Here is a 124,472-nt window from a genome sequence, read left to right as displayed (position 1 = left end):
CGCGCTGCCTATAGAATATAGAACACTGCAGCACAAACAGGCCCTGCAGCCCACAAGCTGCGCCAATCATTAACTAACCAACCAAATCTATAATCTTCAGCCCCATTAAATCCCATGTACTCATCCAGAAGTCTCTTAAAAGACCACCACCACATTCCAGTCATCACCACCCTCTGAGTGAAAAACTTACCCCTGACATCTCCAAGTGTGGTGGAAGCAGCTTTCATCGAGGCATTCGAGAGGGCATGAGAACAGAAACAATGTGCAGGGGTATGGGGAAAAGACAAGAGCATGAACAAAGTCACAATGCTTGCTGGTAAAGACATGACAGACTGTAGGGATTCTGGGGTTCAATGGTTCACTCACACCTCAAAGAGCTAACTATTGTTACAAACCTTGCCAGCGCTCAGAAAGTGGTAATCAGCGTTCTCCAGCTTCACGTTTCTGACAGCAATTTCAGTTATTGAAGTCCCAGGTTCACGAGTTGCAAGCACTGACCAATACAATGGTGGGATTGGTCACACTTCTTCCTCTCTTTCACCTTTACAAGAACTCCAAAATCATTTGGCACTAAAAACCATCACCTTCCTCTGAACCAGGAAACGAGACCATCGCTTCAAAAATCATAGCAAGGGAAAGAACGTGGAGTTTTGCTTAAGAGTTAAATCATTTGCATTAATGATTACCCTCGTCGTTGAAAGAAAGGTATGGAAAGAATAAGTCTTTGATGAAAAGATAAAGAGCATTTTATTCAACATTCTTTTTAATAAATGTACTCAAAGTACTTTTGTTTTCAAATAAGTACAGAGAGTCACTTGCAATAGCTCACTGCAAACAAAAAAATGTTTCTTTCTTGGTAACTCCCACACCCAAAAGTTGAATTCTAGGTATACAAACTGAAAGTACTGACCCCATTCAGAACCCTACACCCACTATCCCCATGTTTCTACACTAAATCTAGCTTTATTGATTTGTTACCTCACAGCATTTTAGAAGCATGTTATTAGCTTTCGGATGTCCCATGTTTGTAAAGTGTGTCACGTAAATGCAATATTCTTTCTCTCTCTCTATCAATGAAGGAGCAGCACTCGGAAAGCTCGTGATTCCAAATAAACCTGTTGGACTTCAACCTGGTGTTGTGAGATTTCTTACAGTGCCAGCTTTGAATTTGATAGACATTAAATAAGAACGTAAGAAATAGGAGAAAGAGTCGGTCATCTAGCCCTTCGAGCCTGCCCTGCCATTCAATAAGAGCATGGCTGATCTGAAGTGGATCAGTTCACTTATCCGCCTGCTCCCCAATAACCCTTAATTCCCTTATCAATCAGAAATCTATCTACCCGTGACTTAAATATATTCAACGAGGTAGCCTCCACCACTTCAACGGGTAGAGAATTCCAGAGATTCACCACCCTTTCAGAGAAGAAGTTCCTCCTCAACTCTGTTCTAAACTGAGTCCCCCTCTCGTCCTGCTGTCCTTTACTAAGCAGGAAGAATCTCTCTACCTCTACCCTATCTCCCCACTTCATTATCTTATATGTCTTTATAAGATCCCCCTCAGCCTTCTAAACTCCGAGTACAGACCCAATCTGCTCGATCTCTCCTCATCAGCTAACTGTTTTCAGAGAATCCCAGAATAGAATCACAAAATATTACAAGGCAGAAGAGGCCCTTCGGCCCATCGAGTCTGCACCAAAGCATTAAATTCCCTGGCCTGCCCATCTAACCCCACTTGCCAGCACTTGCACCATCGCCCTAAATGTTATGGTGTGCCAAGTACTCATCCAGGTACTATTTAAAGGATATGAGGCAACCCGCCTCCAGCAACCTCCCAAACAGCGCATTCCAGACCGTCACCACCCTGTGGGTAAAAAAGGTTTTTCTTCAAATAACCCCTAAACCTCCCACCCCTCACTCTTAACTTCATTTCAAAAGTTTTGGCTTGCAAGCAAGCCTCAGATCAAAACTGTGAATGCACTGGGGCTGAATGCACTGCTGTGGAGAACGGACCCCCTTTCCCTCCTCCCCCAACTCCACAGTGGAATTTACAACTCCTTTCCGTCAAAGAACTTGAAATGGGGAAATGGTGAGATCATGCCCCCAACCCTCAGGGCCCTCCCTCTGCAGAATGGCAGTGGCAGAGGAGCAAATGGCTACTCGACCACCTTCAGCGCCCAGGTGCCTGGGGCACTGCACTGTTGGCATGAAGGTGAGCCTCAGTGTGAGGGTTCGACGGAGTAAAGGAGCTGGGTGGTCAGGTTGGCTCACTTTTCGGGCTATGTGGTCTGTGTGTGCATGGGTGTAGGGGGTGGGATCTCCCCCTCGGCTGAGAGGTTGATGGTGCTCCCCACACCCTGGGGCTCCAGATTACGAGGCCCATACCGATGACTACCAGCACCAATGCATTTCCAGTTGGGAGAGGCGGGTGAATGTTGGGGGCTGGTGAATGGACCATCGAACCATCTTCTTGTGTAATTATTGGGTTGCCACCCGCTATGTGCAACAACACAACCAGGCCCGCTGGAGTAGGCCCAGAGTGTCACCTGGCACCATGCCCATTTTTTGCAGTGGGCCATCACAATTCTTGCTGCCAGGCCCAGAGTTCCACAGCACCCGCCCCCTCCCCTAAAAATGTGACTAATTCTGCACACCACCCTGAAGGAAAGACTTGAGGAAATGGGATTTTCCAGCCCCGCTTGTTCCAAGACTAGAAAACCTCGCCTGAGGTCAACAGGCCTTTGCAATGTTCCTGTCCCACGTTTAGAAAGGATGCAGAGTGTGAACGGTTCTAGGGATGAGGGAGGTCACTCACCTGGGATGCACTGGGCTTGTTTTCCCTCAGAGTCAGGAATGGTCTCGAGAATGTTAACCGAGAAAAATTATTCTCATTGCCAGAAGGGTCGGGAACTGGAGATTACCAACGTAAGGTGATTCATAGAATCAACAGTGCGGAAGGCGGCCATTCAGCCCATCAAGTCTGCACCAACAACAACCCCACCCCAAGCCCTATTCATGTCACCCCATATCTTTACCCTGCTAATCCCTCAGACACTCAGGGTCAATTTAGCCTGCCCAATCCATCCATCCCACACATCTTTCAGACTGTGGGAGGAAACCGGAGCACCCGGAGGAAACCCACGCACGCACTGGGAGAATGTACCAACTCCACACAGACAGTGACCCAAGGCCGGAATTGAACCCAGGTCCCTGGTGCTGTGAGGCAGCAGTGCTAATCATTGCGCCACCGTGCGAACAAAAAACCAAAAGGTGGCAACCAAAGCAAAGGAAGAACATTTTACACAGTTAATAATTACAACCTGGATGTCACTGCCTGAAAGCATTGACAGGCAGATTCAGCACAGCGTTCAAACAGAACATGGATAAGCTCCTGCAAGGAATGAATTTGGGTGGCTACAGGAAAAGGAAGTAGCTAAATGCCAAATTGCTTTATTCTACATTCTTTTTACTAAATGTACTCAAGTATTTTTGCTTTCAAATAAGTACACATACGTCACTTACAATAACGCACCGCAAACAAAAAACACCTTTTGTTTCTTTCCTGGCAACTCCCACACTCTAAAGTTGAATTCTAAGTATATCAACTGGAAGGTGTGACCCCATTGAGAACTCCTGACCCCATTGTGAACTCGACACCCACTATCTCCATGTCTCTACACTAAATCTAGCTTTATTTATTTGTTATCTTACAACGTCGGCACTTCAGAAGCAGGTTTTTAGCTTTCGGATGTCCCAAGCTTGTGAAATGTGTCACGTAAATGCAATATGTGTTTTTTTCTCTCTGCACCAATGAAGGAGCAGCACTCTGAAAGCTCGTGACTCCAAATAAACCTCTTGGATTTTAACCTGGTGTTGTGAGACCTCTTACTGTGCCCACTTTGAAACTGACAGAGATTAAATGCTTCCAATGGAGTAGGAAACACAGAGTGGAATCACAGAATACTGCAGTGCAGAAGAGGCCCTTCAGCCCATCGAGTCTGCACCAATGCATGAAATGCCCTGACGTGCCCACCTGACCTCACTTGCCAGCGCTTGGCCCATAGTCTTGAATGTTACGGCGTGCCAAGTGCTCATCCAGATAGCCTTTACAAGGATGTGAGCTAGCCTGCCTCCACCACCTTCCCAGGCAGCGCATTCCAGACTGTCACCACCCTCTGGGTCAAAAGAAGATTTTCCTCAAATTCCCCCTAAACCTTCCACCCCTCACTTTTAACTCGGTTTCAAAAGTTTTAGCTTGCAAGGAAGTTTCAGAGGCTTCAGATCAAAGCTGTGTGAATACACTGGGGCTGAGTGCACTGCTGTGGAGAACCCCCCATTCCCCCGCGGTGAAATTCGCAACTCCCCTCCATCGAAGAACCTCAAATGGGGAAGGGTCAACCTGGGGGAGAGTGGTGAGGTCAATGCCATGCCCCCAACCCTCAGGACCCTTCCTCTGCAGAATGTTACAGGCAGAGGGGCAAATGGCTACTTGACCACCTTCAGGACCCAAGGCACCAGGGCAGGGCGTCAGTACTTGGGTGCCAGGGGCACTGCACTGTTGGCATGAAGGTGTGCCTTTGGGTGGTCAGGCCAGGTCACCCTTAGAGCTGCGTGGTTTGTGTGTGTGTGTGCGTGGAGGTCGGGGGGGAGAGGGAGGGGTGCCCCTCTTTTGCTGAGAGGTTGGTGGTTCTTCCTACACCCAGGGGGTCTAGAATGCCAGGCTCACACTGGTAACTACCTGCACTGAAGCTTGCTTGATGCATTTCGCATTGGGAGAGCCGGGTGAAATGGTGGGGGAGGTGGTGAATGGAGCATCAAACCATCTTCTTGTATAATTGTTGGGCTGCCGCCCCACGATGAGCGACAACACAACCAGGGCCAGCGGCGTGGGTCAGGAGCATCGTGACAGGTTTGTCACCTGGCACCATGTCCATTTTTTGCCCGCGACCCATTCTCTGGGCCATTGCAATTCTCGCAGCCAGCTCGTGGCCCAGAGTTCCATCCTCCCACTCCTCCCCCCCCCACTGTGTCTAATCCTGAGCATCACCCTTGAGGAAAGACATCATGGAAGGCTTCCAAGACATAATATTCCTACAGATATAGCTCTCCTGTATAGCAGGATGAGTGCTGAGGTACAAGCCTGCACTAATGACTGTGCTACCATTAGAACCACATGTTCTCCTTTATCAAGAATGGCAGCATCTCCATGCCAGTCTGCCCAATACCGTGAAGGCAGCTTGGTCAATGTGTCCTGGCAGCACCCAAGATGTGATATTTGGCATTAGGGTTTCTCACGCCAGAGCTCCTCAAAGACTCTCTCAAGTGCCTCATTGGAACTTTAATAGCCTTCTGCTTACAGGGTTTTGTGGGATACTTGGGATGCTGAGGATTCTTGTTGACACCATTTTTCTGAAGCAGCAGTGTTGGTGTTGGGGAACAGGACGTCAGTAGTCATAGCACTGCACTGTGGGCTGCTGCGGAATACCACTGGGGAGAAAGGTACACCTTGTTCCTTGTCACCTTTCATTGGTGACTTACAGGTTGGACTTTCTGATGGGTAAGGTAGTGGAGCATGCAGCAAGGAATATTGCAAGCTCCCTTAGTGTTATACTGCAGAATACCTTCACCTAATCAAGCATTACTTAGATGTGGCTATCAACTGTACTATAAAGGTTTCTGATGAAGGTATGGCATTGCTCAGGTATCACATCTGCTCAGGTTATTCAGTAATCATGGCCCAAATGTGTAGCAGAATATACAATGTGGCGGCACGGTGGTTCGCACTGCTGCCTCGCTGTGCCAGAGACTGGAGTTCGATTTCCTGGTGGTTTGGGTCACTGTCTGTGCGGAGTCTACACATTCTCCCCCTGTCTGTGCGGGTTTCCTCCGGGTGCTTCAGTTTCCTCCCACAGTCCAAAAGACTTGCTGATTGGCCAGGCTCAATTCTCCCTCAGTCTATCAGAACAGGTACCGGCGTGTGGGAAACGAGGGGATTTTAACAGTAACTTCATTGCAGTGTTAATGTAAGCCTACGTGTGACACTAATAATTCAAGATAGCTCTTGGCCCCAAGCAGCCACTGTCTGATCTATGAGAAGGGTCATGGAAGACTAGTGCATTTCTCCAGCATGGATAAAATAGGGAAAATCTTCCTTGATCAACACTGACTTTTTAATTACAGACACTGGAAATGAATGTGAAGTAATTTATGTGGATTTTGAAAGAGCTTCTGTTAATGTGACAAAAAGGAGCCAATGTGGCTTTGTGAAAGAGAAATCATGTTTAACTAACTTTAATGAGTGTTTTTTTGATGAGATTCTGGGGAAGCTGTAGATGTGGTGTACTTGGTTTTCCAAAAGGTGTTTGATGAGGTGCCACATCAGAGGTTATTACACAAGAGAATCTGGGGTAGGGGGTAACATATTAGCATCAAATCATAGAAACCCTACAGTGCAGAAAGAGGCCATTCAGCCCACCGAGTCTGCACCGACCACAATCCCACCCAGGCCCTAAGCCCCTCCATCCCTACATATTTTACCCACTAATCCCTCTAACCTACGCATCTCAGGACACTATGGGGCAATTTTAGCATGGCCAATCAACCTAACCCACACATCTCTGGACTGTGAGGGGAAACCGGAGCAACCGGAGGAAACCCACGCAGACATGAGGAGAATGTGCAAACTCCACACAGACAGTGGCCCGAGCCAGGGATTGAACCCAGACCCCTGGAGCTGTGAGGCAGCAGTGCTAACCACTGTGCTACTGTGCCGCCCGTGAGGATGGGTTAGCTAACGGGAAGCGAAGAGCAGCAATAAATTAGTCACTTCCTGATTGGTAGATTGTAGCTAGAAATGCTACAAACACACACAAAAACAAAACAGATTGGAAAATCTCAGCAGGTCAGACAGTTTCTGTGGAGAGAGATAACAGAGTAAACTGGGGCGATAGTCCCCAAAATGTTCAAAGTGCTGAATTTGTGGGAAAACTGGAGTAAATCACGATTGTTTTATCAGTGGGAGTTCAGACTCGAATCTCGCACACTCTGTGCACTGCAGTGGTGACAATTGTGAATATCATTAAAACCCCGGTGGAAACAGCTCTGGAATTCTGCTCATGCGCAGCGGCCCCGCACTGTCAGCCTCCGGTTTTCTGGCCAGCCCCGACATCCCCCCTGTCGGAGCACCCTAATTTCCAACACCCCCCTCCGCCAGCCCAATCGCTGGCCTCCCTCCAAGCCCAACCGGATGCCAATGCAGACTGGCAGTCGGAACACCCACCCCCATCTATCATCCCTGTACTGTCCCCTAAGCCCCACTTCCTCGGCACGGCCTCAGTGCCAAGGTGCCCCCTCTGCAGGGGCAATTTGTCTGTTGGGCAGTGCCAGAGGTACAGGCTAACACTGCTAGGATGTCCATGCCCAGGGGGCACCACCACCCTTCTACCTGAGGGGCCTCCAATTGCCCCCTTTCGCTCCAGCAGGGTCTCCTGCTAGTTACCTGAAAGTGGGGAGCTACTCTCAACCCTGCTGGAGTGAAATTGTACTGGAGGAACGGGAGATGCTATCGGGCCCGGAGAATTCAATCCCAGGCCCAATAATCCAATTTAAATCACGTTAAAAATAGATTAAAAAGGCTTACCTGGGGTATTCCCGCTGGTCTCCTGCACGGTCCTGACTGTGCTGGATATCCGGCAGTAGGAGAGACGCGTGCATCGGGAATGCATGCGTGAATCCCGCGAATTGGCGCACGCACCTATCTCCTGACCTGAACCCGGCAAAAAATTAGTGGGTTGGAATGGGAGAATCAGCCACAACATTTCGAATCTGGGACTTCCATCAGAGCGTGCCACAAAGGTTACTGCTGGGGCCTCAGTTATTTACAATCCCTATCAATGATTTGAATGAAGGGGTAAGTGCATGGCATAGGATCTTAGAAATCCCATAGTGCAGAAAGAGGCCATTCGGCCCATCGAGTCTGCACCGACCACAATCCCACCCAGGACCTACCCCCATTATCCCTACATATCTTACCCACTAATCCCTCTAACTTACGCATCTCAGGACACGAATTGGCAATTTTTAGCATGACCAATCAACCTAACCTGCACATCTTTGGACTGTGGGAGGAAGAAGAAACGCACACAGATACGAAGAAAATGTGCAAATTCTGCACAAACAGTGACCCGAGCTGGGAATCGAACCCAGGTCCCTGGAGCTGTGAAGCAGCAATGCTAACCACGTGCTACCGTGCCACCCCTTTAGATATGGTAGCTAAACTTTCCAATGACACAATAGGTAAAAAAGTAAGTTGTCAACAAGAGTCTGCAAAGGGTTACAGAAAGATCAAATGAGTGGCAAAAATGTGAACTCCCCTTCTTGGAAAAAAGCAATATACCATTAAAATGGAAAGATTGCAGAACTCTTGAGATACAGAGGGATCTGGCTGTCCTGGTTCTGAATCACAGGAAGGTGATATGCAGGCACAGCAAGTGATTTGGAGGTAAACAGAATATTGGTGCTTATTGCAAGAGGAGTGGAATAGAAAAGTAGGGAAGTTTTAATGCAGCTGACATTGGTGAGATCACATCTGGCATGCTATATATAGTTTTTGTCTCAGTTGAAAAAATATATAGAAATCATAGAAACCCGACAATGCAGAAAGAGGCCATTTGGCCCATCGAGTCTGCACTGACCGCAATCCCACCTCGGCTTTCCCCCCTATCCCTACATATTTTACCCATTATAGTTGTCAGAAACACTTCAGAGAAGGTTCACAATTCATTCCCGAGATGAAATGCTTACCCTATGAACGTTGAACAGGGAAGGTCTATGTCCACTGGAGGTAAAAATGAAAGATAATTTTATTGTAACACAAAGGTGCTGAGGTAACTTGATACCAACACGACATTCGCATTTGTGCGGGAGACCAGAACAAGGAGGCAGTTCAAGAATAGGAGGTCTGCCTTTTAAGATAAAGATGCAGTTTTTTTCCCCCCCCGAGAGCGTTGTTATGAGTAGAATTCTCTCCCCTCGAGAGCAGTGGGTCATTGACCTTATTTCAGGTACAGTTAGACAGATAGGAGGTGGGGGTTATGGGGACAGGCAGAAAAATGGAATTGAGAGCACAACCAGATCAGCCATGAATAGCAGAGCAAGGGAAAAGAGCCAAATTGGTTCCTTAGGAACAGGGGTAGGTTAAGGTCACAATAGACTAATGAATAATGTCAGGAATAAGACGACAGAGCCAAGTTGCTTTCTGTCTTGAAGTCAGGTAGCAATTCAAACAGTGGGACTACAAGGCCATGATTGAGGAAGTGCTGTTCCACAAGGATCTGTGCTGTTTACAATTCACATTAATAATCTGAACTCTGGAATCAAGAGCAAAATTTCAAGTTTGTGGATGACACTAAATTGAGGAAGGGGGAGGCAGAAAAAGAGGTTGGGAATCCTGAGGAAGTCTGCAACAGATTACAGGAAGATTATTAATAAAGAGCTAAATAGGTAGTGGTTAGCACAATTGCCTCACAGCACCAGGGACCTGAGTTTGATTCCAACCAGAGGTGACTATGGAGTTTACGCATTCTCCCCATGTCTGCGAGGGTTTCCTCCAGGTGCTCTGGTGTCATCCCATAATCCAAAGATGCGCAGATTCTAGCAAAAACTAGAACCAGAGGGCACATCCTCAGGCTAAAAGGATGATGCTTTAAAACAGAAATGAGGAGGAATTCCTTCAGCCAGAGAGAGTGGTGAATCTGTGGAGCTCTTTGCTGCAGAAGGTTGAGGAGGCCAGGTTCATTGAGTGTATTTAAGACAGAGATAGATAGGTTCTTGATTAATCAGGGGATCAGAAGTTATGGGGAAAAGGCAGGAAAATGGGGATGAGGAAAATAACAACCATGACCGAATGACAGAGCAGACTCGATGGACCGAATCTGCTTCTACGTCTTATGGTCTTATAGTCGATTGGCCATGCTGAATTACCCGAGTGTCCAAAGATGTGTGGGTTACATGGATTGGCCATGGTAAATGGGGTTACAGGAATAGCATGGGGTGAGTGTGATGCTCCTTCGGAGAGTCGGTACAGACTTGATGGGCCAGATGGCCTCTTTCTAAAGATCTAAGTGATGTTGGTCACAAATAAATGAGGTAGTTCATTTTTGTGCGACGAAGAATAGGGAGATCACTTAGACTAGAATTTCTCAAGTTAATAAGTGGAACAGGGAACACATGAATCCAAGTATGAAATGACAACTAAAGACAAAAGCACAGATTAAAAAACGCAAAAACAAACAAGCATTCGGCTTTTTTTTCCCCCCCAGAGGGACAGAATGGTAAGATGCACTAAAGCTGTAACAAACCTTGGTCAGATGTGCGGGTTTGGTTAATTGGCCATGCTAAATTGCCCCTCAGTGTCAGGGGAGCTAACGAGGTAAATAAGTGGGGTTACAGGGATGGGGCCTGGGTGGGATTGTGATCAATGCAAACTCGATGGGCTAAATGGCCCCTCTCTGCACTGTCAGGATTCTATGATTCTAGATCACAATTATCAAATACGGCATTCAGTTCTGGGCATCAGATTACAAAAAGGATATAGAGGATGTACAGAAAGTTCACTGGGATGATATCAAAAATGGGCGCATATCTGTATCAGGAAAGGACAAAAATGCTGGGTCACCTTTCACTGTAACAGAAGAGGTAACCAACAGGAAATATTCGCGAAAGTGGAAAGAGAAAATGTTTCCTTTTGTGGTAAGAAGAATAATTTGAGAAGTATAACTTGAATTGGGAATGGCTAACTAATTAATTTTTGCCCAAAGTGGTACGTGGAGCCTATTACCACAGGGAGGTGAGCAGAATAGATGCATTTAACCGGAGCCTCGATAGGTATGAGAGAATTCCAGGTGTATGCAGTAAATGCTTCAAAGATGTGCTTAAAGTTGGAATCATTTCCTCTAGTTTATCAATTGGCAAGTTTTTCACTTAACCTATTCAACTTGGCTTTCATAAGCGCTTAAGAAATAGCAGGAGTAGGCCATCTAGCCCACCCCACCATTCAATAAGGTCATGGCTGATCTGAAGTGGATCAGTTCCACTTTCCCGCTTTCTCCCCATAACCCTTAATTCCCCTGTCTATCAGAAACCTATCTACCCGTGACTTAAATATATTCAGCGAGGCAGCCTCCACCACTTCAACGGGCAGAGAATTCCAGAGATTCACCACCCTTTGAGTGAAGAAGTCCCTCCTCAACTCTGATCCTCAACAGAATGGTTGATACTGACTAAACCGTCACACTTTCAGCTCGGGCAGAACAAAAGCAACAAACACAGCTCTTTACCTTTTAAAGTTAACTCTCTTATTTAGCCAATATTGCACTCCAATTCTACATGGATGGAGAGTCAGTATGCAGGAAAGTCTTACTGCATGGAAAAAAAAATGAATGGTCCAAGGCTGAGCATTCAAAGCTCAAGCAGGGTGGAATGAAGTAACGTGATGTCCGTCGAACAATCCTTCTCTGAACAAGTTCAGCAAATTTAAGGTTCATTTTTCTTAAAAGGCAAGGAAAGCAAAAGATGTGTGTTCATGCTAATTGAGATGAGAAATGAAAGCTCTGGAGAATGAAATATATTGTGGTTCTTTTTGTACATGCTACCAATGTTCAGTATTCCACAACCAAATATAACTATCATGCAGGAGAAGCTGAAATTTACAATTCTTTTACTCTTCAGTAATCTGCCTCGACATCAGCGCATCCTAAGCTGCACTGGTGTTACACGTCCCGTAGTAAACTCAGTAACATGGGTGACAAGTCCTATTCTAATGCACTTTATCACCTGACTAACTTCCAAGAACATGAATTCAAAGGGAAGTCACAGCCAGCACTTAAGACTTTATTTCCTAACCTGGGCAAGCGCACGAGTGCTTTAATTCCGTTAAACACTCCTTTCAAACAGTGGCCCACAGTAAACCGACAGCATTTACAACTGGTGCTGAAACAAACACCTGGCAAATCTGAAATGAAAGCGTGTCAACTTTTGCTCCACGAGATTCATTTGTGACAAACCGGTTTCATTGTTAGGTTTGGAAAAATTGAACCGATGAAGCTTTCGAAGATAATTGGTGCAAAGAACAAAGAACAGTGCACAGGAAACAGGCCCTCTGGCCCTCCAACCCTGTGCCGCTCATTCGTCCAACTCGACCATTCGTTAGTATCCCTCCATTCCCAGTCTGCTCGTGTGGCTATCCAGCTAAGTCTTAAACGATCCCAGCGTGTCCGCCTCCACCACCCTACTTGGCAGTGCATTCCAGGCCCCCACCACCCTCTGTGTAAAACAAATCCCTCTGCCCTTTATATATCAGATCCAAATTTTGAAAACAAGTACGCACAGGAAAACAAGGATTAAATTCGTGACGAAGGTTCACCCAAACTCAAAACACTGGCTCTATTCTCTCTCCACAGGCGCTGTCAGACCAGCTGAGACTGTCCAACGTTTTCTGCTATTGTTACTGAAGCGTCTGCTCTGCATCCTGAAACAATTTAAAAAGCCATGTCCGCACTGTTACAGACAGCACGATACTACTTTTGAATTGCATTCTTGAAGTAATGCCCAACATTTTCAGTTTCCAAAATATTTGTACGACTGAAGAAAATAATGATGTAATTCTAATAATTTCCCTTTATTGAAGAAAACACTTTTTCATCAAGGGACTGTAGATTTAAAAATAACACATAACAGTTTTTCTTCATTGTCTGACTTTTGTAAAATGCAATTGGAATGTTTTTATTGACGAGTACAAAGGACAAGCTGGTGGAAAGAAACTCATTTCGCCCTCCTTGTAATTTTTGAAAAATGTAAAATGAAAATAAATTGCATAAAGGTTTTAGCAAAGTTTAATTCACAGTCCTGCGAGAGCTGGTATTTCTTAATTTACTTTTACTAACCAAATCAATTCTATCGTGTAACTTTGTCAAACATAAATCCAAAAACAAAACCTCATTGATAGAAAAGGTCAATTAGCCAGAGTTGATAGCATTGCCACAGTCATACTTTGTTAAAACTATCCTGTTAAGGAAATCCCACGGGTTTCTGAAGTTGTGACCGTAAACAGTACACAAGAGTCGGTATCGGGAATTCTACAGCTGTTACCCCTGATCTTAAGCACGAACCATTAAAAAGATTTGCAAGCAGTAGAAACGTAAAGCTTTGTTGGATTAGTTTGAACTCTCCACTCTTGTACTTCATTTTGAATCATGGCTTTTGCAGGTGCTACAAATCACATTTACTGCCGTTTGGCACGGGTACAAGTAAAGGATTATACACTGCTAGCAGATCCCTGTCCCAAGCTGCATTTCGCTGTGGATTTTTTTGGAACCAGGCTCCTGATGGACTAACTTTTAATTTTAGAAGGGTGTGGATAGAAGTGCAGCTTCTTTCACAATATAAGGATTCCAAATAAATTTATGTGGTGTCAATGAACCCTAAGGGTACTTCAAGATGTGGCTTTGAACCAGGCTAGAGTTAAGTGTCATACGGTGTGAAGTTCAGCTGATACAGTTGCCCAAGTTTAGTCGTCCCCAACCTGCGTGCACTGAGAACCTAACATTACCTACCACTCTTGTCTCAATACTCACCAGAAACAACCTCAAAGCGGTGCAAAATGGTGCTCTAAGAGGAGAATCTGGTGAGAACTACTGACCTCAACCAAAATTCCTCTCAAAGCTTGCAGCTTCAGAAGATAATTGTTTCATTGGGAGTTATTTTTCCTTAACAATTACGCACCTGAGAAAAATTGACTGAATTTCTCATAACACAAATTGCACTTCAAAACAAATTCACTATTTATCTTCAACTCCATTACATCCTTTACTGCAACGTAATTTGCAGATTCAGACAAATGCCCAGAATCACAACGTCAATTAGATTTCAGATTGAAAATGTTAGTTCCACAAAACTCAGAGGTCTCTCTTCAAGTGGAAAAAATTCTGGTGAAAATTCACAGGGTTTTTAATCCCGCTCTCGCCTGTTGTAACTTTGACAGAAGAGCCAAATAAGCCTCGAGACAGAGCCTAAGTGCTGCTTATGTTGTTTCCACATCTCTTCTGCTGAAGTTGCATGAGATAAGTAGGAGAACTCCCACTGAAGTCAACCCCTTACGTAGCTAGGTACCCAGTTACACAGACCACAAATCCCATTCGGCAGACGTGAATTTATTCCGTTGTTAGAGAGTAGAGATCAAATTGCTGAATCACTGGACAGATACTGTACTTGGGAAAGCTTAAAGTTGCTTTCTTCCGTGCTAGCTCAAAAGATAACTTTTATTTTAAAAAAAATATGCTCTCACTTATTTTAATATTTATAAATAAACTGTATTAGAAGAAAAGTTGTAACACTACTGGAAAACAAGTGTGTATCTACAACTACAAAATTCTAATCATTTGTCTGCCAAAATGAAATTTTAAATGGCAGAAATCATAAACATGGGAAAATTCTAAGGCGGCCGTAAAGAATGTTTTCAGATTTACAGTTTTACATTAACTATTTTGGTTCAGTCAATAATTCAGATTTCACCAGCCTCCCTTTCTTCAGGACTTGTTGTATTTAATTCTGACTTTCCATTTGTACTCTCATGTTTTCTTTCTGAAGAACTCTTCTCCTTTCGATCCTTATCTCTTGATTTTTCCCTAGGAGATCGATCCCTTGAAGACCTTGAAAAACAACACTTTTATTTAATACAAACCTCCAGCAAATCAGCTTCCACAACGACCCGCAAGGCAAAATCTCCAACACGTATGGTATATACCTGCACAGGAAGACGCCAGATTGAAATCTGATGCGTATTAGCAACAGACTTAGTGCTTCTGGGCTAAGAGATTAAAAAGTTACCCAGGGTTTCTATTTTGATCATTATTGAGGAACCATTGCTGAAAGTGCATGTGTACGTTCATTAATTTATGATTCAACTTTGACGCCTTCCTCACTCACCTTCGGATGTCTGCTAAGATTCATCAACTAAGTTTACGCATCAGGACAGGAAGGTTAGAAGAGATAGAATATATTGGAACGGTTTAGGCAAAGGCACCGACATTAAAATTAGAAATAAAAATATAAAAAGTATAAATTGGGGAAGATAGGTTTGACAGAGGGAATGTTCAAGATTTTTTTAAAGTAAAAACTGTGTTTTTATTTGTTTTTAACTCCATGCAGAATATAATAAAGCTACTCTCCACATTGATATAATTATCTATTATACATTAAAAACAGCAAGTGGTCCTGGGTTTAAGGTACTGCATAAGGTACTGCAGTAGTTAAGTGTGTCTGCACTGTTAATTCAACATTAAAAATTGAAAGCAATCTCAAGAAATTGTACGCCTTCAATGCATTTCAAAAAGCCCCTCCCCGCTACTGAAACAAAATATGGGGAAAAAGTCCATTGAGAGACATTGCAGAGCATCAAATAACTGACTTGCTCTCTCAGCCTAAGTGCTATTTCTTGTTTGAACTTCTTAGGACCGTGACAATGTAAATATTGATTCTTTGTGCAGTGCAATTAGTGACGAGGCCCTACAGAATAATGAATACCTGAGTCTGATTACAGAGCGTTAGTTTAAGTGTTAAAACTACATGAGGAGCAGTGATTATAGCTTGAAATCGCTCTCACGTTTCTTCCTTATTCCTCTCACGTCTCCCGTCCTTCCCCTTTTGTTCCCCTCCAATCGCACTTTCTACCTCTGTATACATCACCTGTTTTCTGTATCCTCCCCTTCTGCTCCTGCACCCTTTCCGATCTCTCCTCCATTCTTTTCTCCCGAGACCACCTCTTTCGTCAACTTTCCCTCACCTCCGCCATTCCCACTTCTTTCATTCCCTTTGCCATCTCTTTTTTTACCCTCCTGTTTTTCTAATCTTCCCCTTCCTTGTGTGGCTCTTTTATCTGTTTCTTTGCCATTTTACCCTATTTGCCTCCACGCCCACTCATTTCCCCATATTAACTCCATTATCCCCCAATCCTGGCCTGAAACAAGAACTGGCTTCTTCGTGTGTGGAAAGTTAAATCTTAAAATTGGCACATGGGCTCGATTGTGTCCTGAGTATCTTCTAAGGATGACAGTGCAACACACGGAAAGAATTGTAAGTCTATGCCTTATAACAGAAGATACTGTTCAATGGAATGTAAACATCAAAGCACATTGTGGACCATAGGCAGCTTGCATCGAAGAGTTTGATAAATGAAGCAGAGATACATGAGTTAGGTCAACACTTTATAAAAACATTTGCTCGCTGCAAGTATGACTCGGCTTGTCCCTTTCTTAAAAACTACCAGATGTCAAGTTATAATGATGCGTTCAAGCATTTTTGCACAAGCGTCAACAAGTCTGCCATTTTGAAAGGGTTAATTTTGTGCGGAAATAATGTTTAGAGACTCATGGAAAATACAGCTAATCACAAAACATTTCTCAATCACAACCACCTTTTCAATTAAAAATGACTTGTGCTTGGGGTGTTAAAATTTTCCCCATATTTCTGCAGTTACATGTCTCGTAGATAACGTTAAAAAAGACACTCAAATATGTATGACAATACATCAAAACCATCACTGTAATCTTTTCCCCCTTTGGGGGAAAGGAAGTTGATTTTGAAAGACTGCTTTACAATTCTAGGAGAATGGATAGTAGTGGAATAGCTGAAGCACTGCAAGAGTTACAAATCTCCAACTGGATAATACAACGCATCATACATTATTAAAGATGATCAAACTGATCGGTCTGCCTAAGACTTGGATCAGATGAACAATTTTGTCAACATTTTACAGATACAGCCAGTTCAGGATCACTGGATACAGACTCCTCCTAATGTCCATTTCAGCAATAGAAATCAATTTGAATGAACCTGTACCTGTCCGTACAGATCGTACTCAGTCTTAAAAAAAACATGATAACCACTGCAGCCTCAACATTGGAATTACTAAATTACTATCATACTGATTTATAATGATATTCCAGAAATTTAGTTTAATTCAAAAATTTCACCAGTCTTACTTATGCTTTGAACTCCGTTCCCTGCTTTTGTCTCTTGAACTTCGACAATGTCCTCTGCTGCGGCTATGTGAACGGGACCTGTGCCTTCGGCGCCTATCTCGATCTCTGGATCTGGATCTTGATTTACGCCGCTCGTGACTGGGGGAACCTGAGCGTTTTCGCCTGTGATCGCGTGATCTTGATCTGCAAACATTTTTTTTCAGTATTAGTTTACCAAGTAAGGTAGTAGTACATCGTTCTAGGTAGTCGTAGCATGGGGAGATACACCCAGTTGAAGGAATATTAACTTTAAGATAAGTGATAAATTATTGTATGCTGGTGCTCAGAAGGATTTGGGTGTACTTGTACAAAAAACAACAGAGAATTATCATGCAGATACAGCAAGTAATTAGGAAGGCTAATTGTGCAGTGGTTTTCGCTGCAAGGAGTACAAGAGTAAGGAGATCTTGCTGCTATTGTACAGGGTTTAGATGAGACCGCCCTTGGAGAATTGTGCACAATTTCAGAAGAAAAAAATATTTGCCTTGGAAGGGCAACAAAGATTCATTAATTAGATTGCTTCCTGGGACGAGGAGGTTGTCTGACGAAAGGTTGTATAGAATTGGGCTGGACTTGCTTGGGTTCACGAGCTTGAGAAATGATTCATTTCACCGTACAAGATTCTGAAAGAACATGGAGTGTCTGGAGGGTCGAGAATTGGGGGTCACTTCAGCAGGGATACGGAGAAATGTCTTCACCTTGCTCAGTATTTTTTTGAATGGTTTACCCCAAACTGTAGTCGTGGAGAGTATTCATAGCAAAGAATGAACTTGAAAGAAATCAAGGGACATTGGGTTCAGGTGGGAAAGTCAAGGTGAGGTTAAGAGCCAGTCAAGACGTTACTGAATAGCAGAGCCGGCTCGAAGGGCTGCATGGCCTCCTCTGCTCCAATTTCTTCGGGTAAAATAATTGAAGTGGAAGAACATTGAACTTGAAACCAGCAGGTTGTACGTATGAGTCTCATCTCAGTTGCTATCACCTTTAATGATTGCTTCCACACAACAAATATCAGTGACACCAGCTTTCCTGTTTGAAAAGCACAGTGGTTAGCACTGCTGCTTCACAACTCCAGGGACCTGGGTTCGATTGCCGGCTCGGGTCACGGTCTGTGTGGAATTTGCACATTCTCTTTCCTCCAAATGCTCTGGTTTCCTCCCACAGTCCAAAGATGTGCGGGTTAGGTTGATTGGCTATGCTAAAATTGCCCCTTAGTGTCCTGGGATGCGTAGGTTAGAGGGGTTAGTGACTAAACGTGTAGGGATATGGGGGTAGGGCCTGGGTGGGCTCGTGGTCAGTGCAGACTCGATGGGCCAAAGGGCCTCTTTCTGCACTGTAGGGTTCTATGGAAAGACCAGCTTTAATCATGGAGTCACAGTGATACAGTGGAGGAAAACACTTCAGCCCATTGAGTCTGTATCAACAATAACTATCACTATAGCCGCACTAATCACATTTTACAGCACTTGTCCCATATCCTTGAATGTTATAATGTTTCAACCGCTCACCCAAATACTTCTTCAAGATTGTAAGGTTTCCAGTCTTCCTCATGTCCCCAGGTCTTCCTGATTCTCACCACCCTCGGTGAACTTTTTTTCTGAAATCCCTTCTGAATCTCCTGCCGCTCATCCTAAAAATATCTCCCCTCATGACTGACCCCTCAAGCAGAGGGAACAGCTGCTCCCGACTCACCCTGTCAATGCCCCTCATAACGTTATATAATCAATCATTCCCCACCCCCCCACCGTTTTCTCTGCTTTAAAGAAAACAATCCAATCTTATGGAGTCTTGCCTTGTAGTTCACATGCTCCATCCCAGGCAGCATCCTGGTGAGTCTCCTCTGTACCCCTTCCAGTGCAATCACATCCTTCCTATAGTGAGGTGACCAGTATTCCAGCTGTGGCCAAATCAACGTTCTGTACACCTCCAACATTACCTCCTTGCTCTTATATTCTGCGCCACGACTAATGAAAGCAAGTGTCCCATCTGGCTTCTTCATCACCCTATTCACCAGCTCTGCTGCCTTCAGGGATCGCTAAATAATTACCTAACGATCCATGTATTTCTCTAAGCTTCCTATTGCCCGTTTTCCTACTTCCAATTTTCCAGTGTTGCCCGATGTGTAGATTCTGCAAAACACGCTCAGAAGAACACGTGATTGCTGAGAACAAAATACCTAGCTGAACCTCCATGTTTTGAGACAGATTGAAGTTAGAAGAAACATAGAAAAACTCCGGCACAAACAGCCCCTTCGGCCCACAAGTTGTGCCGATCATATCCCTACCTACTCGGCTTACCTATAACCCTCAGTCCTATTAAGTCCCACGTACTCATCCAGAAGTCTCTTAAAAAATCCTATCGAATTTGACTCCACCACCACCGACGGCAGCCGATTCCATTCACCTACCACCCTCTGAGTGAAAAATTTACCCCTGACATCTCCTCTGTCCCTACTCCCCAGCACTTGAAACCTGTGTCCTCTCGTAGCAACCATTTCAGCTCTGGGAAAAAGCCTCTGAGAATCCACCCGATCTATACCTCTCAACATCCTATACACCTCTATCAGGTCACCTCTCATCCTTCGTCTCTCCAAGGAGAAAAGACCGAGCTTCTTCAGCCTATTGTGAACCTATTCCTGTATATTCACAACAAGTTGTGAAGCAATGACCTTAAACATAGCTAAAAGATAATTCAATGACCAAATGCAATTCCATTACGAAATACACAATTTACAACTCAGACATGATACATTTTAGTTCAGATGAAAATGGTGAAAAAGCATTTTGGGTCACGGTTTTGCGCACAGACATTACTGCATACATTATACTTTATTACTAGCTAATCCCGTTTTAAAAATGAACTCTCAAGATAGTGCAAGGTTCATATCAAAAAATACACTTTCCAATGAAGAAACCCAGAGAGAAACTTGTATCCATTTTCTATCAGTGTTTATCTTTAAATGCAAAATTCAAGTGTAAAACTTAAGAGTCCAGGCTAACTTCACAAAACACTTTGGAGTTTCTGGCCAGGGTTATAGTATTTGCTCTTCTTCAAATGAGTGCTATGAGATCCTTCTCATCTACCCCATAGGGCAGATAGCTCAACGTTTCATCCGAATATTGGCACCTTTGGCAACGCACCATTTATTTAGTGCTGCACAGGAGTGTCGGTCTCGATTGCTGTGTTCACGTCCTGGCAGGATTTAAACACTTACCTTCTGATTCAGAGGCAAGTGTGCTAACAACTGAGCTACAGTTGACACTTTAAATGAATGTCTGGAGCCTTACGTGCAGAAGGACAAAAGTAAAGCTTCAGAAGTCATAAATTCTTCAAAAAAATGCTAACCCACTCAACACTCTCCCATCCCCCGCAAAAGATCACAAACTGAACGAAGAAACCCGATTCCTTAATGCTGTTTCATCATGTAATAAACGTACCTCTTGCGATCCCTGCTACGAGACCTGGACCTGCAAAACAGTATTGAAGAGTTTAATTACAGAACTATGCCAGATTAAAAATTTGCATTTCATCTTAGAAACTATATTTCAGGTTATGATTAATAGTCAAGACGTACAAATAGCCCTGGATCAAGGGAACAGCACTTAAAAATGCTTCTCATGTTCAGTTTCTATCACAACAGCCTTGATCAAAAAGGATTTCCACGTCAAAATTTAACGCTGCATATTCAAATTAACTTACTTCCGTTTCATCCTTTCTTCTTTTTCCCTTTCTTCTCTCCTCTTTAAGCGCTCTTGATTTCTTTTCTCTTGTTTTTCTGCAACGATTTTCTATAATTGCAAATGGAGGAGGAAATGAGAATGCAAAAGCATTTCCTAAAAATGCATAACTATTTATAACGAACACACCATACTGAAATTTCCTCAAAGCATCACAATAAATGATTTCTGCCGACATGAATTACTTTTGACTGAAATAGATAATTGGTTGGTTGTATTAAGAAAAAGTAACTTTATAAATGCACGTGCCAAAAAATAGAATTCTACATTTTAACTCTTTCTAGCACAAATAATCTCAAAATTACCTTCAGGTGATCTAATTTCTCCCGGATTTGAATGAACCCCAAGTGCAGCTTTCCCCCAAAGTGATCCGCAAGCCGACGATCATTGTCATGAAGACCCAGGTACGCAGAACAGATTTCACAGACACGCAATTTCTGTTGCTGGAAGCTAGAAGCAGGCATTGAATTCCTATATTCATCCTACACAAAAACATGAAAAGAAGAAACATTTTAGGAAGCCTCTCTGAATCTTAAACCTGAGAAAGTTCTGAGAAACACCCGTGCTACTTCACATCAGATACTTTCATCTGTGATGGACAAAATGCCATTTAGTATGCGATTCATGGAAAGCCCCAAACACTGGAAGGGGCAAAACCAAAAACAACTTGTATTCCCAGCAAGAAATCACATTTATCCAATTTCTGAAACATTCTTATTACAATAGATTGTCTTATAAAATAAACGCCAGTGTCATTTGTTGCGCCAAATTATTATCTGGACTTTCTTCTAATAAAACAATTAATAATAATTAATTAATTTTAAAATTTTTACTAATTAACACAGTATCAGAGTTGTGTGGCAGGCATTATATACGTGCAAGTTCTTTCTTGTAGAGAGAAGTAAATAATACTGGCTATCCGTAAAATTGCGTTGCAAGCATGTTAATAGTGGGCACAAAATTGCAAATACATTTTTTTTATTTACAGGACGCGGGTGGTGCTGGCTCGATTAGCATTTACTGCCCATCTGTAGCTGCCGTCTTGAAACGCTGCAGTCCACGTCGTCTAGGTACACCCACAGTGCTGTTCAGGGAGTGAGTTCCAGGATTTTGACCCAGTGACACTGAAGGAACAGTGACATATTTCCAAGTCAGGATAGTGAAAAGCTTATAAGGGGTGGTAGTGTTCCCAGATATCTGCTGCTCTAGTCCTCCTAGGTGGTAGTGTTCGTGGGTTTGGAAGGTGCTGCTTAGCAAACTTTCGAATAAGTGAATGGATGAAACAATGGTAAACGGATTCCAATACAGGCAAATGAAAAGCCATCCACTTTGAAGGTTAAAGAAAAGATGAAACAGATTCTTTATCAGCACTTTATAAAGTTTCCCTTTGTAGTATTCCATCAGGGAATTTTCACAGAATGTGAATAATGAGTGCAATCAATAACCACATTAATTATAAATGTTCAATCGATTTTCTTCAAATGAGTCCTTAGAGGGCATGGATATTAAGGTTTATGGAAGGTTGCTTCCGTCCTTAATCGTGACTGGGGAAAAGGAGAGATAGCAAAGGAAGCTCACTGGGACGGGTCTTGTTGGAGCTATTGCTTGTGAACTCTTTGAGCTCAGTCACTTTAGGGCTTGATACACCGTTCAGTAATATTTAATTTCCCATTCAAATTTGTGTAGAAGCACATCAACACGGTGACCTTTCTTTAGTTCTGGAGCCTGTGCCTGCCGAGCGACATGACCAACTGAGACACACTGATGACACTTTGCGAGTAGTTCTGAGGTCCCCAGCACTGAACTTTCTCAGGGAGGGTAATGTTTTGAAACAGTATAAGGGTTCAAAGCTCCACACTCGAAGTATGGCCTGACTAGAGTTCGGTGCAGTATTTCCTTCACTGTCTGTAGAGTGACAGAAATTCCATTTCACAATAGCAAGCACCCTGGATGCCTTGGACACTGCTTGTTGACTTTGTACACTGTACTTTAAATTACTTAAATTAAATTTCTTTAATAAGTTCAAAAGAGGGATCGTGCATTGTGTAGTTGGGTACTAATGGACATTGAATACTGCTGATTCGCTTAACAGTATATTATCTAACTTGAATTTTCTTCACTATATATTTGCCCATTTGATCAGATTATTCACATCTCCCTGAAGGCTCTTAGCCATTACTGAAACAGCAGATGATTAAGAGTTATCTTCGATGAGTCTAATGTGACTTGGTATTCCATTCTGGTTGTCATTCATGAAAGAATGAAGTGTGGGCCCGCAACAGCACTTGGGGGCAAGCCTCATAAGAAAAGGACTGTTTTAAGCACACAATCAGTAAATGGTCACACGAGAAACGAGAGGGCCACATCCTGAATGCGACACAGTCCGAGTTAGTATATCTGGAGAGAGGAGATGCCAGCATCTCCACATCATCACAACATAGTGACATTTAAGGATGACAGAACAACTGCTGAATTAAGGTTGCAACATGTGCATGCATCATGTTTGCGTGTGGGGTGTGTGCGCGCGCTGTCTGGCCATGACCCCAATATAAAGAAGCCATTCAATCGGGAGAAGCACAAAAGACTATCGCAGTAATAGGGCACAGTATAGCGAGAGGGGTTGATACTGTTTTCTGCAGCCAAGAACCAGGGTCCAAATGGCCCAACCTACCTGCTGCCAGGGCTCACAACATCTGCTCTGTGCTGGACAGGAATTTGCCATGGGGAAGGGTCCTCTTATGTTACATGTGGTACCAATGACATAGGAAGAACAAGCAAAGAGTTTCTACATAGAGAGCTTGAGGAGCTAGGCACTAAGTTAAACATCAGAAACTGCAAGATTATAATGAAAGCAAATTACTGTGGGTGCTGGAAACTGAAACAAAAATAGAAAATGCTGGAAAATCTCAACAGGTCTGACAGCACTAATTACACCTGGGATACTGTGAACAGTTTTGGTCCACTTATTTAAGGAAAGATATCCTGGCATTGGAAGCAGTCCAGAAAAGGTTCACTAGGTGATCCAGAATATGGAGGGATATTCTTTGGAGGAGAGGTTGAGCAGGTTGGGTCTGTATTCACTGGGATTTAGACGGATGAGAAGTGACCTTATTCAGACATACAGCATTCTCAGGGGGGCTTGACAGAGTAGATGTTTGCCCTTCTGGGATAATCTCGGGCCAGAGGGCATAATCGCAGAGGAAGGGGGTCACCCACTTAAGGCAGAGAGGAAGAAGAATTTCTTCTCTCAAAGGGTCGTGGATCTATGGCATTCTTTACACAGAGGACTTGGTTGTTAAGTCTGTTCAAGGCTAAGAGAGACAAATTTTAAATTCGTAAGGGAATCAAGGGTTAGGGGGAGAAGACAGGAAAGTGGAGTTGAGGATTACCACGTCAGCTCTTTGAATGGCAGAGCAAATGCTATGGGCTGAATGGACGACCTCTGCTCCTCCATCTTAAGGTCTTGTGACCTTAAAATGGAGTTCTAGTTTGAGAAGTCCCCAATCATTGTGTCTCTGTTGCCTTTGTAAGAAATATTTCAATCTATTACATTTCCTTGGGCTCCATAATGATCTAGTTTGCCCAGTAGCTTTGCATGTGATAAATAAAAGCCGTATGGTGGTACAATTGAGGTCAGATTGCGGATCGTAAGAATGAGCTGTGATTGTGTTCATCAAGCTTTCAAATTCTACAGAAGTCATGCTGGTCTTCAATAAAGGTATTCTGCTTTTCAACATGTGTCGAGCTGAACAGCAATGAGGTGTTCCAGTAATTTACAGTTAACACTAAGAAGCAAAATAGGTCAATAGTTTGCTGGATAAGTCGGGGCTCTTGTAAATTGCTTATGAACTATTCGTAAGGGTGAACTGAGGGTTACAGAAAATCCATACGAAATAGGAACACAGGAACAGGAGTAGGCCATTTGGCCTATCAAATCTGTTCCATAATTCAAAGAGCACAGCTGATCATCTACCTCTCTCACTTTTCCCCACTCTCCACATATTCCTTGATGTAACTTGCATTCAGAAGCGTATCAATCTATATCATTGCAGCAAGATATCTATCGATTTCCATCTTGAACTTGCTCAGTAACTGAGCTTCCACAGCCCATTTGGGTAGAGAATTCCACAAGTTCACCAGCCTCCGAGGAAATAAATTTCTCCTCATCTTGGTACTAAATGACCTGCCCCTTTTCCTGAGACTCTGTCTCCTGGTTCAGATTCACCAGCCAAGGGAAATATCCTTTCTGCATCTTCCCTGTCACGTCTTCTAAGAGTTCGGGTAGGTTTTAATCAGGTCAACTTGGATTTTTTGAAACTTCAGAGAATACAGGCTCAGTTTCCTCAACGTCCTGTCGAAAGACAAAACCGCTATCCCAATAATTAGTCTGGTGAACCTACTGCACTCCCTCTATGACAAAGGTATCTTTCCTTATTGAAAACCAAAGTGTTCAAAATACTCCAGCTGAGGTTCCACCAAGGCTTTATACAATTGCAGCAAGACATCTTTCCTCCTGTACTCAAATCCCCTTGTGATGAAAACCGAAAATACTGTCTATCTGCCTTCCTGAGGGCAGCACAGTGGGACCCGATTCAATTCCTGGTTTGGGTCACAGTGTGGAGCTTGTACATGCCCTGTGTCTGTGTGGGTTACCTCCGGGTGTACCAGTTTCCTCCCACAGTCCAAAGATGTGCGGGTTAGGTGAACTGACCATGCTAAATTCTCCCACAGTGCACCCAAACAGGTGGCAGAGTATGGTAACTAGGGGATTTTCACAGTAACTTCACTGCAATGTAAATGTAAGCCTACCTGTGACAAGGTAAATAAATAATATTAATTGTTGGTTGCAGCTACACGCTAACTTTTAATGACTCATGAACAAGGACACTCAGGCATCTTTGGTCATCAAGACATACCAACCTCTTGTCATTTAAGAAATACTCTGCCTTTCTGTTTTTCTTCTTACCAAGGTGGATAACTTGACTCTTATTTATGTCATATTCCATTTGTTATGCTCCAGCCTATTCATTTAGCTTGGTCCCACATTCGTCACTGCTGATCTTGTCTTTTTCACACAGCTAAAGAAACATAGAAGTTCGGAGCAGGAGAAGCCCATGCAGCCCTTCGAGCCTGCTACGCCATTCAATAAGATCACGGCTGATCCTCTATCTCAATGCCATATTCCGGCTTTCTCCCCATATCATTTGATGCCGTTGAAATTAAAAACGTACCTATATATTTGAGTACGCAGTTCAGTCCTGAATGAAAAATTTTTCCTCATCTCAGTCCCAAACGGTCTACATCTTTTACAATCTGCCTTTATGTTTATCACCAACTTGCGCTCATTCTCTTTTCCCTGACATTATCAGTTTCTTGCCCTTTGCTGGATTCTAAATTTCTCCCAACTCTCAGGCTTACCACTTTTTCCGCCAACCTTATAAGCCACTTCTTTTGATCCAATGCAATCTTTAATTTGTTTTATTAGCCACGATTGATATCGCTTTCCTGTTGGGTTTTTTTGTGTCTTAGAAGAATATATGTGTAGATTATGTCTTTCTTTAAATACTAACCACTGTTTGTCCACCATCAAATCCTTTAATGCAACACAAGATAAATGATCATAACATAAAATAACGCAAAGATAATAAAAACAACTCTCATTTTTTTCTCCTTTATTCTTTCACGGGATGTAGACTTCATGGTAAAGTCAGCATTGGTTGCCCATTCCGCAGCCACTCTTGAACTGAGTGGGTGGCTTCACCATTTCAGAGGGTAGTTAAAAAAATATGTTGCTGTGGGTCTGGAGTCACATGTAGGCCAGACCGGGTAAAAATGGCAGACCTCCTTCGCTAAAGGACATGAGTAAACTGGATGGATTTTTACAACATCTGATATTAATTTGGCAATGGATACCATTACTGGGATTAGCTTTCTCTTCCTTATTTATTAATTCAATTTTAAATTCCATCAGCTGCCATGGTGGGATTTGAACCCAGAACTCCTCAGAACATTAGCCCAGGCCTCTAGATTACTACTCACATGACAATGCTACTGTACTGTCGTAAAGACAGTATCTTCATCTTTGTAAAATGTTCCAAGATTCACAGGAATAATATTAACAAAGCCACATAAGGCAATATTAGGCCAGACAGTCAGAAGCTTGAGCAAAGAAATAGGTGTTCGGTTCCATTTTGATTATGGAAAGAGACGCAAAGGAAGTTTTTTAAAAGTTTATTAGTCACAAGGTTTTCATTAACAAATCTCCTATTTGCCACTCCTCGGCGCCTGTTCAGATACACAGAGAGAATTTAGCACGGCCAATGCGCCTAACTAGTACGTCCTTCGAACTGTGGGAGGAAACCGGAGCGCTCGGAGGAAACCCACGCAGACACGGAGAGAACGCGCAGCCTGAAAACAGACAGTGACCCAAGCCGGGAATCGAACTAGGGTTCCTGCACAGTGACGCGGCGGTGCAAACCACTGTGCCACCGTGGAGAAATTGGGGAGGAAATTCCAGAGCTTGGGGCATATGCAATCGACGGTACTGCACAAATGTTTTTTAAAAATTTATTGCCTCATAAGGTGAGAGTGTTGCTGGCTAGGCCAGCATTTACTGCCCACCCTAACTGCCTTTGAGAAGGTGGTGACAGCAGTATGGTTAATGTTAAACATGTAAATATATAGTCACCAACAGCAGTGATGCAAGATCACATGACATCAGAACATGGAGAGAGATAATTCCACATGTAACTTCTAAATGAAATCAGTATTGTATGTGGTTAATACAATGTTCAACAGAAAAAACTGTGTTTACCAACACGTTTGCAGATCCTGAACAACCCCTTCTACGACCCACAGATGATGTCGGCAGAAAACACGACAAAAGAAGCAACTGGTAAAGAGCCCGGCGACTGCAAGAAGCAGGGAGAGAAATGACTGCAGGGCAAGGACAGTGCAGGAAAATCTTCAACAGAAACCCAGAACAGGCTATTGTAAAAGAGAAGCTATGCAGAAAATCCTACCTTTATCAGAGTGCTTCAACCACGTGGAAGGCCCAGATAAAGCCCAGGAGTGGCAGACTGGCATTACAGGTGGACTGGGTATCGAACAGCTTCAGGACTAGCAAGGGACAGGTCAATACCTTACTCTACGCCACAGGCAGTAGTGCAGATGATGTGAAGCTCAGACAGGGCATAAACGAAACACAGTAACTTATGAAGATATCAAAGTCATTGAAACTTATTTTTGTCTTTAAAAGTACACCATTGTAGAGTGAGCAAATTTTAAAAGGTGCACCCAAAGACCAGATGAGAGTGTAATTTTCTCATTGATAATTTAGATTAATTGGCTGAGAATTGAAAATACGGAATCCTGAAAGACACATTAATTTGGGATCGCTTTGTTGTAGGACATTAGAAGAAACTTTATCCATTTTTTTCAGTCAAGGGAAGATATGACTATATGAAAGCCTGCAGATTATTGAGAAATTACTAACATTGCTGCAGTTTTACACTCATGGTTAAAAATGTCATCAGGACCAGAAGCTTTAGGTGGACACATGCTATGGAAGAGTTTCTCAACAACTTTGGAATACGTCAGGCGTATTCTTCTAAGGGTCCCCTTGCACTACAGATTCACACTCAGCCACTCAAATTCCTTCCTTGAAGATGTTCTGGAGTTGAGCTGAAAGCTGCAGCTTTTTCCTCGTCATCCAATAGTAACTTATCCCCTGTGTGCAGAATTAGTGTTCTAGTATCCTCTCGTTATGAGTTAACATGTCTTAGGCTCCTCTCTCCTGGCCAGTTTTATTTTTGTTACTCATTCAGCATTTGCTGCCCATCTCCAATTACCCTGAGGTGGTGATGAACTATCTACTTGAATCACTGTGTAGATGCACCCTTAGTGCTATTGGACAGGGACGTCTGGGATTTTGACTCCGTGGCAGTGAAGGAATGGTCATACACTTTTAGTCAGGATAGAATGTGGCTTTGAAGACAACTTGCAGGTGGTGGTGCTCCTTACGACTGTTGCTTTCCAGATGGTAGAGATCACAGATTTGGAAGGTGTCATCCAAGAAGCCTTGGTGAGGCCCTGCGGTGCATCTTGTAAGCGATACACACAGCTCCTTCTGTGCATCTGTGGCAGAGGGAACGGGTATTTAAGGTATTTAAAATGGACTGCTTTGTACTGGATGGTGTCGAGTTTCTTGAGCATTGTTGGAGTTGCACTCATCCAGGCAATAGAAAAATATTCCTGACTTGTGCCTTGTTGACGGTGGACATGCTTTGGGGAGCCTGAAGCTCCTGACCTGGTAGCCACAGCATTTATACGTCGAGTTAAGTTTCTGGTCAATGGTAATCCTACCAGGACGTGAATACTGGGGGATTCAGCACTGATAGTGCCATTGAATTTTAAGAAGCATTGGGTGGATTCTTTCTTGTTGGAGATGGTGACTGCCCTATACTTGAGGCATAAATGTCACTTGCCATTTGTCAGCCCGAGCCTGAATCTTGTCCAGGGCTTGCTGCATTTGGACACAGACTGTTTCAGTACTTGAGCAATCATAAATGATGCTGAACATTGTGCAACCCATCAGTGAACATCCCCATTTCTGACTTGATGGAAGGAAGGTCATTGATGAAGCAGCTGAAGATGGGTGGACCTAACTCACTACCCGGAGGAACCCTTGCAGTGATGCCCTGGATGGCAGTGACTGACCTCTAATAATCACAACCGTCTTCCTTTGTACTTGGTACGAGTCCGACCAGCGGAGAGTTTTCTCCGATTGCCATTGACTCCAGTTTAGTTCGGGCTCCTTGATGTCACATTATGTCAAATGCTGTCTCATGTCGAGGACGGTCACTCTCACCTCACCTCTGGAGTTCAGCTCTTTCGTTCATGTTTGAATCAAGGCTGTAATGAGTTCAGGAACTTGATGATGGGCTTGGCAGAACCCAAACGGAGTGTCATTGAGAAGGTTCTTGCGAAGCAAGTACTTGATAGCCCTGTTGCTAACACCTTCCGTTCCTTTACCGATGATCATGAATAGACTGACGGGCTATAACTGACCAGGTTGGATTTGGTCATATCTGGGCAATTATCCAAATTGGCAGGCAGATGCCAGGGTTGTAGCTGTGCTGGAACAGCTTGGCTAGGGAAATGGCAAATTCTGGAGCTGGTACAATTGTCGGAATGTTGCCCGGGCCCAAAGCTGTTGCAGTATTCAATGATTTCAGCCACTCCTAAACATCATGTGGAGTGATTCAAATTGGTTGAAAACTGGCATCTGTGACACTGGGGACTTTGGAGGAGAGCAGAGATAGATTATCCATTCAGCATTTCTAACTGAAGATTGTTGCAAATATTTCGGCCTTATCTTTTGCACTGACGTAGTGGGCTCCCTCATCACTGAGGATGGAGGTATTTGTGGAGTTTTTTAATCATCTACCAACATTCAATGACGAGATGAGACAGGACTACACAGCTTAGATCAGATCCGTTGGTTGTGGAATCACTTCGCTCTGTCCATCACTTGCTGCTTACGCCGTTTCACACAAGTTGTCCTATGTTGGAGCTTCATCAGGTTGACCTCATTTTTTGGCATGCCTGATGCTGCTTCCTAGCATCTTCGCCTGCACTATCCCGTTTAGCATGGTATTCGTACCACACAAGACGAAGTTCCATTTCATTATTACATGTGGTGCACTGAATGTCCCTGTTCACCTCAGTTTAGGGCTGTTTAAACACTTAATCCAGATTTCCTCTTTCTTCAGAGAATCGTCATACACTAATTATGTTTAGTGCGGATATACAGTGTCTCCTTCTTGCAGATATTCTTTTTGAGAGAGCCTGCATACCCGGGAGTACGCTTCTTTCGAGAGTAAGGTTTATTTACAAGATGACTTACACACTCCGCAAATACCTCCCAATTCTGGTCCACTGAGTTGGTCACAGGAGAGTTATTAAGAAACTTTTGTCATCTGTGCTGCATGGTTCTTAAAAGCATCAATATTGATACCATTCCACTCCGGCACTTTTCTGGGTTGTCTACAGTGCAATAGTGCCTTAAACACAATACTCACCCAGGACAGCTGAGTGGTCACTTATCCTAGAATGCAGCCTGACAGATATCGTCAAAGCAGGATGTGTAACGAAAAGATCCAATATATTCTCAGTTCCAATGGTGTGCCTCCTAGTAGTAAAGGTAACCACTGGTGTTAACAAGATGTCATTTACTATATTTCTTAACTTTTCCTGAAGTGAGTTCTTTGCACATTGGGGGCTGTCTTGATTCCATGCAAGACGAGAGATATGGAAATCCCCACTTACTCAGGCGAGTGACAATGTTGCATTATAAAGTGTTGTTAGGCTAGCATCTAGGTCATTTAGTGAATCCTTGGATTTGCTGGGATTTGGATAGTAAACTCCAACAAAAACACCTTTTCCGCTACAGAACAGGGAAAAGCAAAGAATGGTGGAGGTTCAAAGAAATTTGGAAGTCTAGTACATGAGATTAAAACATCTTGAACATGTACAGAAAATAATAAAAAAAAATTAATGACTGATGAGCACTAGAATAAAAGGTGTGAAGAAGTTATGCTTCAGCTATACAAACACTACTTAAATCACACCCGAAATACATTGAATACTCTTGTCACCACATCTCAGGAAGGATATAAGGGAGAGGAGGGCAGGTTTACCAAAATGATAGAGTCAAGGGAAATTATAATGAGAGATTACGCAGGTCAGAATTTCTTTATTCCTTCATGGAGGTGTGGGTGTTGGCAGCAAGGCCAGCATTTGCTGCCCATCCCAAATTGCTTTTGATCTGAATGGTTTACTAGCCCAGCGGGCAGTTAAGAGTCACATGCGGATCAGATCAGGTTAGAACAGCACATTTCCTTTCCTAAAGGACATCAATGAACCGGTTGGATGTTTTCTGACAACCGATAGTTTATTAGTCACTATTATTGAGGCTATTATTCCAGATTCATTCATCGGATTAAAATTCCAACAGCTACATGGTAGGATTTGAACTCATGCCCCAGAGTATTAGAGTGGGTCTCTGCATTCCTCGTCCAGACTCCTTATAATTTAGATGGTTTGGGAATGATTTGATTGAAGTTTAAGGTACTAATGGGAACAGAAAAAGTGAATTGAGAGAAAGTATTTCTGATGGTTTCGGAATCTCGTCTTGGGGGCAAAGTGTACAAGTTGAGGTGGTGAAAATAGGGTATACTTGTGCGCACAAACAACGATACAAGTTTGGAACTCTCTCCTGTAAATGACAGTCAATAAATTTTAAACCTGACATTGACAGACAAATAGTGAGGGATTTCGCCAAAGGCAGATAGTTGAAGTTCGGCTATGGTTTCATTGAGGGGCTGAACGTCCTAATCCTGTTCTTATATTCCTATGGATACAGTTATATTCTGATGTTCATTTTTTAAAATTACAAATTAAGCAATTTAAAGTTAATTAGTTGTTCATATTTCAAATCATAATGCATAAGGCAAAGCATTAGGCAACCTTAAAATAATCAAGTCAAATCAATAGGTCAAAAAAAATCAACCACCAGATGTTCCCTCAAACTAATCTTTATGTGAATTCTTCTCTCTAAAATTATGTCTTTCATAACTTGCACTGAATTTCAAGGATTAAGATTTTGGAGTAGCAAACTCCACATTTATTTTATAATTAATCACTGCTCAGGTTTACTGGCATTCTAATGGTGAATTACCAGTATTGATTTCTAGAAGTTTCTTTGCAAAGCCAAGCCAAAGGCAAGCAAAGAAATACAATACCAAGTACGTTTAGATGAGATTTTAGACACCTCAGAGTGGACATTAAAAATTCTGTAATACTATTCCAGAAACAAAGTAGGGGGTTTTAGAAGTTTGTTGGCATTCAGTGTCCACTCTTCCAACAATCAATTCCATATAAAAATCAACTATTTAGTCATTCACCTCATTCATGTTGCCGGATGTTGCCACTGTAATGCGGATGTCCTGCTTGCCCATCGTGCACTAATTCATCATTATCTAGAATATATAGCACAGGAAGAGGCCATCTAGCCTATCCAGATGTTTATGCTCCACTTGAGCAACCCATCCACCCTTTCTTCTCATCTCCAGCAACCATTCTTATGAACTCCCTCCTGGAATTCTTGGTGACTATCGTGTATTGACAGACTCTGGTTATGTTTTTTGCCACAAGAGGAAACATTCTGCCTGTGTCCGCTGTCAGAATCTTTCTTAATTTTCAAGACCTTTGTTACACCTTTGCCTGTTGTTAAACAAAGAGAGACCCAGCCTGTCGATGCCTTCCTGATACAGCTACCGTTCCGCTATCATCCGTGAAACTCTTTGCTGAACACTCTTCAGTATCTCTTGCATCCTTTTCATAAATTTGACGACAGGAACTGTACACAATACTCTGGTACGGTGGTCCTCACGGTACAGTCAAAGTCCGATGCAAGTTTAGCAGAAGAACTTACTTTTCAATCCCATCCCTTTAGAAATAAAACCTCGTGCCTGTGTTTTTTTTTAAAATTGCTTTACTAACCTGTGGTGCAGCTTTTAGTGATTGACGTATTTGAATTCTTGTATCCCTGCTTGCCTTGCTCCTTCCACACAATGTGACTCCACACTTTTCCTACCAAAACCTGTCACCTCACATGTAAATCTTGTAAAACTTAATTTGCCAACTATTCTGCAAGTTTATTAATGTCATGTCGCAATTTACTGCTGTGCTCACTATTGACTGTCCTCCCCTCCCCAAATCATGGTCATCTGCAAATTTAGAAATTGGATGTGCAAAAAAAATTCTAAGAGCCAGACAGAGAAAAAAAATCAATCACAGGAGTATAAACATGGGATGGTCCGCATTTTTTGTTTGCCTGAATCCATTCCATCAGCAAATATAAATGCGAGAGGTCAGATGACTAACATCAGTTCTAACTCTTTGCTATCCACGTCCTAATTTTTTTAAAAATTGCAATACAGCACATACCTCTGCTTCCCTTTTCTTTGTGCGCACTCGTTCTACTTCCTGCATGACCTTTTGAGATTCTTCTACGTTTCCTTCAGCTCCAAGTTGTTCAGCTTTAGCCAAAAGCTTTCCTATTTCTTCATTCAGTTCATGCACCTTTTCAGCCTGTAAAACAAAAATGCAAAATTTTCAACTTCAGGCTATTCCATCAAGAATAAAGAATGTTGACCTTTTATAAGTGTTCAATACCACATATTTTGTGTAACCTTTTATGAAGTTGTTACAAATGTTTGGCTGAATACTTTGAGAATGTTTAAGAGCATTCTTCACGAAAGCATGCTCTTAAAAAAGTTTGTAGATTAAATCTACGTATGATTCACTCACGAAAATTAAACATGGATTTATTTGGCTGCAACTTTAGCTTTCAGAGCCACGACAAAGCAAGGCACATTGATTTTAAGTAAATTAATTCTGCAGATTCAGTTGGTTTCAATTCACACCCAAACGATTGCTAACTTTTTAAGTTTTGTATAGATCGCTAATACAAATTATAACTAAAAAAAGTTATAAATAAATTTGTTTGTCATGAAACGCTTTTCAAACTATTAATACTAAACATAACAGTCGACCATATGGCCCCTCAAGCCACTCAACAAATCCATACGTGATCAACTACACTTTCCTGTCCTACTTTGATGCTTCCCAATTCCCTTAGTATCCAAAAATCTAGATCTCATTCTTAAATATGCTCAACAAGTGAGAATCCTCAGCCCTGAGAGGTTGACAATTCCAAAGCGTCACACCCCTACCTTCTCCAGTGAACACATTTCTCTTCGTCTCAGTGCTAAGTGGCCTTTATCCTGAAACTATGACCCCAGTTCTAGTCTTTCTAAGCAAGGGAAACCATCCACCCTATCAAATCCTTTAGATTCTTACGTTTCAATTAGATCATCTTTCATTCTTTTATATTCCCGCCGCTCATTCTATTTAATCTCTCCCCTTAAGACAACCTATCACATCAGAAATCTAGGTGAACCTTCACTGAATTACTTTTCATTAACACAATTAAGGATTACTAATTCCTCAAAATAATTATGCAAGAATTATTTCAAACAGAAAATTGCAAGAAACAAAATGCAAATCCAAAAGCCAACAACATTGTAACAAAACCAAATGAATATCCTTAATAATGATAGAAATTTTCATATGCACACGAACTATGGAGATCTAACAAAGTTTGATAAGAAAAAGAACAGGTTATATGTCATGTGGGGGCTCCTACTTATAACTGCTCTACTTGAAATTCAGTCACAGCAGGAAACTCCCAAGAGGGCAGTGGAAAAGCTTTAGATATGTCCTCAAATTCCAAGAGGTCAAACATCCCTGCTGACTTGTGGAAGTCCTTGCCTTGTGGCCAACCAAAACCAACCAAGGCTCACTCAAGAAGACAGTGAACGCATGGAGCAATTTCACCAGGAATGCAGAGAGATAAAGTTGAAGTGTCCAAACAACTCATCTATCCAAACCTCAAAGTACCACCTGACCCATACATGGTAGAGTCTGCAGATCATGAACGGGACTTATTAGCCATTCTAGAATTCATCAAAGGGGAGTGGAAACAGGCCACCGTCAATCCCTGAGAGATTACCTTCTGGGGAAATGATAAGCAGTAGGCTACATAGGTGCTTTACTCAGAGACTTGGAGCACAATTTTAAGGGCCTGTTTCCTGTGCTGTGTTGTTCTTTGTATTAATAATTTTCATAGTCTCGCAGATTTCTTGGTAGTAAACGGGTAAAACCATCAGCACTGCTTTCATTCTTCATCTGAAAATGACAGCAAGTTCTAGAGTCTGCACATGTGTAATGACATGTGGAAATCTAGGGGTTGCTGCCAGTAATTTTACATTTCTCCACAGGTTATACTGTTTAAGTCTCTGCAGGCCGCCATCAGTTAAAAAAAAATCATTGAACTGAAAATAACTTTCCCTTTTATGCTGTAATATCTGTGTTAATCCACCACCAAAACATTATGCCTCACTGACAAGGTCTAACTGATCATTTAAAAAAGCGTACAAAGTCATAACTACTGAAGCATTTCTCCGATTTTGGAACTTCATATTTGTTAAATGTTTCCATTCTATTAAAAATGCTGAGTCTTTCTAATATAATTTTCTTTCAAAATGTAGGGTCTTTCACCTTCTAATGTATATGCACTTGTCATTAATTTTGCTCTCTGCAAAATTTCGTAACAAATGAAGGATAATCATTACATTTTTCTTGCTGATTTGCTTTGTGAGAGTTCCTCAAGGCGGGTGGCTGCCTACCCTGTTTGCTGACATCTCTGTTGCTGAACACCTGGAGATTCTCTTGGCATGGTACCAGATTCAATCTCACGCTGAAATCCACGTACAATGATGGCTAGATCACGAGTACAGTGCTGACTGCAAAATCCAGCTCAGCATGTTCACTTTCTGATAAATCGTGGCTGATCTTCAGAGAATTCCATCCAGTGGCTGGAGCTACATACAGCCTACTTGATGGCTATAGTGAGAAGTACTCATAGTGACACTCTGAGGGTGGCACGATGGCACAATGGTTACCACTGCTGCCTCACAGTGCCAGGGACCCGGGCTCCATTCCAGCCTCGAGCGACTGTGGAGTTTGCACATTCCCACGTCTGCGTGGGTTTCCTCCCACAATCCAAAGATGTGCATGTTAGGTGGATTGGCCATGCTATATTGTCCCAAGATGTATACGTTAGTGGGATTAACGGGGCAAATACGTGGGGTTATGGGGAGAGGGCACGACGGTCTTTCGAAGAGTCAGCGTCTCGATGGGCCAAATAGCCTCATAAAGCACTGTCGGGATTCTATAATTCAAATAGATTTCAAAGCTGAACTAGATATTTTAAGAAACACTTGAATGGCACGAGAGAGAGAGGCATCAAAAAGCAGGCTGGATACTTTTTCTGAGGTGCAAGAGCCACAGGAAGTCTTACGGGCAGAGCAACTTTTTATCTGAGACAGCCAGAATTGGAGCCCGATTAAATTTTTCCCTTGTCTGTTTCAGATGGGAGGAGGGAGGCGATTGATCGTTCGTATCGATTCAGCCACACATGGCATTCTGACTTACTAATCAAACTACCGTTCAGGCGAACAGAACGTGAAAATGCTTATTCAAGCTGAGCTAAGTTCGAACGTACCTTAGCAGCTACTTCAGCACTGATTTCTTCTTGTGTTTCTGCCAAGCGCTTCTTTGCAATGTCGGTTCTTCTATCGCAATCAACAATAAAACTTTCCAGGTGCTCCATGGCCTAAAAATTACAAAAATCTCATTTATGCCAATGCAAAAATCAGTAATAAAAGCATTTCATTGTCAAGATTTAGCGCACAACCTGATTGCAAGGAAAGCGTATTGTTACGAATGCAAAGAGCAACAAGGAATTTTGACGGCTTCTCAAATTTGGTTCAGGCAACACAAAATGCACTTGGAACCAACATTTTAGATGCTGGGAAATAAAATGGACTCTACGGGCTTATATTTTGGTGTGTTGTGTTTGAATTTTGAGAGTCCAGGCGTTTGAAAGGGTCTTTTCTCAGGCCTGCTGCCTCATTGGATAAATCATAAACCAGAATATCAAGATTGGTTAATATCAGCAAACTGCACTGCATGCAAATTAATGGGAACGTGGGTTTTTAATTCACGCCCGGCCTCTAAAGCACCAAAACGTGCATCCAAATAACCTAAAGCAAAATACCTGGAGGCTTCTGCTTCAAGTATCAACATAGCAAAATCTTCGCAGTCAAATAAATCATTGTAATATAAAATATTCAAAATCCCAACTGTATGCTTCATACAGTAGGTTTGTACAGTAGGTTACATGGTAGAAAAGTCAAGTGCTATGGCACTGGGCTATCAATGATGTAGAGATGCCGGTGTTGGACTGGGGTAAACACAGTAAGAAGTCTCACAACACCAGGTTTAAATCCAACCAGTTTATCTCATAGTAATCCCACAAGCTTTCGGAAACGGTGTTCCTTCGTCAGGTGTGCGGAAGGTTCTGCAGTGACGAAGGAATACCGTTTCCAAAAGCTTGTGGGATTACTATCAAATAAACCGGTCGGACTTAAACCTGGTGTTGAGAGACTTCTTACCGGACTATCAACCCAGAGGTCATGACATCAAATTATACCGTGGTAAGTTGTGAAACTGAATTTAATAAATCCGATAACTTGGGGGCTGGAATCGTGAAAAGCTGCCCGATTGCTGTAACGTCTCAACTGGTTGCCTAATATCCATCAGGGAAGGTTTCCACCTGACTTGCTCAGCTTATCCACGGCTCAGTGCCATAACAAGTGATTGATTCTAACTGTCTTCTGGCCCTTAGGTCTTTCTAGTGACAACCAGGGACAGAAAGATAATGTGACTTGTAAATGCTGCTCAAATCCCAAGAGCAAGTGTGAAAAATTATGCATGCAGGATGTCTGTGAATATAAAGCAAAATCTCTTTTGCGCATACAAATGCAGAATAAGCCATCAGGCAGATTAAGAACCCATGAAAAGGTCTACAACTTGAAATATTAACTCTTTAGTGGCTGTCAGACCTGCTGAGAGTTTGCAGCATTCTCTGTTTTATTTTCAGATTTCAGGTATCTACATTATTTAGCTTTTGCTCAGGGAAAACAGGTGATATTATGCCTCACAAACTAGCTGCATTAATATATTACATTCCGCCCTCCAAATTGATGTGCAACGGTGTTTTAAAATTCTGTTAAAAACAGCAAGTGTATCTGCGATTGCCCCTCACTACATTTTGCACGTTTCAAATTTCCAGCTATCTCACCGCCCTGCATTGCTGACTCTCTGAAAGATAATAGCCACAGCGTACGGACATGAAAAATACAATGAAGATATCATTTTGCTTAATAAAGTGCTGGAAAAACTCAGCAGCTGTGGAGATCGGAAGGAGCTTAATGCTGAGTTCAATATCACTGTTCTTTGAAACTGGAGAGGTAGAAACGCGATGAGTTTCATGCTGTTGAAACCGATGAAAGCCAGGTGGAACAAAATCAAAAGTTAGGGGAGGGTTAGATTCCAGGTGGTTGGAGAGATTAAATACCAAAGATATCATGGAGCAAAAGGCAACAGGAATGGCAACGGCTCTAGTAAAGAAACAAAGAATAGGTTGAGTCGATGCAGATAGTGGAATAAAGATCAGTTCAGTCTGAAAGTAACAACAACACTGGCACTCGGCAAAAAAAATAAAACTGGGGACAGAGTTCACAGTTTGAAGTTGTTGAACTCAATGGAAGGTAAGACTGTAAAATGCATGATCAAAAGACATGTTGTTCCTCCAGCATGTGTCATACTTCAATATAACACTGTGGCATACTAAGGGAAGAAATGCAGAGAGCAAGATGATGCGTTGAAATACTACGGCAAAGCAGTCATTGAGCATGGAGGCCAGACATTTTGTAGTATATTGGAGAGAAAGAAAAAGGAACAATTGCTGTTTTCAGTGCAAGAGGTATCTTAATTCCATTTCCTCAATTTTATACACAATGTTTAGAATTTTCTGTGTACAAAACTTTGCACCTCTTTTTAAGGACACGACCTACCCACAGATTTAGACATAATATTCAGCTCATGATGTTTAGGTCTAAGCTGACATTTCAATGCAGAGGCAACAATGACAGAGGCGCTTATTTTTCAAATGAGACATCCGACAGTGAACAACATATATTTTCCTTTGTTCTTTCACGGGACGTGGGTGCCACTGACAAGGCCGGTATTTGTTGCCCATCCCCTGAACGAAGTGATTCAGTGAACAGTCAATTACATTGTTGCGGGTTTGCAGTCAAATGAAGGCAGACCAGGTAAAGGACATGAAAAAACAGCAATCAACGTGGTCACTGTTACTCAGACAAGCTTTATCTATGGAGTTTAAATTCCACTAGCTACCATGCTGGGATTTGAACCCTCGTCTCCAAAGAACTGTCCTGGGCTTCCGGAATTATTAGCCCAACGGCAACACCACTATGCCACCCTATTGCTACAAAGGAAAGCAGATGCCTTCTAGTGTAGTGGCGGATATTTATCCTTACATGTATGCACACACAGGGCCCTGTCCTTTGCAAACAGAAAAAAAACTTCCATGCATTGCACCCTTTTCAATTCAAGAAAGTCTCGGGCAACGGCTATTCCCTGGTCCGTACAACATGGCATTACCTTAATAAGTGCTGATCTGCCTGGTTAAAATTTAGACAAAAAAACATGGCAGCTAAGATTGTGGCACAGAAACACCTCTACTGTTTAAAATCCACTTGCCAATCAAGCAGCACCCTCTTGCTGTATAAATTCCCTTTGAGATTTGATATTCTAGCAAATCCGTCCTCAAGTGCAAGACAAGTCGCTTCAACAGTCTGTCTTTTTTCAGCCATCGTCAAAAATCCAATTAGCCCCAATCCTCAGGCCTTCCCTCATAGCTCCCCAGTTTTCTTTCGTAAAGCATTCAACCAACTCAATTTTGAAACATATTATTGATTGTGTTTTAACCATCCCATCAGGCGGTACGCTCCAATTCCTGGCCACTCGTTGTACAGCAATTTCTCTCTCACGTTTCCTCCGATTATTGTGCTAATCTTTGTAAATCGGTATCCACTGGGTTACCGACCCTTCAGTCAAACCCTTTCATCCACTCCGTCAAACCTCGTAACAGTTTTAATCATTTCGATTCAATCCTCTTAGGGCTCCGCATTCTCCACTCTATCCACACAACTGTGATCAATGCAGGAGGCCAATTGGCCCATCTCGTCTGCACCAGCTCTCCAAATGAACACGATTACTTACTGCCATTGCTATTTCTCTACCTTTTCCCCATACACCTGCTTTATAAACTGCTGTCTCCACTTGTCCTGCCACCTTCAATGACCTTCAATCGAGGCACAGATTACAAAAGCAGGGAAGTCGTGCTGGAGTTGTAAAGAACTTTGGTGAGGCCACAGCTAGAGTACTGTGTGCAATTCTGGTCGCCACATTGTCAGAAGGATGTGATTGGAGCGGAGGGGTGCAGAGGAGATTCACCAGGATGCTGCTTGGGATGGAACATTTTAAGTTATGAAGAGAGGTTGGATAGGTTTGAGCTGTTTTCATTGGAGCAGAGAAGGCCGAGGGGTGACCTGATTGACATGTCGAAGATTATCAGGGGTGTGGATGGAGTGGATTAGGAGCAGCTGTTCCCCTGAGTTAAAGGGTCAGTCACGAAAGGGACATAGATTCAAGGTGAGGAGCAGGAGACTTTAGCGGGGTCTGTGTGGAAAAACATTTTTACCTGGAGGGTGGTGACAATCTGGAACGTGCTGCCTGGGAGGGTGTGAGAGGCGGGTTGCCTCACATCTTTTAAAAAGTACCTGGATGAGCATCTGGCACATCATAACATTCAGGGCTATGATAAACTGGCAGTTTCACAGTCAAGATAAACAATATTAGCTTTCATTTCAGATTCACTTAATTAACTGAATTCAAGTTCACTAACAGTTGTGATGAGATGTGAAGACATCTGGCTATTAAAATAGCTCCTCTGTATCAATCATGCACTGTTACAATAAAACTGCAGATTTAAAAATAGTGTAACAAAATGTTTAACTCGGCAGCTCTGTTTCAGATATATTTAATAAAGAAAGATGCACATTTGTTTCACCCATTATAGGTGTACTATCTACAAGATGCATCGCAGGAACTCACCAAGGTTCCTTAGGCAGCAGCTTCCAGGCCCTGACGACTACTATCTAGAAGGACAAGAGCAGCAAATAACCTGGGAATACATTATCCCCTCAAAGCCACTCAGTCGTAGAGCAATACAGCACAGAAACAGGCTCTTCGGCCCAACCAGTCCATGCCGACCGTGGTGTCCTTCCCAGCTGGCCTGCATTTGATCCAAATCCTCTAATCGTTTCCCACCCATGCGCTTATCCAAATGCTTTTTAAATGCTGTTATTGTACCTGCCTTAATCACTTTCTCTGGCAGCTCATTCCATATACACACCACCCTCTGTGTGAAGTTGCCGCTCCAGTCCTTTTTAAATCTTTCCCCTCTCACTTTAAACCTATGCCCTCCTGTTTTCAATTCCCCTTCCCTGGGAAAAAGATCCTGTTCCTCATAATTTTATACACCTCAGTAAGGTCATCCTTCATTCTCCAATGCTCCAAAGAATAAAGCTCTACCTGGCCAACTGTTCTCTGTAACTCAGATCCACCAGCCCTGGCAATATCCTGGTAAATCTTCTTTGCACCCTTTCCCGTTTATCAATGTCTTTCCTATAAACAGGGCGGCAAAAACTGTACACAATAACCGAGTGTGGCTTGTCCAGCAATTTATCATGTCTCAAATCCTACACTCATTGCTCTGATTGATGAAGGCTAGTGTGCTAAACATCTTCTTCACCATCCTGTCCACCTGTGGCACCACTTTTAACAAACGATGTGCTGGTGATCCTGTGTTCCTCAACACTCCCCAGGGCCCTACCATTCACTGCGTAAGTCCTACCCCGGTTTGACTTTCCAAAACGCAACACCACACACCTATCTGTATTGAAATACATTTGCCAATCCTGGGCCCACTTCCCTAACTTATCAAGATCCCCCTGTAAGTTTTGATAACCTTCCTGGCTATCAACAATACTTCCTAATTTAGTATCATGACTTATCCATTAATCATGACTTGTGCATTCACATCCAAATCATTTATATTAATAACGAATAACAAGAGTCCCAACACCAACCCCCGAAGCACACCACCTGTCACAAGCCTCCAGTCTAAGAAACAACCTTCGACCGTCACACTTTACTTCCTAACATCTAGCCAATTTTGAATCCAATTTGCCAACTCCTCCTGGATCCCATGCGACCTAACCTTCCAGACTAGTCTGCCATGCAGGACTTTGTCAAAGGCCTCGCTAAAGTCCACATTGATAACATCTACTGCCCCACCCTCATCCATCCTGTTGGTTGCCTCTTCAAAAAAACTTGAAAAAATTCGTCAGACATGATTTCCCACACTCAAAGCTACGCTGACTATCCAAATGGTGGTAGATCCTGTCCCTCAGAATCCCCTCCAGTAACCTACCTACTACTGATGTCAGGCTCATGGCCTGTAACTCCCTGGCTTCTTGCTGCTACCCTTCTTAAACAACAGAACGATATTAACCAAACTCTATTCTTCCAGCATTTTGCCAATGGTAAAAGATGAAGCAACTATCTCCGTAAGAACCTCTGGAATTTCTTCCCGAGTGTCCCGCAAGATCCGAGGGTGCACTTGATCAGGCCCAGGGGATTTAGCCACCTTAACGTGCTTTAAGGCTGCAAACATCTCCTCCCTAGTAATATGTGCCCAAGACACCACCACTTGTTGCCCTATTTCTTTAGCACCCATGAATTTTTCCTCAGTAAACACGGAGGAGAAATATTCATTAAAAATCTCACTTCTCCTGTGACCATGCTGATCTTTAAGGAGACCTTCTCTCTAGTCACCCTTTTTCTCTTAATATAGCTATAAAACCTCTTTGAATTTTCTTTAACAGTACCTGCCAAATCCATCTCATCTCCTCTTTTACCCCTCCTGATTTCCTTCTAAAGTGCACTCTTACATCTTTTAGAGACATTGAGGGATTCACTTGTCCCCGTTTGCCAAAACCCGATGTGGGCTTCATTCTTCTTCCTGACCAGAGCCTCAATGTCTCTCATCGGTCAGGGAGTCCGAAACTTGCCAACCTTTCCTTTCATCCTAGCAGGAACAGACTGCCCCTGGACTTTTGATATCACACTTTTAAAAGCCTCCCAATCAACTTCTGCTAGATCCTATCCAATACCCCCAAAATTGGCCTTGCTCCAGTTCAGGACCTTAACCTGTAGGCCCTTCCTATCATTTTCCATAACTATTTTAAAACTAATAGCGTTACGGTCACTGGACCGAAAGTGCTCGCCGACTGACACTTCAGTTACTTGCCTCACCTTGTTTCCTAAGAGGAGGTCCAGTGTTACACCCTGCCGAATAGGATCCTCTATATATTGATTCAGGAAATTTTCTTGGACACATTTACCAAATTCTGGGTGGCCCAGTTAATACTGGGGAAATTAAAATCTCCCACTAATGTTACCCTAATATTCTTACAACTATCTGCAACCTCTCTGCACATCTGCTGCTCTAGTTCCACTGACCACTGGCAGGGAGGGGGGTAGTCCTATAATACAGTCCCATCCGAGTGACGATCCCTTTCTCGCTTCTAAGTTCTATCCATATGGTCTCATGTGATGAGGCCCCAAAAATGCGATCTCTGAGCATTGTTGTTAGGCCCTCTCTTATCAAAAAGGTAACTCTCCTTCCTCGCTTATCCGTACCTCTGTCATGCTGATACTATCTGAATCTTGGAACACTGAGCTGCTATCAGTTTGACTTGGAAACACAGAATCATAGAATCCTACAATGCAGAAAGAGGCCCTTCGGCCCATCGAGTCTGCACCAAACACAATCCCACCCAGGCCCCACCCCCATATCCCTACATATTATTGCCACTAATCCCTCTAACCGACACACCCCTGGACACGAAAGGGCAATTTCTTAGCATGGCCAATCAACCTAACCCACACATCTTTGGACTGTGGGAGGAAACCCATGCAGACACGAGGAGAATGTGCAAACTCCACACAAACAGTGACTCGAGCCGGAATCGAACCCAGGACCCTGGAGCTGCGAAGCAGCAGTGCTAATCACTGTGCTACTGTGCCGCCCAACATATCGCTGCTCCTTCATTGTTGCTGGATCACATTCCTGGAATCCCCTTTCTAACAGCATAAACCCACAACTCAAGGCCGACACAACTCAAGAATTCAACTCACCATCAGCTTTTGATGGGCAGCTAGGAATGAACAATAAATACTGATCTAGCCAGCGACACCCACATCCCGTAAATGAATAAAAACAGATAATACGGTTAGCTCTGTCAGTTGGATAGCTAGCGCGTGCTTCAAAATAACTCAAACAATGCAGGTTTGATTTTTCCTTCTGCTGAAGAGGATCTGCGAACTGTCTCCTCACCCTGCCTTTCACCGTTAATGGTAACAGCAAACAAAATGCTGAAAATATGGCTTTAAAGAAAGTTCAGGATGAAACATCAGCAGACTATGAACCAAAGAGCTGCCTTCAGGCAGACAACACAGAGATCAGTGAATGGTCGAACAAAGGAAGGCACGAATGGATGCTTCCTTACGTTAGTTATTAAAATCAACCAAAGTCGAGGGTCGGCGAAGGTAAAGAATTGCCTCCATATGAGATAAATGTGCAATGTTGTTATTTTTCTGAACTAAAGAAATCATCCCGACTTCGTTACCTCTTAAAGCTTTTTTCCAAATTCTTGCATTCTCTGACTTTGAAACTCCAACACATTGAGCACCAATATTACCTTCGGCTTGCCGTAGGATACAACAACAGTAATACTTGTCAATGACATCAGAAAAAGCCCTAATTAATTCATACTGAAATTTTGGTAACTTACATCCAGCTCAAAGAATAAATCTCTTTCTTTTGCAGCGATTTCATAATCGGCTCTCAATGCGAGGTCGTGAATCTTTGTGCATTCGCCTAGGTCCATGCGCTGGTGAAGAAAAGAATTTTAAATGTAATCACGCTGCTCAAAATTCAATGCTTTTTGTGCACAAGTATAAAGTACAGTATGTTGCTAACACTTAGAGCAAATCTTACAGCAACTTGCTATTATAATACTGCTATTTAAAGCGGCCAAGCAATGTTATTTCCCAAATAATTTTAAAAGGTCACTGGAACAAAAAGTTCCAGTCAGCATCTTTATAAATCTTTACAAATACCAAAATACTAATCCCAAGTTAGACATTGGATTTTCATCATTGTATTTTTATAGCTTAGTCATTTACAGTAAAATGTTAACGTTACGTAGGCTGATGTAAAACAATGGGCAAGAGTTGCAGATGATGACAAGGATTGTCAAAGGTAGATCGCAGACTTGGGCACAGAAACGTCAGGTAGAGTTTAATCCAGACAAATGTAATTTGAAAGATCAAATTCAGGTGCAAATTATACAGTAAATGGCAGAACCCTTAGGAGAATTGACTTAGAGAGGGATCAATGAAAGTGGCAACACTGGTGGATAACACGGTCGAGAAGGCATACAACATGCTTGCCTTCAGAGACCGGGACACTGAGTATAAAAGTTGGCAAGTTATATTACAGCTGTATAAAACGTCAGCTAGGCCACATTTGGAATACTGCACGCAGTTTTGGTCACCACACTATCAGAACAACGTAGATGCTTTGTAGAGGATGTAAAGAAGGTTTACCAGGACACTGCCTGGTGTGGAGGGGTTTTAAATAAGAGGTGAGATTGGATAAACTCAGACTATTTTCACTGGAATGACGGAGGCTGAGGGGTGACCCGATAGAAGTCTACAAAATTATGAGGGGCATAGATAGGGCGGATATTCAGAGGCTTTTTCCCAGGGTGGAAGGTCGACTACAAGAGGGCACAGGTTTAAGGCAAGAGGTGCTAAGTTTAGGGGAGGTGTGCGGGGAAAGTTTTTCCACAGAGAGTGGTGGGTGCCTAGAACGCACTGCCAGTAGAGGTAGTGGAAGGAGGCACGTTAGCAACGTTCAAGGTGTATCTTGATGGGCACGTGAATAAGAGGGATAAAATACTACGTATTGCCGCAAGCTCTGTGGGCCAAAGGACCTGTTCCTGTGCTGTATCGCTCTCTAATATTAAAAATTAGTATTATGTTCAAATGGACAATTGCCTGATAAATTAGGCCCAACATAAAATTGTACACATTAAATTAATACAGCTTCAACTGTTTCTCCAAGGTTACCACAGGCCAAAAGCCAACCGGGACACATATCGGATCTCGCATATCGAACAGGGGCACTTCACTTTAACAACAGCAAAGTCATCATGACCCAAAAATCAGAACCCTGTCCTCTTACATGTTTAATAAAGGTTCAAACTTTACAACGGAAGAGTCATTATGGCCTGCAACCCATCAGGAGGTACTCAGCCAGAAGACATTATAATTACGTATCCCCTTGTTTCAACCAAACTCCCTGCTATTAACCGTAGCCTGAAACGAGATATGTACAACTAGGATGACATTGGATACTGAGAGCCCCCCCCTGCTCTATCCCATTGGCTGAAAGCCAGGCAACATTCAAATAAGGAAGGAGGATAAAAACAGTCATTTTAAAGACAAACTCCAGCCAAGACTCCACCAAATGAAATGTGACCTGGGACGACACAAGAGGGCATGAGAGACTCACCTTCATGCCCTTTTTTTATTAGTGGTATTTGGGAATCGCTGGCTGGCCAGCAATTATTGCCTATCCCTGGTTGCCCTTGATCAAAGGGAAGATGAGAGACAACCACATTACTGTGGTTCTAGAGTCACATGTGGGCCAGACCAAGTAAAGACAGCAGATATTCTTCCTAAAGGACATTAGTGAAGCAGGCTGTTTTTTTACAAGAATAGTTTCACGGTCATCAGTAGATTCTTAATTCCAAATTTTTGGAAACTGAATTCAAATTCCACCACCTGCCGTGGTGAGATTCAAATCCGGATCCCCAGAACATTTGCCGAGTTTCTGGATTAATAGCGTGGCGAAAAAACCACTCCCACCCACCCGACAAAGGAACAGCCAGTTCCGAAAGCTACTGGTGTTTGCTACAAATAAACCTGTTGGACTTTAACCTGGTGTTGTGAAGCTTCTTCCTGTGTTTACCCCAGTTCAACGCAGGCATTTCCACATCAAAGTAAAAGCACCAGTAAATGTGACAAACTGGTCGAAGCGTCTGTGTGGAATATTTCACACACAACAATACCAACAATCCAGCAGTTACTCAAAAGTATTAATAGTCATATTGAAGAATTCTAATCTTTTTCAAGATTAGAATTTGTCCATTGCAAAATGCAATTTTGCACGACAACAATGTGCATTTCCACAGCATAGTAAATATGCTAAAATAACTCGAGGTACCCCACTGGCAGGGGTGGAGAGCGAGGAAGAGAGGGGGTGCCAGGGGGCAAGGGAGAGGAGGTCACTGGGGAGTGAACATGGGGGGCACCAGGGAGCAAGGCGGGGTGGGGGTGCCAGGGAGAGGGGGGAGCACCAGGGAATGATGGTGAGGGGAAGGGTGTATGGGGGCTGGGGGGGTGGTGGTGGTGCCAGGAGGTGAGGGAGAGGGGGCAAAGAGTGAGGGAGAAGAGAGAGGTAGAGAAAGAAAACACAAGAGGGAAGAAAAAAAGATTGAGAGAGAAAAAGGGTGTATTTTTTATGGCACGAGTGCCAGAACATTCAGCCTTACGGCAGCTGAAGACTCACCAATCAATCACGAGGCAAAGAAAGTGGCGGTGCACAGTCAGAGTTGGTGAAACACAGAGTTCTCAAACTTTAATTTTGATGTTAGTCGGTTTGTACCATGCCTCCTTCAGCATGCCTTGGATCTATAACCCAAATTCAAGCAGTGGTAGAATTTCAATTTTTAGATGTCCTCCCCTCAACAGCTTTTGAGGGAAAGGGTTTCAGATAGTGAGGTCAAGGTCAATGGATGATTTGGTCATGACTGTGAGAATGTTCAAAATGAGGTGCTGGTGGATTGTGAGCCAAACGTAGGTCAATCGTGGATAAGCTCAATACCAATTTCCGATTTAGGAGCAGGAGTAGGCAACTTGGCCCCTCGAGCCAGCTCTGCCATTTAGTAAGATCGTGACTGATTGGATTATAACTTCAACCCCCCACATTCCTGCCTACCTTGAATAACCTTCCATCCTCCAAGTTTATGGAAGATGGGAGGTCAGGCAGAAGAGTGTTGAGAATTGAGTCTGCAGCTAACAAAAGCCTGTAAATAGGTGGATTGAGGCAGTGGTGCAGACAGCTGATCTTACAGAAGTGAAAGCTTGTGGTAACTGTGTTAGGGAGAATAAGGGCTTGAAGGTTCAACTAAGGATCAAATAGGCCAAGTTTACTCCTAGTTGACAATTTTCCAATTTTGAGTTCAGAGAAAAATTGTTTTTATCTATCAAGTAACTTGCCTTGTAGTGTGGCTGCAATGCTGCATTACTAGAGGTCGAGAGAGATAAAATTATAATGAGGATCTGGAAATGCCAGAAACATGAAACAAATATTTGGTTTCCATCTTCAAGGCAGTCGGCAGAAAAAATTTGCGAAGTAGTGGGAAACAGTCTTGTGAGAATGACTAAGGGAAAACAAATAATTCCCTGAACTTGATGAACTGCACCTTATTGTTTTGAAAGGGATGGCTGCAGAGTTATGAACACATTGGTTTTGATCTTCCAGCATTCCTTATATTCCTAAATAGTTTTCAAGGAAGAGAGCTAACATAAGATGTTTAAGAGAAAAAATGGGGAAGTAGGTCAATTAGCTTATCGTTAGCAGACAAAATTAGGCAGCATCAATGAGGGATGTGTTGCGAGGACATTGAGGAAATCATCATAAATTGTGCGAAATAAACAGCACAATTATGAAAGGGAAATAATATGTCAAATCTGTTAATTTTTTTAAGGATATAATTAGTAGTTCAGGAGGAACCAGTGGATGCAGCATTAGATTTTCAAAAAGCATTTGTTATAAAGTTTATTTATTAGTGTCACAAGTACGCTTACATTAACACTGCAATGAAGTTACTTGAAAATCCTTGAGTCACCACACTCCAGCGCCTGTTCAGGAAGGAGATTTGAGCATGGCCAATGCACCTAACCAGCATGTCTTTCAGACTGTGGGAGGAAGACAAGAGGACCCAGAGGAAACCCACGCAGACACAAGGAGAACCTGCAGACTCCATACAGACAGTGATCGAAACCAGTAACGAACCCAGGTCTCTGGCGCTTAAAGGTGCCACAGTGCCACCCTTCAAACCATAGAGGTATACAGCATAGAAAGAAGCCCTTTGCTCATCGATTGTGCCAGTCAAAGACAAGGTACCGAACTATTCTAATCCCATACGCTTTCTTTCGCACTTTATCCGCCTGTCGTGTTACCTTAAGGGCCAGTGTACTCCACACTAAGATCCCTCTGATCCTCAATGCTTCCCAGGATCCTGCTGTTCTTCTTGTATTCCCTTGCCTTGTTTGTCCTGCCCAAATGCATCACCTCACACTTATCCAGATTGAACTCCATGTGCCACTGATCAGCCAGTCTGACCAGCCCATCTATATCTTCCTCACTATTTGCCACCTATCAATTTTCATATCACCCAGGAACTTACTAATCAATCCTTCTACATTCAAAGCTAAATCATTTATACAAAATGTGCCACACAAGATTGTACAAATTAGGACACAGATTTAGAGTAACATATTAGCATGGATTGAAAGCTATTAAATGGACTGAAAGAGTAGGAATAAATGGGACATTTTTGGGTTGGCAGGCTATAACTTGTTTTTAAATTAATTCTTGGACCATGAGCACGGCTGACAAGATCTGGATTTACCGTCCCTTCCTAACTCTCGAGATTGTGGTGGTACGGAGAGGCTGCCACCGTGCAGGTACACCCACATAGTTGAGAGGTAGTTCCAGGATTTGATCCGGCAATCATGAAGAATGGCAAAGTAGCACCGAGGTGTGAGATTTGGAGGAGAACTTGTACGTGACGGTGTTTCCACGCAGCTGCTGCCCTTGCTCTTGTTGATGGCAACTGTTGGGGTTTGGAAGATTCTCGGTGAGTTAGAGCAGTGTGTCTTATAGATGGTATGATAGCGGCCACTGTTTGCCTGTGGTGCAGGGGAGTAAATGTTTAAGGTAGTGGGTGGAGTGCTGATCAAGTTGGCTGCTTTTTCCTGGATGGTGGTGTTGCAGCTGCACTCATCCAGGAAAACGGAGGGTATTTCATCAGACTTCTGACTACTGCCTACTTACTACTGGTGGGCAGGTTCTGGGAAATCTGAAGGCAGGTTCCTTGCTACAGAACTCCCAGCTCTGGCCTGCTCTTGTACTGCAAGGATTCGTTCAGAGGAAACCCACACAGACACAGGGAGACCGTGCAACCTCCGCACAGTGACTCAACCCAGTAATCGAACCCAGGCCCCTGGAGTTGTGAGGCAGCAGTGCTAATCACTGTGCCACCGGTCAGAGATATGACTGAAGATGTAGACTGGGATCCCGCAGAAGTCTTGACATGTGCACATACGTGAGAATTGCCTGGAAAGTTTAAATTTCTGACGGGCAATTCCCTGCTCCCCACGCACCTCCGCCGGGCACCAGCCTCCTAATTCTGAGGAGCTGTAGTCAGAAACTTCAGGCAGTTCTGCAGTACTTACTGAATAATTATTGCAGGAAATGTTAGACATTAAAACCTAGTCTAATTCTTGGATAATTCCATAATTGACCACCCAATTACCAACAACCACCACCCAACCCCAAACCCCCCCCCACCCTGCCACTATCCTTACCCACCTATCCATTCAGTCACCCACATTCAAAGGCTGGAACTTACCACACGGCAGTTGGTGTTGTAAAAAGGAGGCATGTCATCTCTTTCCCCACCTGTACTCTAGTTCCCTGAGGGGCAACGTGTTGCACGTTTCTTTGACAGCCAAGATGGGAAGATTCCAGAATGTCAAGTTGGAGGAATCTTCAAGGACAGCGGCAATCAACTCATCAATGCCGCTGATCAGATGATGCAGGCCATTAAGCATTTAATTGGCATTTCAATGTAAACATGTCAATTTGATTGAGTTGACAAATAGCTCCTTCAATTAACCACCTAACAGTACTAATGCAGTAACACGCAATTAGCAGTGGGTTTGCTCAAATCCACTAACTACTGGAACGTCCCAGCTTAATTTTCTTGAGACACAATCGGACAGAAGTCGTGCAAAATGATGTAGTTTATATGGATCACAGTGCAAAGTCCCACACCATAAAATCATGGAACCCTACAGTGCAGTAAGAGGCCATTCGACCCATCGAGTCTGCGCTGACCACAATCCCATCCAGGGCCTATATCTGAAACCCCATGTATTTACCCTGCTAAAATCTCTCTGACGCAAAGAGGCAATTGATCGTGGCCAATCATCTTTGGACTGGGGGAGAAAACCAGAGCACCCTGAGGAAACCCACACAGACACAGAGAGAATGTGGAAACACAGATAGCCACCCAAGGCCGGTGCTGAACCCAGGTCACACGTAGATCAGCCCAGGTCGGAACCGCAGATTTCTTTCCCTCGAGGACGTCAGTGAGCCCGATGGGTTTTTACAGTAATCCACAATAGTTTCATGATAAATTTAGACTTTTTTAATTCCAGATTTTCACTGAATTCAAATTTCCCCCATCTGCCACGGGTGAGATTTGAACCCGGAGCCCCAAAGCATTGCCCTGAGCTCTGGATTACTATTTCAGTGACAAGATCATTACACCACTGCCTCCCCTAAAAAGCACTGGGAAAGTTGTTTCTGCCCAAGGACCTTTCGTGTGTCAGACAAACTGCCACACTAAAAAAAAATAAGTTTGTGGATGACGCAAAGATTGGCCAGGTGGGTAACAGTGAAGCTGTGATTCTCGGGCTACAAGATTGGAACAGGATAGTCAAACTGGCAGATAAGTGGCAGGTGGAATTTAACCCTGAAAAATGTGAAGATGATACACTTTGGAAGGAGTAATTTGACAAGGAAGTACTCAATGAATGGCATGACATGAGGAAGTTCCATGGAACAAAGGGACCTTAGCAAATTTGTCCATAGATCTGATGGCAGAAGGGCATGTTAGTAGGGTGGTGAAAATGACATATGGACACTTGCCTTTATCAACCAAGGGATAGATTACAAAAGCGGGGGAGTCACGTTGGAGTTGCATAGAACTTTGGTGAAGCCCCTCAGTCTTCTCCAACAAAAACAACCCAAGACTACCCAACCCCTCTTTATAATTTAAATGTTCCATCCCAGGCAGCATCTGGTGAATTTCCTCTGCGTTCTGTCTGGTACAATCACATCTTTCCTATAATGTGGCAACCAAAAAAGCACACAATACTCGAGTTGTGGCTTCTCCAAAGTTCTGTGCAACTCCAACATGTCATGTATAAAGAGGGGTTGGGTAGGCTTGGGTTATTTTTCTTGGAGAAGACTGGGGGCGCCATGATTTAGGTGTACAAGATAATGAAAAACATGGAGAGAGTGGATAAAGAGTGGCTATTCTCCTTAGGTCAGTCATGAAGGCATATAGGTTAAGGTGAGGGGCAAGAGTTATGGGGGGTGGTCGGAGGAGATACATCTTTATGCGCTACGTGGATCGGTGGTAGAAGCGAGTTGCTGCACATCCTTTAAAAAAATACCTGGATGAACACCTGGCAACGTTCAGGGCTGTGGGACAAGTGCTGGTAAATGGAATTGTAGGAGGTCAGGTGTTTCTCACATTTCGGTGCAGACTCCACGGGCTCTTTCTGATTCTGTTCTCAATGGTCTAAAGACAATGGTTTAGATTTTAGGCTCAGCGGTTCCAATGCTCTCTACTGACCTCAGAGAAAACAGATCTCAGGGATGTAGAATTCCCCTTTCCCAACATTAGTTAGCTAAGGAACAAACAATCCGTTCAGGAAGCTTGGAGAGGAAAGAATCCATGAGCCAGAAGTACGAGATTTAATCAAAGTTGTGTACCAAAATGTTACATTAACAGTTCTTCTTTGCATTCTCTCAAAACAGTAAAAAGACATCAAAGAACTACATACCGTTCCAGAAAGGATGTCATGAGGACAGCAACCAAGAAGGTGACTCTTGCAAACTCTATCATCTGAGAATTTCACACGTTGTCGTGTTGCATCCCCTGAAAGAAGGCAGTTTAGATTGATGAGCCCAAAATTGAACAGAAGTATTTCTGAATAAACGGACTTATCACCAGGCTGCTTTACAGCCAACTTACTGTGCTAACGTCTTCTCGTTCTTAACAACGTGACTACCTCTTCATCTTTACTGCAGAATCGGAACATTCATCACAACATACACAGAATTCATTAAGCAACACCCTGCGAATGCATTCTTCTTAAATCTCGGGCCTCTGGAATGTCGTACTTTGATCAGACTACATAGAAAATGCCATAACGGCATGCATTATTTTTTAATTGCAAAAACATGCCTAAAGCAGGTTATATCACTTTAATTGAACGACGGGTAGTTCGCTTTATTGACACCACATTGTAAGGTCCAACACTTTCAGAAAAAGAACTCAGGTTAGGGTTTTTATACACACTGTGAGCATCCACAAGGTACCACTCAGCATCTTCAATCTTTGCGCCTCATCTGCAGAGATTCTTACTTGCTGGAAAAAATTTAAAAGGGGAGGTTTTCTGAGCCATACCTGTAGTAAGGTAGTTACAGGAATGATACAAAGAATAAAGGTAAATGTAACTGTTATGTGACAATTTAATGCCATTTTGTGTTTATAAGTGTAATATTCAAATATCATTCCTTCAGACTTGAAAGTATCCCAATACTACTGTAGTGTTTCCCACTGTATGCAGTTTATATTTAGTCTATGCTGTTTATATTAATTACTTCTGAAAAGCAAACACTTTTTTGATATTCATAACAGCTTTAAAAATTATTCATGACTCACGGCTCGATGAACATGAGGCTTTTCTGCAACTCCCTTGCAGATTGATGTAGGCAGGCAAAGATACATTGAACCTTTATAAATAAAACAAGGGGCCACAATTGTTCAGTTTGTATAAATAGAGATATGGGAAGCAAATTTCAAATGCAACTAAATAAAACATAACTGAGTTTCCTGCAAGAAAATTTAAGTTAGGTGCAAACCATAAATTTGCACAAAATCAAAAACCTAAAAAAGGAACATACAAGTAAAGGCTAGTGTCTTTTCAGTTTAGAACAGGAAACAGAGGACAAAAAACAAGCATTTGACATTACAGCTTTCCCTTCTCTACAGGTAAGAAAACACGGGAAGTGTATTTTTTAAACTTCCATTTCAATAAACTGTTTCAAAAAGGAACTGCATTCTCATTTACAACCGAGGTTCAAATTCTACCAAGGACACCCTAACCCAGTATAAATCGTTCAACGAACCTTGTTGTTTTAACATTCCAAATTTTAAAATTAATCGTCAAATATAAACAGCTATTCTAAGCATTCTTTACCAAAGCTCAGCAGTTTCCATCAGACAAAACATATCTGATCTACGTAATGCAATGCACGAAAGTAGTGAAAATAAATCAACAGTACCCAAGTGTGCTATCAATGAGAAAATATCAGTGCTAAAGCGGATCTGCTGATATCAAGGGGACAGATGGACCACGATTTTATTTTTGGAAAGGAGTTTCTCCAAACAAAAAGTGAAATTTGCAGCGTCCACTTTTAACTTAAAAGGTCCCGTGAGCTAAAACAAACAAAGAACACATTTCTGAATCAAAGTCGCAAAAAATATGCAACCTTCAAAGATGCCTTTTTCAAGCGAGAACGTTATCAACGTTATGATTGTTGAGCAATATTGGAGTAATTCCTTCCTCTTCATGAGTGCTGTATACAAACCGTATACAATCTTTCTACTGTATTACTTCAAGTTCCAAAGGGTTTAATCTGATTTTTTTTTTTGTTTTGCTTGTGTTATATGTGCAAGTGTGAGCGCATGATAGGAAAAGCTACACAAATAAACATTCCAACACTTCACAAGGAATATATTTTGCAAATGTTGAAACTATGCAACTTAGATTAATGACATAATACATTCATTTACATCTCAAAAAAATGGAAGTATGGTCTTTTGGAGACCCCAAAGTATAAAGTTTTCAAAATAAATGTAAATGCCAATGATATTGAAGTATATACTGCAGTATTGAGTCAATGACATCAACAGGAACAGCTTTCTTCGAACCCCTACCAAATTCCCAGCAGTGCTCTGTTGAATGATGATGTTACTTCACCATTTCCCAATTTCATACATTGCAATGTTTAGGAATCAAATATTGCAGATCTGCTGGATACAACATCTACCAAACCCAGGGACACCAGAACATAAAAACGTATTCAAAATGCCAGAAAATCTCAGCAGGTCTGACAGCATCTATGGATAGAGTAGAGCCAACGTTTTGAGTCTGGACGTCCCTTCGTTAGAGATGAGAGCAAAGAAAATCAGAACAGATTTGTACTCTGAAGGTGTGGGGGTTTATAATTGGGCAAAGGGAATGTAATGACGAAGAAAGCCTTTTTGTAATGTAATGAAGAAAACGTGGCATAGTGATTAGCACTGCTGCCTCACAGCGCCAGGGACCCAGTTCAATTCCGGCCTCAGAATTCCTGTCCGTGTGAAGTTTGCACATTGCTGTCTACTTCCGGCCTTCCTGTCTGTGTGGAGTTTGCACATTCTCCCCATGTCGACGTGGGTTTCCTCCGGGTGCTCCAGTTTCCTCCCACAGCCCAAAGAAGTGCAGCTTAGGTTGATTGGCCACGCTAAATTGACCCGAGTGTCAGGGGATTACTAGGGTAAACAGGTTGCAAGAATAGGGTACGGGTGGGACAGTGGTCGGTGCAGTCTCGATAGGCCAAGTGGCCCCCTTCTGCACTGTAGGGATTCTATGGATGGAAAGCTGAGAAAAGTGCTAAAAGCGTCCATTTAGGTGATCAGAATGTCTGAATAACACTTTCAGCACCTTTCTCAACTTTCTTCATTTTCTCTCCACAGATACTGTCATGCCTGCTCAGATTTTCCAGCATTTTCTGTTTTTATTTCAGATTCCAGCATCCGCAGTATTTTGCTTGTATACAAATGTATTCTTTTGTTGTACCAATTTTATGAAAATTATAATACAACACTATCACAGTCTATTTAAAATGTTAGGCAAAATGCTATAGGCCGGTGAAGCAGTTGAGGCTACCCTGTTGAATGTTTTTAAGGCGAAGATAGATAAATTTTTGAACAGTAGAAGTAGTATTATGGGTTATTGGTGAGTGGGCAGCTAAGCGGAGTTACGACTATGAAAAGATCAGCCATGATCTTATTGAATGGCGGAGCAGACTCAAGGGGCCAGATCAAAGAATTAATACAGTGCAGAATAATTAATAATTAATACAAGAAGGATGTGGAGGCGTTGGAGAGGGTGCAGAGGAGGTTTACTAGGATGTTGCCTGGTATGGTGGGGAGGTCCTATGAGGAGAGACTGAGGGATTTAGGGTTGTTTTCGTTGGAAAGAAGGCGGCTAAGAGGGGATCTTATTGAAACATATAAGATGATTAGAGGTTTAGATAGGGTGGACAGTGATAGCCTTTTTCCTCGGATGGAGAAAGCTAGCACGAGGGGGCATGGCTTTAAATTAAGGGGGGGTAGCTACAGGACGGATGTCAGGGGTAGGTTCTTTACCCAGCGGGTGGTGAGGGATTGGAATGCCCTGCCTGCTGCAGTTGTAAATGCGTCTAGTTTGGGGGCGTTTAAGAGATCTCTGGATAGGTTTATGGACGAAAAGGGATTGGTATAGGCTAGTGGGTCATTGTTTTTGTAACTGGTCGGCGCAACATCGTGGGCCGAAGGGCCTGTTCTGCGCTGTAATGTTCTATGTTCTATGAAAGAGGCCATTCGGCCCATGGCCTACTTCTAGTTCTTATGAATGACTGAATTGGTTTTTTTTACCACCCCCCCCCCCCCCCCCCCCAACTGATGTAAAACGTGAAGTACAAGTCGCAACATTCAAACATTGTGTTAGGTAGAATATAATTTGCATTGATCTTTGGCCGGGGGGGGGGGGGGGGGGGCAGGAATTGTTTCCAGCAGCGGGTCTTATCCATTAGAACTTAAGATTGGTTACGGTAACATAGCTGCTGTGCGCCACTTAACTTTTCCTCCATGGGAAGACGACATGCTTGGAACGACTTTGGACTGATCTGTGCACAAAGAGTATCGGAGTTGAGGCTGGTGGTTCTTCTCCAGCAGAGTGGCCCCCAGTGTGAGTTGAAGGGGACAGGGCAGTATTTGAGGCCTACACTCTTCCATGTGGCCTGGCCTTGGAAGCAGCCTCCCCCTCCCCTCCACACACACACACACAGTTGTCAGCCACACCTTGGGTACTGTTGTATTTTATTTTCTCTCGGGGTGAGTGGCTTTTGGTTTAACGAGACTGATCTTAAAATAAAAATTCACTCCGGTGGGGTGGGAAAAGGGAACAAGCGGCGCCCAAAGTATCAGGATGAGAAACGCACTTACCGTCCCTGGAGGTGCCCATCAGCTGGTCCAGCATCGCTCTCATTTGAGCCTGAGCAGACATTATGTTTTTTTATTTAATTCTGGCTTACGAGCTCAGTCTGTGTCTTATGATTAATTTTTAAAACAGTATCTAAGGGTAAAATGACGGGAACGCTTCAGCAGATCCCTGAGGCCTAACTCGGCGCTCTCCCTCAGTAACGTACCAACCTTCCGGTGCCCGCAGCCCGCCAGCGCGGGGGCTCGCCGGGAGGTGTAGTCTCCCCGGCCCCGTGTTCAGCCTGCCGCGGATGGAGGGAGGGACTACAATACCCGGAGGGCGCCGCGCCTGACGCGGGGCTCGCCGGGAGGTGTGGTCCTCCCCGCTCCAGTCTCACCCCGCCGCGGATGGAGGGAGGGACTACGCTACCCAGAGGGCGCCGCGCCTGGCGCTCGGCGTGCCGGGAGCTGGACTCCTCCCCACGTCCGCCCTGCCGCGGGTGGAGGGGGCGGGGACTACACTACCCAGAAGGCGCTGCGCCCCCTGTGCCGCTCAGCATGTCGGGAGATGTAGTCTCCCCGCCCCATGATTACCGTGCCGCGGACGGAGGGATGGACTACACTACCCAGAGGGTAGTGCGGGGCCAAGGGCATACGCGCAGTGCAATGGTGGACATGACAGGGAGCAGGGTGGCAATTCCTCAGGCTGAAAGGTGGTCGAGTCTCTTTCTCTCTCTCTGTCCGTGTGGATGGGTTTCGAGCGGCCGCTTCACTGTAAGAATCTCCACCTTCCAATGTTTATTCGTTATGAATGAGAGTGGTTGTGTTTAAAATAGTTGTTGAGATTGTCCTGTCGTGTTTACGTTGTGCCTCCATTGGGGCAGGCAGGGGTTGTCCTTGATGTTATTTTTTGCTGACACTCTGTAATTATGTGCGTTCCTCAGACTGGCAGGCAACGAGTTCTGCCAACCTAAAAGTTTACTTGTTGTGTCACAAGTCGGCTTACATTCACACTGCAAAAAAGTTACTGCGAAAATCCCCTAGCCGCCACGCTCGGGCGCCTGTTCGGGTACACTGAGGGAGAATTTAGCACGGCCGATGCACCCTAACCAGTGTGTTTTTCAGACTGTGGGAGGGGACCGGAGGAAACCCAGGCATGCACGGGGGGGGGGGATGTGCAAACTCCACACAGACAGCGACCTCAGCCAGGAATTGAACCTGGATCCCTGCCGCTGTGAGGCAGTTGTGCTAACCGCTGTGCCGATCTGCTGCCCCTAGGAATACTAATAGAAATTTCATAAGGCGTGCTGATTCTGTCGATCTTATTGTTCCCCTGCAGGTTAAATGAGATTTAAATGCTCACCTAGGTCCAGGGGTATGAAATTGATTTCTTTTCTGCAGCAGGAGAGAAAAACTGGGTATATACACATCACCTGGTCTAAATTTATTTTGGTTTTTCATAGAACCCCACAGTGTAGAAAGAGGTCCTTCGGCCCATCGAGTCCGCACTGACCACAATCCCACCCAGGCCCAACCCCCGTATTCCTACAGATTTTACCCGCTAATCCCTCTAATCTACACATCCCAGGACACTAAGGGGCAATTTTGGCATGGCCAATCAACCTAATCTGCACATCTTTGGACTTATTTATTTTATCAACTCCTGTTTCTATTAGCACAGAGGAGGAAAGTATTCTGGAGTGTAGCACCAGTGATTACCTGGTTATACAGTTTCGCTTCTGACTGACGAATGTGACAACAAAGTTTCTGGAAAGCTTCAGATTCTCTCAGTATCCTCTGTTGGTGGGGGGACCCTGCTTTTTATACAGAATATCAAAATAAAATCTTTCTGGTCTATGCTTGGCGAGTAGGTATCCAACTTTTCCTGATAAACCTACCACCAGTGGTTTGGGTCTGAAGTTAGGGGAAATTGTTGGAGGTCAATTATTATCACTTAGATCTGTTGGAGTGAGATCATGATGGACGTTAAAGTTGACAGATTTTAAAAAATCAGATTTTTTTGAGGTTGTAGGCATTACTGTTCCAATGTATTGTATTTTATGCCCCAAATCTGTCAGTAATTGACAGGAAAATCGAGACAAATGAATAAGTTGTTGCTTTGCGCACAGAACGTTTTATCTTGTTGGTCAGAATTTCTGTGCTCACTCTTTCTGCTCCCCATTACTTTGTTCCTAGATTGGTCAAGCCCTGTACTGCTGCCAAGAAATGGAAAGTTATGCTGATATCACCTTGGAATTCTGAGTGAGATGCTTTAAATAGCATTGCCACACTAGTGATTACCAAGGCATTCTAGGTCAGGAAGCAGTGTCAGAGGACAGAATAACGAGGCAAAATGTGGACACCAAACTTGGAAGGAAATAGTTTCATGGGGATTTTACTGTGTTTAGACAAGATCAGAAGTGAATTAAAATGGATAAAATAAACTCAGGTCTCATGTTAATAGCAATTCATACAATATGAATACCTGGAATGCATCTCTGGGTAAAGCTGGTGTATCTAAAACATATGACCATAGATTTCATGGACTAAATGGCCTAATTTACATTTTGTGGCCCAGTTAGGCTGGTCACACATGTCGGATATCCTGCATCGTAAACTGTACATGTGTCTCTAGATAGATAGCAACCTTGGTTAGCACTGTGTCTCACGGCACCGGAGACCCTGGTTCAGTTCCAGCGTCGGATCACTGTCTGTGTGGAGTTTGCACGTTCTACCCCTGTCTGCATGGGTTTTCTCCGGGCACTCCAGTTTCCCCCCACATCCAAAGATATGCGGGTTACACTGATTGGCCATACTAAATTGACTCTAATGTCAGGGGATTAACGGTAAATAGGTGGGGTTTCAGCAATAGGGCCTGAGTGGGATTATGGTCAGTGCAGACTCGTTGGGCCGATTGGCTGCCTCCTTCTGCACTGTAGGGATTTAGTGACTGCTGACAGATACCGGAGACCCTGATACATTTAGACAGAAAAAATCCTTGTGTATAGTAAAAGAAATCAAATTGATGGAAGTAGTGTGTGATTTCAATGCATAGAGCTTGGGGCTTTTTTTTTTGTCTTTGTACCTTCTGCCGTGTCATTTCACTTCAGAGCAGTCCCCAAGATGGGTCACAGTGTTAAGGTTGAGTGATATTTTAGACCACCACAAGCCTGAATGAGCTGCAGAAGTTAGTACAGCAAATATAACTCGAGCAACGTGGGTCTTATTGGATATAATTCCGGAGGCGGGGAGTGAGATAAGAACAAGCTTTGAAGGGATTTGAACACAAAGGTGAACAAAGGAGAGACTATTTCCTCAGGTGGATGTTGCTGTTACGAGGGGGCGTAACCATAAGGTTCACGGTGGGAGATATAGGAGGGCTGTTCAAGGTAAATTCTTTATTCAGACAGTGGTTGGGGTGTGGAATGCACTGCCTGCTGTGATCGTGGAGTCGGATACTTTCGGAATTTTCAAGCGATTATTGGATAGGCACACGGAACACACCAGGAGTGGGATAGCTTGATCTTGGCTTCCGACATAGCTCGGCACAACATCGAGGGCCGGAGGGCCTGTACTGTTCTATGTTCTATTTATAATTTGAGACATTATGTATTTGGAAACCAATAAAAGTCAGTGAGCAAAGGAGTGAAAGATGACTGAAACTTCACGTGGGATAGTACGTGGGCAATAAAGACTCGAATGGCTGAAATTTATCAAGGGTGGGGAGACGGTGATGTCGATGTATTGTCACTGGACTAGTAATCCAGAAGCCAGGCGAATGCTCTGCCGGCATGATTACAAATCCCACCAAGACGGCTGGAATATAAAGCTAGCCTCGGTCAGGGTGACATTGAAAACATAATAAGAAATAGGAGCAGGAGTAGGCCACCTAGCCCTTCGAGCCTGCCCTGCCATTCAATAAGATCATGGCTGATCTGCAGTGGATCATTTCCACTTTCCCGCTTTCTCCCCATAACCCTTAATTCCCTTGTCTATCAGAAACCTATCTACCCGTGACTTAATTATATTCAGCGAGGTAGCCTCCACCACTTCAACGGGCAGAGAATTCCAGAGATTCACCACCCTTTGAGTGAAGAAGTTCCTCCTCAGCTCTGATCTAAACTGCACCCCCCTGCCCCTTATCTTGAGGCTGTGCCCTCTCGTTCTGCTACCCTTTCTAAGCAGGAAGAATCTCTCTACCTCTACCCTATCCACCCCCTTCATTATCTTGTAAGTCTCTATAAGATCCCCCCTCAGCCTTCTAAACTCCGAGTACAGACCCAGTCTATTCAGTCTCTCTTCATAGTTCATATCATATCATATCATATCATAGTTGTCCATCTGCTTCACTAATGTCCATTATGGAAGGAAATCTGCTGTCCTTACTTGGTCTGGCCACATCTGATTCGGACCCCACAATAAAAAAATTGCTCCTCTGGAGGGATGTAAAGAACAAAGAACAACACAGCACAGGAAACGGGCCCTTCGGCCCAACAAGCCCGCACCGCCATTTTAACTTTCATTGAGTGCCTCATTCCAATCCTCCTTCTACCTATGACTTTTGCCTACGCCTCTAGGATTTCACAATAAAGGTGTGCAAATTTCAAGAATTATATGTGTGCCAGATTGTGGGAGGTCTAATTTCGGGACAATTTGTTAACACCAATATGAAGGGGTCCAGAGGGACAATTTTTTCACACAGAAGGTGGTGGGTGTCTGGAACAAGCTGCCATTGGTATTAGTAGTAGAGGTGGGTACACTTTTGTCTTTTAAAAAGCATTTAGACAGTTAAATAGGTAAAATGGGTTTAGAGGTATATGGGCCAAATGAGGGCAATTGGGACTAGCTTAGTAGATAAAAAAAGGGGCAGCGTGGATAAGTAGGGCGGAAGGGCCTGTTTCCATGCTGTAAACCTGTATGACTCTAATCGTGTGGTTAACTTTTAAATGGTCCCCAAAATGGTGGCGCAAGTTTAAAGTAGTTTAGGATGGACAATGAGTGGTGGCCTTTCCAGCAATGCCCTCATCCCATCAATGAATAAAAGGAACCAAGAGAGCTTTGGAATAGGTGAGTCTGGATGTAGGTTTTGGATTTAGATGTGGGTTTTGAGAGCACCTGAGACAAGGATAGTGATGTTGCAGAGGTGGAAAGTGGAAGATTTTGTGATGGAGGGACTATGGAGTCTGAAACACAGCTGTAAATTCAGTAGCACGTCAAGGTTATGAACATTTCACCCTGAGAAGGAAAAAGAATCAATGATGAGAATGTGGCATTTGCGACAACAGCTACGATTTTTCATATATTTAACTAGGGTAGATGTAACATAAACATCAGGATTGGATGTTGGGCAGTCAATCTGATAACATGGAGGCAATTGAGGGTTCAGAGAGATGATGGAAAAGTCAGGCTGGGTGTTGTCAATGGCACGCAGACCCTGAGCAATCTGCAGATGTCACAAACATGTAAGCAAAGAAGAGTCCAAAGTTCTTTGTGGGAAATTATGTTGTGAGGGTGGGAAAAGTAAGTCACTGCTCAAGGTTCTGTGTCAATGATTGCACAGGTGAGAGAGGGACCAGTTGAGAGTGGTCCCACTGAGCTGGACAAAGGATGAGAGGCATTGAAGAAAGATGGTGTGGCTGATTGTGTCAAAGGTTTCAGAAGCACAAGGAGGGAGGATTAGCATTATGGAGGATTTCAGATGGGGCTAGGATTAGAGGTGGTTCAGTGCTGAGACAGAGATGGAAGCTCAAGAAGTGGAATTTAATCACGGGCTTGTGAGAATACGACACAGAATGTCTGAAGAAACAGTTGTGGGCGGCACGGTAGCACAGCGGTTAGCACTGCTGCTTCACAGCTCCAGGCTCCTGGGTTTGATTCCCGGCTCGATTCACTGTCTGTGTGGAGTTTGCACATTCTCTTCGTGTCTGCGTGGGTTTCCTCCGGGTACTCTGGTTTCTTCCCACAGCCCAAAGATGTGCGGGTTAGTTTGATTGGCCATGCTAAGAAATTGCCCCTTCGTATCCAGGGATGTGTAGGTTCGAGGGATTAGTGGGTATAATATGTAGGAATATGGGGGTAGGGCCTGGGCGGGATTGTGTTCGGTGCAAACTCGATGAGCCGAAGGGCCTCTTTCTGCACTGGAGAGTTCTACGGTTCCGTGATCAGCGCACAGAATACATATAATTTTATCCCGGGGACTTCAAGCCTGGACAGTAATTGAATTTCAGAGTAACAAAGGGATTTGGGTTAGAATGAGGAGGGAAGGGCGGGATGGTGGTGGTTTCAAAATATTGAAAAGAAAATAACTGAAAAGTAGCAGGAGAGAACAGGGAGCAAAGATGATTAAAAATATCTCCCCTCCTACATGGGGTGGCCCAGTGGGTTAGAAGTGCTGCCTCACAGCACCGGGACCTGGGTTCGATTCCTGGCTTGAGTTAGTATCTGTGTGAAATTTGCACGTTCTCCCCGTGTCTGTGTGATGTTTCCTCTGGGCGGTCCGGTTTCCTCCCACAGCCCAAAGATGTGTGGATTAGGTGGATTGGCCGTGCTAAGAGTTGCCCCTTAGTGTCAGGGGGATTAGCTAGGTAAATGCATGGGGTTATGGGGCTAGGACCTGGATCGAATTGTGGCTGGTGATGACTTGATGGGCCGAATGGCCTCCTTCTGCACTGCAGGGATTTATGAACCTGTGATCCTTTGGATAGGTGTCACACCAAGAAATTCAGCATTCAGCCAGTTGTCCACGATCCGAAATGGCATGTTGCTAACATACAGTAAGACCGCTTAGCTGTTTGCAGAGTATTGCTGTGACAATTATGTTTCTGTTCAAATTTTTTTTGGAACGTCACAAGACTCTTTTAAACTTTGTTTAAACTGTGACATCAAACATGCTGATCACTGCTTTCCGCCTGTAATATAATTTCCTTTTGTTTCCTCTGCTGCCTCTTCAATTAACTGTCGTTACTTTGGGATTGGTAATTATCGTCAACAGAAGCTCTTTGTTATGGAGAACAGAGGGATGTGGAAATAGAAGGGACCGTTTTCAGCAGTTTGGATATTCTTTTAATCGGATATTCACAATAGCAAAAGCTTTGTATACTGTGTAACTTAAACTGTGTCTTTAACCTTTGCAGGAAGAATAAAGGACGAGCGGAGAGGATTTGCCCAAAGGAGAGAGAAGGCATATTTTGAATAAGTAACTCGTTTCTGTGTTGTGATGTAGCCTAGGAATATGACAGAAAACAAAGATTTAGAGGGAGAGATACATCCTCTGAAAAATGACGAGGCCGCAGTCCAAGAGACGAATGAAGTTTCTGACAGACGCGTGGAAAGTAAGATCAGGAAGTTTACAAAATTTGGACAGCTTTCCCGCTGGAGAACTGCTGCCTTCTTCTTGGTTTTATTTTTGTGTCTGGTTGTGGTATTTGCATTTTCATTCGTATTACCTTGCCCAGTGCGGCCCGAGTCACAAAGGGCGTGGAACCGAACATTTGATGATGCAGGTAAAGTATAATGATGTTCCTTATAATGCATGGGTTTTGGATAATTCAGTGTAAAGAAGCACAGTGATGACTTGATTTGATGAAAAAATCCTTGTTTATAAATTTTAATTGTTCGCTTCATAGACAACTATTATTTCCCCTACAAGGCACGGCGGCACAGGGTTAGCACTGCTGCCTCTCAGCTCCAAGGACCTGGATTCGATTCCCGGCTTGGGTCACCGTCTGTGTGGAGTTTGCACGTTCTTCCCGTCTCCCCATGGGTTTCCTCTGGCTGCACCAGTTTCTTCCCACGGTCCAAAGATGCGCGGGTTAGGTGGATTGGCCATGCTAAATTGCCCCTTAGTGTCCTGGGATATGTAGGTTAGAGGGATTAGTGGGGTAAATATGTGGTGTTGTGGGGGTAAAGCCTAGATGGGATTGTTGTCAGTGCAGACTCGATGGGCGAATGGCCTCCTCTGCGCTGTCAGGTTTCTATGATTTAAAGTTATATTGGAAGCACAACTATTTAAGTTCTTGAGGTATTTGATAATTGAGATGTTTAAAGAACTGCATTAAATTGATAAAACAGAAGTAAGTAAATTTAAAGCATGGCGTTAACAAAGTACTGATATATTTGTACGATTTATATTGTTACAGTGAGTTACCCTTTTCTCACATTGTGGGATGCAAACGGAGACGAAGTTACTGATGTGATCTTTGCATTTAAGTATTTCAACGACAGCAACATTAATGGATCGTGTGTAGTTGAGGGTAAGGGACTTTTTTAATTATATTTTTCCATTTGTGTTACGACAGTGCTCAGACTTCTGTATGTCACAACTCTTCCTGTTAAATCGATGTTACAGTTTTTCAGATCATGATTTACACGGCTCTTTAGAATTGAAACTTCTGAAAACGGTTCAGTCACGTTTCCCTGGTGTTTGATTGTTATTAGTAGTGACTTCAACCATTTCTCTTTCTGTGGTGCTGTTACCACTAACAGGACTCACGTTTCTAGTTTGCCACTGTTCTGTTTAAAAGCAACAAAACCAGCAAACTTACCCACATTGTATTATTATTTCGATATACGCAGTTCAGAGTTGAAGAGAAGAGAGAATATTAAAATAGGCAAAGCACTTTATCGCTCTGTTTTCTGTAAAATTCATCCCTGTTTATTCTTATAAAGAACTTCAGGTTTGTTGTCGTCAAACTTAGGTCAACTGACACCATGGACAAAGACACCCAAACTCTCGAATTATTGTACAGCAAATCGCCTTTATTGTACTCTACCAAGTTACCACAAAAAGACAACAACCTTTGTTAAAGTATTTATTACGCACAAAGTTACTAACCTCTGACCCACTCTGTTTGCACACAATTACACAAAAGGTCTCAAAACTTAACAAAACATCCAAACTCAGGGCTTGAACTTGCAGAGAGCACACGTGGTGAGGCAAATTAATCAGCTTCCCTCCTGACGGGCTTTGTTCAAACGTCTCCCGAGCCTCAGACTCGGGATCTTGTTGCTTTTACAGCGGTTGATCCTGGGTAACTGCTGCAAATGTCCCTTTGACTCTCTTGTCACAGAGATTCCCCAGGCACTGATGGTGCTTCCAGTCACATACTCACAGGACAGGCACTGATCAACCGCTGTCTTTTTGGTCACAAATACTGAGATCCATGCCTCTGTCAAGGGATCATAATGCTCTCAGGAGCATGACACACAGTTATGTGTTCAATCACTGTCTGTTCAAGGCATAGCAACAGCCAGTGTCCAGTCAGCTGCACATTCTGCTCTTTGCTGCTCCCACAATACTTTGCCTGATTTGGAGTTAGCCCTTTTAACCATCAGGCTTTGCTGGTGTCTTCACTTTGGGGTGATTATGAATATCCATCAGGCAGCAGGTTATTGCTATGTTCATTCAAACAAATTTTCATTTTCCTGTTGCAAACTTTTATTATTGGTCTCTCCCCAACTGAGTACATGTAACAAACGGCTAAAAAGCTTGTGGCAGTGAAAGTTAAATTACGGACTATGTGATGTGATCTACTGAATCCAGACAAAGACTAGTATGAAAACTTGTGTTTCTGTTGCTTTTTATGGTGTGTTCAAATTTGTATATCTAAATAGAATGAAGATACAGATAATGTGCAAATGTAATATGAAGGAAACAGGTCATGATATCACTGAAGCTTCATAAAGTATAGCATCCGGTTTCTGTTCGGACACTATGCCGAGCATGGAGTGCTGATCTCAAGCTGTAATGAGAAGTAATGTCTTTTCCATGCATAAAAATTTTTCTTTTATTCATTTACGGGATGTGGGTGTCGCTGGCTAGACTAGCATTTATAGCCCGATCCTAGTTGCCCTTTAGAAGATGTTGGTGAGCCACCGCCTTGAACCACTGCAGACCCTGAGGGGCTTTGACCTGTTGTGATAAACACAGTATTTATATGGCTAGTCCTGTTGAGTTTCTGATCAGTGGTAAAGACCCCTCTCCCCCACAACAGGATGCTGATAGTGGGATATTCTGCCATGGTAATGTTGTTGAATGTCAAAGGGTGATGGTTAGATCCTCCTTTGTTGAATATGGTCATTGCCTGGCACTTGTGTCACGCGAATGTTACTTGTCAGCACAAGCTTGGATATTGTCCAAGTCTTGCTCCATTTGGACATGAACTGCTTCAGTATCCAATGAGTTGCGAATGGTGCTGAACGTTCGGTAAACTGTAATCTGTAATTATAGCCTGTAATCTGTAAACACCTCCCCCCCCCCCACCCACCCACCCACCAACCACACACACCCCCTCCTCCTTTATGATGGAAGGACGGTTGTTGACGAAGTAGCTGAAGATGGTTGGGCCGAGGACACCACCCTGAGGAGCTCCTGCAGTGATGTCCAGAAGCTGAGACGATTGACCTCCAACCACCACAATCGTCTTCCTTTGTGCCAGGAGTGCCTCCAACCAGCAGAGAATTTTCCCCTGGTTCCTATTGACTCCAGTTTTGCTCAGACTCCTTGATGCCACATTCACCCAAATGCTGCCCTGATGTCAAGGGCTGTCATTCTGACCTCACCTCCTGAAGTTCACCTCTTTTGTCCAAGTTTGAACCAAGGCTGTAATGAGATCAGGAGCTGAAGTGACCCTGGCAGGACCGAAACCGAACCTTGGTGAGTGTCAGCGTCAGGGACCCGGGTTCAGTTCTGGCCTTGGGTCACTGCGTGTGTGGAGTTTGCACATTCTCTCTGCGTCTGCGTGCGTTTCCTCCCACAGTTCAAAGATGAGGTGGATCGGCCATGTTGAATTGCCCCTTAGTGTCAAAAACGTGTAGGTTCGGTGGATTAACCGTAGTCAATTTGCAGGATTACGGGAATAGGATGGGGAGGTGGGCCTAGGTAAAGTGCTCTTTCTGAGGGTCAGTGTCAGTGATTTGATGGGCCGAATGGCCTCATTTGCACTGCAGGGATTCTGAGTTGGATCTGTTCTGTTTCTTGTGTGCAGGACATACCATACAATTTTGCACATTGCCGGGTGGATGCCAGTTTTGCAGCTGTACTGAAACAGCTTGGCTAGGGTGTCCGGCAAGTTCTGGAGCACAATCTTCAGTACTGTTGTCAGGGCCCATAACCTCTGCAGTGTCCAGTACCTTCAGCCATTTTTTGATATTATGGAGAGTGAATCGAATGGGCTGAAGACTGACATGTGTTTGCTTGGAATCTCCAGAGGAAGCCGCGACAGAACGTCCCCTTGGCAGCTCTGGCTGAAGGCTCTTGCAAAAGCTTCAGCCTCATCTTTTGCACTGCTGTGCTAGGTCCCTCCATCATTAAGCATGTGGATATTTGTGGAGCCTCTTCCTCCGGGAGTTTAATCGTCCAGCACTGTTCACAACTCAATGTGGCAGGACTACGGAGTTTAGATTTGATCCGTCTCTGTGGGAACATTTAACTCTGTCTATTGCTTGCTGTTTATGCTGTTTGACGTGCAACTAGTCTTGTGTTTTAGCTTCACCAGGTTGGCACCTCATTTTTGGATGTGTCTGATGTTGCTCCTGGCTATTCATTGAACCAGGGTTGATCTCCTGGCTTGGTGGTAATAGTCGAGTGGGGGATATGCTGGGCCGTGAGGTTACAGATTGTGATTGAGTATAATTCTGCTGCTGCTGATGGCTCACAGCACCTCATGGATGCCCAGTTTTGAGTTGCTAGACCTGCTTGAAGTCTACCCCATTTCGCACGATGATAGTACCACACAACATGATGTAGGGTATCCTCAGTGTGAAAACGGGACTTTGCGTCCAGAAGGACTGTGCAGTGGTCACTCCTGCTGATAGTGTCACGGACAGATGCATCTTCAGCAGGCAGGTTCATGAGGATGAAGTTAAGTATGTTTTTTCCTCTCCTTCCCTCGCCACATCTGCTAAACTGGAACTACGTCCTTTAGAATCCAGTCAGCTTGTTCTGTGCTGGTGCTACCAAGCTTCAATGGGCATTGAAGAGTACATTCTGCACCCTTGTCATTCTCAGTGATTCCTTCAAGTGGTGTTCAACATGGTGGAGTCCTGATTCATCAGCTGGGGAACAATACACTGTAATATCCAGGAGATTTCCTTGTCCACGTGTAACCCGGTGCCATGAGACTTCATGGGATCCATAGGTGATGTTGAGGATTTCCAGGGCATCTCCCTCCTGACTGCATAGCACTGTGCCACCACCGCTATTGAGTCTGTCCTGCCAGTGAGACAGGATATACCCAGGAATGGTGAGGGTGGTGTCTGTGAAATTATCAGTAAGGTATAGTTCTGTGGGTGTGACTGTCAGACTGTTGATTGTACATCAAGTTTACTTTTACATCAAGACTATCTCGGTTAATTTATTCTGCATCTTTTTTCAGGCCTTTCTTCTCCTTGTGCTCACGTAGCTGCCCTATCAGGGACCAATGGGAGTCTGCTGTGGCAGAGAGCTTTAGCAGAGAATGTTCAGCATGTGCAATGTGGAATTGAAAATCTAAAAGGCACAAAGTCTTCAGGATGCCTCGTCATTGGATCCCCTCATCCCCTTACTGCAATCAGTTCTTCTGGTATGTATTTCAAAATAAATTTCATTTTTTGATATTTTTCCCCTAAGGACTTCATTATTTTAGCTGTAGGAAGAGACAGTCCCTGTTATTTAAACCGATTCATTAAATTAATATACTTTCTGTAAGTAAGAATAACGTACACTGTTTTGAATCAAAGATTAGATAAAGAAGGTTAGATAGTGGGGGGAATATTTTATAGATATGGAGGAAGTAGCTAGATGGGTATTGAGAAGAAAGGGGTAAAGGAACTTGGTGAGGGGGGGAACGAGAAATGAAAGAGATATGGGCATTACATAATAGACAACAGCGGATACAAGTAGAAAGTTAAGGGACAAAGAGAAGACAACCATGGATAAGACCATAAGATTTGGGAGCAATAGTAGGCTATTTGGCCCATCGAGTCTGCTCTGTCATTCGATAAGATCATGACTGACATGATGTGATAATCCTCAACTCCGTTTTCCTGCTTATCCCCATAATCCTCGATTCCCTTACTGATTAAAAATCTGTCTATCTCAGCCTTGAACGTTCTTAACGACCTAGCCTCTACACCTCTCTGCAATAAAGAATTCCATGGAATCACCTTTCTCTGTTGGAAGGAATTCCTCTTCATCTCTGTGTTAATAGGAGTAAGGGTAACAGAGGCAGGGAGATTAATGGGGAGAGGAAAAATAGGGTATGCCGAGCTTTGAACTCCTGGAAGAAATAGTCAGTTCCCTTCAATGGAAATTAGGTTAGAAAATCTCGTAAACATTTGCAGTTACAGAACTTCAACTTTTTTCAAACTGGAGGCCTGTGACCAGTGGTATGCCTCAGGGATCAGTGCTGAATCCACTGTTAATTGTCATTTATATTAATGATTTGGATGAGAATATAGGAGGCGTGGTTAGTAAATTTGCAGATGACACCAAGATTGATAGTATAGGGGACAGTCAAGAAAGTTCTCTCCGATTGCAATGGGATCTTGATCAGTTGGGCCAGTGGGTTATTGAATGGCAGATGGAATTTAATGGAGACAAATATGATGCATTTTGGTAGATTGAACCAGGGTCGGAGTTACTCAATTAATGGTAGGGTGTTGGGGAAAGTTACAGAACAAAGAGATCTAGGGGTACACGTTCATAGCTCCTTGAAAGTGGAGTCACAGACGGACAGTGTGGTGAAGAAGGTATTTGGCATGCTCGGTTTCAGCGGTCAGAATATTGAATACAGGAGTTGGAATGTCTTTTTGAAGTTGTCCAAGATATTGGTAAGACCAGACTTGGAATATTATGTTCAGTTCTAGTCACCCTATTATAGAAAGGATATTATTAAACTGGAAAGAGTGAATCATAGAATGCAGAAAAGATTTACTAGGATGCTACCAGGGCTTGATGGTTTGAGTTATAAGGAGAGGCTGGATCGACTGGAACCTTTGTCTCTGGAGTGTCGGAGGCTGAGGAGTGATGTTATGGAGGTCTGTAAAATAAAGAGGGGCACAGATCAGCAAGACCATCAATATATTTTCCCAAAGGCAGAGGAGTCTAAAACTAGAGGGCATAGGTTTAAAGTGAGAGGGAAGAGATACAAAAGTGTCCAGAGCAGCTTTTTTTTTCCAAACAGAGGGTGGTGAGTGTCTGGAACAAGTTGCCAGAGGTAGTACTAGAGATGGGTACAATTTTATCTTTTAAAAAGCATTTAGATAGTTACATGGGTAAGATGGGTATAGAGGGATATAGGCCAAACACGGGCAATTGGGATTAGCTTAGGGGTTTAAAAAAATGGCGGCATGGACAAGATGGGCCGAAGGGCCTGTTTCCATGTGGTAAACCTCTATGACTCTAATTGGGGAAGTTTCTATTCATGCAAACTTGATTCACAAGACCTAATGAGAAACTCCTTCTGAGCCAAAGCGTTGCTTTATCTAGAATGTAAGAGAAAATGGATACTTAGACCATCAGTGAGATGTTACAGAGGAGGACTGTGATGTGTGTGGGTCCAAAGCTAGAAGTTACAAATGTAGGAGGTTATGAGACTCAGCTTGAAGTTTTTGAGGTACAAGAGTACTGGCAAAAATAAGTCAGTCCGTCAATTAAAAGAACAGTGCTTATGTTTTATTAGCTTCTGATTTATCAATGAGCGAGAGTGACTGGAGGAGGTGTGATTTGCTTTGACTGTCTATTAAGCAGCTTAATGATTTGAATCAGGTCTTGGCCACTGAAATGTTTCTCAATCTGACTCCTGAAACAAGCACCCTTCACTGAAAGGCGCAGATTGAGATTACCTGTCGTTCCAAGTGTTAGAACTCATGGATACGCTATAGAATAATAAGGTATTGGGCAGTACGGACCTGCTCTTGAATGTAAAATGCCCGGACTGCTTATTGGAATGTAATTTGTAGGAGCGCTGGGTGTGCGTCAGGTGATAGTAGGAATGGGACTGTCGCAAGGGAAAGAAAGAATGAAAGACTTGCGTTTATATACTGCCTTTCATAACCACCAGATTTCCCTGTGCTTTACAGTCATTGAAGTACTTTTGAAGTGTAGTCGCTGTTGGGGTGTAGGAAACAGCAATCAATTTGTGTACAGCAGGCTCCCACAAACAAGAGTGCGATTTTGATTATGTAATTTGTTTTCTCCGCTGTTGATTGAGATTAAATATTGACCAGGACACCAAGGAGAAATTCCCCGTTCTTCAAAACAGTGCCGTGGGATCGTTGACATGACATGAGCAGGCAGATAGGGTCTCATCTGAAAACTGGCACTTCCAACAATGCGGCACTCCTTCTACTGTAGTGGGGTGTCAACTTGGCCATTTATGATTAGAGATATGCTGCCTCTATTACTTATTATGTGCTATAGGGGAGAAGGAAATAGCCTTTTCTCAGAGACCCCAAATGTTTTCTCTTTGTGGTTCGAGGTGACTGAATGGAGGGAGCGGGGGGGGGGTCAGGAGAAATCAGAGAGTGGGTGGGATGGTGGAGATGGTGCAGTGAGGTTGGAGTCTTGTCTTGTAGGGAGGTGTGAGAGGGGAACGGTCAGGTGCCTGGCCATCCAGAGGGATTGGAGACATGGAGAGGAAGCGGGTGGGATATCAAGGGATAAGGAACATTGGAAGAGGGCGGTGGGCAGTGTGAAATGGGAGTGCCCAAGTGCAAGACTTCCTAAGCCCGGCAGAGGATGGGCAGTAAATGCTGGCGTCACCAGTGACGATGTGGCGATGCCGGCGTCAGAGTGGGGTTAAACACAGTGAGAAGTCTCACAACGCTAGGTTAAAGTCTAACAGGTTAATTTGGTAGCAGAAGTGACACCACATACTGTGAACTGATGTAAACGAAATGCTCTTTACTTATTTTCCTATTCCCGTGATAAATATATCGAGGGTGCTATTTAAAGAATTGTAAACATTTTTCGCAATGGGCAACATCCTTTCCTTAACCAACACCTCAAAATAAATCCACATGACCTGCTCGGCAGTCACACTGCCATTCACAGAAACTTCACCATTTGAAATTCCCTTCACACAAACTCACGACGAAGCAACTAAGAAGTTGTTTTTGAACGTGATACAAATGAATGATGTTAGATCATGGTGGCAGTTTTTTTTAGATTTTCCGCGGTTAAGGTGCATTTATTTTGAACACCAGTTTACTGATTGCTTCTATTTTATTGCCCTTTTTTTTGCCTTGGATCAAAATATAGAAAGTGGAACTGAGTAACGGACAGACTGGAAAAGAGTGGATAATCTAAAAACGTGAAGATTTCAAACGTATCAGTGGCTGGTGATGTTCTTTGGAAAAAAAATCATAGAATTCTACAGTGCAGAAGCAGGCCACTCAGCCCATCAAGTCTGCACTGACCACAATCCCCACCCACAACCCCACTGGGCCCCTTCTCCATAACCCAATATATTTCCTCTAGCTAGTCCCCATGATACTAAGCGGCAATTTAACATGGCCGGTCTACCTAAGCTGCACATCTTTGGACATCTTTGCCAAAAGGCTGTAAGTGCTATTTGATTTTTGTGACCATTTACAATGCCTCTTGTGTTTTATTTCAGGAGAAACGTTGTGGACGTTCAACACTACTTTTGCCGATGACCTTTCTGTGATAGGTCCTGCATTAATACTTCCAGATCTGAATGCTGATGACGTGGCAGATTTTTTGATCTTTTTTACGCCTATTAATCCGGTACGAGAAAGAAACTTCTTCGGCCATTGATCGGTAGTGGCTGTGACACACGACCGTGCCACGATAAAGTTCAAAATGACAGCGATGAGAGTGTTTTTGTAACTTAGAATGTGTTATGTTGCATATTTACAGGCGATGTTTGGAGGACTATGGGGGAAAGAGTGGAGAGTGGGCCTAATTGGCTGTCTCGTTCAAAGACGCAATGGGTCAAATGATTTTCTATTGTTACTACTTCCTTTTAGCAACAATCCTAAATGACCGTAAGACATCGGAGCAGAATTAGGCCACTCGGCCCATCAAGTCTGCTCCGTCGTTCAGTCACGGCTGATATTTTTCTCTTCCCCGTTCTCCTGCCTTTTCCCCGTAACCCCTGACCCCCTTATTCATCAGCAACCTATCTCTCTCTGTCTTAAAGACACTCAATGACCTGGCCTCCACAGTCTTCTGCAGCAAAGAGTTCCACAGATTCACCACTCTCTGGTTGAAGAGATTTCTCCTCATCTGTGTTTAAAAGATCGTCCCTCTAGCCTTTGGTTGTGTCCTCTGGTTGTAGTTTTTCCTCCGAGTGGAAACATCCTCTTCGTGTCCACTCTATCCAGGCCTCACATATCCTGTAAGTTTTAATAAAATCCCCCCCTCGCTCTTCTAAAATGCATATGACTGACCTGGCGTGTGCCTCAACTGTGCTGTTGTTGATAATGCCTTTGCCTCAATATCAGTTTAACCAGTTCAAAAAGATCAAGGAATTTAAGGGCAAAGATTTTAGAAGTAAAACCATCCCCCAAGACGAGCCATATCTTCCTGTCACTATTTAAAAATTTACTATTGGTAGTTTAAAAAAAATTAAGCTGAAATCTTTGGGTGCAAGAACATTAATAGGTCCACTTTCAAAGGTTTTACCAAGAACAAAGAAAATTACAGCGCAGGAACAGGCTCTCCAAGCCTGCACCAACCACGTCGCCCACGTGAACTAAAACCCCCTACCTTTCCGGGAACCATATCCTTCTATTCCCGTCCTGATTACGTATTTGTCAAGACACCCCTTAAAAGTCACTATCGTATCTGTTTCCACTACCTCCCCCGGCAGCGAGTTCCAGACACCCACCGCCCTCTGTGTTTAAAAAAAAACTTGACTCGTACATCTCCTTTAAACCTTATCCCTTGCACCTTAAACCTATGAATTTCTTTTAAATTTACTAAAGAACTGATTACTGTAACACGAGCAAACAACAAAATAGTTTAGTATGTTTTAAAATGCCACGTTCAGTAATTTAAAGAGTTCCTCACGGGTGGTATACAGACAGTGTGATTTAAGATTTTTTTTGTGTTAAGTCTAGGTCCAGCTGCATTAATCATAGTTTACCAAGCTACCATTCTTAAATATATGAAGAATTACTAAAATCAAGGAGATTTAAAAATATTACCTGGTTGGGTTGGTCCATGATGTGGAGTTGCCGGCGTTGGACTGGGGTAAACACAGTAAGAAGTCTCACAACAGCAGGTTTAAGTCCGACCAGTTTATTTGACGGTAATCGCACAAGCTTTCGGAAATGCTGTTCCTTCGTCTCAGGCGTGTGGAAGGCTGTTATCAGAGAAGGGACTTCACATGCCCTTCTGTGATCAGAACCTTCCACACACCTGATGAAGGAACAACATTTCCGAAAGCTTGCGAGATTACTGTCAAATAAACCTGTTGGACTTTCACCTGGTGTTGTGAGACTTCTTACTGTGTCGGTTCATGGCAGATCTTGGGTTCAGCGATGGTGCGACTGAGTTTGAGGGATTAAAAAACACTTCTGCGAATGGGAACAATTTCCAGTGGAATTGCCGGTTGCACCCAAAATGGAAACTGCCTCCCCGAGCCACCACCCACGAGTGGATATGTACCACACTGTGATTGGATATTTGCAGTTTTCTCATTTATCACCATTCCCCATCCCACCCTTGCCTCTCCTTTAGAGAATGAGTTTGATTAGATATGCTGCTCTGAGTGATCTGCATCAACCTGGAGACGGAGTCCCAATTGAACCTAGAGCAGCAGGGGGGCAGTGTGCAGTTTCAGGTTATTCATAAATAAAAACAGAAAACGCTGGATTAACTCAGCAGGTCTGGCAGCATCGATAGAGAAACGCAGTTAACATTTCCAGTCCATTGACCCTACGCAGTAATATCATCGTAGAATATCATTGAATCCCTATGGTACAGAAGGAGGTCATTCGGCTCATTGAGTCTGCACTGACCACAATCCCACCCAAGCCGTATTCCCACAACCCCACCATTTTACCCTACTAATCCTCCTCATGCTAATAGATAATTTAGTATGGCCAATCAACCTAACCTGCACACCTTTGGACTGTGGGAGGAAACCAGAGCACCCGGAGGAAACCCACGCAGACACGGGAAGAATGTGCAAACTCCACACAGACAGTGACCTGAGGCCAGAATTGAACCTTGGACTCTGGCACTGTGAGGCAGCAGCGCTAACCACTGTGTCGCTCAGTGCTCCTACTGTCACCTTTGCTGAGATTGACTTAACGCAAAATCAAGGTTCAAATTTGGGTTCTTGCAAAACGATTGGAGTGATTTTATCCACAGAACTAATAGACTGTTTCCAAATTGTAAGGGAGTTGCTAAAGTTCGATTATACCATAGTTCTAAGCAATTTGTTGTATTTAAAGTTGTATAAACTGCAGAGAATATATGTTTAAAGATACAGTTGTTTTTTTTCTTTCAGGTGAGGTCTGTCAATAAGTTGATTTTGCAGCTCGTGTCTGGAAAGAACGGAGATCCCATTGGTCAGGAGGTGTACTACAACATTACCGAGAGTCTTGTACCTTCCAGTCCACTGATTCACATTACCAATGCTGGTGCCTATTACATTCTCTTTATTGAAGGTAACTGGTATTTGTGTTTGCTTTCCTTCCCCTTCCCTCCTCCTATTTGTCTTTCTCTAAGAGCTATCCTCATTCTCAGATAAATTTTTACATGTGATATGCCCCTCCGTTGCCAAATCACCATTCTCCACGTGAATACAAACAACAAATGTCAGTGGATTCTTTTGCAGTGAGACAATGGCAGTGACGTGAAGACAACCTGATCTTTTTGGAGGGTGAAATAAGACAGAATACGAGGGAAATCGATACCACAAAAATATGCTGACCACATCTTAGGGATGCACTTTGCAGAAATCAGGAAAACGAAACCTGTTCTCGCTGGTTCTTTACCACATCATTGGAAATGGATAAGATTTGTCTACATTGTGATTTGTTTATTTTGTGTTTGTGTTACACAAAGGGGCCAAAAGTCTAAGTTGGAAATGCATCTCCTGATAGTACATATCTTAAAATGGGAAAATTAGCATTGATATAAGTCATTTCAATCAGGAAAGCATCTGACTCTTAAAATGGACGATTCCTGTATGAGGGAAGGCCTGTAGATGATGCAAAAGTTTTTATAAGCAATATAATTAAAGACCATTTGCACAATACGGAGTGACTCAAAGCAGAGGAGAGAGTGGGATTATCTAATTATACAGGATGATTGTAAACAACAAACCTTGGGCAGGATTTTCTGCGCAACCTATCACACCCACCATTGGCAGGCAGCAGAATCTTTTGGTTCTCCCCTGTCATCAATGGGGTTTCCCACTGAATGGACTCCTCGCTGCCAGGAAACCCATAGTATGAGTGCCCCAATTGACAGGACAGGAAGATCCCGCCAGTGTGAACAGCCCAAAAAGTTCTGGCAGTTAGCTATTTTCTGACAAGTGACGTTGCAGGTGAGAATGTAAATGTACCAGAGGAGGACATGAAGAAAATTGTGAGAATTAACTGTAGTAAAGGAACTGCCACTGAAATAATTAGAATTTAAAGTGAGCCATGATCCTTGTATCCTAGACTGCTTAAAAAAAAATCCAAGATATAAACAGGTCAGCCATCCATAAGATTGCAAATTCTCCCTTGGGCTGAACGGTTCGTAATGTAATATCTCTGAGCAAAGAGAAGAATGGCCAAGTATCAATAAATCGTTTGGATTAATGTTAGCAGTGAGAGAGCTTCCATAATCAATTTTTTAACATTAATTTATGGTATGTGGGTGTTACTGACTAGGCCAGTATTTATTGCCATTCCCACTTGTCCTTGAGAAAGTGATGGTGAGCTGCTTTTTGAACCACTGCAGTCCCTGTAGTGTAGGTACACCCACAGTACTGTTATAGAATTCCAGGATTTTGACCCAGTGACTGTATGGAAACAATGCTATACTTCCAAGTCAGGATGGTGTTTGACTTCGAGGGGAAACCTCCTGGTGGTGGTGTTCCCAAGTATCTGCTGCCCTTGTTCTTCCAGGTGGCAGCGGTCATGAGTTTGGCAAGTGCTGCCTACGATAGACACATTGGTGAGTTTCTGCAGTACGTCTTGTAGATGGTACCACTGTTCTCAGTGTTCATCGGTGGTGTTTGTAGAACATGTAGCAATCGAGCAGGCTGCTTTGTCCTGGATGGTGTCGAGCTTCTTGAGTGTTGTTGGAGCTGCACTCATCCAGGCAAGTGGAGAGCATTCCGTCACATTCCTTACTTGTGCCTTGCAGATGATGGCTAGGCTTTGTGGAGTCAGGAGGTGAGTTACTCATTGCAGGATTGCTAACCTCTGACCTGTTCTTCTAGCCGTAGTATGTATATGGCTAGTCCAGTTCAGTTTCTGGTCAACGGTAACCCTCGTTGATAGTGGGGAATTAAGTGATGGTAATGCCGTTGAATGTCAAGGAGAGATGGTTCGATCCTCTCTTGCTGGAGACAATCTTTGATCAGCACTTGTGTGGCGTGAATGTTATAAACCTACTGGGTCATCTTTAAGTCTTGCTGCTCTAAAGAGATAAAGGTCTTTAAGCTTACCTGAGCAGCTGTGGTTCTTCAAGCTCGAAATCGCTCTTGTAAGTGTTCGCTACATCTTTTCCAAGATCGTATTTTTCCTACTATGTGGAGAATTCAACATCCTGATGTTAACTGAACAATCTATCTGTGTTTACATCAAATATACAGCATTGAAACGGGCAATTCGACCCAACCAGTCCATCCAGATGTTTATATTCCATTTGAGCCTCCTCCCATCTTTTCTCACCTACATCTACTGTCATAACAGTCTGTTCCCTTGCCCCTCAAGTGCTTGTCGAAATGCATTGATATTATTCACTCAGCGAGTTCCACGTTCTCAAAGGTGACTCTCTTAAATTGGCGGCCTCAAGACATGCTCTGTCCCAAAAGAGGAAGCATCCTCTCTCTATCCACTCGACCCAATCCTTTCAGGATTTTAAAGGCCTAAGGTATCCCCTTGGCCTTTTTTTTCAGGAGATGGGAGAGCAACCTGATATGAATACCCATAAGCTTATCATCCTTTTCAAATCTTCTCTGCACCCTTCCAGTGCCTCTATATTCTTTTTACTCATACAGCGACCAGAACTGCACTCGGCACTGGTAAGTGTGGCCATCCAAAGTAATTGGATTTTACTTCCAATAGTTACTGGCCTCTATTCTTATTAACAGAATTTACAACCTCACATTTATCTGTGTTTGACAATTATTTAACCATTCTTAAGTTGATTCATGTCTTTTAGTTTGTTCATTCCTTTTCCTTTTGGTTTAAGCAAAATAGTGCTAATAGCTATCGTTCCTTCAGATTGGGCAAGAGCCTTGAATCATCTGTGACCTCTTTGTCTCTCAACTTCCTTCAAACGTTCCTTGTGAATAATGTGTGTATCTGGCGTTGGTCGTACTGAACTGCGTGATTCTGGTTACAGAGTTCATAGAGCATGAAGTGCTTGACATGGAGCATTTGAGGCAGATGTTCAAAAAAGTTTAAAGAACAAATAAACTTGTGAAGCAGAGAAAGATATCGGTCAATGTAGAAAGGGCAGGTTGATGAGATTGGCTGAACAGCTGCACCTTTTGTGGTGAACATTTGTGACATTGTCCGAAGTTGCTGTTTTTATTGCTTGAATGACTCATGTCCTGTTTCAGTGAAACAGATGGACTCCTTACCCTTGCTTTTCTGATATATTAATTAACCTTTGGTTCCCACTCACTGTAGTGTGAAAAAGGAGTAAATAAAACAATTTTCCTAATCCTCAGGAACGGCACAAGGAGCGGCACTGAATGATATTTATATACAAGCGACTGGAACACCACCTGCAGCAGCTAAACCAGATGCTGGATTTCTCAAATCGGACCCCGAGTGGGAGAGAAAGACTGACTCGCTGTCGAGAAAGATAGAACTCCACAGGTAAGTTTGTCTGTGTGTTTCTCCTGTTAAATTACAATATCCCTTCAAAACATCAAACCTCTAATTTATATCAACAGTTTGGGTACTTTAATTCACTTAAATAAATTAGCTTTGTTTGACAAAATTCAAAAATTTTGACTTATCCCTTTTCACAAGGTAGGATCTGACTATCAGTATAATTATTTTAATTATAAACATCAAGCAGTGATTTAGAGCATAATAAAAAATGCCTAAAGGGGTGGCGCAGTAGTTTGCATTGCTGCCTCACTGTCAGGGACCTGGGTTCAATTCCAGTCTTGGGTGACTATCTAAGTGGACTTTGCACATTCTCCCTTTTGTCTGCACGGGTTTCCTCCGGGTTCTCTTCTTTCCTGTCTCAGTCCAAAGAAGTTAGGTGGGTTGGCCGTGCTAAATTGCCTCTTAATGTCAGGGGGATTCGCAGGGTTAATATGTGGTGTTAGACGGATAGGATCTGGGTGGAATTGTTGTTGGTGCAGTCTTGATGGGCCAAATGGCCTCTCTTGCCCTGGAGGGACTCTGTGATTCTATGATTAATCTCTGTATTCTTTAGTTCTCTCGGTTTCTCTCCCATACAGTTCCAGCTCTGCTAAATACCTTCAGAAGGTGCCTGTGCCAGGAACGAGTGCCGGAAACCTGTTAATCAGCACAAGTGACTCAGTTGAGCTTTTGGATGGACAAAGCCTGCAGACCTATTGGCATCACAACATATCTCAAATTCACGGGTATATCTTTTATTTGATCTATAACTAGTAAGTCTACAGCTAGGTGTTTACGGGGGGACAACAGGACCTTTCCAAGTATGGGGTCTTTGCATCCCCGAATTGTGCATGGAGTCAATTTCTTTGCCCTCGTGAACTTATACGACGATGTAATGCAGCCAAGTAATAATAGCGCACTCTCATTTCAATTGAACCAATTAAACTAAATTAAGCAACCTTCTATGTGTGACCCAGATAGGAGAAGAGCATTGTTCGGCAAAATAAAGGACCGTGGGCCGTCCAGTTCACCTTCCACATATCACCAGTCGTATGATACAACTATTATATGAAGACTTGTGTCTTTTCTACCTAGTCCCACTCTTTAGTCCCTCTGAAAGCGGATCGAGTAAACACTTGAACATGAGACCAGGTACGAATGGCTAAGCTGCTTTCTTTCACAGCGAGTGAATATGCAGAGCTATAATTATCATCAAACATACCCGATTCAGTTAGTATAATTTATATTTGCATATTTTGAAACGCGTACACTGCTTCCCCTGCCTTTTGGTGGGTTGTAATTTGACTTACTAACATCGCTGCCCCGCTCATCCGAATTCTGGCAAAAGTTTGTCGTCACGGCTTTCTATTTACAAACTTGACTTCCTGCCTTTTTGTTCCCACATTTGCAACCTGAAGGGTAATTTATACCAGACACCTGCCTTTCAAAGCCCGATTTGAGCCCAGCGTGACGGCTGAGAGCTGTTCATGGATTGCTGAGATAGACTAACAAATTGTTTGCTATTCATTGTTTTTGAGAAACACGTAATCTTAACTCGTTTGCCTTTTAGCTACTCTTTGAACCAGAGTATGCTATTGTTACTTGTCTGCATTACACCTTGTATAAGTACATTTTTTTAAATACGCAAATATAAATTCTACTAACTGAGTATGTTTGGTGATAATTATAGCTCTGCATCTTCACTCGCTGTGAAAGAAAGCAGCTTCGCAATTCATACCTGGTCTCATAATCGAGTGTTTACTTCATCCACTTTCAGAGAGACTAATGAGTGGGACTAGGTACAAAAGTCGCACATCTTCGTATTATAGTTGTATCATATGACTGGTGGTATGGTGGAAGGTGAACTAGATAGTCCGTTGTCTTTTTTGCCTCGCAATCCTATTCTCCTATCTGCCGCACATCCACAAAGTTGCTTAATTTAGCTTAATTGGTTCAACTGGAATAAGAGTGTGCTATCGTTACTTGTCTGCATTACATCATTGTATAAGTTCACAAGGGCAAAGAAACTGACTCAGTGCACAATTTGGGGATGCAAAGGCCGACACTTAGGTCCTATTGTCCCACTGTAAAGACCTAGCTGTTTCGAAGGGTAGCTAAACCAGGTCTTTTCGAAAAGGTGCATATGTTGTTTTAAAACATAATTGTCAAACGTAACTTTTTCTCCTAAATTGCTTTCTGTACAAAAATGGTGGGTCAAATTCCAAAATGCAATTGCCATTGTTTATTATTCCTTTTTGTTTTGTTAAGCTTTGTTTTCGTGTGATTAATGAAAAGAAATTTGTTTTGCAAGGCAGAGCTTTAGTACGCAGCATTTATTACCAAAAATAACATTTAAATAACATGTTTATTTTTTAGTGCACCATTGTTTGGATACTTTAACAAGGATGATGTTTATGACTTTCTAATTGAAGACTTCATTGAAAAGAACAGAAAGAAGGTTTGATATCTAAATCCTTCCAGAAACTGTCACTTGACTCATTAATTTGAATGTCTTGGGCTATGATATTTTAATTATGTGACTTTATTTAGAATTCAGTAGTGGTCGAGAAGGGGGTTTTATCTTGTCTTGGGTGCTTCATGTTGTAAATCGATAATGTAGTTTTCCGTAAAATAGGTTCTTGATGGGCAGATCCTAGGATTTTCTCTATTGAAAGGAAGAAATATTTTAATAAAGACGAGTAACTGAGCCAGAGATCTGTCTCATGTGCACCCTCCACGTGACTTTCCTCCTGCAGTCCAAAGATGTGCAGGTTGGGTGCGTCGATCACACTAAATTGCCCCTTAGTGTCCAAAGGTGTCCAGGTTAGTGTTAGAGTGTAACCAGTGACAAATTCGTGTTGGATGTAATGTGACCAATGGGAACAAGATGTAAGGGGCAGCTGACCCAGCTAAACATGGCACCAATCACACAGTGATATAACAGTCAGCTGACCAACTGATTCACGAGAAATAAGGAATTCTGTAGAATCGTGGGATGCTTGTCGTGGGCCGGGGCAAGGCCCCAAGTTTAGAGTAAGATTTTTTTTGGACAGCCTTTATTTTTAAGTTGCAGTAAGTTTTGTTGTTGTTTCATTTGCTGCATTTTGAAGAGTTTCTTCTGAAGAAACAGTTGGAGGGATTAGCCATGGTATATATGTGGCTATGGGGATAGGGCATGGGAGAGGGCTGGTAATATACTCTGTCAGAGTTGGTGCAGACTAAATGGGCGCATTACCTACATCTGCAGTGATGTAACGAGCAGTGGCCTGGGAGCAGTTGACCTGCATTCCTGTTCATCTGACTGACAAGATGAATGTTAGATGTGAAAAATGGTTATTTTGTTGTAAAAGGTAGATGGACTGGTGCTCATTCTATGCAAAAACCACTCGTAAGCATTTGATGCAAGTTGTTTAAGTATTAGTTCAGCGAAAACAGAAAATGCTGGAAAATCTCAGCAGGTCTGGAGCAAGGACAGAGATGGACAGTCATCCAGATTTGGCCCACTGCATTGCTCAATCGGCGTAACGAGCTACGAAGATACCACACGAGACTTTTATACCGGCCGCAAACCGGTCCCATACCAAAAGCCATCTTCCTGGTTTTGCTGCCGCGAAGCCAATTAAGGTTATAACGGAAGTGCCGATAACGTGCCCAGCGTGACTCTGTCTGGCCTCACGATCGTTTCTCGTTGGCCAGACATGACGGCCGTGCCGGGGAGAACCCGAGGCCATTAAAGCCCCTGGGTGATGGGAGACATAGGTAGACAGTGCCCATTTGGCAGTGCCCACCTGGTATCCTGGCACGACCCGCAGAGTACCATAACAGTGCCAAGGGGGTGGAACCTGAGTGGGGGTGGGATTACAGCCTGGGAGGAGGGAGGAAGCAAGGTGGGGAGCACTGCGGGGAGGGGGGAGGAGCTCCGCAGTGGGTATACATGCAGCGGGTGCTGCGGAGGGGGTGTGGGTTGCGAAAGGGATCATGACTCATTGAGAGGGTCCCAATGTTGGTGACCGTATTGCCATAAGGGGGGGTTACACTGCCACTGACGATTGCGGCAGGGTGGGTGGCAGAAGGTCTCTGTGTGGCAACGGAACGCAGTGGCAAGCAGTCTACAGCTGGCTTCCCCGGCAAGCTTAGGTTCTCTCCGACCGCCAAAAGAATTTACGGAATGTGGGAAAATTGCGTGGGGTAGCTCACCCAAACGACCAGAATGGAACACTCAATTCTTCAGACTTTGACGGCACTCGGGGCTTGGTCTTAAGCTGGTGAGGTCCGGCGAGAGGTGAAAAATCAGGTTCACGCCTGGGATTGATGTTTGGTGTGACAACCGGGATGGGGAGCTGATACCTCCCAATGTACTGTGTGTACACAGTGCACTGGGGGATGGGAGATCTGTGCAGTGGGCCCCGAGAGCTCAGCAGCTACTTTCCCAGCGAGAATAGGCTCTGCGCACACACCTCCCTACTGGCGAGAATCGTGTCTGGGCTCTTTTTTTCCTAAATGCCATACCTAAAAAATCGCCGTGATTCTCTCCTGTTTTCACACTTGTTTGGCACTTGAGTTTTTTTTTGTTAATTTGTAAATGTTGGCAACTTTGCGCCCCTTAACTCTGTCCCTGTCTCTACAGACGCTGTCCCTTGCTGAGATTTTCCAGCATTTTCTTTCTTTCAAATTCAAGCGTCTGCAGTAATTTGATTTTGTGCTTACAACTACTAGTTTGAGTTGGGTTATTTTTATGTTTTCGCTGAGAAGCATGAATATGTGTGACTGATTTGCTCTGCAGGTTACGATCGTGGATGGTAAAAATGGCAAGATACTGTGGGAGGAAGATTTAATATTCAGAAAAAACTGTCCAAACCCATCCTCTATCAACACTGTGTCCCAATCAACTTTTCTGTTCTGGGGTGAACTTCCAACACTTGCCAATAGTTCTGTAAGTCTGTCGTTTGATACTGGTAAAACAATGTTTTTGTGACATTTGGATTTGATCCTAAATAAAATCTGAATATCTTTCAGCAAGAAAAGCCTCGTTAAATTAGTGCCAGTGGGGTGTTAAAACAGAAATGTTCAGTTAACGTTAAGGGCACAGTGGTTAGCACTGCTGCCTCTCAGCGTCAGGGACCCGGATTTGATTCCCGGCTTGGATGACTGTCCGCGTGGATTTTGCACATTCTCCCCGTGTCTCTATGGGTTTCAACCAAGCGCTCCAGTTTCCTCCTCCACACCAAAGATGTAGAGGTTAAGTGGATCGGCTGTGCTAAATGCGCAGGGTTACGGAGAAAAGATAGGTGTGGGCCTCAGTCAGACGCTCCTTGGAGAGTTGGTGTAGACTCGATGGGCCAAACGGCCGCCTTCTGCACTGTAGGGAGTCTGCGGCGCAAATTGACGTAGCTGCCCAGAATGTTTTGATTCAAACTTAAGTAGGATTCTGCTCACAAAAGATTGAAATTCACATTTGATATTAGGAGAACACATATGTCTGTAATCTGGGAGTTGCTGATTGATGTAGCACTTCGTGTATGCAGCTTGCTACACTATGTGCAGTTTTTTAACCTGAACATTCAGCAAAAGGTGTTTCTCATTCAGAGCTGACTGACAGATTCGTACAGTGCAGAAAATGTCTTTTGGCCCTCGGAGTCTGCACCGACAATAACGACCACGAAAGTCGGGAGAATCCCATTTTCCAGCACTTGTCCCGTATCCTTGAATTTGCTGATATTTCAAGTGCACATCCAAATATTTTTTAAAGTTTGTAAGGTTTCCCACCCCCGCTACCTTCCCGGGCAGTGCATTCCAGATTCCTATCACCCTCTGAGTGACTTTTTTTTGAGTGGACACAGGCTTAAACAACAAGTCAGCTTGACTTTATTAAAATCAGAAACTATTTCTTATACCACACATGTTTATCACTGGCAATATTTTATTTTCTTTCAAGCATTAGTTGTAGAGTTAGTAAAACTACCACGTGTGGTAAGGGGGAGAATAATATGCCAGGTAAAAAAAAAAAATCCAAGGGTGAAGAACTAAATTGCTTTCATGAGCTCAGTCTTCACTTGGAAACCACCCCCTCATGTCTGTGGGGCGTGGATTTGAATAAGGTTTGACTGACACTCCCAACCTGCCACCGGGATGCCGTCTCCAGGCGACAGTCAGGGTTTATCCGCATCCTAATCCATCTCCACTAGAATCGGAAAGTTTAACCCATCGTTCCGTGCTGATGTTTCTCTTCGAATGAGCCACATATTCCAATCCCAGTTTTTTTTCCATAAACCTATTACTGTTATTCCTCTTGTAAACCAATAATTTATTGGTGCTGTATGTTTTAATCGCTTTTTTTTACTATTCAGGCACCTGAAGATTTAAGACATTATCTCTACATGGTTCACCCGTCGCACCCAAACATCGTTCTGGAACTAAAAAACAGTACTGAGAACGTGCTTGCCTATACAAGTAAGTTACGTTACAGTGGATCATCAGTTGCCGGTAAACTTAATTTCATGACAATTCTCAGATGAATCGGGCACGATCCTAAAAATGTTTGCTTAGGTTACATATTAACCTCTGTCCTCAAACATTTACTGACTTGGCAGTTCCCACAAGAGCTGCATTCGTAAAGGCGTCACTGAGGTATAACAGACCAAAACGTTCTTGGAAATTATCAAAAATATGTAGTAGGTTCAGCCAAAGTAGCAGCAGTGACATGGCCGTTAGCTGCAGCCCTTGGGAGCAGAGAAGAGAAAATTTGGTCGCTGTTCCCGATTACTTTCCAAAAGCATTTTGCAAAAAGTCTGCATTTTCAGTGATACCCATGTTAGTGACAAGTCTCTGAGTCTCCAATATCATCCAGAGAATACCTTAATCAGATTTATCTATATTAAATAAAGAATAGTTAAGGAGGGAATCATTGGAAGCCATGATACAAATCAGAAAGTGCAACACCGGTTCACGTAAATGTTTCCATAAGAACTAGGAGCAGGAGTAGGCCATCTGACTTCTCCACCATTCGATAAGATCACGGCTTATCTTTTCACGGATTCAGCTCCACTTAGCCGGCACTCACCATAATCCTTCACCGTTCAAAAATTTGTCTACCCTTGCCTCTAAAACATTCAATGAGGTAGCCTCAGCTGCTTCACTGGGCAGGGAATTCCACAGATTCACAACCCTTTGGGTGAATAAGTTCCTCCTCAGCTCAATCCTAAATCTGCTCCCCCTTATTTTGAGGCCATGCCCCCCAGGTCTAGTTTCACCTGCCCGTGGAAGCAATCTCCCTGCTTCTAATCTTTTCCCTTCATAATCTTACACATGGTCAGTGGATAGGCATATGGAAAACATTGGAATAGTTTAGGTTCGAGGTTCACTAGATTGGTTCCGCTGGTCGGCGCGACATCGAGGGCCGAAGGGCCTGTACTGCGCTGTAATGTTCTATGTTCTATTTCTATAAGATTTCCCCTCGTTCTACTGAATTCCAACGACTACAGTCCCAGTCTACTCAGTCTCTTGTCATAAGCCAACCCTTTCAACTTCAGAATTGACCTGGTGAATCTCCTCTGCACCCTCTCCAGTGCCAGTATGTCGTTTCTCAACTAAGGAGACTAAAACTGTACACAGTACTCCAAGGGTGGCCTCACCAGCACCTTACACAGCTGCAACGTAACTTTGCTGTTTTAAGCTCCATCCCTCTAGCAATAAAGGAAAAAATTCCATTTGCCTTCTTAATTATCTGCTGCACCTGCAAACCAACTTTCTGTGATTCATGCGCAAGGACACCCAGGTCCCTCTGCACAGCAGCATGCTGCATTTTTTTTATCATTTAAATCAAAGTCCAATTTGCTGTTATTCCTACCAAAATGGATGACTTCACATTTACCAACATTGTATTCCATCTGCCAGGCCCTCGCCCAATCCCTTAGACTATCTATATCCCTTTGCAGACTTTCAGCGTCTTCTGCACACTTCACTGTGCCGCTCACCTTAGTATCATCTACGAATATTTACACGCTACAATTGGTCCCCAACTCCAAATCATTTCTGTGAATTGGAAACGATTGCGATCCCAACACTGATCCCTGAGGCACACCACTAGTCACTGATCGCCAACCAGAAAAACACCCATTTACCCCCACCGTTGGCATTCTGTTAGTTAACCAATCCGCTATCGATGCTAATACATTACCAGTAAAACTATGCACCTTTATAAGATAAAGGTAGGGCATCTTGCCAGATGCCTTCTAGAAATCCAGGTACACCACACCCATGGGTTCCCCATTGTGACCGCGCACGTAATATTCTCAAAGAATTCCACCAAATTAGTCAAACGTGACCTTCCCTCCATGAACCCACGCTGCGTCTTCCCAATGGGGCAATTTATATCCAGATGTCTTGCTATTATTTCCTCGATAATAGATCCAAGCATTTTCCCTACTACAGAAGTTAAGCTCACCGGCCTATAGTTACCAGTCTTTTGTCTACCTCCTCCTTTAAACGGTGACATCACATTTGCAGTTTTCCAATCTACGGGAACCATCCCAGAATCCAGCGAATTTTGATAAATTACCACGAGTACATTTGCTTATTCCCCTACCATTCTTTTAGTTCCCTGGAATGCATTCCATCAGGGTCAGGAGACTTGTCTACCTTTAGACCTGTTAGCTTGCCCAACTCTACCTCTTTAGTAATAATAGTTTCTAGGTTCTCAGCTGCCGTTGCCTTCTTGTCAATTTTTGGCATGTTATTTGTGTCTTGCACCGTGAAGACCGACCCAAAATACTCGTTCAATGCCTCAGTCACTTCCTCATTTCCAGTTATTGTAACATCCCCCTTCTCATCCTCTCAAGGACCAGTGTTTACTTCAGCCACTCTTTTTCATTTTATATATTTGTAGAAATTTTTGCTATTTGTTTTTATGTTGTGAGCTAATTTACTCTCATAATTCATCTTACTTTTCTTTATAGCTTTTTTCATGGCTTTCTGTTGACCTTTTCAAAAATTCCCAATCCTCTAGTTTCCCACTAATCTTTGCCACTCTGTGTGCGTTTTCTTTCAATTTGATACCCTCCTTCATTTCCTTCGATATCCGTGGCCGATTACCTCTTTTTCTACAGTCCTTCCTTATCGCTGATATATACTTTTGCCGAGCACTGTAAAAAAAAATCATTTTGAAAGTCCTCCACCGTTCCTCGATTGCCCCACTATAAAGTTTTTGCTCCCACTCTAGGTTAGCCGACTCTTCCCTCATCCCATCGTAGCCTCCTTTGTTTAAGCACAAGACACTGATATTGGATTTAACCTTCTCGCGCTCGGTCTGTATTTTAAATTCTACCGTACCGTGATTGCTTCTTCCAAGAGGATCCCTAACTGCAAGATCATTAATTGTTCCCATCTCATTACACAGGATCAGATCTAGGATAGCTTGCTCCCTTGTCAATTCCATTACATACTGTTCAAGGAAGCTGTCACTAACAACTCCACTCGATCGTGGTCCAGTCCCTCAGGACCAAGTTAAAATCTGCCGATCAACCCATGAACGTCGTTCAGTTCTTCCCTCAGTGACTGTTAAGTAGGGCTGTCCATTATCTCTGAAGTGTCGTTAGTCACGTCACCGTGGTTTGAATATTGAGTGAGGGAGGATCGTGTGACAGGCAGGCTCATTAATAACACGTAAATTCACCAAAATGTGGTTAATTGAAGAGCGGGAACCTCGTTACGTCACCAGCGAAGGGTGGGGAAAATCAGGAAATAAGCTTTCACCAGCACGTATCTCGCTTCCGACTCTGGAGAGATTTTTGCACCCGTGTCGCCACTTGCAGGGAACGCAGGTGCAAAATCACCTCGATGTCTGTCTTCCTCTCTCGACCAGTTCATCTCCCTCAAAGAATCTTCTTAATTTTGCCTTCCTCCCCTGACTTTCACCCCTCCCACCACCACCTCTCACAAATACAAGGAGTGATCTCTGCAGAGCCCAGTTCCTGAAGATTATTAAATTAGGCATCATATAGGGAGAGGATTTCCTTCCCCTGTGAGTACAAGGTTAACTCTGGTCTGCAATAAATGTCCTGGTTAAGTTTAACTACAGCCGCCCAACGAGAAACATTGTCAAATGGGTGTCTACCCTGTTTGTGTCAGGCAGATGAGCCGAAAATGACCCTCATACCTTCTGTCAACTGATAAAGAATACTCTTAACGGTAGCCATACAAAATATGTATAAAAATAGGTTGATAGATTGAGATCAAATGAAAGTCAACAGTCAAAAATTGGAGGAAAGAAAGTGTGCAAAATTAATGAATTTAAAGTGTATGTAATTATCACATACATCAAAATGACATTTAAGTAACAGTGGTACGTAATAACAATGCCTCAAAGAGAAGAATACAACATTATCGTACATTCTATTGCAGCTACCTTATTTGAACAAAGTAGACACGCTTGCAATGTTGTCCTGACGGGGCAACCTATAGGGAGCAAACCAGGACCACTGACCATCAGCAAACAAAAATTGAAGGATGCCATCTCTTTGAGTACAGTTCGACATCTAAACCGAGAGCACGAGGACTTCAGCGATGACGAAATTAAGGACCATTTCTATAGAATGAGATACAGCAGCTAATGGTAAATGGGTAAAAACTCCGCAAACAAAAGTGCTTCTCTGTTTATTACTAAACATACGTGTACATAATTTTTTTTGTTTTCTTTCTTGCGGGCCAAAAAACATCTACTCGCGTGAATGTTGTATTTTGAAGACTGTTCACGATTAAACCTTCTGGCTTCAGAGTTTCACCGAACAATTAGCTTTCAAAAGAGCAGATCCAAAGTTGCTATTAAAACATAAAACAAAAGCGGAATATAAATAGACCACGCTCCCTAGTAACTATTACAGCCGTACTTAGCTAGCCTTCGTTAGCTTATTGCATTGAGCAAACTGTAGCCTTTTCTATGACTTTATTAATTCGATCAAAAGTTTTTTTAATTTCAAGCATTTTGCCTCGCATTTGATTTGAAAAGCATTTTACTGATCGCGTGGCTTGAATGCAGAAGGTACAACTTTAATCGCTCTAACTCATTTTTCCTATTAGAAACACAACTGAAGCGTTCGTTTATTTATTTGTAGAAATTATGTTTGCCCCAAGAAAACCGCAAAGCTCTTGTGCAACATTTCAGTCATTTGAATTAAATTTTAAGCTACCTCTCTAACTAATCCCTATTTGTTCAGGAGTGTGAATATTATCTGAAATTTATATTATTTGGGAAAGAAGTGACCCTATCTGAGAATAGTTCAATACTTGCACTAACGGCGATACTGGACACTCGGGTGCAATATTTCAGTTCGTACGTTTGCCGGAGCTGTGGGCATCATTTATATGCAATAGTATCCCTTTACTGAGACAGGGTATTAAAAAAAATCTCGAACGAGTTTACAACAAGAAGAATGCGTTGGAAAAGAAAGTCTGTGCAACCTCTGAGTTAAAACGTTAATTATTAATTAGTCAAATTATGTGCACCCGTTCAAAATCATTCCCCTCCACTCTGGTACACGAGCCTCCCGTCCAGCCCGTTTCTCACACTTCCCGTTCCTTTTCCCTCTTTCCCAGAATTGCGATAGGGTCTCTCTCTGTCTGCACGTCGCACCCGGCTAACCTCCGCACGCAAAAGATCATCCTCCGGCACGATGACACCATCAACCACAAAGGATTGTTCTCTCTGTGACACTCTGGTCCACTCAATAAGCAGTTATTGGGAGGGGGGCGTGCGGAGGGGAGGAATAGTGCGACAGCCATCGGGCGCGATCTCGCAGCCCGTTCACACCACACTGGCGCTGCAGCGAACGTGGAGAATGTTGAGCCCGGCCTAAACACCGGATGGGAAAATCCCGCTCGCAGGAACGGTTGAAAAATTCCGGCCAATATATTTTTATTCAGTATATTTGAATTATGCCAGCGAGAACTGTTATGAAGTGTACACGTTGATATTATTTAGAGGGTAGCTAAAAATGTAGCTGGGTTATATTTTATTCGACTGCTCCCAAAAAAACCTCATTTTCTGCAGCAGAGGAAGGTAATGGTGCAGCAGTGTTGTTGCAGGACTCCCAAGCAATGCTCCAAAACGCAGTTAACCGTGGAGCCAGCTACTCCAATGTCCATTTAGTTGGAGCTTTCCTGAGTCCTGCGGACCTGGGTCAGCAACCATTATATGTCCCAACTGCAGCGGAAACCTGATTTAAATATTAGAATCCCAACTCTCCAAGATGGCTCACAGGACCCTGTCGTAACACGAGTGGCAAGTGTGGAGACGTTAATAAGTTTGAAATTTCTCTGTTTTAATTCTCTCACTCTCAAAGACGCTGACTTTTCCATATTTCTTTTCCCTTTGTTATACTTCAGTTTCACTAACCAAAGATTTTGAGCCAATCAGAGTGAGAACCTTTGAATGTTTATTACCACGTTGCCATGTGGTTATACAATACAGAAGTATAGATTTGAAAGGAATGAAGCCACAGTGTATATTTTTGTGGACTGTGTTGGGAAGCGTGGACACTGTGAGAGTGCTTTAAAATAAAGAACAAACTATAGGGCAATGGGTCTGAAATATTGGCCACATCTGCTATGGAGAACACTAAGAAGTTAGGTCCAGAATGTTATCATGGAGTTCTATGAAATGCGGTCATATATTTTGCACTTGTATTTATGGTCAATTTTAATGTAGTAAAGCTGTCCAGCCATTTTTCTTTAAATCATCTCTGAATTTGACATATGGACACATGCACGTAGACGCTGCGTATTTCCAACCTTTTCTATTTTTAAATTTTTATTTCCAATATTCAGTTTTTCTTTTCATCTCATCTCAGTGTAAACAAATACTAATTATTTTAAGACACAGGCTGGAATTCTCCGATTTTTGTTTGCCCTGTCACCGCGAAAATGAGAGACTTGAGCGCTCGGCGGAGCGGGCGAGGTCGGACAATTTCAGGATCACCGTTGACCAACGAACAAAAGAACGCTGCACTTTATTCCGAGTCTATACAATAATGAATATGGTGCGCAGACTAAAATCAAGTCCCCACAGCACACAATGCATTATTCCAGATAACAATTAAATACCTACTGCTTGCTGCCGCCTCCAGATATTCAGTATTAATAGAGAAAGTGAGTAATACAGAAGTGTTATCGTAGGACCCCTGCGAGGAGTCCAGTCGGCCCGTCGAGTCTGCACTGACTCTCCGACAGGGTATTTTACCGAGGTCCTTTTCCCCCGTCCACGTAACCCCACACACTCCCCATGGCTAATCCACCTAATTCACACATCTTGGGACACTCGGGGACAATTTCGCATAGCCAATCCACCTAATCTGCACGTCTCTCTCAGACTTTACAGAAACCCACGCAGACACGAGGAGAATGTGCAAACCCCACACAGAGAGCGACCTAAGCTGGGAATTGAACCCAGGTCCTTGGTGCTGTGAGGTGGCAGTGCTAAGCACTGTGCCACCGGGTAGGAGAAGCTGATGTAAATTAGATAATACTTGGGGGAAAAATAAGTTATATTATTAAATTTGGTAGCTTAATCCATATGTGGAAGGGGAGATCGGAGGAACCAGGGAACTGACACTTTTGTTGTCGTTTAAACATCTGTTGTTCATCGCTGTCCCAGCTTTGTAAGCTGTTGAAAATGTGCTCAATGATTTTCTGGGTACGGGCATCGTACAGATCACGTTGGAGCTTTGTGGGGGCGCGTTATCGCGGGTGAGGAGTCTGGCGCAATTAGCGCTGGCCCAAAGGCCCTTTTGGTTTTCCAGCTACTATGCCTGGTTAGCTTATCTAATTAAGTATTTAAATGTATTTTGTCAATTTCAAGCCAGATTATCCGTGCTCCTGGGATTTTCCGACCCTCGAGCACAGCGGGAACCGGACAAGTATCACTCACGGTCTCCGCAAACCAAGACCAGGTATCGTAGCCGTGATGGGGGGCTCAGAGGTCAGTGATCCTGCTCTTTCTGAAGTTAGTTTTGATCTGTACAAGACTGATAGAAATGGCTAAAGTTTTGCAATTTAAAACACTTAATTCGTTTGATTAAACGGGCAGCACGGTGGCCAAGTGGTTAGCGCTGCTGCCTCACAGCGCCAGGGACCCGGGTTCAATTCCCAGCTTGGATCACTGTCTGTGCGGAGTCTGCACGTTCTCCCCGTGTCTGCGTGAGTTTCCTCCCACAGTCTGATAGACGTGCCGGTTTGGTGCATTAGCCGTGCAAAATTCTCCCTCAGCGTACCCGAACAGGTGCCGGCGTGCGGTGATTTTCACAATAACTTCATTGCAGTGTTAAGTCTGCCTATTTGTGACTGTAATGAATAAACTTAACTTTTAAAAAAAACTTAAACTCAAAACTTAAATAAACCAGGTCAAAGCCTGGTAAATTGAGTCAAAACTTAACCGAGAAGCAGAAGGAGAGTATTAATACATAGGAATATAAAAATCAGAAAACTAACTTAATAGAATTTGCAAAAAATATTGACATCTGTGAAGTGCCGAAAATGATTTCAGATTGTATTCCTCCTCATAAGGGATTTTATATCTACGCAAAGAGTATCAGTTGCTTTGACGGGATAACGACTTTAGGTTAATGGTTTATTTTCCTCAATGTGTGTATTTAATGTTTTGATTTTTAAAGTGACATGTTATTCTATTGTCCCTGTATTAAAATCGATTGTGAATTGAGGTGCTTACTCTTTAGATGCCTTGCTTTTATAAGGCTGCGTGTTCAAATTTATACGTATGTCTTTTTTCCTGTACTTTGCACTGTTTTTCCAAACTTTTACAATGAAACTTTTGTTCAAAGATTGAATGTGGTGGAAAGTGTGGTAAGTGTTTGTAATGTGGCTCATAATAAATATTTCTGTCTCATCCTGCAATACATTCTGTGCGCTGTTGTAACCACGCAGAGGCAAATGATCATTTTGTGACCTCTGAATTTGAGTTTGAATTCCAATTGAAATAAATCGATTCAGGTACTTTCATTACGCTTAAACCAATCGGCAAATGTATAAAATATACGCAAGCTCACATTTATGCAAACGTACCTTGCAAAGATGTGCAGGTTAGGCGGATTGGCCATGATAAATTGCCCCTTAACGTCACGGGGATTAGGAGGGTAAATATGTGAGGTTTTGGGGTTAGGACCTGGCTGGGATTGTTGGTGCCAACTGGTTGTATTTGACTTCACATGGGGCTTCCTTATACCACGTAGCTCAGTCCACGTTATCCCGCGGGTGAGAGCGTGCACTTTTGTGCCGTGCGCTCACGGCTTTATCCTGTTATCCTGATAAGCCCCGACTCTTTGTAACAATATTATTTTGTTATTAGACACCGACAAGCACGGGTTTCTGCTTTTCCTGAGCAGTCGGGAGAGACGACGGCTTAGTGGTGTTGTGGTTCGACACTAATCCAGAAACTCAGCTTTACGTTCTGAGGACCCAATTTCGAATCCTGCCTCGACAGATGGTGGAATTTGAATTCAATAAAAAATATGCGGAATTAAGAATCTACTGATGACCGTGAAACAATTGTAGATTGTCAGAAAAACCCATCTGAATCACTAATGTCCTTTTAGGGAAGGAAATCTGCTGTCCTCAGCTGTTTCTGGCCACTATGGGACTTCAGAGCCACAGCAATGGGGTTGACTCTCAACTCAGGCAACGATGGATGGGCCATAAATGCTGGCCAGCCAGCGACGCCCATGTCCCACAAATGAATTTAAAAAAAATCAGATGGTGCAAACATCTTCTCAGGATTCAGACAGTGAGCTTCGTGGAACTGAGTACATTATCATTTTGCTCCTCAACACAGCAGAGGCAGATAGAACACTTCAGTGAAAAGTGCTACGATCGGTTGAAGATGAATCTTAGAATCATAGAACCCTACAGTGCAGAGAGAGGCCCTTCGGCCCATCGAGTCTGCGCCGAACACAATCCCACCCAAGCCCTACCCCCATATCCCTACATATTATACCCTCTAACCTACACATCCCTAGACACTAAGGGGCAATTTGTTAGCATAGCCAATCAACCTAACCCGCACATCTTTGGACTGTGGGAGGAAACCAGAGCACCCGGAGGAAACCCACGCGGACACGAGGAGAACGTGCAAACTCCACACAGACGGTGACCCGAGCCGGGAATCGAACCCAGGACCCTGGAGCTGTGAAGCAGCAGTGCTAACCACTGTGCCGCTCCAAGATATAAAACTCATTTCTGTGCCAGTGGGGCAGAATGGTCTCTGCTTGTTTACACGGTTGCTGTCTGCTTTGTGAGCTTCCGAAAGTAGGTGTTGTCACGGTGACAGACTCCTGCCCACGGCTGGAGTCGCCATTCGTGTCGATTGTCAGCTGGAGTTTCCCGTTCGTCGTGTCTGACGTTGAGGGATTTTGTGTCTCTTTTGAGAGAATTCTTGAAGCGGAGCTTTGGAGACGCTGCTGGTCGCTTTGCACCAGCAAAACCCCACCCTTTCCCCCCAAAAACATGACCTCAGGGATACAGCCACCTTCCATCCTGTCAATATCGCCATTCCAGTAAACCCATTGATTGATTACCACGAGTAAGCTCAGCCCCTGCTTTGTCGGTCAGATGCAGGTAATTGAACCTTAGTTCTTGAAAGGTGCAAGTTGTGCAGGCTTTGTTGCTGAACAGTGATACACTGTGGATTCAGACTGAGGCTTTTCCATGCCTATTTTTGTTAGTCGGCCAAAGTCAGCTCTTCAACAAGAGGAGAATTGTCATCGTGGATCTAAGATAGCAGAACTTGCTGGTTGCTTCCAGTGGTGCCTTCCTTGCTAATGCTGATCACAAGCAGAATCACAACATCCTGACCCAGAACTATAGCTTTCTTGACAGAGGTGGGCCTTTAGGAGCTGCTCTTCTGTCTGGAAAACTAGTGCGACGTTATCAACGTGCCGAGGTTCTCTGACTCGGACATGTCACACTTGAGTCTTGGCTTTCAGCCTCTGGAGGTTGAGGGGTTTCCTGTCTGATCTCCATGTGGATGGACACTCCTTCCAAGTCAGCAGGGAACGCATAGGTCTAGAGGTCTACAAGATAATGAAGGGGCTGGATAGGGTAGAGGGAGAGAGATTCCGCTTTGAAAGGAAAACAGAACTGGAGGCCACAGCCTCAAAATAAGGAGGGGGGGTGCGGTTTAGAATGGAGTTGAGGAGGAACTTCTTCACTCAAAAGGTGGTGAATCTCTGGAATTCTCCACCCATCGAAGTGTCGGAGGCTGCCTCGTTGAATATATTTAAGTCACGGGTAGATAGATTTCTGATAGACAAGGGAATTAAGGGTTATGGGGAGGAAGTGGCAAAGTGGAACTGATCCACTTCAGATCAGCCATGATCTTATTGGATGGCGGGGCAGGCTCGAAGGGCTAGATGGCCGACTCCTGCTCCTATTTCTCATGTTCTTATGTTTAGGTCAGAGAGAAAGATACCTTCCGTTGCAAGAGGATTTGAGTTCAGATATAGAAATGTCTTATTGCTGTTATACAGGGCCTTGGGGAGACCACAGCTGGAGTAAGAGTGCGCAGTTTCTACCTAAGGAAGGATGTTTCGAGGCCAGATGACCTTTTGCAGGGTCTAAACATCAGTTTTTTTTTCTCTGCTTACAGATGCTGTCAGGCCTGCTGAGATTTCTCAGCATTTTCTCGTTTGGTTTCAGATTCCCGCAGTAATTTGCTTTTGTTTAGGAAGGATAAGAACATAAGAAATAGGAGCAGGAGTAGGCCATCGAGCCCTTCGAGCCTGCCCCGCCATTCAATAAGATCATGGCTGATCTGAAGTGGATCAGTTCCACTTTCCCGCTCTCTCCCCATAACACTTAATTCCCTTGTCTATCAGAAACCTATCTACCTGTGACTTAAATATATTCAGCGAGGTAGCCTCCACCACTTCAACGGGCAGAGAATTCCAGAGATTCACCACCCTTTGAGTGAAGAAGTTCCTTCTCAACTCCGTTCTGAACTGCTCCCCCCCTTATCTTGAGGCTGTGCCCTCTAGTCCTGCTATCCTTTCTGAGCGGGAAGAATCTCTCTACCTCTACCCTATCCATCCCCTTCGTTATCTTATACGTCTCTATCAGATTCCCCCCTCATCCTTCTAAACTCCAACGAGTACAGACCAAGTCAATTTAGTCTCTTCACCGTCCAACCCCCTCATCTCCGGTATCAGCCGAGTGAACCTCCTCTGCACTCCCTCCAAGGCCAAAATATCCTTGCGCAAATGCGGCGACCAAAACTGCCCACAGTACTCCAGCTGCAGCCTCACCAGTGCCCTGTACAGTTGCAGCAAGACTTCCCTGCTTTTATATTTTCCATAGAGGGAGTGCAGCAGAGGATCACGTGGCTGATACAGGGATTGGTGGGACTGTCCAGTGAGGAGCCATTGCTCTGACTGGGCCTGAATTCACTAGAGTTCAGAAAGATGAGAGGAGATCTGATGAGAACATAGAAAATTCTGACAGGGCTGGACAGACAGGATGCTGGGAGGAGGTTTTCCCTGGTTGGGGAAGTCCAGCACCAGGGATTACAGTCTCAGGATACTGGATAATCCAGTTAGGACTGAGGTGAGGAAAAATTTTTTGACTCCAAGGGTAGTGAACCATAGAACCCTACAGTGCAGAAAGAGGCCTTTTGGCCCATCGAGTCTGCACCGAACACAATCCCACCCAGGCCCTACCCCCAAATCCCTACTTATTACACCCACTAATCCCTCTAACCTACGCATCCCTGGACACTAAGGGGTAATTTCTTAGCACAACCAATCAACCTAACCCGCACATCTTTGGACTGTGGGAGGAAACCCACGCAGACACGAGGAGAACGTGCAAACTCCACACAGATAGTGACCCGAGCCGCGAATCAAACGCAGGACCCTGGAGCTGTGAGGCAGCAGTGCTAACCCACTGTGCCACCGTGCTACCCTACCTCTGGAGGCCAAGTTACTAAATGTATTCCAGAGAGAGAGAGAGAGAGATTTCAAAAAAAAATGTTTATGACCATCAAGGGGTAGGAGGGAGGAAGCATGAATATGGCATTGGGATCACGAATCATTCGTGATCTGAATGAACGGTGGGGCAGGAATGGCCTACTCCTGCTCCGTTTTACGATTTTTCATATCATCCCACTCACTCACCCAGACAGGCCGGAGGCAGCCTCCACCACAAGGCTGCAAATGGGGAAGGCATGCTGGTCCAGACCCTGGAGGCAATTGGCCGTGGCCAAGTTTTTCAGTCTCATAGGGTCTTTTCATGGTAACATTCAGTTCACCAGCTCCACCTCTGACAGTTTTGAGATGAAGAATACAGTGAAACAAGACTTTAACCTCACCCCAACTCTGTCTGGCGTGTTTAAATAGCTCTTCCAAGGGGCTTGCACAGACTGAGTGGCCTTTCTCTGTGCTGTGTGATTCTATATTATTTACACAGCACACTAATGGAAGTTTTAAATGACCTCTCCGTAGAGCACTCGACAAATTCCTGTCACGAGAGCTAAAAGATCCACAATGCATATCAAAGTTAAAGTTAAAGAACATCCATTAAACGGGAGGATTAAATACTCCCCAGCTCCAGACCTGTAATTCCTACAATTGAGCTGTGATTCTTTTTTATTCAGAGTTTGATAAACAGTAGCTGAGGACTGTTGTATTCCAGAAAGAAGAGAGAGAGGAAAGTGGCAATGGAGGGCAGATTATTCAACACAGGTAGTGAAAATAATGTTTCTGTAGGCAATAATTAACGAGCACAGTTTTTATACAGAACAAGGTTTTGGAACCACTGGGCTGAGGGGTAGTTGACTGTAGTCTCACGGTGAGGGTCAAAGGGTTGTAAGTCTGGAGGAGGGTCACTCTGCTTTAAATAGGGGACCAGGCAAGGAGACGGGGCTGCCGCGAGCGACCACAGTGGGGAGAGGGATTGAAGCCACACCGTTGCCATCGTTCTACCCGACAACACGAGTCATCTAATCAACTGAGCTAACTCACCCCCACAGGAGAATGGGTCCACTTAAGGCATAATGAGAACATTGTGCTTCAAACTGCATTGGTTCAAGTTCAAGGTTCTGTTAAAATTCAACTGTTCAAACAATCATTGCCCCTATCCAATAAAAAGAAACGTAATGAGGTATAAATCCGACAGTGATACAAAATAGGCAACGTCAAACCAGCGTCTGATATTTAATCCCGTTGTGCCCATTAATCAGGATCTTAGTACATTAAATATTTTTCTAGAGGAACTATCTGATAAAACATGTCTACTGATGGCTATGCACTCAACAAAAGCCCTCCCACCTTCCCAAAGCAATGCAATCAGCAACATCTCGCAAATTTGACTCGACGGAGTCGCCAAATCTGTGGGTGCGGTGCGATTGCAGACAAATCGGCCGGACTGTTACCTCCTCGTCCGCCCCAGAATCGGGACGGGTGAGGCTCGCAGAATGGAATCGGTCTCCGGCAGGATATTATGAGCCTCGACGAGCAAGGTCATAAAGTAGCACCCAAATTGAATCTGAAAGCAAGGTGTCGAGGGTGTGGGAAAGAGCAACTCAAAGTAGTTTTGGCAGTAACATGCGCTTGCTATTTCACACGAGCTCAGCGAATTCCTCCCAGAATCACAGCTGTCACGAGCGGAGAGAAACGAAAGCTCGACACTCCGCCTTGTCTTATTAACCCAGCGGAAACTGCGGAGGAGTTATCTGGTCTTGTGGAGGAGGTTAACTCAGTAGCTACACTTTACATGGAGTTTGCGAGAGGTTCTCACACGAGTACAGCCGAGAAGATGAACGCTAAAGGAATTAGATGAGATGGAGCAGAATATCTACAGTTCTGTGATTAAATACACTGAAGACATGAAAATGTGGGCACGCGACGAGGAGGAAGATTAATTATCTTCAAAGAGATCGGAACCAATTATACAGATAGACCGAGAGGCAGATGAATTTTGATGAAATTATTTAAATGTAGAATGATGCATCTCAGACGGATGGCAAGAAACTAAAAAGGGTTTTATTAAAGAAAACAATACTGAACGTGTTAAGAATTTGGTCGGCGCGGTGGCGCAGTGCTGGGCACTGCAGCCTCACCACTCCAGAGACCCTGGATTCAATTCCTGTCTGCGTGGAGTTTGCACATTCTCCCCGTGTCTGCGTGGGTTTCCTCCGGGTGCTGCGGTTTCCTCCCACACTCCAAAGATGTGCAGATGAGGTTGATTGGCAAAGCTAAATTACCCTTAATGTCAGGAGGTCAGTCGGGTCAATAGGTAGGGTTACACGGATAGGGCGTGGGTGCGATTGTGGTTGGTGCAGACTCGATGGGCTGAATGGCTTCCTTCTGCATTGTAGGGATTCTGTAATTTTATAAAACTAACTGAGATTGTCATGTTGTCGGTATCATGTATTCTGACTGGTATTCTGATGCATCTCTGTTCACGCCGCTTCACACAAAGGGATAATAATAAAGAACTAGTAAATAATTTTCATCTTTCAGTCTCTGTTAATTCATTAATGGTGCCACAGGTCAGTAGTCCAATTCCAGAATCCCTACAGGGCAGAAGCCTGTTGGACCATTTGAGCTTGCACTAACAACAATCCCAACCGGGCCCCATCCCTGTACCTGCACGTATTTGTCCTGCTGATCCCTCTGATACTAAGGGGTAATTTAGCACGACCAATCCACCTAACCCACACATCTTTGGAGGAAACCGGAGTATCCGGAGGAAACCCAGACAGACACGGGGAGAATGTGCAGAGTCCACACAGACGGTGACCCGAGCCAGGAATCGAACCCGGGTCCCTGGCGCTGTGAGGCAGCATCGCTAACCACTGTGCCACCCGCTCTAGAATATAGCACGCTCAGACCCTCTTAGAGGATGCAGATGATGGGAAATTTGGGGCTAACATCAAATGGAAGGTTCAAAAGACGAACATTAAGCAGAGAACGAGGATGCAGCGGAGACAATTACACCGAGTTAATTTCTTTACAACGTTTCTGGTCTTTAACCAGAAAGAACTTGAAACTCTCTTTTGCCCTTTACCTCCATTCACAGAAATATGTAATCCAAGCAAACTTGATTTTGAATCCAGGGCTGACCTACCTTCTCAAGTTGATGTAAAAGATACCAGTCTCATTTTGATAAACGGTTGGGAATTTTGTACAGTACCTGCTGCCACTCTTTTAGTATTTTTAATGGAGAAGTAGAGAATGAAACAGCGCTGAAGGAAGCCAATTGGATCATTGTTCCTGTGTTACCCTTTGCCTCTGGCCAGTAACCTTCAATCTGTATCTTTTACTTGCTGAGCCTTCTGTCACTGCAACCCATTTCTGCTTATTTATTCCAGTCAAATCCCTAACCTTCCCTTCGCTAAGGTGAGGAACTCCAAACTCTTCAATGTCTAAATGAATCTCATCCCCGGGACCAGTCCAGTACAGCCCTATTTCAGTTCACTGCAGGCCAAAGATGTGGATTGGCCATGTTAAGTCGCCCCTTTAGTGTCAGGGGGATTAGCAGGATAAATACAAGGGGTCACGGGATACAGCCGGGATGGAGATTGCAGTCGGTGCGGGCTCGACGGGCCGAACGACCTCCTTCTGCACTGTAGGGATTCTATGAAATCAAAGTACATCTTGCTGACGATGTACAAATGCGTTCTCACTCTGACTAAACCCTGCAACAGATTTGGAATTTGTTCAGTCCTGCACAAAGACCAAATTCCTCAACCAGTAAATGGTCAAATCCACCTCCAACCGAAAATCTTGGAAAATTTCTCTCACTTCCCATATCTCGGAAGGCCCCTCTCCCAAAATCACTGACACTGACAAAGAGGTACACTCCAAAGTCCAATCCACTAACTCGACGAAAGGTCAATCACGTCTTTGAGAATCGCGATCGAGACTCGAAACTAACTCAAAGTCTCCTGCGGTTCTCCGTGCCTTTGAAGCTTGGATAACATATAGACACCCGTAAGACAACTTAAAGATACCACATCAAGACCCTAGAACAAACTCATCATTGCTGTCTTAGGGAGATCTCGAAAATCAAACGAAAGAAGAAAAGAATAATTACGACGTCCTCCAAGAAACAAACACCAAAAATAGAGACCACACTAACTCATATCAGCTAAGCTGAGTGGGAAATGTTATAGATAGTCCACCATGAAGGTCTTCCGTCGAGAGCTACAATATCACAATGGAGGCAAATAAAAAGACAATCTCAAAACCTCAGTGTAGATTCACTCCATTAACATCAATAAATGGGAAGGAAATACCCAACTGGGACCTGAACAGCAACCCATCATCAAAAATGGTTCCAATCAACTTCCAACCTTCCATCCGTCCAATCACCAAGAGCAGCCATTGAGAGAGAACAGTGCGAGAGATTGATCCAACAACACATCATCACCTCAATCCGCCAAGAACCAATGTCCTCAATATGGGTAAGGCTAAGATAGGGCAGTCTGTGAATCCAAAGGCAATGTTTTTGACAAAACAATAAAACTAAATCAAATTAACTAAAGTATTAAACAAAAGGGGCAGCCCTCAAAAAGAAGGGAACCGCCTGAAACAAAAGACAAAGTAGAAAGGAAACTTAAAACATCAAAGTAAAATGTGATGAAAGGGGCCGATAATACAACCCAGCCCCTGCGGTGCCCAGCGGGCACAGTAGGCTTCAACAGTGCCCTCGGACACCACATTCTCCCTCTCTCGGGACACCAGGCCGCAAACGTAGAATCCAAAGTCAATGCTGACACCTCACTTAAAGTCTATCTGCGAATAGGATCGTCCTCGTTATTTTCCAAGATTCTACTGACGACGCCAAAGATACAGGAAGGGGACAAGTTTGAAATTGGGGAAGGTCGATTTCACTAACCTGAAAAGTAGGCCGGGACGAGCTACGTGCCAGAACAGTGGGAGGCATTCAAGGAGATAAAGAGCATTCAGAACAAACGTGCTCCCCGGAGAAGGGTGGGACTCAAAAGCTCAGATAACAAACAGCGTCGGACGAGATAAAAAAGGAAAGCTTATTTTACTTACAAACAGCTCAGTACTGCAGAGAACCTCAAAGGATATAAAGCGTTGGGGTGAAATTAAAAAGGAAATTCGGGGAACAGAGTATTTGGGAAAATATTGGCAAGTAAGATCCAAGAAATCCCACAGGTGTTTCATAAATATATACAAAGCAGGATGATAACTAAGGAAAGAGCGGGATGCATTGGAAACCAGAAAGATAACAAAGTATCCTAAGAATCCAGAGTTCAGGTGCAAATGGCTTAACTTGATTTGAATTGGATCACACACGATAAATTCACCAGCGTTTGCAAAGCTGCACATTGGGTGTCACCTTTGTCTACATTACAACAGTGACCGTACTTCAGAAATACTTCACTCACTGCAAAATGTTTACACTACACACAACACACTACACATTACACACTACTACACTAAACACTACACACTAAACACTACACATTACACACTAATACACTGCACATAACACACTACTACACTACACACTAAATATTACACATTACACACTAATACACTACACACAACACACTACTACACGACACACTAAACACTACATATTACACACAAATACACGACACACTAGTGCACTAAACACTATACTACACTACACACTAAACGCTACATATTACACACTAATACATGACACACTACTACACTAAACAGTACTACACTACACACTAAACACTACGCACTACTACACTAGACACTACACAAGCAAACATGCTTTTAATATTTTCAGATTCTGTCTTAATTTATTTTAAGGAACTGAAATTGCTATCAGGTTGAAGTAATGCCAATATCCCACAGCTATAGTTTATATCTTATAGGGTGTGGTTTATATTCTACAGGATGCAATTTATATCCATAACAAAAGTTTATAGAAATCTCAGAACACCAGGTTAAAGTCCAACAGGTTTATTTGGAATCACGAGCTTTCAGAGCGCTGCTTCTTCATCGGAGCAGAGCGCTTTGAAAGCTCATGATTCCAAATAATCCTGTTGCACTTTAACCTGGTGTTGTGAGACTTCTTACCGTGCCCACCCAAGTCCTACGCCGGTAACTCCACATTATAGTTCATAGGGGATAGTTTATATTTTATAACTATACTTTAAATCCTATAGGTTATGGTTTATATATTCTATAGGGAATAGCTTATATCCTATAAGATATGGTTTGTATTCCATAGGATATAGTTTATGTCCTTTAGCTATAGTTTATATTCCTACAGGGAATAATTTGTATCCTATAGTTATAGCTTAAATAAACACAAAATACTGTGGATGCTGAATTCGAAACACAAACAGAAAAATGCTCGGAAATCTCAGTAGGGATTATAGTTTGAAGTCTATTTATTTGTGTCACGAATAGACTTACACAGCAACGGAGTTATTGTGAAAATCCCCTAGTCGCCACACTCCGGCACCTGTTCGGGTACACTGAGGGAGAATTTAGGTCAACGCACCGAACCAGCACATCTTTCGGACCACGGAAGGAAACCGGAGCACCCGGAGGAAATCCATCCGGACACAGGGAGAGCGTGCAAATTCCACACAGACTGTGACCAAGCAGGTAATCAAACCCAGGTCCACGGTGCTGAGACAACAGCGCTAACCACTGTGCCACCATTTCGATACGAAGTAGATAATGTCCTATAACTAAAGTTTATATCCTACAGGGATACAGTTTATATCCTTTAGGATACAGTTTATATCCTATAGGGAATAGTTTATATGCTTTAGGATACAGTTTATATCCTATAGAGAATAGTTTATATGCTTTAGGATACAGTTTATATCCGACGGAATAGTTTGTATGCTTTAGGATACAGTTTATATCCTACAGGAAATAGTTTATATCCTTTAGGATACATTTTATATCTCATAGGGAATAGTTTATATGCTTTTGGATACAGTTTATATCCTACAGGGAATAGTTTATATATTTTAGGGAATAGTTTGTATCCTTTAGGATAAAGTTTATATCCTATAGGGAAGAGTTAATATATTTTAGGGAATAGTTTATATGCTTCAGGATTCAGTTTATATCCTCTTGGGAATAGTTTATATGCTTTAGGATATCGTTTATATATTTTAGGGAATAGTTTATGTCCTTTAGGATACAGTTTATATCCGAGAGGGAATAGTTTGTATGCTTTAGGACACAGTTTATATCCTATAGGGAATAGTTTATATGCTTTAGGATTCAGTTTATATCCTCTCGGGAATAGTTTATATGCTTTAGGATATAGTTTATATCCTATCGGGAATAGTTTATATATTTTAGGAAATAGTTTATATCATTTAGGATACAGTTTATATCCTATAGGGAATAGTTTATATGCTTTAGGATACAGTTTATATCCTACAGGGAATAGTTTATATGCTTTAGGATTCAGTTTATATCCTCTCGGGAATAGTTTATATGCTTTAGGATTCAGTTTATATCCTCTCGGGAATAGTTTATATGCTTTAGGATACAGTTTATATCCTATAGGGAATAGTTGATATACTTTAGGATTTAGTTTATATCCGATAGGGAATAGTTTATATATTTTAGGAAATAGTTTATGTCATTTAGGATACAGTTTATATCCTATAGGGAATAGTTTATATGCTTCAGGATACAGTTTATATCCTATAGGGAATAGTTTATATCCTTCAGGATACAGTTTTTATCCTATAGGGAATAGTTTATATGCTTTAGGATACAGTTTATATCCTACAGGGAATAGTTTACATGCTTTAGGATACAGTTTATATCCTACAGGGATATAGTTTATTTCCTATAGGGAATAGTTTATATCTCATAGCTAATATTTATATGCTTTAGGATACAGTTTATATCCCATAGGGGATAGCTTATATCCTACAGGAAATAGTTCATCTCCAGAACACACTGCTTTCACCCATTTCTGTGACATGAGTAATACATATTTCACTGGGGAATGTTGCATTCACAGTTGCGAAATTGTATTACATTCATTAACTTGTTGCTATTCCCTGAGTTCCTGTTCCGGGATCTTGTAACATCCTTTATGTTATAACAATATGTAAAATACACTGTCAGTTTGTCCCACACTCCGAGAATGTAGGAAACTCGATGACAGACGGGTGGTTTAATTTTGAACGATTTGGAGGTGCTTTAAGGGAGGGGTGGCAGTGAGAGGTCCTTTCCTGTCCGCCATGCAGTGATAGTGTTCCGGCACGAACGTGTAGCATTTCACTGATACAAACAGGGAAGTGAACCTGTTCCCCGGTACCGTTCGCTGTCCCTCTGAACACAGAGTAAGTAACGGCTTATTGGGGTGTATCAGGTAGTTTCAAGTCAGGCACTGGGACAGTAATTTTAAACAACGTATTCGAGGATTGAAAACGTTGGATGAACTTGCGTTTGAAATCTACCTCTTAATTTGAACCGTCACCTTACCGTATCCAGGCAATGTGACTCTAATTATTAAACTCACCAGACGGGTTTTAGACGATGAACTACCTGCTGGAGGAATTTGGACGGGCAGTGAAACTATATGTTAACAAGTCAGCGTTTCAGAACAGTCCAGTTATAATGTTAATTCCAGTTATTTCAATTTCTCCTGGGTTTGCCCTTCTCAATGTCAGTTTAGGGATGGGCTGGCGACCTTGAGGCGTCGCCTCACTCACAATGGGCGCAGAGAGAGTTAACCCTGTGCAAACAGCTGTGAAAAACTTCAAATGTAGAAGTAATGTTCCACATTGTTTAGTTAATGTTCAAACTGTGGGTGACTGGTTTCAGTATTTCCCTGCTCTATAAACCCAACTGCATTCAGAGGAGAGTAGCACAGCTTGTGATATTTGATCTGCGTATTATGGTCAGAGATTAGGACCTGCTGCATTTGATATCTCCTCTTGTCATTGAGGCGAGGGGCTCGGGTTCCTGTTGTGTGCTGGGTTTGTTTGCTGAAGAGGGAATCTTTCTGATGGTTTACTCCATGTCTGGGAAAATCGATTTAATAATTGTTTGTGATACGTGGGCGTGGCTGGCTAGGCCAGCATTTACAGCCCATCCCTAATTGCCCTTGAGAAGGTGGCGGTGAACTGCCTGCCTGCCTGAACCGCTGCAGTCCCTGAGGTGTGGGTACACCCACAGTGCTATTCGGAGGGGCACAGTAGCACGACTGCTTCACAGCTCCAGGCACCTGGGTTCGATTGCTGGCTCGGGGTCACTGTGTCTGTGTGGAGTTTGCACATTCTCCTCGTGTCTGCGTGGGTTTCCTCCGGGTGCTCCGGTTTCCTCCCAAAGACGTGCGGGTTAGGTTGACTGGCCGTGCTAAAAATTGTCCCCGAGAGTCCTGAGATGTGTAGGTTAGAGGGATTAGCGGCTAAATGTGGAGGTAGGGCCTGGGTGGGATTGTGGTCGGTGCAGACCCGATGGGCCGAATGGCCTCCTTCTGCACTGTGGGGTTTCTATGATTCTATGAGTTTGCCCCAGCGACAGTGAAGGGACAGTGTTACGTTTCCAACTCAGGATGATGAGTGACTTGGAGGGGAATTTTCAAGTGCTAGCCTTCCCATGTATCTGCTGCCCTTGTCCTTCTAGACAGTAGTCAAGGGTTTGGAAGATGCTGTCGAAGGAATCGTAGAATCCTACAGTGCAAAAAACGTGGCCATTCGGCCCATCGAGTCTGCACCGACCACAACCCCACCCAGGCCCGATCCCCATAACCCCATGCGTTTGCCCTAGCTCGTCCTCCTGACACTAAGGGCAATTTAGCACGGCCGATGCACCAAACCCACACATCTTTGGACTGTGGGAGGAAATTGGAGCACCCGAAGGAACCCCACGCAGACACGGGGAGAATCCGCACAGACAATGATCCAAGCTGGGATTCAAAGTCGGTTCCCTCCCACTGTGAGGCAGCAGTGCTAACCACTAGCGTCATGCTGCCCTTGGCAAGTTCCTGCAATACACTTGGTAGATGGTACACACGGTTGCTACTGTGCGTCGATGGTGGAGAGAGTGAACGTTCGTGGAAGGGGTAGCAATGAAGCTTTGTCCTGTATAGTGTCGAGCTTCTTAAGTGTTATCTGGGCAACGCGACAGCTCAGTGACTATCACTGATTGCTGCGCAGAGACATGGATTTGGGCCGGTGTCGGTGGGAGTTTGCACATTCTCCCCGTGCTTGCGTGGGTTTTCTCCGGGTGCTCCAGTTTCCTCCCACACCCCAAATGCGTGCTATTAGGCTGATTGGCAGTAATAAATTGTCCCTAAATTGGTTTCCCTCAACGTGGATGGCCATAAAACAATAGATAAGGGTCATGGGTGGAGGGGGGGGACCGGTAATGTTAAAATGGCGGCGCGGGCTCGTTGGGCCGAAGGGCCTGTTTCCTGGGCTGTTTTTGTTCTTTTGTCGAAGTCACACCCATCCAGACAAGTGTAGAGTATTCCATAGCACTCGTGACTTGTGCCTTGTCGATGGTGGACAGACTTTGGGGAGTCAGGAGATGAGTTCCTTGCCACAGTGTTCCTAGTTTCTGACCTGCTTCTTAGCCACTGTGTTTACGTGGCGAGTCCAGTTCAGTTTCTGGTCAATGATAGTTCCCAGGATGTTGACAGTGGGGGATTTAGCAGTGGTAGTGCCATTAAACGTCAAGGGGCGATGGTTAGATCCTCTCTCGTTAGAGACGGTCATTGCCGGGCACTTGTCGCTTGGCCGTTAGCAACCCAAGCCTGGATGTTGTCCAGGTCTGGCTGATTGTGGACATAGATATCTTCAGTATCTGAGGAGTTACGTAGGATGCTGTACATTGCGCAGTCATCAGCGAACATCCCATTTCTGAACTTAGAATGGATGGAAGGTCATGAAGCTGTTGAAGATGGTTCTGTCTCAGACACCTCCCTGAGGAACTGCTGCCATAATGGCCTAAGACAACCGTCTTCTTTTGTGCTGAGTGTGAATCTAAGCAGTAGAGCGTTTTCCCCGGTCTTCATTGGCTCCAGTTTTGCTGGGGGTCCTTGATGCCACATTTGATCAAGTGCGACTTCCACGTCAAGCATAGTCACTCTCACCTCACCTATCGAGTTCACGAATAAACACAATGTTCCTTTGTCCAAGGCTGTAATGAGGCCCGGAGCTGAGCGGCCCCAGTAGAACCCAACTGAGCAGGTAAGTGCTGCTGGATAACACTGCTGACGACCTCCTCCATCGCTTCGCCGATGATCGAGAGTAGACTGAAGGGTCAGGTTGGATTTATCCTGTTTCTTGTGTGCAGGACATACCTGACCAATTTTCCACATTGTTGGGTAGATGCCAGCGCTGTACCTGTACTGGAACAGCTTGGCTTGGGACACAGCAAGTTCTGGAACACAAGACTTCACTATTGTTTGAATATTGTCATAGAGCCCATAGCCTTTGCAGTATCCAGTGCCTTCACCTTTCCTTGATATAATAGAATCCCTACGGTGCAGAAAGGGGCCATTCGGCCCATCGAGTCTGCACTGACAACAATCCCACTCAGGCTCTATCCCCGTAATCCCATGTATTTACCCTGCTAATCCCCTGACACTAGGGACCAATTTAGTCCCTGACCAGCACGTCTTTCGGACTGAGGGGAAACCGGAGCATCGGGAGGAAATCTGCGCAGACGCGGGGAGAACGCGCAAACTCCACACAGACAGTGACCCGAGCTGGGAATCAAACCCAGGTCTATGTCATTGAGACAGCAGTACTAAGCACTGTGCCACTGTGACTATAGGAAATATATAATGTCCGATAACTATCGTTTATATCCAATAGGGAATGGTTTATATGCTTTCACATACAGTTTCTATCCAATAGGGAGTGGTTTATATGCTTTAGGATACAGTTTATATCCAATAAGGAGTGGTTTATATGCTTTAGGATACAGTTTATATCCAGTAGGGAGTGGTGTATATGCTTTAGGATACAGTTTCTATCCAGTAGGGAGTGGTGTATATGCTTTAGGATACAGTTTATATCCAATAGGGAGTGGTGTATATGCTTTAGGATACAGTTTATATCCAATAGGGAGTGGTGTATATGCTTTAGGATACAGTTTATATCCAATAGGGAGAGGTGTATATGCTTTAGGATACAGTTTATATCCAATAGGGAGAGGTGTATATGCTTTCGGATACAGTTTATATCCAGTGGGGAATAGTTCATGTCCAGAACACGCTGTTTTCACCCATTTCTGTGACATGACTATCAGATATTTTACTGGGGCATGTTACATTCATTAACTTGCTGCTATTCCCTTAGTTCCTGTTCCGGGATCTTGCGACATCCTTTATGTTATAACAATATGTGAAATACACTGTCAGTTTGTCCCATACTCCGAGAATGTAGGAAACTCGATGACAGACGGGTGGTTTAATTGTGAACGATTTGGAGGTGCTTTAAGGAGGGGTGGCAGGGAGAGGTCCTTTCCTGTCCGCCATGCAGTGATAGTGTTCCGGCACGAACGTGTAGCATTTCACTGATACAAACAGGGAAGTGAACCTGTTCCCCGGTACCGTTCGCTGTCCCTCTGAACACAGAGTAAGTAACGGCTTGTTGGGGTGTATCATATAGTTTCAAGTCAGGCACTGGGACAGTAATTTTAAACAACGTATTCGAGGATTGAAAACATTGGATGAACTTGCGTTTGAAATCTACCTCTTAATTTGAACCGTCACCTTATCGTATCCAGGCAATGTGACTCTGTAATTATTAAACTCACCAGACGGGTTTTAGATGATGAACTACCTGCTGGAGGAATTTGGACGGGCAGTGAAACTATATCTTAACAAGTCAGCGTTTCAGAACAGTCCAGTTATAATGTTAATTCCAGTTATTTCAATTTCTCCTGGGTTTGCCCTTCTCAATGTCAGTTTAGGGATGGGCTGGTGACCTTGAGGCGCCGCCTCAGTAACAATGGGCGCAGAGAGATTTAACCCTGTGCAAACAGCTGTGAAAAACTTCAAATGTAGAAGTAATGTTCCACATCGGTCAGTTAATGTTCAAACTGTGGGCGACCGCTTTCACAACAGCGTTCAGGATGTCCCTGCTCTATAAACCCAACTGCATTCAGAGGAGAGCAGCACAGCTTGTGATATTTGATCTGTGTATTACTGGAGGATTGCTTCTCTGAGTGGAGAACTGTGACAGGGATGAGTGCTGGGTCCGTTGTTGTTTGTCATCTATATCAATGATCTGGATGATCATGCGGTAAATTGGATGTGCAAATTTGCTGATGATACAAAGATTGGAGGTGTAATGTACAGCGAGGAAGGTTTTCAGAGCTTGCAGAGGGATTTGGACCAACTGGAAAAATTGGCTGAAAAATGGCAGGTGGAGTTTGATGCAGACAAGTGTGAGGTATTGTGCTTTGGAAGGACAAACTAAGGTAGAACATACAAGGGAAATGGTAGGACACTGAAGAGTGCAGTAGAACAGAGGGATCTGGGAATACAGATCCATAATTCCCTAAAAGCGGTGTCGCGGGTAGATAGGGTCGTAAAGAATGAACATTGGCCTTTGTAAATCGAAGTATTGAGCATAAGAGTTGGAATGTTGTGGTGAGGTTGTATAAGACATTGGTGAGGCTGAATTTGGAGTATTGTCCAGTTTTGGTCACCTAGTTACAGAAAGGATGTAAATAAGATCGAAAGAGTACAGAGAAGGTTTACAAGGATGTTGCCGGGACTTCAGAAACTGACTTCCAGAGAGAGATTGAATAGGTTAGGGCTTTATTCCCTAGAGCTTAGAAGAACGAGGGGCGATTTGATAGAGGTGTATAAAATTATGATGGGTATAGATAGAGTGAATGCAAGCAGGCTTTTTCCACTGAGGCAAGGGGTGAAAAAAAAGCAAGAGGGCATAGGTTAAGGGTGAAGGGGGAAAAGTTTAAAGGGGGGGCTTCTTCACACACAGTGGCGGGAGTGTGGAATGAGTTGCCGGATAAAGTGGTAAATGCAGGCTCACTTTTCGTATTTAAGAAAAACTTGGACGGGCTCACGGAGAGGGGTGCGGAGGGATATGGTCCAGGTGCAGGTCAGTGGGACGAGGCAAAAAATGGTTCAGCACAGCCAAGAAGGGCCAAAAGGCCTGTTTCTGTACTGTCGTGTTCTGTGGTTCTAGGATTCTTTTGGGACCTGCTGCATTTGACATCTCCTGTTGTCATTGAGGAGAAGGGCTAAGGGTTCTGTTGTGTGCTGGGTTTGTTTGGTGAAGAGGGAATCTCTCTCTGGTTTACTCTATGGCTGGCTAGCCAGCATTTACTGCCCATCCCTCATTGCCCTTGACAAGGTGATGGTGAGCCGCCTTCCTGAATGGTTGCAGTCCCTGAGGTGTGGGTACATCCACAGTGCTGTTAGGGAGGGAGTTTGACCCAGCGACCAGTGAAGGAACGGTGATACATTTCCAAGTCAGGATGATGAGTGCCTTGGAGGGATACTTTCAAGTGCTGGCCTTCCCATGTATCTGCTGCCCTCGTCCTTCTAGATGGCAGCGGTTGAGGGTTTGGAAGGTGCTGTCGAAGGAATCGTAGAACCCTACAGCGCACAAGGAGGCCATTCGGCCCATTGAGTCTGCACCGACCACAATCTCACCCAGGCCCTATCCCCATAATCCCACGCGAGCCCCCCGACACTAAGGTGCAATTTAGCACGGCCAGTCCACCCAACCAGCACATCTTTGGACTGTGGGAGGAAACCAGATATGGGGAGAATGTGCAAACTCTGCAAAGACATGTCCTGAGGCCAGAATTGATTCCGTGTCTCTGACGTTGTGAGGCAGCAGCGCTAACCATCGTACCACCACGCTGCCCTCGGCGAGTTCCTGCATTAAATCTTGTCGGCGGTACGCACGGTCACTACTGTGCGTCGGTGGCGCGGAGAAGGATGTCTGTGGAAAGTAGCAATGAAGGAGGGCTGCTTTGTCCTGGATGGTATCGAGCTCCTTGAGTGTTCTTGGAGCTACACTCATCCAGGCAAGTGGGGAGTATTCCATCACGCTCCTGCTGTGTGCCTTGCAAATGGTGGACAGGCTTCGGGGAGTCAGGAGGTGAGTTACTCACCGCAGTATTCCTCGCCTCTGACCTGTTCCCGTAGCCTTACATTTACATAGCTAATCCAGTTCAATTTCCGGTTAATGGTAATTCCGAGGATATGTTTAGTATCCGTTTGCAGGACAGGAAGGGAACAATCCTACCAGGCGCGGTGGCACAGTGGATCGCACTGCTGCCTCACAGCCCTACAGACCTGGGTTCGGTTTCCAGCTCGGGTCACTGTCTGTGTTTGCACGTTCTCCCCGGTGGGTCTCCTCCGGGTGCTCCATTTTCCTCGCACAGTCCAAAAATACGCAGGCAAGGTTGATCGGACGTGCTACGTTAACCCTCAGTGTCCCGGGATGTGATAGGTTAGAGCGATTAGCAGGGTCACTGAGCGGGGATAGGATCTGGGTGGGATCGATGTCGGTGCTGATTTAGAACGTAAGAAATAGGAGCAGGAGTAGGCCATCTAGCCCTTTGAGCCTGCCCCGCCATTCAATAAGATCACGGCCGATCTGAAGCGGATCAGTTCCACTTTGCCGACTTGTCCCCGTAACCCTTAATTCCCCTGTCTATCAGAAACCTATCTACCCGTGACTTAAATATATTTAGCCATTGCTGAAAATTTGTCTGTTTAAAAGTCAAGCCCAAATCTGTTCAAAGTCGCACGGTTAAAGCTCAAATAGGTCAGCGCCAAGTTGTGAAATAAACGGCTTCAGCTATTTTAAAGAAAACCATTCCCTCCTGTTCTAAATAATTTTAAAAATGAAAACTACAAGTAGAATTTTTTTGCGACAGCCTAAATTAAAAGAAAGTAGGAGATCTTAAAACAGGGCACGGACTACCTCCGGTATTTTTGACGAACTTGGAAATTTTTCTTTCTCCGCTTGCTTTGTCCAAACATTGAATCGTAGAACCCTACAGTGCAGGAAGAGGCCCTTCAGCCCATCGAGTCTGCACCGAACACAATCCCACCCTGGCCCGAACCCCATATTATACCCACTAATCCCTCTAACCTAGGCATCCCCGTTCGCTAAGGGGCAATTTTAGCACAGCCAATCAACCTGACCCGCACCTTTTTGGACTGTGGGAGGAAACCGACGCAGACACGGAGAGGACGTGCAAACTCCACACAGACAGGGACCCGAGCCGGGAATGGAACCCAGGACCCTGGAGCTCTGAAGCAGCAGTGCTAACCACTGTGCCGCCCACATGTGCGGGTTAGGTTGATTGGCCATGCTAAAGTTGTCTCTTAGTGTCCTGAGATGTGTAGGTTAGAGGGACGAGCAGGTAAAATATGTAGGGGGATGGGTGGGATTGTGTTCGGTGCAGACTCGATGGGCCTCTCTCTGCACTGTAGGGTTTCTACGATTCTATGAATTCTAAAAATGCTTCCTCAGTTTAGTTCAAACTAAGAGACAAGACACAGACTCTGCAGTCACTTCAACGGCGGTCCGATTTCCTCCCACGCTCCAAAGATGTGCGAGTTCAGTGGATTGGCCGTGCTAAACTGCCCCATAGCGTCAGGGGGATTAGCTGGGGTAAATACATGGAGTTAAGGGGGTTATCGCAGAAGGTAAGGGGGCATGGAGTTGGGGGTAGGGTGTTTGCGTGGATAGAGGACGGGTTGTCAAATAGGAGGCAGAGAGTGGGGGTCAACGGGTGCTATTCGGATTGGCGGTCGGTGACTAGTGGAGTGCCCCAGGGGTCGGTGCTGGGGCCTCAGCTATTTACCATTTACATAGACGATCTGGAGGAGGGAACCGAGCGTACGGTGTCGAAATTTGCTGATGACACCAAGATTGGGGGAACGGCAAATTGTGCGGAGGGTGTGGAGAGTAGAAGGATCTAGATAGGCTGGGCGAATGGGCCAGGAACTGGCAAATGGAATTTAATGTTGGCAAGTGCGAGGTGGTCCACTTTGGTAGGAATAACGGTAGGAAGGACTATTATTTACGTGGCGAAAAACTGCAGCAGGCGACGGTGCAGAGGGACCTCGGGGTCCTTGTGCATGAGTCGCAAAAACCCAGCTTGCAGGTGCAGCAGGTGGTCAGGAAGGCGAATGGGATGCTGGCCTTCATCGCGAGGGGGATTGAATATAAAAGTAGGGAGGTCTTGCTGCAGCTGTATAGGGCATTGGTGAGGCCGCAGCTTGGAGTACTGTGTGCAGTTTTGGGCGCCGCACCTGCGCAAGGATATTTTGGCCTCGGAGGGAGTGCAGAGGAGGTTTACTAGGCTGATACCGGAGTTGAGGGGGTTGAGCTATGAGGAGAGGCTGAATAAACTAGGCTTGTACTTGTTAGAGTTTAGAATGAGGGGAGATCTCATTGAGACGTATAAGATGATGGATAGGATAGAGGTGGAGAGACTCTTCCCGCTCAGAAAGGATAGCAGGACTAGGGGGCACAGCCTCAAGATAAAGGGGGTGCGGTTTAGAACGGAGTTGAGGAAGAACTTCTTCACTCAAAGGGTGGTGAATCTCTGGAATTCTCTGCCCGTTGAAGTGGTGGAGGCTGCCTCGCTAAATATTTTTAAGACGCGGGTTGATGGGTTTTTGATAAGAGAGGGGATTAAGGGTTATGGGGAGAGCGCGGGAAAGTGGAACTGAGCCACGACAGATCAGCCATGATCTTATTGAATGGCGGGGTAGGCTCAAAGGGCTAGATGGCCTACTCCTGCTCCTATTTCTTATGTTCTTACAGGCAGGATTGTGTTCGGTGCAGACTCGATGGGCCGAATGGCCTCGTTCCGTACTGTAGGATTTACGATTCTATAATGCCTGTCTTGCTGATAGCTGGGTTTCTGTACTGTATTGTGCGGGAGGTTGCTACTGTAATGATTATGGGTCAAGTCTCAAGCAGCAGAAATCAAACTACAATTAAAAAAACACCTTTCGGGAAAGGAAGATTCACAGTGACCCTAGATTTGCCGCTGTTAAAAAGGCGACATACCTCCAGAAAAAGCTCCATTGCTAAATGAGCGGCACATTTTCCAAACATGCTGGTTTTCGGTTAAATATAATGACACCTATCAAACATTTCACCTTCCTTCCGTCAGACACGATGGCCGAGGATATCCAGACCAAGCTGAAGAATTACAAGACGGCACCTTTTGACGCCAGGTTTCCCAACCAAAACCAAACCAGGAACTGCTTCCAAAATTACCTGGGTGAGAGACTGCCGCGACGCTATCGGGACTTGACGGATTGAGTTGTAAGGACAGGCTGGATAAACTGGAACTTTTTGGGATTGGGTCTGTACTCGTTACGGTTTAGAAGGCTCAGGGGTGATCTTACAGAGATATATAAGATAATGAAGGGGTTAGGTAGGATAGAGGCAGAGAGATTCTTTCCACTTAGAAAGGGAACAAGAAGTAGAGGGCACAACCTCAAAATAAAGGGGGGTGGGGGGAGGTGCCGTTTAGATCAGAGTTGAGGAGGAACTTTTTCTCTGGGGGTAGTGTTTCTGTGGAATTCTCTACCCATTGAAGTGGTGGAGGCCAACTCGCTGAATATAGTTAAGTCACGGGTAGATAGATTTCTGACAGGGGAATGAAGGGTTACGGGGAGCAGGCGAGGAAGTGGAACTGATCCACTTCAGATCAGCCGTGATCTTATTGAATGGCGGGGCAGGCTCGAAGGGCTAGATGGCCTACTCCTGCTCCTATTTCTTCCGTTCTTATATTTCCCGAGCGTAGAAGGGTGATCTTACAGAGGTCTATAAAATAACGAGGGGCGTAGATCAGCTCGATAGTCAATATCTTTTCCCAAAGGTAGGTGGGTGTAAAACTGGGGGGCATAGGTTTAAGGTGAGAGAGGAGAGATACAAAAGTGTCCAGAGGGGCAATTTTTCACACAGGGTGGTGAGTGTCTGGAACAAGCCGCCAGAGATGATAGTAGAGGTGGGTCCAATTTTATCTGATAAAAACCATTTAGACAGTTACATGGATGATAGGGGGCAGACACGTAATTGGGATTAGCTTCGTGGTTAAAATAAAGGGCAGCATGGGAAGTTGGGCCGAAGGGCCTGTTCATATGCTGTAAACCTCTATACGAGAGTTGGCGTAGAGTCAATAGTTGTGTTGTGCAGTAGCACTGGGCTTCGTTTATCAGTCTTTATCTGACCTGTGCGAAAGATAGATCGTACAAATTTATGCTTAAAATTGGTATTTTTCTTTCAAGTTCCTGACGTGCTTCAATCGCCTTGCTCACTTTGTTATTTATTAGTTTTCTCAAATTCTCCACTTCTTGCAGTGGCACAGTGGTTACCACAGCTGCCTGGCAGCGCCAGGGACCTGGGTTTGATTCCCAGCTCGGGTCACTGTGTGCGTGAAGTCTGCACGGTCCCCCCTTGTGTGGACCAGAGGGCCCCTGGAATCCTGGAAAGATGTTTTTATACTTGGATCTGTTCAGTGCTCTTGTGGGCTGCGACACGTTGTAAACCTCTGCAAAGTTTATGGTTACCTGTCTCAGCTTTACACTGAAATGAATTCTGGCTGAAACGAGTGGCCTTTGCTTGTTGTCTAGATCTACAACTATACGCCTTCATTTTTCCCATTGTTTCGGACTCTCAGATCAACTTGTCGTCTCAGAATGAATCACGTAACATCATACAGCTTCAACCTTACTTTTGAGAGCTTCATTTTTCATAAGAACTAGGAGCAGGAGAAGGCCATCCAGCCCTTCGAGCCTGCCCCGCCATTCACTAAGATCACGGCTGATCTGCAGTGGATCAGTTCCACTTTCCCGCTTTCTCCGCATAACCCTTAATTCCCTTATCGATCAGAAATCTATCTACCAGTGACTGAAATACATTCAGCGAGGTAGCCTCCACCACTTAAACGGGCAGAGAATTCCAGAGATTCACCACCCTTTGAGTGTAGAAGTTCCTCAACTCCGATCTAAACTGCCCCCCCACCTTATCTCGAGGCTGTGTCCTCGAGTCCTGCTATCCTTTCTCAGCGGGAAGAATCTCTCTACCTCTATTTATCCCCTTCGTTATCTTACGTCTCTATAAGATCCCCCCTCAGCCTTTGAAACTCCAATGAGTACAGACCCTTCAGTCTCTCTTCACAGGCTAACCCCCTCATCTCCGGTATCAGCCTAGTGAACCTCCTCCGCACTCCCTCCAAGGCCAATATATCCTTCTGTGCATCACAGGGGTGGCACAGCGGTTAGCACTGCTGCCTGACAGCACCAGAGTCCTGGGTTCGATTCCCAGCTCGGGTCACTGTGTGTGTGGAGTTTGCACGTTCTCTGCGTGGGTTTCCTCCCACAGTCCAAAGATGTGCGGGTTCGGTGGATTGGCCATACTAAGTTGCCCCTCAGCGTCAGGGGGACTAGCTAGGGTAAATGCACGGGGGTGACGGGAATAGGGCCTGGGTGGACTGTGGTCGGTGCAGGCTCGATGGGCCAAATGGCCTCCTTCTGTACTGTAGGGATTGGATACTATTGGATAGGTATATTGAGTCACTTTGCACAGATCTGTGAAGGTTGTGAAGTTGATTCAGGTTCACTTGTAGCTCTCCCCCTGCAGTTATCATCGGAACAGTCACCAAGCATTTACCACCCATAGAACTGTTGGAGCGACGGGTTGGCATCATAGTTTTCTGCTGCGATCTCTCCAATGCTGATCTGTGTGGGCTCATTTCGCTGCTTTCTCGCCCATCACACGTGTGAGATCATTCAGCTTCTTGCTGTTAAGACACCGCTGACCCCACGCTGGGCAATTCTTCTTTCCCCTTGAGAGATGTCCTCTGCACAATCTGCATCCTGTCCTTTGTGGTTCGGCTCTTTTGGCCTGGAATACGATGCAAAGCCTACTCTGTTCGGCCACGAAGACAGTCTCGTGTTTTTGAGAGCGGGTTGGTCTGCTGTGACTCGACGTGTTGTCACTGCAGGATCCCTTGCACCTGCAATAATCCTGTCTTTAATGAGATTATCTCTTAATTGCCCAAATTCATATGATTCTGGAATCTGTGATATTGCAGTCAAACATTGATCCAAATACTTCTTGTTCCCTGCCTGGAGGGGTGGCACAGTGGTTAGCACTGCAGTCTCGCAGCGCTAGGGACACGGGTTAGATTCTGGTCTCAGGTGACTGTGTGTGCGTGTCAAGTTTGCACGTTGACCCCGTGGGAGAACCGTCTACGTGAGTTTCCTCCGGTTTCCTCCCACACTCAGAAAACCGCACCGGTTAGGTGCATCGGCCAAGCTAAATTCGCCGAGTGTACCCGAACAGGTGCAGGAGTGTGGCGACGAGGGGATTATCAGAGTAACTTCACTGCAGTGTTAGTCCAAGCCTATTTGTGACGAATAATTAACTTTAACTCGAATATGGAACACATACGATTCCTAAGTTGCATCCACTTGGGCCTCAAAGTGTGCCCTCAAAGCTGTTTTTTCTGTTCTTTGGAGAGATTCCAGGTGGAATATCATTTGTACCAACCCCTCCCCAGCAGCGATACAAGTTTTGTTAGGTATCTGTTCTGGGTTATTAATTAGATCTCTGGCGAACTGGTAGTTTTGCCCCTGCCAGCGCGGCTTCTCATCACCTTTCATTTCGACAAGAGCTGAAAGAGGAAAATTCATAACTGTTATCGCTCACTCAGTGATCCAGCCGCACCCTGCTTTTTACGTCTGCTTTCCCTTTCAGCCGTGTCAGTGTTTTTGAACCTCTTTGCGTCCCTGTCTTGTAGCTGTGCGAGTTCACTGCTCTTCAATCGCGGCTCCTCTTCTGATAGCATCAGTGAATACGATGCTTGTTTACTCTCCTTATTAGGAATGAATGCAACACGGCCACTTCCAGTCACTGCCTCGTGGCAGAGATCAGGTATATCACGTCAGGTAGAACTTACAGTCAAACGAAAAGCGCAGGTACAGATTCTTCGACCCTCAACTCTGTGTCACTTCCATTCCTTATTTATACCCATTACTTATTGCCCTTTCACAGTTTCTATCCCTCCGTTTGCCTCCAGTTCATGCGTCTGTCAAGATCTGCCTTTGTACTTTGCACACAGGCCTGCTTCCACTGACGGTGCGTCCCAGGCACCCACCACCCTCCCAGCACCTCTCCTCTCACTTTTTTAATACACGGATCTTCCGTGAACATCTGTATAGGCTGTTGTATGTTGATCGATGTCTTTTTTTTTTACATCCAAAGGCAATTCGGTCCGCCTTGTCGGCCAACAAGGGACATACACGCGGTGGGTCGTGCGAGGGCTGCTCTTGGATGTTGCTTCGAGAGTTGCCTAGTGCTTCACGTCGTTAGTGTACGCTTAAACCGGACCAACTGACGGGTGACACGACAGCTCAGTGACTATCACTGTTTGCCGTGCAGTTACAGGGACCCGGGTCGGATCTCCGATTTGGGTCGGTGTCTGTGGGAGTTTGCACATTCTCCCCGTGCTTGCGTGGGTTTTCACCGGGTGCTCCGCTTTCCTCCCACACCCCAAAAACGTGCTTTTAGGCCAATCGGTGTTAACAAATCGTCCCTGAATGAGACCTCCCTTCGTGTGGTGCAGTTAAAATTCTCTAAATTTGCACCCTTTTATCGTGGACTCCACGAGGCGTAGACAAGAGTCATAGGTAAAACAAGGATCGGTACGAGGCAGTGACTGAGTGTTGAAACGGGTGGTGTGTGCTTGCAGGGTCGAAGGGCCTGTTTCCTGCGCTGTGTTGTTCGTTGATTGGATATTAAGCCAAACAACAGCAACCCAGGAATCAAAACCACACACCATGGATTTGGGCCGGTGTCTGCAGGAGTTTGCGCATTCTCCCCGTGCTTGCGTGGGTTTTCTCCGGTTTCCTCCCACACCCCAAAGACGTGCTCTTAGGCTGATTGTTGTAACAAATCATCCCAAAATTAGTCTCCCCTCAATCTGGTTTCCAATGTGCAGCGCCATAAGCGGAGACACGGGTCACGGGCGGAGAGGGGACTCACAATGTTGAGATGGCGGCGTGGGCTCGTTGGGCCTGTTTCCCAAACCGTGTTGTTCTTTGTTCGCTCATTCCAGACATGCAATTAACCATCTAATCTGTTCATCCTTCTGCCAGTTATACACGAACGTCTCTTTGGGGTTGAAATTGGTTAACGCCAGTGGTGCCACGTGGGCCGATAGCGAACTGGTGGTGGTTTTACACCAGGCTGATGTTTCTCTTCCATTGTCAAAGCTGAGATGAATTCGGTACACTTGCGGGTGGTAACTTGTCTGTTTGTGATCTTCCTTTACAGACTTTCATCGTTGCAATAAAGCTCTAACTGCGAAAGGTGCCGATACCAGTGTGTGTGAATGGTATTTCAGGGTGTACAAATCACTTTGCCCAACATCATGGGTATGACCAAAAAACTTAACTTTCTTAAAATAATAAATCGTTGTAAAATGATGTGCTATCAGTTAAGCCAGTTATCGAATTTGCAGGTTGAAAATAATATTGTTTATTGTAATAATATAAATTTTAAAACATTTTTTCAGTTGCATGAACTCAAATCTTGCTTTGTATCGCAATTACGTACCACTAGAAATTTTATAGGCAGCTTTTCACGCTAAAGTTCTGATTTTAATAACTTTTTCTGTGACATAACTATTCCTATTTCATATTTCAGATCAATAAATGGAACGAGCAGCTGGAAGCGGGCACCTTTCCTGGAAAAATCTAACACCACCTCGCAGCACGGTTAAAAAAACCCTTACAATGTCTCCAAAGCGTTCAGCTTTTACCAAAATAAATGCTCAATATTAAAAGACTTCCCAGCTCATGTCTTGTGCTTTGTATTTGTATAAAACTACTTGTAATTGTGCGATTGCAGTAACATAAGGGGAAGAATTAAACCGTGCCACTATTTGGGAGTTGTATGGTGAGTTAAGAGAATTTCTCAGGAAATACAGATCAAGGAATTGTTAGTCACGCGACACGAGGTGGCAAACCAAGTCTAGCTGCACACAGGAGGGGAGAATTTTATTGTCTTGTTGAAGGTAAAGGTCTGCAATTAATTGAAACTGTGGCAGACCATTCACTGATGAGTCTTGACATAATTATTGCCTAAAAATTAAGGTGACGAAAACTGTAATGTTTCAGGAGTGGCCTCACTAATGCTTTGTACAGGAGCAGGAACACCTCACTCCTTTTATTTAACAGTGAAAGCCAAGATTTCATTTGCTTTCTTTATTCCCTGCACGCATGAGGACCCCCAGATTCCTCTGCAGTGAAGCACGCCAAAGTTTCTCCATTTAGAAAGTAGTTTTGCCTAGGTAAGAAAAATATAATCTCACACAGGAGAAGTGGCATATCAGCTCTAACTCTCACCAACTTGTACACAGAACTCCCCTAATCTCTGCCCCCCGACTCCCTCCCTCCCCTCTCCCCCCTCCCCTCCCTCTCTCTCCCCTCTCCCC

At 43.9% G+C, this 124,472-nt stretch overlaps 3 protein-coding genes across 4 annotated transcripts; 2 read left to right on the top strand and 1 right to left on the bottom strand.

Annotated features, from left to right (window-relative positions):
• Positions 1 to 12,871: 12,871 nt before the first annotated feature.
• On the bottom strand, positions 12,872 to 58,231 carry luc7l (LUC7-like (S. cerevisiae)). 2 transcript variants are annotated; one of them, XM_080184014.1, is made up of 11 exons: positions 58,024 to 58,067; positions 54,433 to 54,503; positions 53,549 to 53,643; positions 45,346 to 45,444; positions 36,999 to 37,109; positions 33,818 to 33,961; positions 21,112 to 21,288; positions 20,769 to 20,857; positions 20,507 to 20,536; positions 17,034 to 17,216; positions 12,872 to 14,702 (listed from the first exon to the last, which is right to left on the bottom strand). In XM_080184014.1, the coding sequence occupies exons 4-11, from the start codon at positions 45,439 to 45,441 to the stop codon at positions 14,555 to 14,557; spliced, it is 978 nt and encodes a 325-aa protein (XP_080040140.1). In that variant the 5' UTR covers positions 45,442 to 45,444; positions 53,549 to 53,643; positions 54,433 to 54,503; positions 58,024 to 58,067; the 3' UTR covers positions 12,872 to 14,554. The 2 variants fall into 2 exon arrangements, with proteins under 2 accessions (XP_080040140.1, XP_080040139.1); XM_080184013.1 differs by lacking the exon at positions 54,433 to 54,503 and having other exon boundaries at positions 58,024 to 58,231.
• Positions 58,232 to 58,669: 438 nt separating this feature from the next.
• fam234a (family with sequence similarity 234 member A) lies at positions 58,670 to 95,893 on the top strand. The gene is made up of 12 exons (XM_080184016.1): positions 58,670 to 58,773; positions 65,133 to 65,501; positions 66,138 to 66,251; positions 70,374 to 70,559; positions 74,598 to 74,728; positions 77,463 to 77,622; positions 80,853 to 81,003; positions 81,600 to 81,746; positions 83,377 to 83,458; positions 85,784 to 85,933; positions 87,348 to 87,450; positions 91,399 to 95,893. The coding sequence occupies exons 2-12, from the start codon at positions 65,231 to 65,233 to the stop codon at positions 91,605 to 91,607; spliced, it is 1,704 nt and encodes a 567-aa protein (XP_080040142.1). The 5' UTR covers positions 58,670 to 58,773; positions 65,133 to 65,230; the 3' UTR covers positions 91,608 to 95,893.
• Positions 95,894 to 112,410: 16,517 nt separating this feature from the next.
• On the top strand, positions 112,411 to 123,823 carry LOC145339532 (cytochrome c oxidase subunit 6B1-like). The gene is made up of 4 exons (XM_080184015.1): positions 112,411 to 112,588; positions 118,137 to 118,247; positions 123,311 to 123,411; positions 123,683 to 123,823. The coding sequence occupies exons 2-4, from the start codon at positions 118,142 to 118,144 to the stop codon at positions 123,734 to 123,736; spliced, it is 261 nt and encodes an 86-aa protein (XP_080040141.1). The 5' UTR covers positions 112,411 to 112,588; positions 118,137 to 118,141; the 3' UTR covers positions 123,737 to 123,823.
• The last annotated feature ends 649 nt before the right edge of the window (positions 123,824 to 124,472 follow it).

This window comes from Carcharhinus amblyrhynchos, unplaced genomic scaffold (genome assembly GCF_965287045.1).
Source record: "Carcharhinus amblyrhynchos unplaced genomic scaffold, sCarAmb.v2.hapA scaffold_519, whole genome shotgun sequence".
Taxonomy (NCBI): Eukaryota; Metazoa; Chordata; class Chondrichthyes; order Carcharhiniformes; family Carcharhinidae; genus Carcharhinus; species Carcharhinus amblyrhynchos.
This window is presented reverse-complemented; position numbering and strand designations above follow the sequence as displayed.

Excerpts from the sequence above, each read along its gene's own strand:
- luc7l (XM_080184013.1), bottom strand. The coding sequence starts at position 58,084 with ATGTCTGCTCAGGCTCAAATGAGAGCGATGCTGGACCAGCTGATGGGC. Across the intron at positions 53,644-58,023 it reads GATGGGCACCTCCAGGGACG|GGGATGCAACACGACAACGT; the intron begins GTAAGTGCGTTT and ends GCCTTCTTTCAG. Across the intron at positions 20,858-21,111 it reads AGAAATTAGATCACCTGAAG|AAAATCGTTGCAGAAAAACA; the intron begins GTAATTTTGAGA and ends TTGCAATTATAG.
- fam234a (XM_080184016.1), top strand. The coding sequence starts at position 65,231 with ATGACAGAAAACAAAGATTTAGAGGGAGAGATACATCCTCTGAAAAAT. Across the intron at positions 66,252-70,373 it reads TGGATCGTGTGTAGTTGAGG|GCCTTTCTTCTCCTTGTGCT; the intron begins GTAAGGGACTTT and ends ATCTTTTTTCAG. Across the intron at positions 87,451-91,398 it reads GAACGTGCTTGCCTATACAA|CTACCTTATTTGAACAAAGT; the intron begins GTAAGTTACGTT and ends ATTCTATTGCAG.
- LOC145339532 (XM_080184015.1), top strand. The coding sequence starts at position 118,142 with ATGGCCGAGGATATCCAGACCAAGCTGAAGAATTACAAGACGGCACCT. Across the intron at positions 118,248-123,310 it reads CTGCTTCCAAAATTACCTGG|ACTTTCATCGTTGCAATAAA; the intron begins GTGAGAGACTGC and ends CTTCCTTTACAG. Across the intron at positions 123,412-123,682 it reads CACTTTGCCCAACATCATGG|ATCAATAAATGGAACGAGCA; the intron begins GTATGACCAAAA and ends TTCATATTTCAG.